This window comes from Ictalurus furcatus, chromosome 24 (genome assembly GCF_023375685.1).
Source record: "Ictalurus furcatus strain D&B chromosome 24, Billie_1.0, whole genome shotgun sequence".
Taxonomy (NCBI): Eukaryota; Metazoa; Chordata; class Actinopteri; order Siluriformes; family Ictaluridae; genus Ictalurus; species Ictalurus furcatus.
In genome coordinates, this window is record NC_071278.1 from 14,906,661 (window position 1) to 15,029,246 (window position 122,586).

General features: G+C 39.1%; 3 protein-coding genes across 8 annotated transcripts; 2 read left to right on the forward strand and 1 right to left on the reverse strand.

Annotated features, from left to right (window-relative positions):
- The first annotated feature begins 345 nt into the window (after positions 1–345).
- Positions 346–7,816, forward strand: myclb (MYCL proto-oncogene, bHLH transcription factor b). Its single transcript, XM_053612485.1, has 3 exons — positions 346–1,560; positions 2,201–2,815; positions 3,904–7,816. The coding sequence occupies exons 2-3, from the start codon at positions 2,251–2,253 to the stop codon at positions 4,542–4,544; spliced, it is 1,206 nt and encodes a 401-aa protein (XP_053468460.1). The 5' UTR covers positions 346–1,560; positions 2,201–2,250; the 3' UTR covers positions 4,545–7,816.
- Positions 7,817–8,540: 724 nt separating this feature from the next.
- trit1 (tRNA isopentenyltransferase 1) lies at positions 8,541–62,111 on the forward strand. Its single transcript, XM_053612484.1, has 11 exons — positions 8,541–9,024; positions 33,080–33,219; positions 36,204–36,303; positions 36,389–36,540; positions 40,229–40,371; positions 40,483–40,594; positions 47,803–47,915; positions 50,386–50,463; positions 60,328–60,437; positions 60,825–60,942; positions 61,415–62,111. The coding sequence occupies exons 1-11, from the start codon at positions 8,866–8,868 to the stop codon at positions 61,636–61,638; spliced, it is 1,449 nt and encodes a 482-aa protein (XP_053468459.1). The 5' UTR covers positions 8,541–8,865; the 3' UTR covers positions 61,639–62,111.
- A 20,897-nt stretch (positions 62,112–83,008) lies between these two features.
- Positions 83,009–112,898, reverse strand: fam49al (family with sequence similarity 49 member A, like). 6 transcript variants are annotated; one of them, XM_053613024.1, is made up of 12 exons: positions 112,669–112,898; positions 97,232–97,324; positions 91,775–91,854; positions 89,234–89,355; positions 88,808–88,913; positions 87,954–88,090; positions 87,727–87,804; positions 87,506–87,622; positions 87,290–87,369; positions 85,803–85,929; positions 85,257–85,327; positions 83,009–85,090 (listed from the first exon to the last, which is right to left on the reverse strand). In XM_053613024.1, exons 3-12 carry the CDS (start codon positions 91,845–91,847, stop codon positions 85,027–85,029), a joined length of 975 nt encoding a protein of 324 aa, XP_053468999.1. In that variant the 5' UTR covers positions 91,848–91,854; positions 97,232–97,324; positions 112,669–112,898; the 3' UTR covers positions 83,009–85,026. The 6 variants fall into 6 exon arrangements, with proteins under 6 accessions (XP_053468999.1, XP_053469000.1, XP_053469002.1 ...); XM_053613025.1 differs by lacking the exon at positions 112,669–112,898 and adding an exon at positions 108,376–108,425; XM_053613027.1 differs by lacking the exons at positions 97,232–97,324; positions 112,669–112,898 and adding an exon at positions 95,740–95,972.
- Positions 112,899–122,586: the final 9,688 nt, after the last annotated feature.

The following is a 122,586-nucleotide window of genomic DNA, read 5'->3' on the forward strand; positions in this document are numbered from 1 at the left end:
TCATTTAGCTGAAGGCAGCTCATCAGACCAGAGACTAGCTACTGAGATAAAACATTAGGTCACAAATTGGAGAGTTTTCACAAATATTTTAAGTTTTCTTTTTCCTGTCCCTGGTCTGATTTGTGGAAAAAAAGACAATGAGAACTGAATGTTTATATTCAGTTTGATTGAACAGAAATGGATGCATTTATTTATTCTCTCTGCATCAAATTCAAACCTCATATCGTCTTAAAATATGTTTACACTATGAAACCAAATATAACTAAATATCTTATTTTTACCCATAAACAGGTTACCTGGTGGACTAGTGGCTAGCAAGCGGTGCTGTCACCGCTATGGCCCGGGTTCCCTGTCAGGGAACCAACCCCAACCACTGGACAGTTTCATGAGCCAGTGCACTCTCAGTGCCAGTCCCAGCGCCCGGAAAATGGGGAGGGATGTGTGAGGAAGGGAATCTAGTGTAAAAACTTGTACCAGAATCAACATGCGGACTGGTGATCCACTGTGGTAACCCCGAACAAGATCAGTTGAAAGAAGGGGGAAAAAAATGACTAAGGATTCCTTGGTAGACTAGTAGCTAACATGTGGCGCTCTCATTGACGTGGCCTAGGTTCCATTCCCACTCAGGGAACCAAACCCAACCGCTGGAGGGTTTCTTGAGCCAGTGTACTCTCAGTGCCAGTCCCAGTGGCCGGAAAATGGGAAATGGGAAAGGTTGCATCAGGAAAGGCATCTGGCATAAAACCTGTGCCAGAATCAATATGCAGATGGGTGACCCGCTGTGGTAACCCCGAAACCCGAGCAGCCGAAAGATGGGAAAAATGTATACATTTACATTTATTCATTTAGCAGACGCCTTTATTACAAATGAGGAAATACAAACAAAGCGATACATCAAGCAGAGAACAATACAAGTAGTGCTACCATACAAGATTTTTCATTTAGTTCTAGAAAATTAATTTAGTATAGCCATAAACTATTCAATAAAAGTTAAGGTACTTTCCTGTTGGTTGCTAATCCGGACATCTCTAAGCAAGGAGTTTTATCTAATGGACTTTTAGATAAAATTTTTGAATTGAATTTTTGAATTGAATACCCCTGACAGACAGAGCAGGTAGGTGAATGTTTTATATACCAGCTCGAATCTCTCACCGAGCCTGTCACTTTAAATGGGCGTGGCTACGCGAATACTTCCAGCCCTTTATGTAAATACGCTCGGCAGCTCGGCCGCATAATACAGAGCTGGAGTTGTTTCACGGCTCCATAGAGAGTGCAAGCGGCAGCGCCGGTGGTATTCTGCAGTAGTACTCTACATCAGCCTGGACTTTCAGACTACTTAAAACACCGACCAACTGCACCAAGGAAGACCTGCGTGTATATTTTCCAGGACGCTGTATATATTTCTAGCTTTTCATGGGAAGCTTGTGTTCGTGAATTGAGTTAATGAAAGCTTTGTGAAGAAACTGCCTTACATAAGGAGTCATTTTGTTCGGCGCAGTCGCTCTGGGTCTCCGGTAAATAAATGTCTTGCGGGATTCACACTCTGGAGAGTATTTTACGGTAAGCGTGTGAAAGGCGAGAAATCATTAGCTGTTTGTGCTGCTTGTTTGGAGGACTTTGTGCTTAGGAAAGTGAATGTTTTTTTCTAAGCTGCAGTGTTGTGAAGGGAAGAACTGTGTTTGCCTACAGCAGCCCTGAGCCCCTGATCCAGTCCACTTCCCGAGCCCACTTCTCGGAACCCTCTTCCCGAACCCTCTTCCCGAGCCCACTTCTCAGAACCGACTTCCCGAAACCCACTTCCCGAACCCACTTCCCGAGCCCACTTCCCGAACCCGACTCATGTTGTGTAAGATAAATGTGTTGCGAAACTCCCCCCCCACAACTTCTACCTTGACATCTGTTCAGCTCTGAACATTTCTCAGAGTCATGCTTTAGGGAGTGGTGTAACTGCGCCTCATATCAATAACCGATTTGAACGCTTGTTTATCTGCTGCATTATTTTAATAAACTAACATCCAGAAACTGCAATGGAGGGAAAAATGACTTCATTGACTGTTAAATGCAAAGCTCCTTTTATTATTGAAAAAAAAAAAAAATGGTCCTCTTGCCAGACAGGCTGCTTTAGGACACACTGTTGATGTATTTTATTTGAGCAGTTGCAAGACACTTCTTAATGAATTGCTTGTCTTTCCTCGTCTAGGTCTTGTTTGTTCTGACTTGTGCCTGGTGCTCACTTCTGAAAGCCTCTAAATGCCGGGAATCAGCGCGAGCCCTTTACCCTATGCATGCTGGGACATGGAGGATCCGGATCAGTACCAACACTACTTCTATGATGACCACGATCCAGATGAAGACTTTTTTAAGTCCACTGCACCCAGCGAGGACATCTGGAAGAAGTTCGAGCTCGTGCCCACACCGCCCATGTCTCCCGTGAGGAGGCTGGATGAGACATCGGTGTGTCCATCACTGGGGGACAAACTCGAGTGGGTGTCCCACTTCTTGGGCCAGGACGACGAGCATGAGGCACAATGCAACCTGAGCTCGATAATCATACAGGACTGCATGTGGAGCGGCTTTTCAGCCACTCAGAGGCTCGAGAAGGCTGTCAATGAGCACATGTTGTGTCAGGGTGGGGCCAAGGTGCCTCTTGTCCCTCAGATTCCCCCATCGAGGTCACAGAGTGGTCATGTGGAGTCGTTATCTCTCAGCAGTCCGATGTCGGACTGTGTGGATCCGGCGGCTGTGTTGACCTTCCCACTGAGCGGCTGTAAGAAGCAGGTGTCCTCTGGCTCTGAGTCACACACCGACTCATCTGGTAGGTGCAGAGTCCTTGACCTTGATTTACATCTGTGATGGGCCAGTACTGTTTATAGACTCACTCTGTGAACTGACAGTGAAATGTATTATTCTCAAGTGATCACTTGCTTAAAGAGTCATTAAACTGTGATGCTGTGCTGAATTTTAAGCAGTCCTGTTCAATTTTAAGACCTGTTCATTTTGATTAAACCTGAGTGGTGACACGTGAGTGAATAATCTGGTCAGCAGTTTCTGCATGAGCTTTTAAACAGTTAAGGTAACGTGTGAGAATCCTGCAGAGGTGTTACTCCAGTTATGGGCCGATGCCCTGGTTTTGAGGTTGACATCATTGCGGGCTCCTTGTGGAATGTCTCTGTGGATTTGTGCCATGGTCCTACATTCCTGAGCTTGAACAACAGGATGGGTTGTTTTACTGGTGGGTGGGGCACAGAGAGTGACTGGCTGGAAGACGGGCCAATGGGAAGTGGCTGAACTGAATGAGCTGTGGAAGACCTGATCCAGAATAGGTTTAGTGGAGGATTTAAAGTATGTTTGTGAGACAGATTAAATAGGCTTTTTCTTAGCCTTTAAAGCCTTAATCACAGAAAATGCCTACCTTAAAGAAGACAGTTTTGAAACTAAGCAGTTCTTTTTGAGGTCAGCAGAAGTGAAATGTCCCAATGAATATTTCATCAAGTTACTAATGTTCTTTTGTAACTTGTGCATGCTTTTCATGGGATTCAATCAAGCTGCCTTTGGTCACTGAATAAATCCATCTATCAAATAGTATAGTAATTTTGGAAACTTGAAAGTTATGACTCAAGTGTTGGTCTTGAATGTGTTTGGATTCATACCAGAAGGCTGCTATAGGAAAGAGAACTTTCTGATCAGTGTTTTTGGTACGCTGTAGTATCCCGACCTAAGCAGTGCCACATCCCACAGTATAGCTATGTTGCTGTGATTGATCAGGAGTTATATGAATCAATAGATGCACTAACACCAGGATTAAATAACCTATTATATAGCAGTCGATACATCTTAAATGAATGTTGTATAATTTATTGTAAATGGCTGATGGTTAAATGGTTTGTAATATTGTTGTTTTAGATGACGAGGAGATTGACGTTGTGACCGTGGAACACAAGCATGGCAAATCACGGCCAGTGAACTCGCGCAAACCGGTCACCATCACGGTGCGTGCCGACCCACACGACCCAGGCACCAAACGCTTCCACATCTCCATCCACCAACAGCAACACAACTACGCCGCCCCGTCCCCTGATTCAGAGCCCCCTCGCAAGAGGATCCGCCAGGAGACTTCACAGCCCCGGCCAAGCTCCACAGTCCACACACTCGAGAGCAAACCACACTCACCTGTTGCAACCGTTTCCATCCCAGTACACTCCATGACCACCTCACCACTGCTTGCCTCATCCCATCATGGCCTAAAATCGCAGCCATCCAGCCCTCAAAGCTCAGACAGCGAGGACATGGACAGACGCAAGAACCACAACTATCTGGAGAGGAAGAGACGCAACGACCTGCGTTCACGCTTCCTGGCCCTGAGAGATGAGATTCCCGGTCTTGTGGACTGTCCAAAGACGCCCAAGGTGGTGATCCTGACCAAGGCCACTGAGTACCTGCGTCTGCTACACGTCACAGATAAGCAAAAAGCCCAGGAAAAGAAGCAGCTCAAAAACAGGCATCAGCAGCTCCTTCGGAGGCTAGCAGAACTGAAACGCTCTTAAAGTTGTTCACAGATCCAGGCCAGTCGCAAGGACTGTTTGTGAGAGTGCTTGGTTAAAAGTGGGTATAATTTAAGATTTCAGACATCCTGTACTTTTTTGTTTTATTTTCCAACGATCTTTGCACATTTGATCCTGTAGTTCGGGGGAAGGATACTCCTGGTGTGTTGTGGATTACATAAACTTCACTGAGTTTCCCAAAGAATGCCCTGCTGATAAAAAGAAAAAGGGTCTACCCCCAAATCTCTTTAATATTAAAACAATCCTAATCAGGGATATTCTATACATTTGAATTACATGCCATTTGGGCATTGCTTGAATTGTAGCATTTAGCTTGTATGCATGTTTGACCACATTAGTAAAGGTGGATTTGTGTGAAGAAATCTGCAAATTATCTGGTTTAATAAGTCTTTGCCCTGCTGTGCCATGACTCAAATTGTTCAAATCATTTTGAACATTAAAGTGAAGTTTGTGTGGCCCTTGCAATACTCTATCAGGACTGGAGTTCAACAATAGTTCAGACGTTGTTACCATTTGCCATTTGTCTATGAAGATCACATATTTAGTTATTTAGATTTTCTAAGTGTTCTTGTATCGGCACATGAGTTCATGCCTTACCGACATGTTGTGTATATAAACTGTGAGATCTGTATCCATGTGTACATAATAGCTCAACTGTATAGGTGTGTAAAGTATATTATATATGCTTTCCATTTTAATACCAAAATCGAGGTTGTTGATGATTTTAGTTTTTTTTTTTTTTTTTTTTTTTTTTTTTTTTGAATTTTAGTTGTTTTTATATATTTTACTTTCATGTATTCTGAAACTTGGTTGGCCCACTTGGCTTAATCTTATCTCAGAGTTTCTCAAAGCTTCTATTTTTGTTAACAAAAGTAAAAACAAAAAAAGTTAAAGCATTAAAATGACACTATAGAACCTTACTTTGCATCGCTAGTCACCTTCATGTTTCCACTGCCTAATCATCTGATTTTTAAGGGGTATATATGTAATATTTGATTAGTAATTCAAAAATGCTGAGAAGAGACTTTTATAATCTATTTTCTTACAGAGTTCTGTGTTTCTTTATAATGTTAATGTCTTTTTCTGTTTTCTCCCTCATTTTTACAAAAGCTCTACTGATGGTGTACGCTTCTTTATTCATCCACTAGAGTCCCATTTTTTCCCCCCCTTTATTATAGTACATTTATTCTTCCTAGTGCAATATTCTTTGAATCGTGCAACTTTACAGTTCTTCTGGTATAATGTCATCATGCTGCATGGCGCACTGCTTTCTCACACCTAAACTTTCCCCCACTTAACTGAAGAACCCTTTTTAGTATCGCTGTTATTCCAAAGGCTGATTTGCACATCATCTTCTGCCTTAATCCTTTTCTGATTCACCCTAGTCTTGAATTTAAGTCACTATAAATGGCAATTCTCCATTGTAAATCACTTTCAGTGTTGGGCTAGGCCTAATCGGTCTGAAAAACAATCCAAAGAAAAACTATAGTAGCTCATTATTGCTTTTCATCACTGATCACTTTCTCCATTCTTGAGACTTTATCTCGAAGATGCATATACCATCAGCAAGCTCAACACTCTCAGTCTTATTTATGTTGATTTCTAGTGGAAGAGCCAAGCTTTAAGAATGCATTTGTTACTGTTAAGATTTGTCACACACATTTTCTCTTTTTGCTGATTGTTTTTTGTGTTTTTTTTTTTTTAGTTGTTGCTCCTTTTTTCACTTTGTCTCTCCTAGTGGCTAATTGTTACACTTGGAGCATAACAGCAGCATTAAGCACTTTGTGTTCAGTACCTCATGAGCCCATAGAAATCAGACAATTAATAAATTCAAAATCAAAACAATCATGTCTCATGTTTCCAGATAATAAATATTGTATTAACAGGGACACAACTGATTTATAATCGGCCTTCACCTGTACAATATTAAAACGGCTCCCATTTTCTGAACAAAAAAAAAAAAAAGACACCTTAGTTGAACTGTCATTGAAGAGACTGTCAGTAAGAAGGAAGGGAGATAATGGAAGTTAAGGATAAAGTAATAAAATTTCATGACTTGGGAATAGAGTGTAAAATTAAATCTAAGAGGTTGGACATCCCAGTTAGCACTGTTGGATCAATAGTGAGGGAGCGGAAGGTGCATCACACCACCCATACTCTAGCTAGACAATGTCGTCCTTTAAAAGTCAGCACAAAAACAAGACTGAGACTGTTGAGGGAAGCCACAGTGAGGCCAACGCTCACTCTGAGGGAGTTTGAGTACAGTGGCTGAGAGCAGAGTGAAGGTGCACAACACAACCATGGCAAGAGCTCTGCATAATTGAGGGCTATATGGGAGGCTGACTAGAAAGAAACTAGAAGAGAAGTTGAAGAAGTGTTGTATTTTTATTGAGGTGTGATGAGAACAAGACCTACGTACTGTATTTGGACAAGTTTCAAAGTGTCATGTATTGTGCAATCCTATCACAGGTCATACCTCAATTAACACCACCCCTACAGTGAAACATGGTGGTGACAGCATCATGCTCTGGGGACAATTTTCATCCTCAGAACCTGAGTTTCTTGTCAAAATTGAAGGGCGACTAGATGGAGCGAATACAATGTGATATTACAAAAGAACCTGCTTCAGTCTGCTTAAAAAATACTATAGCTTGGGAGGAACTTTACCTTTCAGCAGGACAATGGTCCCAAACACAAGATAAAAGCAATGCAGGAGTGGTTAAAAACAAAACGTTTATTGTTCTACAGTGGCCAAGTCAAAGTCCAGATCTGAATCCTACTGAGAATATCTGCGGCACTGTTTGAAAAGTGCTGTCAAACAACATCCAACTAACCTGAAGAACCTGGAGCAAATCCGCCAGGAAGAATAGGTGGAAATTACCCTCAAACAGTGTGCAAAGTTGGTAGGAACTTGTTATTGCAGCAAATTATGGCTCTACCGGATACTAGTCTGAAAGGGTTGAATACTTACGTAAACAGAATTGTTCAGTTTTTCAGTTTGTTTTTAAAGGTCTGAAACAACATGTGTAAGTGCCATTAGTAATCCAGACAAATCTCTTTTGATCACTTTTAAGGAGGATGAATACTTTTGCAAGGCACTGTAAGTATTGATAACGTCATATGGAATATTCACCAAACAAATTAGCTCCTGCGATCACTTACATTAATATCTATAATCTCTCATTCTTCTTTTTGTTCTCTTGTTTAAAGTAAACATTATTATAAAAACAAAACAAAAAAAACAACAACAAAAAAAACACCAACTTGTTTTACTAAGAAACCACAAAGCCTTCATTCCTGAAAGCGTAACAGGTTTTACATGTAAAGTAAAAAAAAATGCTCAATACATGAGTATGTCTTTATTTTTATTTTGTATTTTTTTGTATTTTTTAAAAATTATTTTTGAGTACATTTTGGTTTAAATAGCTATGTAAATATGGATTAGCAATGCCTGGTATTTTACAATGTATTTTCATTTTAAATTCGAGATGATACAGTAGCTTTAGTAGTAGCTGAATGGAAATTTGTGCATGTATTTACAGAAAAGTTTTTGAATAAGAGAGAGATTACTTCTTAGCTACATTATCGTCGCAGCTGAAGTGTAAAACTACACCAAACTTTGGAGTAAATAAAAATCCGTGTCAGTTTGTTTCTCCATTGAGTTATTTCCTGTTCCTTTAAAATCTTTAGCATCACTTTCTTTAGCTAACATCTGGCTGGTTTATAAACGGTGTGTGTCCGCGTCTCTTTCTGTGGTACCTCTAGGTGTGAGCTTAGAGAAAGTCGTTTTGATTATTTCACGCTTGGCACGAGGACGCGTATTCCAGACAAATCGCCATGGCAACTGACATCTCTTTTTTTTCTTCCCGGTGGCGCAGATAGTTCAGTGTCCATAGCAACCAGGCGGCTATGCGCGTGAGTCAACTGGATCGGGAAAGTCAACAAAACCACGTGCGCACCTGATGACCAGTGGTGCTGTAAAGGGAGGGGCAAGAACGCTTACTGTTCTGTTGTTGTTATTGGGGGGCATTTCTGTTGGAAAAAAAAAACAAACAATTAGACGTTATTTCTTGTTTATAAATCTACAATATTCTATCGTCTAGACGTCAAATACAACACGATTAAACGCAGGATTTCCGGGAAATAGCTAAAGAACAACACCGGGCTTCACAAAACTGCGTTTCTCACGTTGTCACAATGTTTCTATGGAAACTGCTTTGGGTTGCTACGATACAGAACCGTGCTGCACGCCGCTTCCAGTGCGCATGCTCAGTGGAGACTGGCGTTCTGTGGCGTTACCATCATGGCGGCCTCCACTCTTGGTGTGCAGCGTGCGCTTGGGAAAGGTGTAATCCCTCCTTTGGTCGTGATTTTAGGGGCTACCGGTACTGGGAAGTCCAAACTAGCGATCGAGATCGGGAAACGACTACAAGGGGAAATAATAAGCGCCGATTCAATGCAGGTGAGCTTTCCTAAAAAAAAAAAAACACAAATGCTACGCGAATGCTGGAAACGAGAGGAGCAGAATAAACAAATACCTGCATTGATTTGGAATAGAAATATTTCTATTTTCATATATGTCTTCAGGAATGCTGGCGAAACGGGTGTGCTCAGATCGCTGTGCCTATCAGAAATCTCAGTATATGCATGAAACCGCTGTTTGATTTGGTCGTGTATTAGGTGTTGAGTTGGCTCGTTAGCTAACATTAGCTGTCATTGTGCTTGGATGTGCAAACCAGCTACAAGATGCTGATGCAGTGCTTTATTTAAACCGGATGTAGTAACGTTGTTTATTTCTGCCATGTTCTACTTGCTTAATATCCGTTTATGTCATTTTTGCTGATTATTTATATCTAACCAGATTACTTTCGTTTTGTTCTGTATGCTAAGTCTGATGAGCTAAAGCTAAACAAAAATGGTTGCTTATGTTTCGTATAAAGATTTTTATTCCAGCAATTGTGCAGTAATCTGTAGAAACACTCTGCTGATGAATCCCCTGCTTTACTGAATTTACTAGAATATTTTACTCAATCACGCGATTATATAAACTCAGAGTGGGACACGTGGCCAAACAGTAATCTCGCGATACTTCAACACTCACGTGCGTGTGAACAGATATTTATTTATTTATTTATTTATTTATCTAGCTAGTTAGTTTTCCTCAGGATTGCTAATAATAAAACACACAACATTAAAAAAAGAGAGATATAGCTAACGTTCGTTTATTATATTAAGTGTTTAAATCAAAAGGAAAAAAAAGATGTAAAATAAATTATTGTATGCTAATTGTAAACTTTCTTGAGAGTACATGAAGTTAATCTGTCTCTGTGGCACTAAGGACTGTTGTTTACATGCTTTACAGTTGCTGCTAAATCTCCTCAAAACCCTGGATGATTTCCTAATATGTCCAGAAAATATCAAATTGGACATAATTACAAAAGGAAGAAAGCTTTTTTCCCTTCACATTATCCATCAGAACAGAATGTGTGCTTGACTCGCAGAGTTGTGAATCTCATTCGTTTTGACATTTAAGAATATTTTGTTTTATTTATATACTAGTTTTTCCCCCTCAAACTCGAGGTTGTTTAACAAGATGTGGCAGCAGCAACCAACAAATAATCATTACACGTTATATCTTGCACAAAACAAGGAAGTAAGGGGAGTAATACAACACGTCCGGTTCCTGTGAGAGCATGCTGAGCACATCTGCTTCTTACCCGCATTTGTATGTCACATTCTTCTTCTTTTTTCCCCTCACGGTCTGATTTTCTGATCTTTTTGGCTGGGTTTATTGTCTCTTCGAAGGAAGTGAGTGGAGAGTGTGCAATGTGCAGGTTATAGTTGTTGTTGAGAAATAAACGTTTTGTTTTTTTCTTTTGTAGTTTAGTTTGTGTGAGAGGAGTTTTGGTCCTTTGATACTGATAATATGTAATTGAACTATAATATGCAATCGTTCATAGGATCATTTTTATGTTTCACATTTAGCCCAGGAATTTGCTCAACCCGTAGCTGGAACAGAACTGCTCGGTTCTACACCGTTTTCCTAAAATCTATATGTGGTTTCAGCAGAAACGGTTTGTCCACAGTTAGTGGAAAGAGGAAGGTTTCTTGAAAAAAAAATCTGATGTTTTCTTAACAGTTGCATTTCACCTCGCTGGCAGCAGAGGGCTCTAAAATTTTCAAACAGCTCCTTTAAGCCATTAGTGATTAAGGGTACGTTTACACGACAACGATGTACTAAAAACGGAAAAGGTTTTTCCTTTGTGTTTTTGAAAAGTTTTGCGTACAGATGACAATGTCCTGGATGTTCAGCTGCTCTGCGTGGTTTTGTGTTTTCATCTTACACTTATGTCATGTTGATTAAATAACTTAGGCAGGGGCTGTACTTCATATGTGATTACAGAGCTATTCGTTTGACTTCTGTACCATTCATACATATAGAGCAGGGGTATTCAACCAAAATTTGTAGAAGTCCATTTACAAAAAATCCTTGCTTTATAAAGGTCTGGATAAGCAAGTGAAATAACTAAAATGCAACAGCAGTTACCTTTTAATAACCATTAGTGATTAGATCCTGGCTATATATAAGACAAGTTCTAGTGATTTTGTTTTGTAGTTACACTTCATGTTAGCACTTTTTACTAAATCCATGGCCTCTGAACAGATGAGCTGAGATTTGAATTTGATACAGAGAGAATAAGTACCTACATCTCTATATGTTCATCTTTGTTGACTTTTCTTGAAACAGGCCATTTTGTGAGTTAACATCAGACTAGAGAGGATAAATGAAATGAAACAGCGATGTAAGTCTGTGAAAACTTTTCTTGCTTGATGTCTTGGTGTCTGGTGGTCACCAACCGTGGTTCTGGAGATCTACCTTCCTGAAGACACTAGCTCCAAACATAATCATGCTCACTTGACCATCTAATTATTGCCATCTAATTATAATGATAGTGATAATGAGTCTTTATTGGGCATGTATACATTACATTTTCTTCGCATGCCAGGAAGTTGGGGTCAGAGCGCAGGGTCAGCCATGATGCATCGTCCCTGGAGCAGAGAGGGTTTAGGTCCTTGCTTTAGTGGCAGCTTGGCAGTACTGGGACTTGAACCTTTCACCTTCTGATCAGTAATCCAGAGTCTTAACTGATTTTTATTTATTTTTGATCCACTGAGCTACCTTACTGTGTCTGTGTTTGGATCATGGTCTGCCAGTTGACCTCTGACATAAATGATTAAAGGTTTCATCTAATAGGCGGTAGGTCAGAGGCGAAACCTCGCCAGCGCTAAAATAACTACTTTGACCACTTCCTCTGGTTTTGCACATCAAAGTAAAAGCAGTGGAGGTGGCGTGAGTTGAGAAGGCTGTTATAATCTTTGTCTTGAAAGAGTGGCAGAGGCAGCAATGGAAGCACCAACATGTATGGTATGTCTGGCAATTAAACCAATCTTTTCAGGACATGGTGTTGCTTCACATATACTGCCCCCGCTGTTTGTTGTTATTACAACATGAGCACATTGTGTACATGCACAATCAACAATCAACATGCAGACTATCCATCTTGCATACATATGGTGAAAAACAAATATAATCACAGCCTTTTGTATTAACATCCACTTCAGGTGATTCACAAGTGCACACCTGGCCTACATGTGTCTCAACTGACCCCTTGTAAACAAATTTTGTGAACTCATTGGTCCTTCGTTGTCAGTAGAGGCTGGCAGCAATGTTTTACATTCATGTTGTTATATTCAATTTAAATAACTTTTTGAATAAATTGTACTTGTTGTAATATTTGGGACTCTTGGCATTTGGAATCAGAACCTCTATGCTAAGGTAGCTAGCTACAGTTAGCATTGGATACCATAGTGTTGATTGTTAGGGTATGTTGTGACAGGTTTGGCTATTGTTAAATAAATCACTAAGAACATATCAAAGTAAATTGAGATTTCCATACTGAAATTCAGATTTGAGAATTCAACAGCACTATTGTTTATTTCTTGTGAATTAAAACAAATATATACAGCAGTGCTGCTGAATTCTTGAATCTGATTGATCAAAAGGTGTTGAGTAATATTGTGTAACAGCAGCTCTGACCGTAGTGCTGGCTGTAATTCAAATCCCAGGTTTATATTAACGCCTGCATTGTAATGTGTTATCATTGCTATAGTAACAGCTCATTCATAGGATTTTTTTATTAATTTATCTGTGTTTCTGTTGTCAGTGTTTTGCAACGATCAGTAAGTTTTCCACCATGAGAGAGTTTTCAGTACAGAGGACCTTGTGCTTTTTGGTTTCTCGATAACATGACAAACTGTTTTGTTTTTATATGTATATATATATATATATATATATATATATATATATATATATATATATATATATATATATATATATAAGAGAGGCTGCTGAGGGAACAACTGTTAATAGCTGTTAGATGTTCCACAATGTAAAACATAAATGTAACTGGATAAAAATGTGCGCTGTTATTCTTTTAACAGGAATTTAATCAAAATACATCACCCTGTTCTAACATGCCTAACAGCATGCTCTACTGTATGTTGGTGCTGACTTAAGCAGTTTCTTATTCCACAAATTATTTTTATGCCTTCTCCACTGCGTCCAAGAATCTTCTTAACACGATATCTCAAGAGAATGCGATTCTGTGTTTGTATATGGAATTGTGTGTTGATTTATATGGAATTGTTATTGTAACCAGCAGATGAACCGAAAAGATCTTGGAATTGGTCCAGACAGGGTCAATGTTACAGCAAGGTCAAATGTCTGAAATAAGTTTTCTGCAATAGCTTCCTTCCTGTTTGTCATACAAATATGTATGATTCATGTTCAGGAACTCAAGGCCCATTTTTGGCTAACTACGATTTTTCTGTTGGTCTGTCCATGTGTCCGTGATTCTCATTATCACGATATCTGAAGACTGAGTGGTTGAATGTTTCTAGGATAGAATCGTTATAACCAGCAGATGAACTGATTCATTTTTAGAATTGGTCCAAACAAGGTCAAAGTCACAGAAGGGTCAAATGTTTGAAATAGTTTTCCTTCACATTTGAAGTATATTTTAAGGGAAGTTCTGGCATGTGAGTTCAACATGTTTATGGATTAAAATGTTCACAGTATGTGCGTGCATGAGTATTTAAAGACCCAGTTAACCCATATTCAACTGGAAGAATGTGTAATTGTTAAAGTATAGTTAAAATCATTGCGACATTAAACACTTGTCCTTGTCTGAACTGTTAACTGAATATCTGTTCATTAACTCTTTCAGATGTCCAAATATTAAAATTAGGCAGAAGAGTTCATTCACAGATAGCTTATTGTTCTGAGAGGTTGCAAAAGGCCATCGTAGTCTGTTTGGAATAAGGTATTAAGCCAAAGGCGGATGTGTACAGTTGGAATTATTCTCCTGACTTTTGATAATATTAATAAACAGTAATGGCTTCTTATTCATGACATCCATTAATTAATTGATTCATTCATTTGCAAGTATATTTGTATACTGGAAACATGAGTTGAACCTTGAAAATATTTGCTGAAATAGCTTCATCCATCCATACGTTTTCTATACCGCTTATCCTACAGGGTCACAGGGAACCTGGAGCCTGTCCCCGGGAGCATTGGGCACAAGGCGGGATACACCCTGGACTGGGTTCCAATCCATCGCAGGGCACAATCACACACATTCACACACCCACTCATACACTACGGACACTTTAGACATGCCAATCAGCCTATCATGCATGTCTTTGGACTGGGGGAGGAAACCGGAGTACCCAGAGGAAACCTGCAACCTCCGCACACACACGGGGCCGCGGCGGGAATCGAACCCCCAACCCTGGAGGTGTTGAAGTTTAAAAATTCTGATGCATATTCATCTATTACTTTGTTTTTTTGTGTATAATTTTAAGCACTTCAAAAGTGTATGCAGAAATGTTGTCTAGTAAAATGTGTACATGGCGAGAGGGGTTATCTTACAATCACTGCACATTTGTTTTTTTTTTATTTTATGGCCAACTTAGAACTGAGGCTTTATCCCTGAAGCTCAGATTCAGTTTCCACCATAATAACCCATTGACCCATTTATTACGTGCTGCACTTTTATAAGTTAGGGACACTCTGCCCTTGTCTTATGTTTCTTGACCTTGACTGTGTCTGCACGGCTGTCACCTGGTGCAGTTAACTCGGTTATGCTAATGAAATTCCTCAGCACAAGCTCCTTAGACTCCATCGAAAGTGGGTGTGTGGGTATAAGCCTTGCGCTTGTGTTAGACTTGGAGTTTGTGCAAGACTATTGTTGTGTTGGGGTTGCTGTTGCACAGACACTATAGGGAAGTGTCATTGTCATGCTCAGTTGGTTCCCACACTCTTATTGTGTTGAAGAGCCTCCATTTGCCATTGCTGGCATTCAGCGATTGTGCTGCTATCATACGACGCTTTTGACACTTTCAATAGCAGTACTGTATGGGGTGCAAGCCGGATTGTTATGTTTAATGCGGCCTTGTTACGTTTGTGTTATTTAATAATGGTGGAAACACCTTGTTGAGCAATTGGGATGAGCCCTGACCTTAAAGGTCACTGAGATCATAGTTCAAAGGCTATGAGGAGGAATGAGGGCTCATGGGAACCTCATAGAGGACTCTGTGCTATCCCAGAAAGTGGGATAAAAAGAAAGAAAGAAACTTTGGAGACTCAGTGTGTCTTTTTTACCATGGGAGGTCTCGGAGGTCCTGCAGGGCAGTTTAATGGGTCACTAATAAAAGTAAAAGACTGGGGCGAATCAGTCACATGGGAATACTTCTAGAGCTGCATGGAATATTTAAGATGTTTAATAAAAATGAGAACTATTGTAAACAAATCCATCCTCAGTGTGAGTTATGCCTATGCTTTGTTGAATAGATGTAACTTAGGGCACGTTTATGCCAGCTATTAATCCCTGTACTGGGTCTAAACTTTAGGTTTGCTGTTTGGTTTGGTTTCACATTGCACATACATAATTAAACGCATCAAAAAGAAAAGAGAACAAAACCCAAAACAAAAGGGGTATTTGGGGCTGACAACATATTCATAAAACTCTTTAATTGCTTATAAATACAGCAAAGTGGAAAAGAAAATCACCCGATTAATGAGCTGGCAATAAATAAATACTTAGATAATTCTATAAAGGTCGAAATAGTTTGTGTTTTGGATCCAGCATTTATCTCTTTTGTTTGTTTGTCCAAATATCCAGAATGCAGACTTGCATGTCAGTTTAGCAGCTCACATCTACAGAACAAACGCTGCTCTTAACTCATAAAACATGTCATGTTTGGCTCCGTTCCTGCAGTTGGGTCAATTCAGGATCGTTTTCTTACTGCAATTAAACCACGCTAGAGTTAGAACCAGACCGAATGCTGTGTTCAGACAAGACTTGCACAAACGAACCACATCAAGGGCATGCCAATAATTTGCCACATGTTAGCAAAATAGCAATTCTTCCAAAGAAAATTAAAATGTTTCATTACTTATTCATTGTTTTATATATACATTCAGTATACAGTGATATGTATGTGATTTGCTAACAAAAAAAGAGACACTAAAGTTAATTGTGTAATAGCTCATTCATAGGGATTTGTATGTTGGATACGCCACATAATCGAAATCTTATAATTAACCGATTAAAAAAAAAAACATGTTATTAATGTATACTCGTTGATCATAGCGTGAAGTTTTCTGTTAGGAGATGCTTTTTTATGGAAGTTTTTACTTGTCAGTGCTTTGTAACGGTCAGTAAGTTTCTAACGCAGCATGTCTTCAGGACAGAGTTTTCACTTTCCGGTTTGTCTGTAACATGACAAGCTGCGCTGTTTGGTCTTGTTAACTTAAAGACAGAGCAAAATTACAAGGCTGGTGTGAATACCGAGAACTGTTTGTAGAAATGTATGAAAATGTGAGTAATAACAGGAACTAACTTGTGTTGCAAATGTTCCATGGCAGATGTTGAATGCAACTAAAAATGGTTCAGAAGGCATGACATTTTGTTCATTAATAAACTCAAGAGGAATAACACACTTCAGATCGTGCTGTTTTAGGAAAATCAGTCCGTTCAAAAAAATTTTTATGATAATTGTGGCCACAAATGCTTTGGTTTTTGCTGTAGCTTTTTTCACAATTTGTGGAGTTTTTTTGGGCTTCTTTTGCAGAAAACTGATTGAATTGGCGAAATTGTTCTGCTCAGTCTTTCGCAGTGATGTTTGTTGGTGAGTGAGACCTTTTAGCTGTAGTCATGTTCGACGCACGTGAATCGGAGAGGGTTTTGGCTGCATGCGTGTTGTGATGACGTCACATGACGCGTCTTGTCCCAAATCTGCAGAAAATCTTCGATAATTTTGAACAATTGCAAGAGTTTGTTTGATTTTGTGTTAATTTTTGTTAATCCTGAAATCCTGGAGGGACTGGAAAATAATCAGCACCCCACACATTACAAACTAAACTGAATTTCAGTGAAAATAATAAATATGTAAACCACTGGTAAAAATGGAATATTTGTATAGTATGATTCTTATTTAAATGACAGTTTCTATCAAGTCGAGATCCTGATCATGGATGATTTATGGGTATGTGAATCTTATGAGATTCTCATTTCATTCTCTCATCTTGAGTAATGTACAAACCCCTCAAGAGCGCTTGACATCTGTGCATTTACAGTTCTACGACTCAAACTGTGCAGGTCATAAAAAATTCAGATGTCTTGCCTGTAGATTTGAGGAACGCTGCCTGTGCATGTTAGAAAGTGAGCCTGTGTGTGTTCTCATCTCTATGATGCAGAGCCTTTGTAATTTTACCACAACTACACTTAACACAATAACAGAAACAAAGATTATTTAATTACTTAATAACTTGTGGTTGTGTAGTGCTACTTTAAAAATAAATAAATAAATCTCCTTTCCTCTCATAATAGGCGTAAGTGATGATAGGCGTCGCTTTTTTGTGAAGCAGTTTCATGCTAATTTCATCGGAGCTCTGTGCTGATGCAGGGCTTTAATGTGATTGTGTGATATTTGCCACCTCTTTCATAGTGAGCCACACCTGTGGGAGGTCTCCCGTGCACTAACCTCCCACTGTGTTACGCTGATGCTTGAAAAGAGTGCATGGAAACGGAAAAAAAGACCAAAGCAAATGCAGAGGCCTTTATGTATATGTGTGTGTGTGTGTGTGTGTGTGTGTGTGTGTGTGTATATATATATATATATATATATATATATATATATATATATATATATATATATATATATATATATATATATAATATATATATATATATGCAGATACCATTACATATACAATCGGTCTCAGACAGAGACAGGAGGTATGTTGTGAATGTTATGCTTTCGAATATAATTTCATCTTTTAAATTGACGACTTAAAATAGCAGCAATAATTAAATAAAGGCACAGCTTAAAGGAATAGCTGTATTTACTGTCTGGGATAAAAAGCGAATGGCCGTCTGCATTCGAAGCTATAGTTACTTAAATGTCAGAACCTTTTGAATAATTTCCATCGCTCCAAGCACACCAGAGGCCAAATTAAATTTGCACCGAATGAATGAAAATCCAATTGTGTCAGGCTGTCTGGCATCATGCCTTGCGACACAGGACATGTCTGGCTTGACATCTGTGTTCATCTACACTTCTTTAGACATTTAGACATCTAGAGCTTGATGGAGACTCTGATAAGCCTGATAAAGTCAAAGGAAATCAAACTGGTTAAAAGGAACAGAACATGTCCCTTGACTGGTTACTGCACATGAAACTGCAAATCTTTGTTCAAGAACCTACTTTTAGCTCCTTGATCTAGTCAGGAAGACCAGGTCAAGGTCATAATTAACAGGGTTGTGAATGTGCCATTCTAAACAACAACAACAAAAAGTTAAATTGTTTTTTTTTCCCCCTTAATGCCCAAGAATTTTTAAATGTGAATTACCCAATGAATTTTTTAATTAAAATGACTGGTCCATTGTTGTTAAACCGCTCTGCAGATGGAGGGAAAACTTCAACACTTCTCAAAATCCACTGTTTTGTTATGGCTGCACTTGAATGTCCCATCTGTCGACAATTAATGAATTAATCCTGGGAACACTGGGTCTGATGAGACACCAGGCCACTGCAGGGCATTGTGCACAGACCCTGTCACAGACCCTAGTGTAGTCAATCCAGCTACCTGCATTGTTTTTTGGAGGTGACAGGAAAGTGGAGAACCCAGACAGAAACCATGCAAACATACACAGAAACTTCACACGTACACAGACCTGAGCTCAGACTTCAACCAGGGATCTTGAAGCTGTGGGACCCCAGTACCATCGTGACACCCATATAAAATTCAACAACTTAAAATGTATTATAAGTCATGAAAAATGCAAAGAAAAAGGAAAAATCCAAGGCACTTCTTCTGGTACAAAACTTAAAAAGCCTTTATTGTTATTTGGTTAGTCACACTAGCACATACAACAATGAAAAGCCACACTGATGCATTTCAGTATACAGCCTTCCTCAGAGTGTGTTAGAGACCTAAATGTGTTGCAGGTGCAAGTGTAATTAAGTTGTCTATGGAGTTTAGACGATCCAAGATCTTAAAGCGACTATGACTACGCTTACATGGACAGCAGTAGGCTAATTACTGACCTTATTCTGAATAAGACAATATTCTGATTAAGGTGTTTACATGAGTCACTTTTAGAATACTCCTGTTTTACATGTTATAGAACATAGATCGATTAATGGCACACGTCAGTACGTCCCCACGTCACGCCGTCCGATGTTCCCTCTCCGTCTTCGTTATGGTACTGTATACAGTTTTGGGTGTTTTTATTTACAATTTCACGAAAGCTTCCAGTGCAGTTATTTATTTGTCGTGCTCTACGTGCAAATAGACAACTGCTTGAAGCCATGGGCTGCGTCCAAAACCGCGTACTAACCTACTATATAGTAGCTGAAATACATGTATATCGCCCACTATATAGTAGGTACGTACGTGATTTCAGACACAGCCGTGCTCTCTTGTTTGCCGTCAAACGGTTGAGCACTGCTGTGTGTGTACGTGTCCTGTCGCAGAATGCGATGAAAACTCCCACATGACATTAATAGTGTGATTAAGGTGTGTACATGTCTGTAATACACATCGATAATGCAACTAAAGTAGGAATACTCCACGTGTCTTAATTCGATTTGTGTTTACTTCGAGTGTGACTTTAGTCAGATTAAGGTAATCAATAATTGCTGTTTCCATGGTAGTTTCTTAATCAGAGTATCGTCTTAATCGGGTTAATATCGGATTATTGTTGTCCATGTAAACGTACTGACTGTCTCACCACAGCATATCACAAGACCGTCAACATGCATGTACAGGAATATGTTCTTCATTCAAACCAGGAAAAGTTGTAGCTTTTAAATGAAAGATCCAAAAAGCCTTTCTTTCAAACAGTCTTTGTAATCTATCCCTCTTCCTAAGTGTTAGTCACTGTTTCCAAACCAGTCATTTTTAAAGTCGACGGGTTTGAATCGTGTCACGATGTATTATAAGTCATATTTAATAGTGAGGTTTTTTTTTTCCTCCCATTTTTGACCACCTGCCAATTTCCATCCACCATCCAGCTCTCCCTTATTATATGACAGCAACCAACCAGTGATGGAGCTGGGTTCTGTGTGTAATACTCTTATAAGCATATTGTCAAATCGCAAACTGACCACATAGGGACAACGATGGACAACTCAGCAGCTTGGGTGACTGAGATAAGCTAATTTTGTGAACGGGCTATCCGTTTTTTTATTCATATAGTTGTCAAGCAGATTTTTTTTTACCTTCACTTCCACCAACCATGGGAAGGAAGAAGAAGAAAAAGAAGAAGAAGAAAAATAAACGCCTGATATGCCACAAACGAAATGTTACTAGATATACAATGAAATGTCACATGGTCTAGTGTGTTCCCATATTTATGGGGACATGATGCACTGCTAGCACGTGCTACTAGTTACCAAATCTCATTGCCTGCTAAACTAGTCAAATCACCTGAGAGTGCATTCTGGCATTCGGTAGGAACTACTTTTACTTGTTGAACAATTTGGCTTGTATGGATGAGAGACGAACATTTATTTTTTTTTTTTTAAAATGCGAACAAATAGTGAAGACGTGGGCAACGTTTTATATTTGTGATGTGAAAAGAGAAAACCACAGCTCGCAGTCGAAAAAGCTTAGCATTTTTTTTTATTATTATTATTGATCAGGAAAGGGTAAGGACTATTGCTGTGTTCAGGTCCAAACAGAAATGTCGTAATTACTATTTGAGCACTCTTTAATGCCACCACAATGTCGTAATTACAACATGGGAACTCGTATTTTACTACGAGACCCGACTTTGAGTTGGGGAAGTGTCAATAATAAAAAGTCGTGTCGGTTGCCAATATGAAGCTCATGCATACAGCTGATAGTTTTAAGATTTTAGTGCTAACTAAGGCTAAATAAACTTCTTTTTGTTAATGGGGGGAAAAAGAGACGTTTTACACGCCATCCTTTTTTTTGTCTTTCCAACCAAAAAAACCACTTGAACAAACACCGCATCATAATCACCATTTCCAAACTCATACGCACAATCCAAGGCAGCAGCTGTCTCTAGAGTTGTCATCTTCTTGGAAGTGTTAAGGTATGTTTACACATCTCGCAAGACTCCATTCGCTGTACTATGAAGTAGCCAGTAGGTGTTCCTGCTACTGGTTGCCATAGTAACATGGCTGGCGCAACTAGCATTCCACTTTTGACAACAAATCGGTTTTCTTGCTGTCAAAATGAAACGTTCTGCAGGGAGAGCGTTTGTATATAAAATTCAGCAGAGTATTTGTGCATCATATCCTACGAGATGAAAATGAATGGTTTCCGGTCGCTTTTTTGCTGCGAGTCGCTGTATGTGTGAACGTAGCTTTAGTCTGTCGCACACTGGAGCTTGCTACTGAATTTGTCATCCCTCAGAAATCCTATTTTTGAGTTTCGGGGTATTTTAGTGTTTAGGAGGTGCAATGTAAGTGAGTGAAATGTGTAACACATCCAGCTAATAAAAACTTCACACCCGTTTTACAGCAATGTTTATTGTTTCTGTTTTGCTTTAAGGCTGTTGTCCACGGAGAGCCGTGATAATATTATCACAGCTAGTTATTTGGCTTACTGACTGGATGGCTACTGCGTCTGAGTTGGGTGTGGTGTCTTTACTGCATTTTTCTTGCTTATACCTCTCCTTCTTCCCATTGTAAAACCTCACTGTCCATATCCCCTCCCCAATCTTCCTTCTCCCAGCTCTGAATGGTGCACGAGGGGCTGCGGAAAAGGGCCGCGTACGAGTGAGCCGTTGAGTACTTCGCTCCTGTATAAGGATGGATAGCATGTGGTAAAAGATCAACCTCATGAAACATTCATTAGAGGGAATTATTGAGCTGGTGGCTGTAGGAAAGCAGAGCAGAGGAGAATGAGAGAGCTGGGCACTGAGGAAGCTGCAGAGGGAAGTGATGTAAAGAATCTGGTGCTGAAGGGAATTCTGCGCGATCAGCAGTGAGAGATGAAGGTCATGTTAAGGATGTTTTGAGGGTGTCCTCTTTCAGCCCTCTTCTCATTCATCCACATTTCCCCCATGTTTCCAGTGTTTCCTTGTATGATTGAGCTGCACGGTTAATATGATTTTTAATCATGAGCACATGTTCCTCATTTAATTAATTATAAATAAATATGTCGGCCAGTCGACATATCTTATATCAATCTTTCTTTCCTTATGATCTTTGTTTAATTTTTTAAAGTCTTGTTTTGATCTTTCACTTTCTTTTGTAATCTTTCTTTATATTTTTCATTTTCAGTCTTTCTAATAAGTCAACGTGTCTTTTGATCATTCAAACATTCTCTTGTAATATTTTTTTTTACAAGAGAAATAATTCTTTCAACTTTCCCTTTGATCTCTTTTCAGTTTTTATTTCAGTCTTTTTTATGATCTTTGAAAGGTCTCTCAAATACACTGGGTAAGGAATATATATATATATATATATATATATATATATATATATATATATATATATATATATATAAAATATGGATATATGGGAGCTAGGGATTATTTGCTTTCCTGTTGAAGTTGTAAAATGATCAAAATTATTTTAATATCATTATCATTTTAGGCATTAACATGTGGCCCTGGTGCATAACAAGTCCTGTGTAATTCATGTGGTTCCAGCTGGGTTTCTGTTCTGGTTCACATTTTGTGTCTCCTGCTCCTCAGCTCTGCTCCTCTTGGCATTTTTCCAGCTTGATTGGTGGATCTCTTCCCATCTCTCTTGCCTCCTTGCTTCATCTTTCTCTGCTGATTCTCACCCCCCCTTCTCTCTCTTTCTTTCTCTCCATGTGTATGAGGAGCAGCTGTCTCGTGCGTGGCCTGAGGTTGGGTGTGGATGGCAGGCCGGCTGCAGTCATCCAACACTGGGTCCATTGTCTGGGAGTGGGGAGACGGGGCGGCGGGGGCAGCACAGGGCTCTATCTCTTTCTTTCTCTATGCCACACATACACACACACTCACACAAAGAGGTGCTGGTCCCACCACGTGGAGCCATGCTCCCTAAACACACAGACTAGCTCCTCCTTTGTTTCACCTCCCTCTTTCCCACTCCCTTGCTGATCTGTATGGAGGAAGAGCGCACATTCAGAGGCTCGCATTCTCACGCTTCGCTCCCATGTGGTTCTGAAAGGCCCGTGCTAGTGAGAGCTGTCGCTTATTTCAGAGCAGTAATGCAGTTTTATTTTCATTTTGTAAAATGTCATTTGTCAAGATAAAATGTAGATGAAACCCACAGACACGCCTCTTTCCTCACCCTGTGAATCGAAGGCCGCCTTTGAGTCGTTCTTGTACTTTTGACTTATTGCCACACACGTGGGGCTGCACACACACCGAACATTAGGGTTGTGGAATAAATTTGCACTCCGATGTTCTACTTTTATTCTGTTGGAACTTAGGTTTTATAAACTTTTTTTGGCTTAATTGACACTTGTTGCTTGACATAATGTGAATAAACATGTCAGTTATTTTCAAATATCGATTTAAAAAAATGATAATTTATTATAATAGGACATTATTTTCCAACAGGTGCTTACTGGGGTTTTTGTGGCTGAATCTCAAATTGTGTTCTATTGATTTATTATAGTGCACTAAGTAAAATCATTTGGATGATTGGATGTGCGGTTATAGGAAAATAATCAGCGACAGCGTGGTGTGATGTGGCCTGATGCAAAGCTTGCTTACTGTTACCACCTCAAAGTAGATTTATTTTCCAATAAAAGAATTTCTCCTAATGTTTTATGCCTCTTATACCACAGCATTTTGCTAAGCATGACAAATTTCTTAATATATGAGCACTTTTTTTTTTCTTTTTTTTATTTTTTTACTTTTAACCATTTATAGCTATTCTATTGCAGAACATCTTAGTTCCTGTTATCATTTAAATTATATCAATTACAAATAGTCATTCTTTCACCAGCTTATCTTTTTTCTTTCTTGAAGTTAATGAGGCTAAAAAAAACCTAAAAAATCCCCAAAATGCAAATTGTCATGTTAACAAAAATAGAACACTGACCTCAGTCCTGAAGACTCTTCACATGGCAGAAAGCTTACTGTTATTCACTGACACAGAAACCTCTTCCCGTTAAACATGTTAAATAAACATTTATATACCATTATTCAACCTTTATACGTTTTCTTTGGTAAATAACAACACCTTTCTTTACATGTTCACATTTCCATTTAACAATCAGTCTGTAAGTTTTTTTTTTTTTTTTTTTGTGATTGTTGCGGCCAAAAATACTCGATTTTGCTGCGGCTTTTTAAAAGATTTGCGATGCAACTTGAATTGGTGGAATTGCAATTGTACGAAATTGTTTTGAATGGTATTTCGCAGGGATGTTTGTTGGTAAATGAGACCCTTTAGCATGTGAATCGAAGAGGGTTCTGGCTGAATGCGCATTGTGATGACGTCACGTGACACGTCTTGGCCCAAATCTGCAGTAAGTTTGTGGTAATTTTGAAAATCCTGCCAATATTTCCTCGAGTTTCCTTGATTTTGCGTTAATTTCTGCGATCGCAAAATCCTGGCGGGACTGAGTAATAGCCTTCGATTAGGTGGCCCGTCTGCCATGCCCGTCCCTGTGAAATAGCTGTTACTATGGAAACAATAAAATATTACCAATAGCAGATTAATCTAAACTTGTGATTTGAGCTACAGCTGGCAGTATTGTCAGAGCCATGCTGCTTTAGATCATTAATCGGTCAGGTTTGAGAGCTCAACGATGGATTGTGGCCTGTGGAGTTTTACGTAGCAGAAGAAACATACATTCTAGATACATATCCATATACTGTGTCTAAATAAAATGAAATATAAACCACATTCGAAAGAAAATATAGCAAACGAAATGGGAATCGGAGCGACAAACTAAGACACAGGTTATAGAAACAGCACGAGTCAGAAACGGAGGATCCGGTAAATGATGGAAGAACATAAACCGTAGCACGAGCAAGGACAAGAGTGACATTATTAGCAGGACAAAAGCTGCTGTTCCATCAGAGGACAGTCTGTGCGGAGAGGAGACGCAGCAGAAGGAGCGTGAGGCAGCCGGCGGGAAGAAAAGCACACAAAGAGGAAGTGTGCGAGAGGGAAAGATTCCCGAAAAATTGTTGGAGGGGTGAATGTGTTGGGTGTTCGGAGGGTGGTACTGAAGAGCAAGCGCGGCTGAGAACAAACCTGACTAATGAAGGCAGCACTCAAGCAGTGTGGCCCCAAATGAGAGCCACATGACCAGGCGAGACATGGCTTTTTTCTGTTCTTTATGAATGTGCCTCACATAAGCTCACATACATTCACACATTCCGTATCCTGTTTTTCTTTTCTTTTTCTGTTTTTTTTTAACACAACCACTGTAGATTGGTTTTCTTCAAATGTCTCTGAATGTATCAGCATTTTTTTTTTGTTTTTTAACAGCCGTTGTTAGATACACAGAAAACAATGCAGCAAGATGGCTCAATGCTAGTCATCGGCTACATCAAAACCTCATACTACTGTAAATACTACAAAGTTTTATACCAGGTTTTATACCATCTTTTCTTTTTAATGAGCATTTAGCAGCCACGAAGCTTTCCCTGGTACCATAACAACAGGCACTTCCTGTGAATGAACTAGGGATGTCACGATACCAAAAATCTAGTAGTCGGTACCGATACTACCAAAAGTACATGATACTCGATACCAAAGTCGATACCACGGTGTGGTATAAAATAAAATAAAAAAACTCTCCTGGAGGACATCCTCCTCTGGCTGATACTGGCAGCGAGAGAGAGGGAGGGTGGGGGGGGGGGCGGGTATTTTAGTTATCAAACACTGTCTGATAATGAGTGGACGTGCACTCCTAAACACACACACACATACACCTTATACTCTGAATGCAAGCATTAGTTTAAATTCAATGATATGGTGGCAGACCAAAAAGATTTATTAAAAGCATGAACATGTGAATAATTATTAGTGACATTAGGCTACATTTATCTGACAGGACACGGGCTGAATGGCGGTGCATGGTGGCCCATGAGGAGATAGTTTATAACGTCGCAATGCGTTAGCGTCGTTAACAAATAACTGGCTATCGCTAACATTACATGGAGCATAACGTTAGCTGGTTTCACGGCAACAATGCCAGCTGCCTCAAACATAATATAGGACCGTCTTTCAGGTGCTTCGCCAAATTGCAGGTGTTTCCTCGCTTTGTTTGAAATGAACGATAGCATCAGCTGCACACCGGAAACCGATACTAGCTTTCCTCTCTTTTCCTCTCAACGAGTCGGGGCGGAGCTAAACTTGTTAAGCTAAGCTAATCTTTTGTAGTTTTTCCCGTGTGCTTGTAGGTGTTGTTCTTCTTCTTCACCACTTGTGGACTGACTAAAACACTTGCGCGTATTTGCTGCCCCCATCAGGTCCGGAAGAATCGCAACCTCGGTACTTTTATTACAATCAGTACCATCGGAAATGCAGAAACAAGTACCGTCACGTTTTAAGAATGTTGGTACCGGAGTATCGCTTCTTGTGACATCCCTAGAATGAACATCACATGACGCTAAATAGCTGTATTGACATACAGTACATAGTGATATGCTGTTCAAACACAGCAAATAGCATGTCGTTATAGAATCGGAATAGGAAAGTGTTGTGGCTGATAAATGCTAGATTATCTGGCTAACTACACTTGTTTCAAGGTTTGTACCACAGATAGCTGTTTAAAATCTCTTGCCTTTAGACATCCCCATTTCTCTAAGGTATCACATTTGTGATTTTTAATTTTTCCCACCTTTTCATAAAACAGTTAATGGCTTTTACAGCACAGCGTTGCTGAGAAGGTGGTGATTAATTTGACAGTTGTGCTGGCTGTAATTTAAATGACAGGTTTATATTAATGCACTCATTCGAATACATTTTTGTTGCTGTAGAAACTCCCAGGAACCTGTATGTACAGTATTTTAAGTCTAACATAAAACATGCATTATTTTACGAGGAAAAACCTATAACCCCTGCTATGTGTTCTGTGAAGAGAACATTTACTTTATTTCATGGGAGGAGACGACACATCTACTACACTGCTACTTTGTTTTCTGCTGTGGAAAGTCTTCAGGCCAATAGTTTGCCTTTAGAGAGGGTGAGAGAGAGAGAAAGAGAAAGAAACTGTTTTTAGCTGTTATAATCTAATTATAACAGGAGCAAACTTGTTTTTTAACACTAAAATTTACCAATGATGGATTCAAAGTGAGGTAGCATAAAGTATCGACTAAAAGGGCGCCATTAATTTTTGCACACATATTTAACAAAGTTTTTTTGTTTGGCTAAACATGTGTAATTACATGTGTGTAATTTTGTGAATTTCTTTTAAACAATAAAGACAATTTTCACAGTCTTCTTTGCTCATATTTACCAAAGGTGCCAATATTAGTGGAGTCACTGTGTGTATATGTGTGTGTGCGTGTGGGGGGGGGTATAATTATTATAATATCATTATTTTCTGCCTAATCAGAGGTGTGTGTGTGTGTGTGTGAGATTGGATACTGATTGACATCACCGTTTCCCTGCCAATCCAAACAACTTGACTATGAATGACACATCAGTCCTTTTTGTTTTTTCATGTTAGTCCTGAACGTTATGGTATGTTGGTGCATTTTGTACATATTTCGAGCAGCAAAGTGCTCATGGAAAGCCACAAAATAAGGTGAGATTGCATTGTGTGTGCGCGCTCCTCTGCTTGTTCCCCCATATAGCTGGTTTAAAAAGCTACACTGATTAACAAGAGTATGGTACTGCAAGGCCTGCTTTAATAAAGTGGATTAAAACTCAGCTTTACCATCCTCTCATTGAACTGCCTACTATCCTGCTGCTTATAAACCGTTTAGGATTGTGAGGTTTGCCCATGAAGCTCGGCGAGATTAGATTAACATTGTCGAGAATGACAGTTTTATGACTTTTTCATACAAACAGGTAAAAAAAATTGTCAGAAACTATCATTTTGGCTTGTCAGTGTGTTCATGTATATGTAATGAGCTTTATAAAAAATGTTTTAATGAGGGAAAACTACAACTCTCCTTCTTTTTCTTGTGTGTATGATGCACTATGACACTGTGATTATATCAGCCATTGTGTTGTGTAGTCAGTCTTTAATTTTCATTTCTTTCACTGTTTATATATATATATATATATATATATATATATATATATATATATATATAAATGGCAAGAAAAAGTATGTAAAGTATGTGAAACTTTTGGAATTTCATGGTTTTCTGCATAAATGTGTTATAAAATGTGATCTGATCTTCATCTAAGTCAAGGGTATTGACAAATATAATGTGACTAAAATAATAACACAAAAAAATTCTGATCTTTCATGTCTTTATTGAGAACAACCAAAAAAACCTCATAGTGCTTGTGGAAAAAGTATGTGAACCCTTGAGTTAATGACCTGAAAAAAGCTATTTGGAGTCAGGTTTTAGCACACCTGGAGTCTCGTTAAGAAAATGAGTTTGGAGGTGTGGACTACAGCTACTTTGACTTATAAAAACCCCTCAAACTTTTGGAGTTTGCTCTGCACAAGAAGCACACGCTTATGTGAGCCATGCCTCGCCAAAAAGAGCTTTCAGGAGATCCATGATCAAGAATTGTTGATGTACATAAAGCTGGCAAAGGTCACAAAGTGATTTCAAAGACTTTAGAAACAGTTAGGCAAACATTCTATAAATGGAGACACTTTGGGACTATTGCTATTCTACCAAGAAGTGGGTGCTCAGTCAAAATGACAGCAAGAGCACAACGAAGACTCATCAGTGAGGTAAAGAAACAACCCCGAATGACAGCCAAAGATTTGAAGGCATCATTGGAACTGGCTAATATCTCTGTTCATGAGTCTATAATACGTAAAACATCGAACAAGCAGGGTATCTACGGCAGGACACCACGAAGGAAGCCACTGCTTACTAAAAAGAACATTGCTGCATGCCTGAAGTTTGCAAAAGAGCACACTGACACTCCACAGCGGTATTGGCAAGATGTTTTGTGGACTGATGAAAATAAGATTGAACTATTTGGAAAATCCACACAGCACTACGTCTGGTGTAGAAAGGGCACGGCATATCATCATGAAAACATCATCCCATCCGTAAAGTATGGTGGAGGAAACATCATGATTTGGGCCTGCTTTGCTGCATCAGGGCCTGGCCAGCTTGCAGTCATTGAGGGGAAGCTGAATTCCCAAGTATATCAGACAATTCTTCAGGATAATGTGAGAATGTCTGTACGTCAGCTGAAACTGTGTAGAAGTTGGGTGATGCGACAGGACAACGACCCAAAACACCGGATCAAGTCCACAACAGAATGACTTCAGAAAAACAAAATCCGCATTTTGGAGTGGCCGAGTCAGAGACCAGACCTCAACCCAGTAGAGATGCTGTGGAATGACTTGAAGAGAGCCATACACATGAGACGTCCAAAGAATATGACAGAGCTAAAGCAGTTCTGCCAGGAAGAATGGGCTAAAATTCCTCCTGAACGATGTGCAGGTCTGATCCACAGCTACAGGAAGTGCCTGGTTGAGGTTATTGCTGCCAAGGGGGGGTCAACCAGTTATTAATTCTAAGGGTTCACTTACTTTTTCCACTGCCATTTTGAATGTTGAATGAGTCTGTTCAATAAAGACATGAGGGATCAGAATTTATTTTGTTATTATTTTTAGAAACGTTATATTTGTCAATACCCTTGACTTAGATGAAGATCAGATCACATTTTATGACAAATTTATGCAGAAAACCATGAAATTCCAAAAGGTTCACATACTTTTTCTTGCCACTGTATAAGACTTAGAAATATTGCAAAACAAGCTACTGCAATAAACTAGTGCACCAACTACAATAAATAAATAAATAAATGCAGTTTTGCTCATGCTCAGGCACAAAGAGGCTCAGGCACAGAGTCAGTTCTCGGGTTGTTGTCGCAGAGTGAAGTAAAAGTGTCCTCATGTAATAAAAGTCTCATTAGGAGATGAAAAAGGTCATTAGGAAATAAAACTAAACTGAAAGGTGAAAATAAGTGATGAAATTTGTTTATTGGCCCATTTGATATATTTATTGTTGCGTTTACTCCTTTTATGGTTTATATCCTGGGCGTATGTATTTATTTATTTCAAATGGTGTTCCATAGACTCCCATAGAATTCCATGAAATCTGCCCCTAGCCTAGTCCCACTCAATTCAAATCAGAAAACAAAGCGGCGGAAAAAAGAATTTCAGAAATGACTTAATTGTTATTTCTCTGAGGACAGAATCTGCAGCTCATAGTAAAAAAAAAAAAGTCGACGGAGGCGTTAAGAAATGACTTGTTCGTGTAGTTTGAGCAATCAAAAGCTCAACAGCTTCTACAAACCAGACTGTTCTATGTTTTTATTGTTCACTGTTTATCTGGATGTTTTGTGTTGTACACTGTCTCTTGAGTCTGCTGTTTCAGGGTCTGTATGCCGGTGTCAGTCAGATTTACTGTCCTGCACTGACATGTACCCACAGTGATGATGATGGCAGAATAAAGCAGCTCCTGAGGGCAGAAAGTGGCGGGCTGCTATTCCCTCACCATACATCTACTGTCTGCAGCACGTCTGTCAGCACGCTGCTCAAACCACAGGGTCACATCCTAACACTGCAGTGCTAACCTATCAAATAGACACTATTGATCCCAGCTAATGCCAGCACAGACCTGTACTAATGGTTAAATAGATCATGAGGGTCTGCTAACATGCAGGTGATGTTGGGAAATTATGGATAGCAGGGGGCTGGGGAGCTGTGATTGGGGCAGACAGGAAGCCCTGCATGCTGCTCACACCCCTCCGAGACATGGAGATGTGGCTGAAGTATTGATCTGTCTGCTTTTTTTCTGTCTCTCTCTTCCACACACCCACCCACACACACACACACAGAGATTAAATAAATCCTTCTAAAAAAAATAATCCAGTTATGACTTTAAAAGCATTCCTTACAGTTTACATCAATCCTACAAATATGTGACTTGCTGTTCACTTAAACTGCCTTTAAAAGGGAAAAATAAATATTAATTTATCTTTAATATGACCTTTTATTGTTTATTTTATTGAAAGCTATAAAAAAAACGGCGATCGGGGTTGACAGGTAATGACTTTGTGTGAATATAAAGAGGAGCTGTTGAAGAAAGGCAGGGGCGTTTCTGTGGAAAGCAGAGGCAAGCGTTTTTCCAGGAGCACTAAGGCCGCAGCAGACTCCTGAGTGCTGCGAGGTATTGATAAGGCATCTGAGCGTTTTTTTTAATCACTCATAGCGCTGGGGAGAGCGAGGCAGCACTCTCTGTCAATATTTTCCTGCTGATTCCTCTCACCTCTGCATGCGCCTGGCAGTAGTGCCCTGTGGAGACAGCGAGAGGGGGGAGAATTTTAATATTTCAGCAAGTTTCTTTGCAGGGATTGCGATAACGTATTTGGAATGCAGGGTAGCAATAATCATAAGCTTGACAACCCAAACTGAAGGTGCTCCTTGAAATTCCAGAATATCCTGTGAGACGGGAGCCTCAGTGCTGGATAGTAACGGGCAGCTGTCAAATACAGAGTAAGCAGGGTGCTGTCTGGGTTCTAGGGGTGGAGGTGGTTGGGGGGTTTGAAATGATTCAAAGGAACTTATAAGCTATTAAAATGTTTTTTTTTTTATTATCTTGTTTTCGACCATTATCCTTACCATATTTGTGAAATAAAGCTGGCAACATTTATTGTACTTATAGTCAAAAGTCTATTCATTTCACCATATGAAAGAGATTTTCATTGAGATTTAATGAAAATATTCGTGAATAACCTTAACTTGCACAAACAGGAAGAATAAACGTGATGGAATACATATGTAATTATTTTGAAAATGCAACCAAAGGACGTAAAGTAGACAGACGGAGAATTTCTTTCAACTGCAAATATCGCAGCCCTCTTTTGAACACTCCACTTTCCGAGCTTTGTTGGCCTTGTAAAATCTTCTAACAAATCTTTTGTAGTCCAACATCCTTAGCTACCTAAGGTGTTCACACCTGTTTACATAATAACCTCATAGAGTAGACCATGTTTTTAAAAATGCCCTGAAATTCTTTTCGGACGCTCTCAACTGCATTTTGCAATTTTACGAAAAAGGCAAAACAAAAACACTTTGACCAGCAGATTTCATCAGAAAAAGATGGTACATGTGAACACAGCATAAATTTGCCTAGCTACCAAGCCATGTTAGATACTAACGTTAGTTCATTCGAGGTATCTTTATCTAACGCTGGCTAACTAGCTTCGCTGGCTAGCGTAACGTAATTCAGTCCCTCCAAGATTTCACGATTGCAATGATTAAAGCAAATTCAAGCAAGCTCCTAAAAATTCGGAGGAGCTTGCATCTCGGAGCATATTTCAGCAGGTTTTAATCACATTTGGGCCAAGACGCGCTATGTGACGTCATCACAGCAACACATTCAGCCAAAGCCGCCTTCGATTCACGTGTGTCAAACATGAGTACAACTAAAAGGTCTCATTCACCAACAAACATCAGTGTGAATGACCACGCAAACTATTTCCTGCAGTTGCAATTTAGCCAATTCAAGTAGTTCTCTGCAAAAGCAGAAAAAACTGAACAAGTTTCATCACAAATTCTGAAACAATCCACAACAAAATCAAGCATTTTTGGCCACAACTATCACAAAATAAACTCTGTGAAATCCTGTACGGACTGATAAGAGCCGGACTTGGTAACACCTAGCGCAAAGGCAACCTGGACAGGATGCACCTCTGTTGCAGGACACAACAATCCTATCTGGTTTGTTGTAACTGTAACCGTCAGTAAAACAGTTGTTTATTACAATGTAATGTAATGCCTGTGGTTTTGTGTGCCACAGGTTTATAAAGGACTGGACATCATCACTAATAAAGTGACAGCAGAGGAGCAGGCACAGTGTCCCCATCACATGATCAGCTTTGTGGATCCTCTGGTGAACAGCTACACAGTGGTGGACTTCAGGAACAAAGCACTGTCTCTCATATCCTTTTCTGCACACAGCTAATAACTTTGAGACTTTGAGTAGGTTCCTGCATCTTAATAAAATGATCTCTTTTTTTCCCCTGCTAAAATAATAAAAAAAATGGTTGAAGGCACACTAGGGAACATTCTGGCCCAAATCCAAAAATCTGTGACACTTGCTATGTCAGCAGTAATGCACTCTTTTTTTTTTTTTTTTTTCTTCTTTTTTTTTTTTAAACAAGATTTCAAGATGACCTGATTGTGTGTCTTGGAGGTGGGAAGACAGTCAGTTTGGAAAGACAGTCAGTTTGGATATTTAAGCATTTTATTTCAGACTGCACCTGCAGTGTAATTTCATGTCTTGACGTAATTTCTGCTGAAACAGGAAGTCAGGCCGGGATGTATTGAGTGGATCCTCCCCCTTTTTAAATAGCCAATGGCGTTTAGCTTAACTCACAGTGCGGGCTAAGCCATGATCAGGCACAAGTACCTCCTTCATCAAAGTGAAAGAATTAAAGCCGTTTCCTTCTTAACCAACGTACAGCTGGAAAACTGAATAAAACCCGTGTTCAAACAGCCAGAGACACGTTTACGACCCGTTCTTGCTGAGATGATTTCTCTCGCTCAACAACAGGAACTTCAGCAAGGTGATGTTTATAGTGTCGGGGGCGGGACACTTCGGATTCTAGAGAGCGTTTGATTGGACGGAAAATCTGATGAGAAGCTGAAGTGCAGAACGATGTCATCAAAATGGTTGATCCGTATCGGTGGTAGAGAGAGACTGTATATTATTAATGCATATATCTTCTAAAGGTGAATTTTCTCACTGTTTTGAAGCGCACTAACTTATAGATAACCTTAAATCGAACATATTCATATTAAAAGCCACATAACCTTCATTTTGATCTCACAGGGACTTTAACTGTACTAAATCAGGTGGTGAAAGATTCATTGAAGTTGTTAAGAATTTTGTCGACTACATTATAAAATGTAGCAATTTTCGGTATTTTGTTAGGCTAATTTAAATAAAACGATTTTAAATTCTACACAAGGGTCTGCTGGGTTTAATTACTGAGCATGCAATGGAGCAATAATTTACATGACAGAAAACAGACTGCTTTTTTTTTTTTAAACATAACCTTAAGTGTATGAATTTGCCCGTTTAAGGACAGTTCTGTATAAAGTAATGTTTGAGGGAAGAAAGTGTGCATTTTGGATTTTCTATTTTGTTGCCTTGCGTTTGTCAATATTTAGTCAATTTCAGCTTGTTAACATGAACAATAATCGACCAAGGATGTTCCTTACATTTGCCAGTCTAGCACTAAGGCTTGATGGTTAAGAAGGGTTGAATAGTTTTGCACTCCCTAAACCTATGAATAATTTAAGGTGAGTGTTTTCTTGCTCGTCTTGCAGATGTTTTTTCTTGCTTAGCATCACTGCAGTAATGATCAAGTAGAATCCCTCCCTAAAACTAGAGTCTCATTAACTGTATTTTTTTTTTTTTAAATTCACGCCTTTAGAAGCTTTTTATTTATTACATCTAGGCACAGCCAGGACCACCGTCCTGTACAGTTCTGTTAAAGATGCGCTCTGTCTTTGATAGTTGGGAGGAGTCCTCACTGGGCAGGTCCAGACACAAACACAGCCAGATGCATATGATTTGCATTTGTACCGATGGAAATCCTAGTAGCTACTGCTTTAACATAGCAAGCAATGTTATGCTAATGCTTCATCAATCCTCTGCCTGTGTAAAGGAGTAAAACAGAACATAATCGATGTTCATTTTATCACAGGAAACTAGAGGCGTCGTCTTCGGTCACAGACAGATGAACCTGCTCTCGCGATCTCTCTCTCACTCTCTCTCTCTCAATCCTTGATCTCTTTCCCAGGAGAACAGACTAATGCAGGGTGTAGATGGTGTGTGTGGGTGTGTGTTGGAGGATGAGTGCTTTTGGGCCTTGTCTTGCCTTTTAATTACTCCAGGGAGACAGGCGAAGAGGTCTCTGCTGATCTTTATTATAATCTCCAAGTATAGGACCAGAGGTAATTGTTAGCTCGCAACGAGCCGTCCAGATTAATTTTGAGCCTATTTTAATGTCATGTATGTAGAGCAAATGTACATTATTATGAAACATCAGGTCTAATGTGCGCTAAAACAGTGGGAATTTTCTAGGAACCGCTTGATTAACTTGACATCTATAATGACTGAAGTTTGCATGTTTATATGACTTGTGTACATGTTTTGTTCTCTCCAGTATTAACTGACACCCCTTTAAGCCCCGCCCCTTTTCACCCTCACAATCTTTCATCTTGTGTCCATTTTCTCACTTAAAGAATTATGGTGCCCTCATTTTCTGTTCAGGTAAATGGAGAAGGTTTTGAATTCATGAATGTGAAATAAAACTCCCCAACGTGCAGTATGTTTAACTTGGTTAAAATTTGACAAGTAATATTTAACTTCAGTTTACTATATTTATTCAATTTCAGCCGAACATGGTCAAAAACGGTATTTTTCAGCCGAAATAGGAAAAAGATCAGACGAAGAAAGAAAAGAAAGACAACAAGGAAGTGTCAAATAAACACATTGTAAATAATTTTAATGTTAATAATAATTAGAACGTGATTAAAAACACTTTGCTCTCTAGCACCGGTCAGCTCAGATGAGTTGAAACAGTCGTGGTAGAAACCCCCTAAAGGGAACTACATATTATTCTTCTTGAGGATTTCACAGGTCTGTTAATGTGTTTCCAGAGTGTTTATATTGCATAAGAAACATTTGATAATGCAGATAAAGAAATTATGCATAAGCCTGTATAACAAGATGTGGAATCTTTTAAGAGAATCACAATGCATCTAGGATACATTTGCTTTTCTAATATATTAGCCAAACTAAACTTTGTAGCTATAAATAAACCAAAGAGATTATATAGGCTAGTAGTTTTTTCCTCTGTAGTAGTGAAGGTTTCTATAAATTCATTTTGGACTGCTTCCTTAATGCAACACATTGAGGACATACATCGCCGGAAGAAACTCCCAATCATTGTTGGTGGCACAAACTACTACATCGAATCCATTTTATGGAAAGTTCTTGTTGACCCTGTGGTAAATATATAGTATATCTACATCTATGCTGTTTGGATCATTGTGGAGCAGCGTTGTGACTGCTCAGCCGTTTTTCCCACTGCAGGAGAATGGGACAGAGAGAGTTCAGAGTCACTCCTCGATTCCAAAAGCTGAGTTGGAGAAGCTGGGAGGTCCAGAACTTCACAAACGCCTGATGGATGTGGATCCTGAAATGGCGGCCATGTTACACCCCAATGATGCACGTAAGATTGCAAGGTAAGCAGTGGACTTCAAGTTGTGTTTTGGCTAGAGCTACTGTTGCTGAGACTCTGCTGCCCTGCACATTTAATGACCGCTTTAACCAAATACACCCAGTCCATCACAGCTGCCCGTTCATGAACATAAACTAGAGTTGGGACTAAATTCTAAAAGATGATGGCTCTTCATGAGCTGTGTTGGGCAGCTCTGGTCTTAGCCACACTAGAGCCGCAGTCACACTAGAAATGTGCCGTTTTCATCTTTTTGGTGTAACCAGAGTGTAACTTAGGTGGGTCTGAAAGACTGGCAATGAAAAAAGTTCATCAATCTAGCCATTTATAGCCCCATCCAAAAGTATTGGAAGGCTAATTCTTTGCTTAAAGTAGAAAGTATGCTTCACTTTTTACATGCTAGGAACAGCGTACAGTACGCATGATGCAAATTTCAGCATCAGCAGAATACGCACGTACCGTACGCGTGCCGCCCGATTTTTCTAACCGCATGTACTGTACCTGCAGGTCGCACATGTGCATTTAACTCTTTTGCGTGATTCAGTTCTTCCACAAAGTGGCAGCAGTGACCCAGGGTCATTCATTCTCAAGGTAGTTGAAGAAAAAACGGAATAAACGGAAGAGGCGGAAATGAGTGCAGGTTAGAAAGTCCCCGCATTTGTATAATTATAGCCTTAAAGAGTATAAGGATTGGTATACGGGTGCTAATCATGGTGAGAAATTGCCCAAGCGTTGTTCCTCCTGTTGTGATTCTTCTTCGTTGTCGTCCTTCCCACCAGACCACCTGCTTTACTGCTCTGTACTGACTCTTGTAGGCCAGGAGGGGTAGTACAAGTTGTGGTAATGCGCATGCGTTGACCGCCTGTGTACGCGGACATGTCAAATGGAGTATACTTTGAAAGGCTATGTGTACGACTGTGCGCACACGCTAGTGTACACGAAAAAAAACGACATACCAGATACCAGATTCTTAATGCTTCTGCAAAATGGCTTAAAAATGGCTTGCTTTTCTCCCATAGACATGTCTCTGGTCTTCATGTTGATTTATAATTTTAAACAACAAATGAAATCTTTACATCTGAAACCCAGGACTCAAACCAAGAGTAGACATTCAGAGCTATTAGTTGTTTTAAATAATCAATTTAACAGGGCACCCCTGGGCAGCAAGAAACACCGATGTCATATGTTCCAATATTTTTGATCACTTGAAAAAATGTGCTATGTTCTAAGTTGTTTAACGCATCTAGATGTAAATATCAGGAAATCAAAGCTAAAATTCGGATCTATCAACTAATATTCATCTTTTGATCTCAAACCCAAATGACTTCAGTGTATAGCAAAAACAACTGAATTGGCCTTGCCGTTCCAATAATTTTGGAGGGGACTGTCGATGTTACTTTAAGCCTTGACTTTTAATTACTTAATTCTTGTTTTATAAATGCTATTCAACTTTCATAAAATAATTGTCAGTAATAATTAGGGTACTAAATAAAGTGATCTATACATAAGGAGGTTTTTTTTTGTTGTTGTTGTAAAAGACTGTTTATTGCTATTATACAACATAAATGATAAAAGAAGATAACTTCTTTTGTGGATATTAACATTAAATTTGTCATACTTTATTAAAGAAATCTATTTCAGTGTTGGTTAAATTGCTGTGGTGTTAGAGGAATAAAACAATTCAGGATGTTTCTTTCTATAACGTCTTTCATTAATACCTCGTAATGAGAACATAGGGCTGTACTAACCTATCAAGATGACCTTTTTTTCCCACCCTGAACCCATTTTTGTGTTTAATATTGGCACCGGTTTATAAAAATCTGTTTCCCCACCTGTGTGTCTCTGGCTGCACCAGCCTGCTGTACACTACACACACACATTTTCCGGATGCGTTGGTTGGGTTTTAATCACCATCATGGGACCAATTAACACCAATTTTTGGGGGGTTGTGAATCTGGCTCTCTGCATTTTGGCTAATTGATGTCATCATGTTTTGGGGGACCAGTCCCAGTCCTTCACTCCCTCAGTAATAGATCCGCTGCTTTTGAAATGTGCTTTCCCTGACTGTAGGAACAGAGGCTTCTGACACAGTGGCAGCTTCTCAGTCGTCATGTCATCTGCTCATAGACAGATAAACTGGTAGCAATCGGGGTGGTGGGCTTCATTCATAGGGCAGCGTCATGCCTCTTCTTAATATCTTTTTTCAGATGTTTCTGAGATTAACGAACAAACTAAGTATTGAGTCCTGTTGCATACTTGTTGCAGTGAAATTAACTACTTTTAACATAAAAAATCTCGGTAGAGATTCTCTATGATTTTACCTGAACATAAAAGACAGGAAGACATTTTAGATTACGGTAAACATGTAAGGATTTTCTAATGAGAGGAATGTGTATGTATAAGATATGCAGCATAGCTTATCTCACTGTGTTGGAGGATGTCGCACATTGTGCCATTCAGAGATGGCATGATTCAGGGACTGGACTGAAAGCTCAGAGAGACATCAGCGGATACAGACTCCTGAATGCCTGTACTGAGAAATGTATTTCCGTCTAAAAAAGCATGCCCGCATTCTCTGTTGTATAATTTTGGCTGCAGACACTGATAGAAATGGGTGACGTAGCCGTATTTCCCAGCTCTCATCGAGCAAGATTATGCTTGCAGTGTTGGATGACAGTTTTTCTTGACCCGACCTTTAACCAGTTCTCATAAAACAATGCGCTACAGACACATAGGAAACAAGACTTCCAAGCAATCTCTGGCTTTCCCGACATCAATAGCTTGTCTGTATTCTTGTATCAGTTAAAGCGTCATCAGAAAATGAATTCCTTTATAGAAATCCTAGCGGTTTCTCTTCCATAATCGTGCCGCTGATTTGTGACGCACATTTGTTAATATTTAATAAGTTTATTGAAATTTCCGAACTCACAGAAATGTTAAATACCACAGAATAACTATCCACTTTATTAAAATCTCTGCACAGTGTTGATAATTGAAGTACATTTACAAAGGCTTTATTAACAGATGGTTAAATTTCTAGGCTAGGCCTCATTTACCTTGTTCTATAATCCTGCTGATTAGATTGAACATTTCTTAGTGTTAGTCATAGCTAATTCCTGCTTATTAGTTAGTTACAGCTGCCAAACTGGAATGGAGACGATGAGCACGTTTCTTCTGAGACATGTGAAGCCAGCCACTGAATCTTTTCAAAACGCTTTGGTAAACATCATAAGGGAACTGACCACTTGAAGCGCACATTTGTATGAGCTAACATGTACTGTATATGCAAGGTAGATAATTTACGTATATACGAGCTAACCGATGGCTATGATTGGATAGTGTCAAATAAATGAATGCAAAACAATTACGTGCACTTTTACCAATTCAAGTAATTTTCTGCGAAAAAGCACAAAAAAACTCTGCAAACTGCATCAAAAATTTTTAAGAAAAATAAAAAGCTGCAGCACAATCAAGTAATTTTGGCCACAACAATGGAAAAAGAAAAAAAACTTTCCATTCTAAACAGACTGGGGTGTACTAACTAACTGTCTTAGACTGTTGCACTCTTTAGGAACCTGAAACCAAGTGGTTTTAAATGACCATAGCCTGGTGAATCCTTTATAAATCATTTCCTGTATATAGTGTTAATGTATGTATTGATACTTCCAGTTAATGGTGATTGATTTGATTGACAGGAGTCTTCAGGTTTACCAGGAGACAGGAGTCAAGCACAGTCATCTGTTGGACAAGCAGAAAGAGCAAGATGGGGCAGATGGTCTTGGCGGGCCTCTACGTTTTTCAAATCCCTGCATCTTCTGGCTCCACTACGAAATGGATGGTATGATGGATCCTCCTGTCTGTGTTGATTACCCAGAGCCATGGATGATGATGACCACTTTCTTCTCAATTTTATTTCCTGTTGTTGTCGTCACTGTCTTTCCACTTGTAGCTTTAGATGAGAGGCTGGACAAGCGTGTGGATGATATGCTGTCTTTAGGGCTGATTAAGGAGCTGAAAGATTTCCACCAGCGCTTCAACGAGAAGAAAATCCAGGACAACAGGTGATTAACTGTGAATTCAGTTGCTATAGTCAGCATACCTGGGGGCACCTCTGGGGTTTTGGGTTTGATTCCTGCCTCCGCCCTGTGTGCGCGGGGTTTGCATGTTTCCTCCGGGTACTCCGGTTTCCTCCCCCAGTCCAAAGACATGCGTTGTAGGGGTTTCCTCCCCCAGTCTAAACACATGTGTTGTAGGGGTTTCCTCCCCCAGTCTAAAGACATGTGTTGTAGGGGTATCCTCTCCTAGTCCAAACACATGCATTGTAGGTAATTTCCTCCCCCAGTCTAAAGACATGCGTTGTAGGGGTTTCCTCCCCCAGTCTAAAGACATGCGTTGTAGGGGTTTCCTCCCCCAGTCTAAAGACGTGTTGTAGGGGTTTCCTCTCCTAGTCCAAACACATGCGTTGTAGGGGTTTCCTCCCCCAGTCCAAACACATGCGTTGTAGGGGTTTCCTCCCCCAGTCCAAACACATGTGTTGTAGGGGTTTCCTCCCCCAGTCTAAAGACATGCGTTGTAGGGGTTTCCTCTCCTAGTCCAAACACATGCGTTGTAGGGGTTTCCTCCCCCAGTCCAAACACATGCGTTGTAGGGGTTTCCTCCCCCAGTCCAAACACATGCGTTGTAGGGGTTTCCTCTCCTAGTCCAAAGACATGCGTTCTAAGTTGAATGGCATTTCCAAATTCTATGTAGTGTGTGATTGGTTGTGTGTGTGTGCCCTACAGTGGGTTGGGCCACCTTCCAGGGTGTCCCCTGGGATAGGCTCGAGGCTCCCCATGACCTTGTGTAGGATAAACGGTACAGAAAATGGATGGTTTGATGGATAGTCAACATTTCTAAATTGACCAATTCAAAGCCCTGCCTTATTTTCTTGGCTCTCCAGTGAGTGCTTAACAACCATTGTTATCTACTATTACCTCAGTCAAGCTTTCAGCACTTCAGCAGGTACACTAGCATTTCATGTGTACACCCCTCTAAAACACCGTTCTACGTCATGTGAAAATATATATGTAACATCTCAGATTGAACAATCCAAGCATAGCTGCAGTTAGCACGCTAAATATGCACTAGCATGCCTGTGATTAATGAACCATCACATGAAATGGGTGTTGATGTAAAGCCAGTGTCAACTAACTTGTTTTGTTCTTTGTTCTCATTCATTTGTTTCAATAACGTGACATCATTTAAGTATCCTTTCAACACGTACTTAAAGCTGATCTGACACAGATCAGATATCGTTGCATGTGTGTAAACAACTTGGGCCACTTGCAAGTAAGGTTCCAAATCTGAAACATATCCAATATCTGGTCATTTGACTCACATCTATATGCTCACATCCAGTTTTTTCTGTTAATCCAGTATAGTGTTTAAACAGTATGTTAATAGAGAGTGCAAAGGCGGCGCATTGAGGCAAACATGCGCTTTAACCGACAGCGCAAGATGCTGTGACTTACGAGCACACAGATATTGAACAGATAGTGAATTGAGCATGCAAACAGAATGTTTACAAGCACTCTCTCTTTACCTTTCTCTTATACGGGCTACTCTGTACCTGCAAGTCAAACTGGATTTTGAGAGTAGGTATAAGACACATATTCCCAGGTTTCCCTCAACCAATCATAAGACATATATTCACTGGTCTTCCTCAACCAATCCCCTTCCTTCTGGAAACACAGACCTTGATCTGATTCAAAGTATTCAACCATAAAAAATAAATAAATAAAGGACTGTCTACAATTGAGTCAACCTGGATTCAATACCAATTTAAAATGAAAAGTAAGATGCCAAGATGCTAAAGACCACAATAAGCAGAATAATTACAATGGAACGACTGTCTTTTCTACAACCATGTTGATGCTACTGTTAAATGCTGTTAGCCGAGAAGGGGAATGATGTAAACATGGAAATCAAATATGGGTCAGGTCTTAACTATATGTAAACGGGCAGAACATAAAAAATGTTACATCTATATCAAAATATTGGAATTGTCCATCAAGGCCCTTGATGTAAACGCAGCCTTACCGGTTCACCCAAATCTGGAAGAAGGCCATGGTGTTCTTAAAGTAGTCTTAAAACTTTTTTTTTTTTTTTTTTTTTTTTTTTTTTAACAATCAGAGAAATGCATGAATGAGCACTTTTTCACAGAACCTGTTTTCTGGGATCATAGTGTTTAACATGTCCCAACCTGTCGCTGCCAAACTCTTCTTGCATAATGTAAAGGGAGGGAGTGAGCAAGTGCTTAAGCTGCATTTCATTTGAAGGGATGAGAAGAAACGTCCCTTTAAAACACTAAAGCATTATAGGCACCTTTTGCTTATTCAGGTTCAGAAGATGCGGATTTGTGGCCAGCTTGACTGACAGTTGAATTATTCCAGAGGAACTTCCAGAAGTGCAACAAAAATGAAATATACTTAGTGTTTTATTTTATTTAGTTTTTGTTGTTTCTAGCGTGAAGGGTAATCTGCTTATCTATATATCTATATATGGTATCAATTGGCAGGTAGTTAGGCTTGGTCTCATTTGACACACTGTGTCATGTCTCATTACTGTGGTAATGGGGTCAGGGTGCATGGACCAGAAGAGCACATTTAATAGTGCCCTTTTCCACTGTGCAAAATTTAACAAACTAGAAGTGCTTTACTCACTGAGCATAGCTGAGCTTTGAGTATTGGTCACTAATCCAGGACTAAAGATGACTGGCAACCAACAGGACCACATGGTACTAGGGGTGGGGCAGCTGCTGTATGTTTAAATATATATATATATATATATATATATATATATATATATATATATATATATATATATATATATATATATATATAGCTGATTAGTTAAATTTAGAACCTGTTTGTCAGTGGCCCTAGTCAGTTTTTGGATTGCAGCCAAAAGGAGCCGGTTAACCCGGTGGCTGACAAAAGAGAAATTTTAATCCACTTTTCCCACATTGAACTTGGTGACTTCATTTGTGTGCCATAATAATGATGTCACTATAACTGCTGTTATTGTGACAGTTCTAGTTCTCTCTGAAATTTCCTGAAACTCAGTACATGTTGGTCTCTGTTTGATCCTGTTTTTTTTGTTGTTGTTTTTTTTAATGTATAGATGAACTTGGCAGAGCCTTTACGTGTGGCGAGAAGTCTTTGTGGAATTATGGCAGGAATCAAAACGTGACCTTTGATATGCTTTTTGCTTAAGTCTCCTCTGCAATGTACCTACCTACCTATTTAACTGTATTAAGATTTGGGCATTTCAAAAGCTCCTAAATATGCATCTAAATCTGCATATGTATCTAAATCTGGATATGTATCAGAGAATCTTGGCTCTGCATTTGCAAATCAAGAACTTTCTCTTTCAGGATTATGCTGTGAGCAGTGACTGTGTTTGTTCTCTGGTTTAATATTGCGCATGGCTTCAGCTTTGAACATGCTGTTCTGTAGCAGAGTTGAGTAAGTGCCTGGCTGCACAGCCAACTTTTACAAGAAGAGAGACATTGATCATTGGAAAATGACAGAGGAACAGAAAGCAGAGTCTTGAGTAAGGATGCAAATTTTGGCACGATCCTTTGACTGTAAACTGTTTGGTAGCTGTCACTGAAGGTATGTTCACACATACAAAAGTGTCCAGAGAACATTCATTTTCATTGAGAGCTTGCGACTTCCAGTGACATGAGCGACAGCGGCCGTTGGCGATAAGATGTGGGCGTGTCCAGCGACACGACGTAGTTGAGAAAAGTTGAATGTTATGCAAATTTAGAGCGACTTGGTGCAGCAACTACAAATGGGAGTGAAGACAGTAGAGCGCACGTTATGCGTGAACCGCCATGCTGCCTGCGAATTGTTTCACGGACCCAGACAGGCTGTTTTTGCTGCAAATAGATGGCCGCAATGGAAAAGCGCACACACTGCTTCTCCTTCATCTCATAGGATAATGATGCATATACACTGGTGAATTTTATATACAAACGCTCTCCCTCCAGAATGTTTCATTTTAGCGGCAAGAAAACTGACTTGTTCTGAAAAGTGGAATGGTAGACGTGCCACACACTGACTGCGTTTACATGGACAGCAGTAGTCCAATTACTGACCTTATTCTGAATAAGACAATATTGTGATTAAGGTGTTTACATGAGTTGCTTTTAGAATACTCCTTTCATGTTCCTGTTTTACATGTTATAGAACATAGAGCGATTAACAGCACACATCATTACATCCCCACGTCACACCGTCCGACGTCCCCTCCAGAATTCCACGTATCGACATACAGTTTGTCTTCGTTATGGTACCGTATACAGTTTTGGGTGTTTCATTTTTCATTTTACGAAAGCTTCCAGTGCAGTTAATTATTTGTCATGCTATACATGCTAATAGACGACTGCTTGAAGCTGTGGGCTGCATCCGAAACCGCGTACTTACCTACTATATAGTAGCTGAAATACATGTATTTAGTAAGTAAGTAAGTATACGGTTCGGACGCAGCCGTGCTCTCTGGTTTGAGCACTGCCGTGTGTGTATGTGTCCTGTCGCAAAATGCGGTGAAAACTCCCACACGATGTTAGTGTGATTAAGGTGTGTACATATCTGTAATGCACGTCGATAATGTGACTAAAACAGGAATACTCCACATGTCTTAATTCGAATCGTGTTTACTTCGAGTATGACTTTAGTCGGATTAAGGTAATCAATAATCGCTGTTTCCATGGTAGTTTCTTAATCAGAGTATCGTCTTAATGGGGTTAATATCGGAATATTGTTGTCCATGTAAACGTACTGACTGATGAATGTTACAGTGCAACCCGTAGTAGGAACACCTATTGGCAGCTTCATAGTACAGTGACTGGCGACTTGCAGCGATAAAATTGCTGTGTGACTGTACCTTGATTTATCATTAACAACAATCCTGAACTCAAAAAAACCAAACAAATGCATTGTTACTATGTCACATATGAATTAAAAAGAAGACACAGACTACATTTCATGTGTAAGTTAGTACTAATGTAACCTGCGTATGTTGCCTACTCCATAGGTAGCCCAGCTAAATCGTAGACAGTCTAAATTAATAGCGAAAATTATTTAAGCTAGCTAGCTGTATAACCTTAATATAATACAAATATAGCCATAGTTTGTTGTGAACACAGCTAGTACCTAACGTTGCTATCTCATGTAACTATCATAATATACATTTTTCACTCTATAGCATAAACAAACATGATCAACAATGAAAACACATAGCAGTAACATTAAAGTTGGTACTAGCTGCCTTCAAGCATTTTCTCTAGGACTGTAGGTCAGCATAAATTGAGCTAACAGAAACTTCTTACATAAATCTTACATAAATTCATCCTAAATTTCACTTGTATTTAACTTTTTAGCTTGATCCAACAGTAAAGTGCTGACATTAGCTGAATAACATAAATCAGTGCGACAAAGTCAACCTAGTCAAGGACTGTATGGAAATTAATTAGCAGATAAATCTGTAGTGAAGCACCACTTCTCACTTAAAAATAAATTTTTTGTACATGGTCACTGACAAAACAAACATAATTAACAAAATTATGTTTAAACCTAAACAGTAGCCTGCCTGAAAGTTGTCACAGTCTAGTTGTCAAGTAAACAGTCTGTTAGTACGGTAGTCTTAGCGGCTTCGAATTCCATCTCTGAATGAACTATTGTCTGGTGTGTGCATAATTAATGTAACACTATACAATCTGTTAATGTTAATAGCTAATGCAGTTAATGCAATCTCTCGTCTGTATGTAGCTGCTGTACATTTTCTCACCTCATGGAAGACATAAGATTTTCCCAATATGTTAATTTTATGTTCAAATGAAGGGAAAAGGTTCAAGAATACTGCTTCTGTTTTTGGCTGGTTGATGGGGAATAAGGTAACAGTTTTACTTAGTCATATAAAGTGTAGTTATAGCAGTACCTGTGTGTTGTGTAAGTTGTTAGGCTTGGGTGAGATAAAAAAGACATGCGGGAAGATTGAATTACAGCATTGCGAAAGAGCAGGAGTGCTCCAGACAGGCTGAAGCTGGTAGATTTGCACAGTGTTGGATGCGTCATTCATTGTTAAATGCAGGAGTCGAGTCATTACGGGTCCCTATGTGCTGGTGTAATGCTGTAATATGCCCTATATAGCTCATACGTAGCAGTGAACTTAATATAATAAGATCTCTATCAGACAGTGAATTATTGATATCATAGTCCGGACTGTTGCTTGCAGGTTGTGTAGTGATATTGGCTGACTGACTGTACTGCAGAGTGTGTGTGTGTGTGTGTGTGTGTGTGTGTGTGTGTGTGTGTGTGCTGGGATGGGTGGGGATGCAGAGAATTGATACCCTGGTGGCTGGCTGTTCCGTTGCGCCAGTCAAAGCCCCACCCCCAACCTGGTCTTCCCATCCCCCCCCCCCCCACACTAATCATTTACTGTCTCCTCTCAGGCCATCCCTTGGCTACGCAAACTGGACACCCATGCACTTTTCTCCCTCTCCACTTTCACTAGTCTTCTGTCTCCCACTTTGTCCTGCAGTCGTCTCTCTGTTCTGCCTTTGTCTGCCTCGCTTCCGCTGATCATCTCGCCTTTCAGACGGTGCCGTCACAAAGCAGGAAGGTCAAACTTTGCTCTAGCCTCCCATCTCACCCTCTTTCTCTTGTACGCATAGATACACATTCATTCTGTCCGGATAGTCACGCCATCCTACAGTCTGTAGGAACCTTTTTAAGAACCTTTTCAGGAACTTTGGGCGTGTTTGCAGCAGAGGAACCGGCCTGATTTTGGTGTTTGGGCCATAGTTACTATTGGGGTGATACTTGCTGTACTAAACAGAACTAATTGATCACAAGCTTCACAGAATGACTGGTCATCTTGCCTGTCCTTTCTAAAAACATACATTTTTGTAACAATCAATGACTTTTATTTTATATTAGTGAGAGCATGATACAATCAAGAAATCAAAGTTTCTGCAATGGTTTCGTTTTTTCTATCATTTTATCATTTCTATCATTTTAACCACTATTGGCTTAAAAAGTTACCCTTAATGTTCATAACGTTCACACAACGTAGGAAAATAAAATAAAAACAACACAACTTCAATTCATGAAGCAAGTCATCAATTCTGAATGTGTTTATGCGGTTGTCTTAGTTTCCAGACATAGCAGATGTGCATCTTTTTCTGCCTGTTTCGATGGTTTGTTCATATCCGTGTTTTCAGCCAGGACTACCAGCATGGCATCTTCCAGTCTATTGGGTTTAAAGAGTTCCATGAGTACCTCACTGCTGGAGGAGACATTAGCCAGGAGGACCACAAGAAGCTGAAAAGTAAAGGTACGGCCCAGTAAGACACCAAGGATGCATTCAGTAATAAAATGGTTTAGTTTGCGTGCTTTTTCACTAGATAGCATGGTAAGGTTTCTCCAACTGTTTTCTCGAAATGTTTTCTCCAACATGAATGTCCAACTATCCGTAGCCTAGTGTCTGTTTTCCATTACACAGTTGTACCCATCACATTGTCTGGAGGTTGTGAGTGTTGACATCATTTTACCATTCACAAGACAGTAAATACTTACAAGAATAAGAGAGGACACCAGAGCTCATTGGATTTGCCTTATCAAACACACACTCATGAGGGCTAGCTTTTCAGCAACTGACCAATTGGAAATTGCCAGAACGTTTTCATTATAGCGACGCCCTCGCCAGTTAACCGTGCTTAAAATAGTTGCAGTGAGCGGTTAAACCATTTTGGGGTGGGAGAGTGAGGACTGACACTTGCCAACTTGCTTCATTGCACCATTCTCACAAATACCTTGTATGTCTTGTATTTCATATACACTTGGTCTCATTTATTACTGAGCACACTTGCTAACACTGTGAGCGTACCCAGGTTGCTGCCCTTGCGCTCTCTATTAAAGATACTGTTTAAACACCATAGACTGAGCTTTCAGAACTGACACAGGGCACTTGAGAACTATTTTTTTTATTATTGTTTACATAACCTTAACTACTTAATATCACAGGATGCTTTTTGAATAGGCTAGGCATGATGTATGCCTACTGCCTACCAAAACCCAAGTGCATTCAACAAGCGCAGCTCAACAGCCATGCTTCTAGAATATTCTCATTTATGCTTGCTACAACAAATATGGTATTAATGTATGATGATAATTCTTTTCACACGTGGCAATACTCAATCATGGCTGTTTCTCAATATAGGCTCTTATGCAATCTTGCGTCTTTGTGAACTCGTTCTACATCATTCTCCGCTGCCGAAAGCAAGTACCGAGGACGCATGAAATTACCTGGACATGTTCTTGATTTCGAGGATGTATTGGATGCAGACCCGAGCGCACCGAACCCACTTTAAGTCCCAGAAGTCATTGTGGCAAAACAACAGCAGATGACAGAAGCCTGACCCATACCTGTAGTTTTAAGAACTTTTTAACGACAATCATCTAAATAAATCGAAATATGCATCTAAAAAGAATGATTTTGATATGATTTAGATGTGTGTGTGTGTGTGTGTGTGTATGTATGAGGTTGTTGAAAAGTCGAATGAATCCCCTCAGAATTATTTTAATTAAACTATGCTAGCTTTTATCCTGAGGTAACGGTAAACTCGCTAGCTTAATTTTTAGATAACGTGAGGTCATAGTTGCAAACAGTGAGCTTACTACATTAAGCATGCTTAATTCATTTTGGTTAATCAGCCAATTAACAGTAAATCTATTAACCGGCTGAAATATATTGCTTAGAGTGCACTGAAGCGATGAGGACCCTGTCTTACCACTAGAAATGTGCTGCAACAGGAAGCTCACAGCACATCTCAATTCTCACGAAGATGCGTTCTGTGTCCTCCTGTCCTTCCAAGTTCGTTCTTTCAAGGTCGCCTGGCAAGACCGGTCTTCACGAGAAAATGCACGTTTATTCTTTACATTCTTCGAATTGAGAAACAACCAGTTTTATATATATATATATATATATATATATATATATATATATATATATATATATATATATATATATATAAAATAAAATGTGTTTTTACAGCAACTGGGGGCTGTTTCCATGGTAACTCTGTTATTGTCACCAGGCGCAGGTCTAAATGTAGACGACAGGAATGTTACACAGTAGTGGTGAAAATTGCTGTGCCACTATGTGTGGGGGGGAAAAAGCAATATCTGACCCGAGTTACGACTCTCTGAAAGCTATATCTGTCTCTGAATGGCCTGCACTGTTTCTTTCAATACACGTTTCCTGGTCAGTACTATTGGTTCCCCGGCAGGAAATCTTGGACCCTTACTCACTACACAACTTCAGTTGCTTGTTGTAGTAGTGGTCTGCACACTACATAAGTGCCTGTAGACTTTCACCTGGAGAGAATCCTGACAAAGTGTGCCCGATCCACACAGCCGCAAAAAAGAACTGTCTGTCATGTGACTGTCACTATTTTGTCATGAATCAAGAAAATAGAGTAGTAAGAGAAAATGTGCAGGAAATATTTGTTTGGGGAGATTCTGGCAGCGTATAGTGAAAAATAACATGGCTGTTTTTATTCTCTGCGTGGCCAGGAATCATGTCATGTTTGTGTTTATTTTTGATGTTAACAACCGTCGGGGTATGACATGCCAAATGTTCTTATAGAAGCGATATCACTGTGCTTACATTTTGTCCTCACTCCCACACAAATAGATGGATGATAAACTGGATTCAGGGATACATTACTGAGAGACGAGCTCAAATTGATGTATTGAACTATGAGCCATGGGTTTGATATTGTATCTTTCTCTCCTTCTCACAGGTATTGAGGCCCTGAAGCAGGCCACACGGCGCTACGCTCGAAAGCAGAACAAATGGGTTCGCAATCGCTTCCTCAAAAGTAAGAGGAAATCTTTTACCAAAGCAAATGTTTCAGTGTTATCAGAATCCATGCAGACAGCTTCTTTACCGTAGCGTATGCCTCATTTGTCTTGTGCTGTTGTCCTTATTTAGTGTGTAACAGTGAGTCTAAGTGAGTGAGATGTTTGTCTACTGCACTGCTACACACTCGGTAGTTTCTGCGCTACAGGAGTACACTGCAAACATCACGGCAACCAGGGGAGTAGTAGCTCCCTGTCATGCTTCCTGTTAATGCCTTGCTTTCACAGAATACCACACGTCTGTTTTCTCTTCATCCGTTTCATGAGCTGCTCTGTCGAACGCATCGATGCACAGAACAGGCAGATTTCTGATGTGCGAATGCGCTCGAGGTGTGTCCTCGGATCCTCGGTAAAGTCTGTCGTCATGTCTGTCTCCACGTGGTCTGATGGCTAAGGCAAACACATCCACCTTAAATGAGACTGGATTCACACAGGCTATCACGCACACGAACACCAGTCTCATGGACCTCCCTTTCTGACCAGACAGAAAGCCGGGACACCTGGACGGTTCATGCAACCACCAAACTGGGACATCATTTTAGTCTCGGTTTGCAGTGTGTGTCATTAAACGATAAGAAACTGTTGGTCATTTTAATGCGGCAGTGACTTACAAGTCAGGCAGCAGCATAAAGTCCATTTGTCGTGCAAGACGAGTTGTAGGATGAGCGTCTAAGACCATTAACTAGGAGCAGCAAGTATCACGCAAAAGCTGGATTAAGTGCAAGTACACTGAAGTGCTATGAAGACTGATCGTGAAGCAGTCACCAATCAGAACTACATGATGATCCCTAATCAGTCCCTGTAGGGTTTTACGATCGCAGAAATGAACGCAAAATCACGCAAACTCCTAAATATTCAGAGGAGCTTGCAATTTTTTTTAAATTACTGCAGATTTGCGTCATGTGACATCATCACAACGTGCATTCAGTCAAAGCCCTCTTCGATTCAGGTGCATCGAACATGAGTACAGCTAAAAGGTCAGATTTACCAAAAAACATCACTGCGAAATACTTTTTTTCTTCTTCTTGCAGTTTCACACAAAATATTCTACCAGTTGCACTGCAAATTTAGAAAAAAGCCGCAGTGACATCAAGTATTTTTGGCCACAAAAATCCCAAAAAAACCCAAAAAACTCTGCGAAATCCTGTACAGACTGCTTAGTAATACAGATGAGTAACTGCGTAATAAATGAGTAACCACAAGATTTGTTGGTTTTACGTTAAACACAAAATAACAAAAGAGAAACATGCCTGGAGATAAAGACAACACACTCCTCTTCACTTCTCACTCAACCAGACAAGGAGGCAGAACAAGTTCACTCATTCCAAAAGCTAAAAATTCACACACCTCAGTTTGTTATGCAATTGTTCTTCATGGGAGTACTACACAATAGTTCAAAACAAAATGTTAAGAGATTCGCTAGAGCGCTACAGATCAGAGAAGAACATCACAACATGGTTTTCAGTGTCCTTCGTGTTCACTGTGTTCCTCTTCTAATGCTGTGTGCTGAACGTGACCATCACACAGTTAGCCTCAAATCTATTATTTTACCAAATTTAATGGTTCTGGCAATGAAGTGGAAACATGAAACAGGAACAGGAACTGTATACTTTGTGTTCGGATATTTGTGATTATCTGTCTGTCTAGATCTTTGGAAAGGAACCTCAGTGGTATTGTGCCTTTTGTCATTGTGGTCACTCAGTCCCTGGACTCTACTCCCCATTCCCTAAAACCTATAAAGTGAATTATGGGTGCTGTGTATCCCCTAGACTGCCTCTATCCAAATTTGGCATCCTACTCCAAGTTCAGTTTGTTCCTACAAAGTGCATTCTGGGTGATTTGGATCGGATTGGATTGTTTTGATGATAACATATTGAGGTGATTTCACAATGCACAGGATATTCTGCGTCATGATTTATCTCTAGTGGTCTAAACCGGAAGCATTTTTTAATTGAGCATATACCCTACCACTATGCCCTTGGAAAGAGTAGAAAACGTTGGAGGGAAAAAAGAGATTGAAATGCACTGTCAGTATGATCTGTAAATTCTGGCACTGTCACTTCCTCAAGCTCATATCACTCAAGAGATTGAATTTTTTTTTTTTCCCTGACGTTTGTTCTATTTCCAAAAATGTAAGCAAAGTAGCTTGATTTAAACCATTACGACCCTGACCAGGCAATTACTAAGCACCTCTGCAAGTTCATGTTATTTGAGATTCAAGTCTAACAGCTCGCAGGCCCCCACATGAAAGTAAATCTTCCTGCTCATGAAACTTTTTTTTTTTTTTTGTTGGCCGTGGGATCCCAGTCAATAATATGCCCTGTGGCATCTTGCAACCTTTCTGGCAAGTTTTCTTTTAAAAAGCAAAACAAAACCTGTCTTCTATTCTATTTTTTCTTAATTATTTTTTACACATCCGTTATCAACACCGATACCGAACTCGTATTCGGTTTTACCCTACACTATGTGGTTTTGGACGTACAGACTGTCTCTGCATTCAGCTGTAGCACTGATTATCATGTTTATCCCCAGATTCGAGAGTCTTGTCCCCATGTGCAGGGATGTGAAGGAGGAGGAAGGGATGAGTAAGTGTGATGAACAAAATTGTTAAGGAGGTTTGGTCCTTTGTAACTTCATATCCTTGACACTCATTTTTCCTGTCTGTTTACAATCTCTCCATCCACCCATCCATACCACTCTCTTCACATTTCTTCCTGTAATGGCCCACCATCCTGTGGGACAGCCTTTGATCCTTTTCCCTTCCCGCTCTTTGACTGGATGTCAACCCTCCTCCCACACTGCCACCACTTCTTACTGTTCCACCACAATGGCTGGAGCGTGTCTCGGATTTCCTGTGCCATTCGTTTATCTCAACCCTCCCACAGTCATTATTGTTTCGCCAGTGCTGCATGCAGGCTGTGGCCACAGAGACCAAAATACTGAAGAACGCCTGCTGTCCACTCCCTCTACCAATCCTGTTAGGGTTAAAGGCATGAAGTGGAAACTGTGGCTAAACCTGATTAAGTATGTGTGTGTCTCCTGCCATATGGGCCTACACCCTGCTTCTCTTCGGCCACCATAAGGCTTTCTTCAGGGGATCTTGGGGCTCAGCTTGCAGTGGCTCGATGGACAATGAACAGGCAATGACGGAGCAGCACTTTTAAAAAAAAATACATATATTTTAATAGAGGTGGAGGTCAATGTGGTTAGAAATTGTGGGGGTTTTTTTCATTGCTTTATTTGACCAAATTTTCTCCCAGTTTAGTCACTGACACCCACTAACTAGTTCTGTCATATCTCACGATTCCCTCTTGGCTAACTACACTCTTTTATTTAGGTTAATAGCTCAGTAGTTATAGTTCTGCACTAGTGATTCCTTGCCAGTTCTCAGTCCTTGAGCAAGGTACTAAATTCTAAAATACTGCTCTGATCAATTGTAAGTTGCTTTAAATAAAAGTGGCTACCAAAAAGATAATGTAAATGTAGTTGCCTGCAAAAAATGGCAAAGACTTCAACACTTGTTTAGTTGATTGGCCACGTTTTTGAGATCACTATGCATGTGACCTAGCTACCATCTGGAGGTGCCTAAACCAGCGCAGATCAATACGTGCTTCACCACATGCTTATTTGTCGTAATTGCATAGTTTTACAACAGTAATTCTCATTTGTGTCTTTAGTTGTTGTTCACTTGGCTGCCTTTAAGCCTATAAGCTTTTTCATCTCCTCTCCATGCTGACCCACTTCCCTACTCTTCACTCAGTCAGCTGACTCTCCATTACAACTATGCTTACTGTTACACTACAACAGCCAATACAGGCTTTCCTTACATTGCTGTCATTGGGCTCCTGACCTGCTTTTGGTCATGGTTAAGCCCCTCCAGTTTGGTGGCTTCGTGGGGGCCTCGGCAGATCCTCTCTAATCCAGTAGGTATTAGCAGACTGCCCGATATTCTTCTGTGTAGAGATAAGAGCTCCTGGAGAAGGCTTGGACATGTATAGGTGGCAGCACTGAGAAGAACAAACTGAAATGATTATTTCAGCTCATTAAAACGTATAGAACATCAAAGAATTGAGTGAGTGTTACATTTTGATAGTGTTGACTGAGAATCCAAAATCACATGCTCTCTTTCATGTGACGGTTTAAAATTTATGGTTTCTAATCTCTTGTGTTTCCTTGGTGCAGTGGGATTTTCCGATGGTAAAGCAAGCAATTACGGAAAACCTAATTAAACATTTAAAGCTTCCTAAACAAAGGGAAATTCTAAAAGTGGCACTCATCGCATTCATAGTGTCGACGGGATATGGTTTCAGTGTACAAAACATACAAAGGCTACAGATCATTTCATTTTACATCTGGTATGACTCACTTTTTTAAATTGTTGGCCTTCAGATTATTCTAGCCATATTTTACTGTATATGAAGATTCAATTTTCCAGTGATATTTTCATATACTCCGTGGCTGATTGAACAATTAGGACTTTAGGACTACAAGCTGAAATGCAGCCTAGTTAGAAATAACGTGGTAGTAGTAGAACTTTGCTTACCAATTCTAGAGTAAAATATAAAGCCTTGACTTGTAAAATCAACGTAGATTTTTAGCTCCAAAAATTTTTAACTCCTCATTCAGGACTGTTTTCTGTGAAAACATTTTTGTGAAATGCACTTAGTTGGCCGTATATTGAACTGTGGGTGTTTCAGAGCTCGACAGGCCAGTGTTATGAATGATGAGGCCTTGCTTGGAGTGGAAGAACATCCTTATAATGGTCTGTCTGTATGTGTAATAGAGAGGAATGCAGGAGCGGTGAGGAAGACAGCTATGTGGTTCAGACATTCCAGGGGTTAATTGATAATTCAGATAATCACACATACTCTTGTTCCACTAAAAGTATCTTTGTGTGTAGATTTGGAGTGTGTGTGGAGCTGGTGGTGATGTATTTGGTGTTGTTGAGTGTGTCAGTGGGATAAGTGTTAAGTAGCAACCCGCACCTATTTGTTAGCCTTAGTTGAAATTTGAGTAGGGCGGTCCACAGAACAGGTGCGACATCGTGACCTGGGTGTTTCCTTCCTTCATGCAGCTTTCAGAAACTTGGCATTACAAAAACCATATTATACAGAGAACACTTCTCCTCAATGTTTGTCTGTCAGCTGTCAAGTAGTGTGTGTGTGTGTGTGTGTGTGTGTGTGTGTGTGTGTGTGTGTGTGAATGTTCTCTTCTAAGCATGGATGCAGCAGGTGGTGGGATGCCACTGTGTGCGTTTGCCATGCTCGGGCTGTAAGCATTGCCAGTCTGTGTACCCTGAGCTGCTGTCCTTCCATCTCCTACCAACTCTTGTGGTTGACATTCGAGAGCTCTGTGGTCAAAAAGCCTCGTTTATCTCCCGTCTCCCCCATTCACCTCCAACTGGATTATTTTACTCAGATTTCACTGAGATTTGTAGTTAAAAGGGGCTACTCCATCCAACATCTGCCGTCCCTTGGGCAAGCTCTGCTGCCCTTCTATCTTAACCTTTCCAGCTCTCCGAACGACAGAGGGGAGAAGTCAAAAGAAGTGGGTAAAAAAGAGACACATGCTTCCTCCACTTCACACATGGCTCAGGTAGGCCAGGTGCTTCTGTGTAGCAGTCCCACCTGCTGCCTCTTGTCTGAAGAGGATAAAAGAGGACAAAAAGAGTGCTGGCTGAAAAGAGAAACCCAATCTTTGATTAAGAGCAGCGGCAGGCGGGAGGCAACATGGGGCAACAGGGTGGCAAGGCGTGCTCTACACGAGCCAGCTGGGGTTGTGTGTGTGTGTGTGTGTGTGTGTGTGTGTGTGTGTGAGAGACAGAGAGAGAGAGACGCTGTGTCCCAATACTGCTATCCATTCTGAATAGTATCCAAAATAAGGATGATCCCAAATTTGTCCCAAATTGTAGTATGTTGAAACGAGTATCCCAGAGGCACCCGGATAGTCTACTATTTCTGGTTAATTTTCAGTGTGGATCCGTGGACACTTTTTCAGATAATATTGCCTGTCAGAAAGCCTGTCCTAGGGACTAATGTTTGGTTATTGTTTCCTGTATGTTCCGTTATTAGTGGCGCACACTGGTATAAGATGGCTGTCAATCCTTGTTTATGCAGCAGGTTATGTTCTGTGTAATGCTTTCATGCAATACTATATTTTTCCACATTCCATTTACACCACTCTAAAATGCGTTCTTGAATTCAGCCAAGTAAAGTTGTGGGCAATGTTGCGAAGTCTCACTACAATCAAGATTTCAGCTGGTTGAGGCGTCCGAATATGGATCAGATTCCGATTAGATAATCAGGGGTGGAGAAGAGATTCCTGATAATGAGGCGTTTATTTTACAGTCTTGAATATGCATCTGAGGTATGCGACTGTGATAAATCAAGGGAATGCTAAATTAAATTATAAAGTATCAATTACATAAGGAATAATGAATGAAAAAAAAAAAAAAGCTGAAATGCAATGAGGAGTTGGTTTCCTGTCACAGTGTTCTCTTCTGGTTAACAACGTTCTCTTTCATTATACGATGTGTTGGTACGTCCCAGTACTTGTATACTCTTTTACTCAAAATTATGTACTTTTTCTTCACAAAAAGAGTACATACTTTAATATATAGAATCATAGTATTAGTATGCCAGTTTGGGATGCAGAGTGTGTGTGTGTGAGAGTGTGTGTGTGTGTGAGAGAGCTGTTCGATACTATGAAACATTAGGGCTGGGATGATAACAGTTGGGAAACATTTACCAGTCTATACACAATAATGAAGAAATTTCTTGTGTATGTTCCTTCCATTTGTGCCAGTGTGAGTATTAAAGGCATAGTCTCTTAAAAACCGAAATATCCTTAAATCCTTAATAAGCAACACTACCTCATTTGCCAGTTTATTCACTACACCTACATGGTTTCTACACTTTTCAGCACTTTTCTCAGGTACCCCTACATTCAGGTGCACTTTGTAGCTGACTGCACCCTTCAGTTGCTTTGCACAATTTATCAGCCTCCTCGACCCCATCGATCAATGAAAAGTGACCATGCAATACTGAGACATATCCACACAGACCTGCTGTAAACAGAAAAGGACAATTAAAGGCAGCCCTCTTCCTTACATGCACAGACAAGTATTGGGAGACAAGTATTTGATCAGTTGCCATTAGTTCTTGAGATTTACAAATACATTTGCATATAAATGTCATATTTACTGCAGTTTGTATTAAAAGAAGTTGCAACATCCCTATTTATTCACTCTGTTCTTTAAGGAAAGTGTGGAAAATCCCCTATTTAATCCCAAAGACCTGGGGATCAGTAAAGAACTCAGACCCGCTGTTGGTTTGCATAAGTTGTTTTGCATAAGTTTGATGACTGATATTTTCTCTTTGGGAGGGAAAAAAAAAGTTCTGGCACTGCTGGATTTCTATTTCACCTGCCTTGAAATCAGCACTTAAGGGTGATATTTTGATTCTAATTTTATTCGGGGACTTCCCAACTATAAAACCTGGACAAAGCCGTTGCAGATATTTGAATACGCAAACATTCCTCAAGGCTTGCTTTGAATATGTCTGGCCCTTTACACAATAAGATGGGGTTGTACTGAGGGCATAACTCCTTTTGCCTTTATCAGTTATCAGGAAGTAATTAAGCTTTTTTACTAAAGTACTGGAATTAGCTGTACTAAAACTGAACTGTACGGACTAGGCTTGCTTTGATAATCTAAAGGCCATTAGTCATTAGACTTTAAGAGGAATTGTAGCTGTTTGATTTTATCAGTAGGATTGTTGCTACTGGTTGACCACCCACTTGGCGAAACTGGTCACTTGTACAATGTGAAACAGTGCTAATTAGCTTAAAAGTGGATGTATCCGAACGTTTGGTCTGTTCTGTAATGCCTCTTTTGATTGCTGTTGGAGTAGATTAACCTGTAACTGATTTAGATAATTGAGCCATTGTAGCTAATATGATTAACACAAGAAGTAAGCTTCATTCAGGCATGAAGGCAGCTCATAGCAATCTGATCCTTCAAAAGAGAACTTCAACCAGTCTGTGCCAAGAGTCATATTCTGGTTCTGAAGTATAAGCAATGTTTGGTTTTGTTTTTTTTTCCCCTCACCAAAGCAAATGTACTTCATGACTTCAGCCTAGAAGCATGTGTAATATTAAAAGTATTTCACCTTCAGTCCAAGTTCTGATAAGACGTAGACTAAGTATACCGTCTCAACAAATGGGTATTTCAAGCTATTTCTTCTTTCATGTGGATGTTCATTTTCCCTGTGTCCTGTCATTACCAGCTGGTGTTGCCTTTCTATATGTAGTTAAAGTCCTACCTCTGGGTCATTCTCCTCTCTCTCTCTCTCTCTCTCTCTCCCTCTCTCCCTCTCTCTCCCTCTCCCCCCCCCCCCCCCCCCCATGTCTGCTATGCGAGTGAATCATTAGTGAGAGTGGAGGCTCTGGCAGAGCCGGATTTTGCCCGTCTGACTGCTGACTGTGCCAGAACGCTGAGGGAGATTATGGAGCTGTTAGCAGCTCAGCCAGTTGATGTTTCTTGTTGGTCCAGTCTGTACAGTGATACACACAGCTCTGCTTTAGTGCTGCCACTTTTGCGTAGTCCCAGTTTCCACTTTCTGATCACTTCAGTTCTAGTGCTCACTTAACTGTCTTGGACTTTTTGGGGTGGGCACTATAGCAAAAAGATTATATAACAAATATCGTAATTAAAAAATATAATACTTGAAGGCAAGGTCTTATCGAGACCTTGGAATTGTAAGGTTCTAGCTGATGTTTTTGGCAAACAAAAAAAGACCCAAGATCTTGATATTGACTTTTGCTGCTTTGTGAATAGTGGAACAATATAATAAGAAACCGTAAGTTCAGAGATGTTTTCTGTAAAATTTACAACAAAAAAATCTATTTATTTAATGTTGGAACGCTAGTACAAAATTGTATGTTAATGTTAAAATGATATATACTTGTGGAAGCACTGACACCTGGTGATACTCAGAAAAATGTATTATAAAGAGAATATATACCACAATATCCATATTGTATCATCATGTCCTCCAGCTGTACTTGTGCTACTATCAGTTTCTTTAAACTGCTGGATTCTTTAACTGTGTTCAGCCTCATGTACAGCCCCAGAAAACATGCATGCATGATAGCGTTCTAATTAGGTTAATGTAGGTCTTATGGGAACAAAACTTGATTGTACAAAGTAGGAATAATTGAACTAAACTAAATGGTGTCTGCTTCACAGTCTTCCCATTCTGAACAAATACCTTCAGGATGGCGTTAAAATGAATATGAATAATACTCGAGGTTGAAGCAGAAACATATTTTTTCTAAAATTGCAGTGTACATGTGGTACAATATGATCAAAACAAAATAAGATGGTGAGGGATGTCTCTTTTTGCCTCGTTTCATTTCCTCATTGTTTTGGCATAGCAAGCTGGGAGTCTTGATTAAAGGGATATCAATTAAAGGTGCTCATTAGAGTATTAGGCCACATCTGGACCACGTTCAGCTCGTTCCCATCAGTGAATTTAGCACCGTTTTTGACCCATTTGTTCTTTTACAAACAAATTGCATATTTTACACTATGTAACGGAGTTTTAAGGTTGTTTTGGCTCAACTGGTTCTTCTAACTTATTACATGTAAGTTTGGGGTTCTTTTAACTTATTACATGTAAGTTTGGGGCTCTTCTAACTTATTAAATGTAATGTTTATTAGAAAAACGTTATTAAGAAGAATCTCCTTTGCTTGTACATGACATTAGTTTTGTTGCTCTAGTTCCTTAGAAGTTTTTGTTCTTGTTTCTTTCACTGTCCCTCAGGGCCAGGTACCAGTGTTCCACCTGTCTACGGCCTAGATGTGACAAATGTGTCCCTCTGGGAACAAACGGTCCTCACTCCTGCCCTAGACATCCTGGACAACTTATGCAAGGTGTATTTTCTATTTCTGTCACCCTTTTATCCTGTCGTGAAAAGATGCGAGTCGTTTACCCTGAATGACCGAAAACGTGACGGGATACACGGAGGCAGCTTGTAGAGGCTTGTTGATTTCGTGTCAGTCTTGATATTATAGGCTGGGAAGATGTGGTGGAATTAATGATGCGATTATTTATTTATTCTTGTAATGCAGCACTTAGATCGCCGGTGATCACTTATTAGTTATTAAAAGATCACAACATTTGTGGATGACAATAATGATAATGATGATGAGTCTTTATTGATTGCCAGCTTGCACAAATGCCATCTTATATTGTTGTTCCAATCGACGTATATTCACATGGAGCATTTGAACTGCTTTTCTTTGTGTTAACTTCTCCAGGGAGAGCGGCCATCTGTTGAGCCAATCCGAATTGAGGGGGCGGGAGCACGGAACAAGCGGAGCCACCACATGTGTGATGTGTGTGATAAAGTAATCATCGGTGACCTGGAGTGGACAGGTGAGCTCTTTTACCTCCTACGGGATAAGGATCAGAACTTTTGGATGTTGAAAATTAGTAAATTTGCACTGGTAAGAGTAACTCCACTTCGCTTCAGTTCGCAGCACAACACCCCTTTGTTGATTATTTATTAGTTTGTTATTACTTGCTATCATTATTGTTGAATAATTTTAAAAACACTTGCTCGATGAGCCCGTTTGTAATTTTGTTCCAGCTAGTAGTAGCTGGTGAACCAACAAAAAAACAAACAGAGCAATCTAGATCCTAACATAATTTACTTAACAGTAGAGGTGTTTCAAGCAAGTCGCAAGTTTTAGCGTCATCATTTCTCCACCTTCTTACATCAGAAGACTAGAACTCCAAGTTTCTGTTCAGGCTGGTTCTTTTATAATTTTTTTTTTTAATGTGCTCAAAGGTTATCCAGAGATAGTGAGCCACTATTGCTCAGAATGTCCTCTATCTTCTCTTTCAGCTCATCTCAAGTCTAAAAGCCACTTGCATCATGTCCGGAAGAAGCGGAAAGCTGAGGAGACCTCCGAGCATCAGCAGAGTGTTGGGTCTGAACTCCCTTTCACAGCAAAGTGTCAGAGACAGGCAGGTTGTACTCCTCACACACCAGGCTCTGAATCAGACGAACTCGAACCAGGAACACACAGGAACCGTGATAACGAAGGACAGATTTCTGAGGAGGCATAACGTGTATGAATAAGCAGAAGGATTTTTATTTTACAACTTGTGCCTTAAATCGATCCCTCAGGAGTGTGTAAGATCCGCGTGGAATAAGAGTGGCACTGAAATCTGCACAGATATGATCTTTTTTTTTTTTTGCCTCTGAATGGACCGAACAATTTCAGTCCAGCTGTTGGATTAATCCAATATCCATATTGCTCTGAGTGAAACCTCTCCTAGACATCGTGGAAGTTTTAATGGAAATTGTTGTTGAATGGAGAACAATTTCGGAGTTTTTACTCAAACGACAGCAACGAAAAAAAACATAAAATGTCTGGACTGTACAGAATAATTTTTCTGCACTACTTCACAAAGGCCGGGTAGACTTCAGTTTTCTTGCACAAATGCTTGGCTGTGCTGTCATGTTTAGTTTGAGTGTTTAAACAAGATCACCTATAAGGTACATTTTATAATTAAAGTGCTTTATTATTTTAATCCTACTTATTTGCCTATACTGACTTATTTGCCTATACTCACACATTCTCAGGCACTGTTTACACTTGTGTGTTTTTGTTTTAAAATGAAAACAATCCTCGTCCACACTGGCGTTTCCGCTGTGTTTCAGAAACGATCTCCGTCCACATTACACGACCGAATACACGTCACATGACCATTCATGCACATTGTGCATGCGCATACAAGTGTAAACAGGAAGTTGGTTGCTAGTCACTGACAGGCACAACAAACCGGCGGTCCATGTAGGGCTTACGGTGCTTGAAATGAGATTTGTTGCCGATTGCTCTAATCATAGCTCGCCTCTTGTGCATGTAGGCAGCTGTAATATTATAAAGTACAGAACCAGCAAAGCTTGCGGTTCAGTCTCCGGGTTGTTGTGTATACGATCAAGGTAGCGTAATGGTCATATGGTAAGGGTTTGACGAATCAGGGAAGGATACGCAATGATCCAGAAGACCCAATCAGGGGGCGAATGTGGGAAGCCACGGCTTCATTTTCAAAAGTCTTCGTTTTGGTCTGTTTACACTCAAACCCAAGCCCGGAGTTTTCAAACTAAAACGGGGTCTTCAGCGTTTCCAAAAGTTTCTGTTTTCGAGGGTCGACAACGCCGGAGTAGTGTAGACGACAGGCGTAACCGTAGCAAGAATTTTGCGTTTTAAAACGAAAACACACTAGTGTAAACAGGGCCTGATTTAGAGGCTGGGGCATGGTTGGGAGTGAAAGGTCAGTTGACCCAGCTGTGTAAAAAGAAACTCTTGTAGCTTTACATGTCTCTGTGGTAAAGGCTACTAGTGATCTTTTCATCATAACTGCCTATCATAGCTATTTTTCATTTTTTTCATATTTTTTAAGATAGGTCTTTCTATGAATAACATAGTGACTTAATAACAGCTGGTTTGTGAGGATGTTCAAAACATTTCTTTAGCTCTTGCTCTGCCGATTAGATTTGCCATTCTCATTTTCTGCTGCTAAATCAGTCTTCATGTTATAAAAAGCATGTGGTTGGTTAGAATGTTCTTAGAAATTGCCAAGCACAAGAGCAGCCCAGGAAATGAGTGCTTAAGTCTTGCTAACTGGCTGCACAGAGCTTGAAAGTGGAGCAGGTTGTTGTGTTTATTTCTGGAACGCTTCTTGGAAGAGTGTGTGTGAGGGTCACGCACACACAGACACACATTGACACTGAGATGTTTGTGACACGTGATGCAGCCAGTCCCCCAATCTTTTTGTATCTTTCATTATGTCTTGGACAAAAAAAGGGTATAAATACTACTCCTCTTAGTGTTGTTTCTCTCTTGCTCTCTCTCTCACTCTCTTGCTCTCTCTCTCACTCTCTCTCTCTTGCTCTCTCTCTCTTTCTCTCTCTCACTCTCCCTTGCTCTCTCACTCTTTCTCTCTCTCTCTCTCTCTCTCTCTCTCTGTGTACTGAATTTTTTTGATGTACATTTTGTAGATGTACAATTCCCAGTTACTGTAGGTCAACCCCCACCCTATCCATCAGTGGAAAAGGACTGCCGTAGGGCCAGCGCTGCCCGGATATTACTAGGGTGGCAGATCATTCTCAGCACAGCAGTGACACACTTGTACCAGTGCCACACACACTATCATGTCGGTATCAGACCCAGCTGTGTTGCTGGAATTTTTAAACACTTCACTGTCATTATTCTCTCAACTGAAAATCTTAAGTCAGAGTGGTCCTGTTATCAGAAACTGACAACCGTTATTTACATTTACATTTATGCCATTTGGCAGACGCGCTTATCCAGAGTGACATACATTTATCTCATTTTATGAGGGTGAAGGGCTCAAGGGCTTGCTCAAGGGCCCAACAGTGGCGGCTTGGTAGTGCTGATTTGAACTCACGACCTTCTGTTTAGGAGTCCACTGATTTAACCACGAATTAATAACTTACTACTAAATATCTTACGACTGAAAACATGCGAGTCTTGAAGTGTAACTTTACCAGTTATTTAATTGCATGAATGAAACAGACAGTGGCCAGTGACCGAGCAGGGAGAGAAGAATAAGGAAAAGGACAGATATGCGTGTGCCATTTGTAGTTGAATGCACACCAAACCCCACTTTTGACTAACATCACAAGTGTTTTAGGCGTAGGTGTAAAATGCAAAAGTAATGGCTCTGTGCTGATTCCCTTGAGATTTAGGACCTGAAGGCCTGTTTTTCCCACTAGAATTGTCTGCTGTGCAAACACTTATGATAAATAGACAAGAAACTCGATATTCTATTAACGCAGAAGGCAATAATTGTTCAGAGTACAACTGGGAAAATTTATTTCATTTGATGTCCAGTCAAACAAGCAGCATGCAGATAATTACATATAGGTTTGTTGGATGGCTAATAAGATTAATCACTTCAATTACATGACAAAACAATAAATATTCTATTTGTTTATTTATTTATACTCTATTTAGCTTTTGTGGGCCTGAAATTTCTAATCCTCTTTCTCTTTCTGCACTATGTTACGACTTTGTAAAGCATGCATGCATGCCTGGTTTTAGGGTGGTCTGTAAAATCTGCAGATAATCCTAATCCCGTTAGACAAAACAGATGGCCATCTGGAGCTGGCGACGTCAACAAGGCTAATAAACATACAGTGACCACAAACCTCCAGCCAGAGACAGACAAATATTATTCAACCCCACTATCCAGACAAGCATTAGTTCATCCTTTATATACAGACTTGATTCATAACTAAAAAGTAGACACAATACGCCTGATAATGGACTTTAGACATGTCCGTGAAATAAAAACAGTAAGACTGGACACAGTGGACATATATACACACACATATATATATATATATATATATATATATATATATATATATATATATATATATATAAAGGTGAAGTACAGTATATTGTTACTAGTGCTGAATGATGTTTTTTTTGCATATATGCTTCCATCCCTGAGCCTTCTCACATGCCTCGCAGACAATTATTTGGCCTTTGTTGTTTAAATTAGTGCAGCTTGGAAGTAAGTCTGACTGAAGAGAAAACTAATCAGAAGTGTTCATTTGTACTCTAATTCAGATTGTACCACAGAACTGTTGATTCCTTGAATCTCATTGGATACATGGTGATGAATCATTTTCTATAACAGCAGCTCTGGCATTTGTAGGGACATATAATGGACCGTCACACAAACAGATTTTAAACGAATGTGGCTAGTCGTTGATATGGTGATGTTTTCTGTTAGACATTTATTAAGCATTTTTGGGAGGTGCTTCCAGTGTCAGCGTTTTGTAACAGTCAGAGGTAAAGCTGTAAGTCTAACAGTTTTTTCTTGTGAAAAGGGAACAACTTTTTATAGCTACTATAATGTGAATGATAACAGGAATTAACTTATTTCCTGGACAACTTTAAATGTGACTATACACTGATGAAAAGTACAGTGTTATTCTTTAAGATGCTTTAATATAAAAAATGCTGTTATTGGACAACAGTCAGCTGCCAGTACCTCATCAGGCCGCATCACACCACCCTGTTGTTGATTATTTTCCTATAAGAGCATACCCTATCATGTTTTATTCCTTGTTTAAGAGACTATTAAATGAGAAAGGACTTAATTAAAGCTGAAGACTTTGATGAACACATTCTCTCCACAGTTGGTTCAGTTGAAGGAGCATATATGAGACAAATCTGTTTGTTTACTTGTCCATGTTATTCACAAGTTGGTGAACTGTTTGTATCTGCTTGACTCTGCTTGAACATTATCTGTGAGCTCTTAAACATGAAGGTTGGCATAGTTATCTGTCTGCTGTCACAGTCCCAAGGCTAGAATTTGAGACATTCTTTAGTCTGTAAAACTTGATGAAAATGATGAAATTCCAGGAATACACACACATGTTTAGTCTGGCCTAACGATTTGTACTTTTCGATTTGTTTTGGGTTTGTGAGCGTTTCATAGAACAGACCAGTGCAGAGGCGGATCTTTCCCAGTGAGAGTGATTTAGATTACTGAGAGCAGACTGTGTTTGGAAGCTCTGGCGGTGTTGATGCTGAGAGATGATGGATGCTTTCTGTCACTAATGATGTATGTCACAGCCTAGTGGGATAACTCAGTATGAGACAAGGTGGGGATACGTAGGCATGCAGTGGGTTAATCGTTGTTTTCTCCTTTGTATCGTTCCCCCTTAATGTAGGCATATAAAATGTCTAGAGAGCGCTGACAGAGACGCTCATACACCATTTCCTCCTCCACATCAAGACGTGCATAAGCACTTGACTTCATCAGCACCAGCGCTGAGAAATGGATTTGTGTGGGCTTTGATTTCCACACCCAGCTCTTTTCCTTTGTGTGTGTGTGTGTGTGTGTGTGTGTGTGTGTGTGTGTGTGTGTGTATATATAGCAGGAAGATAGAGAGTGTTTGGCAGGGCGAATGGGTGATGTGTTTCCTGAGCTGGCTGCCAGCCTGCCTGCTCCTCTCTGTGGCCCTGGGTGAACTTTTGAAGTTTAATCACCATCATAATAAAAAATATTGTTCTCACTTGCCCTGCCTGTTTTCTGCTCACACGTCATTGCATGGAATGTCAGTCACAGGTCGATAAGGACTAAGTGTTACTTTAAAATTGACAGATATTGCAAATGTCTATTTTTTTTTTTTTTCTAGTTAGAAGTCTATGTCGATACGTCAGAGAATTCTTCTGGATGTGGGGTTTACAAAAGCATGGATTAATATTATGGAAATCTGCCCAAGTGGTGGAAAAATATACAGAGGTCATTTAATTGACATATAAGCTTATTATATGTTCCATCACATTTTCACCTCATTTAAAGTGTGAATACTTTGCACGACTCCTTCCAGAGAAATTACTATTTGCAAATATGAGAACATGGGGTGTGTCTGGTAGTTTATTTTGGTCACTTTGCTGCTACAACCTCAAATGTACAAAAATACAGAACAACACCGAAGCAAGAATATACAGTGTGTGTGTGTGTGTATGTATGTATATATATGTATATATATGTATATATATAATATTGTTGTAATTGTATTTTAAATATATATTTGTGACCAATTATTTTCCCAAAATTCCCCCCCCCCCAATTTGTCACATTCTAATTTAATAATAATACAACTCCTTAGATTTATATTGTGCTTTTCTAGGCATTCAAAGCACTTTACATTGTATAGGAGGTGGGAGAATCTCCTCAACCACCACTAGTTTGTAGCATCCACCTCTATGATGTGACAGAAGCCATAGTGCACCAGAACTCAAGTTATTTGGGGGCCAATTTATAATACCACTTCCAGCAGCAACCTTACTTTTCCCCAGGAGGTCTCCCATCCAGGTACTGGCCAGGCTCAACCTTGCTTAGCTTCAGTGGGAAACCAGGTGAGAACTGCAGGGAGATATGGCTCTGGTATCAGTTCCAGCCACTTGCCAGCCAGCTGTCCCCTTCATATGTCCGATACCAATCAGGGAGGGTGAAGGCTGCCACATGCCTCTTCTGAGATGCATGAAGTCGGCCGTTACCTTTTTTTTGTTTGTTTGTTTGTTTTTAACTGTTGCTCATGCTGCATAACACACTCGGAGAAAAGCACTATCTACCCTCTTCCGCATACATTAGCTCAGAGACATCCATGATTGGTTAGTGGTGCTGTGATTGACAGGGGATAGGTTATGTCACCCTGATTCCCAGCCATGGAAAGACTGTAGCATTCGAATTTGCGATCTTCTAATGATGGGGGAACGCACTTCTGCACCACTTGGGCGGCCTGAAAACTTATCTCTTTTTTTGTGCCTTTTATTTAAAGAAATTGAGCCAAAACATTTACATTTGTGTTAGGTTAAAGTGTAGGCATAGCATCAATTAACTACAGTAATAATTATGACAGTAGAATGATAGCTGTGTGTGTGTGTGTGTGTGTGTGTGTGTGAAATCTATAATTAGCTAACTATCATCAACTGCTGTAATTGGGTAATTAACATTGAAATTAACAGTTCACTTGTGTATTGTGCTTTGATAAAATTATTAACAATATTATAATAACTAACTAACTGTTTATGAAAGTTACAAAATGTTACTTGAATCAGTCGTTATCCCTGAATTGTACTTTTCTATTCTTTTGCATTCAAACTTTACCTCCATTCGCTTATTCTTCTTGCAAATCTGAGGCTTTGACCAGCAGGGGTATTGGTCAGTGTGGATTGGTCAGTGGAGCTTCAGCTTGATGTCACTCAACATTATTGACTGTATGTCCTGTTCTGATTCATATATAATAAAATATAGCTCAGCATAATATCTATTTTATTTTACTCATGTTTATTTTTGTCAAAGCCATAGCCAGTTATGAAATCCTGTGCTTCACTCATTCTGTCGTTTCATTACAGAGCCTTTTAGCTGTTAAAAGACAAAATGATTTGGAAATTCAGACACATTTTTCTTGTGTTAGTGGTTGAGTACATATTAAGATCATAAATCAGATGCCATTTAGAGGCAGACAGAAGTCTGCACTTTAGTGGCAGATTACTGACAAAGAAGAATGATGTCTTTTAATGATGTCTTGTTATAGATCATCATATCCAGTCAAAGGTCAGTTTTAATTTCAGGTCGTTAAATGGCACATCAACACCAAATTCACGTATTTGGTAATTTGGTAATTACCAAATTTGGTAATTTCGTAAAAACGAGATCTTCTTGAGTAACAGCTGATAGCCCACACAGGAATAAATCTTCCCCCATTCCACATAAAGCATACGGCTGATTTGATAAGAGCTCAATCCATCCTTAATAACAACTTTTTACCAGTGTCACGTTTGTAAATGGTCCATCTGAATTCAGAGTACCACTCTGTCTGCATGCAGCCTCTTTCTCACACCCTTTCTTCTTTTTTCTCTCTCTTTTCTTTTTTTTTTTTTTGTTCTTAAACAAGGTCAGGTTGTTGATATTCTGCAACATCACATTCTTACATTTTTAACAGCTCACAGTTTATAAAGACTCGCTGTACTCTTTGTGGGAAACGCAAGGCCATTACTGCAGGAGCAGAGTGCTCACAGCTTCCATCTCCTGGAAAATTTGCTCTTGCTTTCTTTGTATCTATCGTTTTTCTTTGCAGCATCTTTCTGTGGTGACTGATCACTGGTCTCCTGCAGCAGTGGAACATTACACACAGACCGAGCCTCTTTCCTAAAACCTGGAGTTTAGGTCTGGTTAGTGTGCTTACTAGAACATCTACCACTTTAAAGATTTTATTGGAGATTATTTAACCTAATATCTGTAGTGAATATGTGATTATTACAGAGCAGAATTTTTAAACAAGCCCCTTTACTGAGTAAAGAACAGAAAAGAATGGTTTAGAGTAGACGTCTATACGGGCGCTCAATGCATTCATTTTAGAAAGGTTTATTAATTCAGTTGTAAATCTGTATAATTTCTTCTTCCAGTGATTGCATTAACTTGTTTTTTTTTTAATTTTTTTCAATTTATTTTATGAATTATGCACTGACACAATTTCAAGTTGGATAAAACTACATAACAGCTTTAAAAATGTAAAGCATTCTATCATGTCACTCTCATCCTAAGTCATTTATTGTTATAGTATAGCATTTTATAACTTTTGTTTGCATTATATAATCACATATATTAGTGGTATATAGCATAAAGTTATAATAAATAATTAAATTATAAACCATTATACAAGGAAAAGTCGGGAAACAATGAGGGTAAAACTACATGTAACTGATTTTGTATTTATTATTTACAACATATGCTCTACATGTTCACCCTGGCACTCTACCCAGCTGCTGTATCATGTTTTCTGCAGATTTTGTTCAACATATTTAGATCATCATATTTGCTCAACATATTCCCACTGGTTCTTGAGTTTTCGGTAAATAATTGATATAATAAATAATTATATAATGAATTTGAAGTGTTTATATACCATATTCAATAACTGCGCTTAGGCTTTCATTATAAATGTGTTTTAAGTAAATGACTCAAAGATAGGTACTTTTAGAACGATTTTCTTATAAGAAACATTAGAAAGCAAAGGACCAGGGCTACCAAAACATCTTGATAGTTGTTATTTGCCAAACCCCCCACCCCCACTACTGTATGAACATTTTGCTCCGTGACTACATGACTCAAAATCCGAATTGTTATAGATTCTAATTTGTAATAAACGTCGCGGTATATAGAAGGCTGGAGTGTATGATTTGAATGAAATGGATTTCTGTGGAGTTCATGCTTCACGCACAAGTGGGACTAAAAACACTTAGAATGGAGGAAGGAGTGGCATCCCAATTACACGCCTAACAGCATCAGCGTGGATTAAAACATTGGTTAAAATAGAAGTGTGTCTGTTCCTTGAGTCAGACGAGTAACACTTCCGGAAATGCTTTTTGTGTACAAACTGGCCTTTAGTTTACATACAGTCACTGCTGCTCAGTAGCGCTATCACACTGTGCTCGGTTTTATTCTCTAATTGTTTATCGGGTTGGCTCTGATTACAGCCACAGAGCAACGGTTAACTGGTTTCCAGGAACCACCACACCCTCAGTGTGTGTGTGTGTGTGTGTGCGTGTGGTTGTGAGCGTGTATTTATAATGTTTTTTTGATTTCCAGATCATTAAATTGTCTAGTGAACCATTCTGCAAACCATTTACCAAACTCTTACATGCAAACATATTCAGTGAAAGAATGGCAACAGAATGAGACCTGCAACGGTTTCTGTGACCTCTTTGTTAGTAATGAATAGAACATTGTACTATTTCTGTAGAAAATTGACAATAGGCAAAGGTGGGTGGTTTTATATAACAGAGTTTAATAATAGTACAATAAGATAATCACAATTGTAGTAAGCATAATCATCTGGCACAACCTTTCTTTTGTATGCCTTTTTGCCAAAAGTGAACTCAGATCAAGTACACATCGTGTTATATACAGTACACACTGAGTTTGAGTATTTTATGTCTTCATTTGAACCCATGACAAACCAAATTAACTTTCCTTGATATAGAAATCTATTTGGTATTCATTAGCTCGAATAAGATCATGACTAGACGACTGTCTATGAGTGCATGACAGTTATAACTGACCTAATCAAATGCTGTTTAAAGGGTTTACATGGTTGATGGAGTTCTTCTTTATAAATTAATAGAAACAGTCTGTTTCTGCTACTCATGTTTCCGTAAGAATTCAATTGAAGAAGAAGATTAACCCTGTACACTCCCCCCCCCATATTGGATTATTTTATTATAACCGATAATGTAATATAATTATAATTAAAGTCCCTTAATAATGATTTAATAATGATTCATTTAGAAAGACCACGCCATGTCAGAGCTCTGTAACAATGTTTCTATTTTTTTTTTAAATTATCGGTATGTTTTGTGATTGTTTAAAAAGTCCATGTGTTACAGTGAAACTTAAAAATAGATATTTACTGAAACCCACTGAAACAGTACTCAAAAATTGTACACATTTTATTAATTAATCTTCTGTTTAGAACAGTCTATTCTTTCCAGCAGCTACTCGTTTTTATGCTCTATGAGAACCTACATCCATTTGTTTTCTCTATACAGTACATTTACTCTCCAGTTTCCTCCGTGCTGTCATCATCAGATGATTCAGCTCCTTAACATATAAGGTGAATGAAAAATTATGCAGAGAAGAGATGATTTGGGGGGGAAATGGAGAACGTTTTATTTATAACTCAAAATATATTACTCAGCATTATAACTGACTATTATACCACACTATATAATAGCATTACATAGGCTGTACATAGTGAAATCTGTCAACTAACATGGCATTGTATTGTATATGCTCTTAATAATGTTGTGGATAATTGATAATATTAACACTGATACTCATTTGCACCCCATCTCTTTCTTGTTTAGTTTCCAAACATATAGTATATAGTTGTATTTTAAGGCTGTCAGCATGAATTGTACTGCTTTTCTGTAGCCGAATAAGATTTATTGGGCATATGATGCACTACAAAGACTCTACAGTGTCATTATGTTATCCCCTTTTCCTGATTCTGCTGCACATTTTTGTCTTATTAACTTCAAGAGAAAGAAAATAGAGCAGCTGGTGAACAAACAACTGCTTATAGCAATTATAGTGTAAGTGATCACACCCTGTCCAGTTTTATTCTTTACTTACTGACCCCACCCTACTTTACTTACTGACCCTTAAGGGTAAACCAGCACCCCCTTGGTCTCTAGGTGAAAAAAACTACCTTTCTTTTCCAGCTTAACTAAACAGATTTCTCTGTTCATTTAGTGGTGTATTCCTATTGAATACATGCAGCTGGGTCTGTGTAAGCAGCCTTGAAATTTTGCATCCCCTTTGCTCTTCTTGTTTGAATGTGCCTCATTTAGGTGTTCAGTGATACACAGGCAACACGTGTACTGGCCTCCATTCTTTGGGATATGAAAAGTTTAAACAGGATCAAAACGTCCAGGTCTAGTTAAACGTAAAGGGACTCTCATAGCACCTAAGGAGGAAAAAAAATAACATTACTGTGGGAAAATAGATTTTAAAAAAAAACAACAACAATTTTAAGGATTTAGGATTAAATGAATACTCAAATTTTTATTTTATTTGCTTAAAAAAAGTGAGACAGTTTTCACAAGTTCCTGTTTATTCTGTCTGGTGCAGTCTGAAAGGATAGGTTAATTCCTACTTGAATGCCTTTACATATTAAATATTTTAATTAATTAAAATTTGAATGGGATTTTTAAAGATACTTGGCAGTCCCAATATCTAGGGATAAAAATCTCCTGAGAGAGCAGTGGAGAGACCATGTAGCTGATCTCTCAATACAGCTGACACAAACACACACCAGATCTAATACCTTAAGAGAGGCCGATCTGGCTTCATGCCTCGTGTGTGTAAGCAAATGTATTGAGAGGGAAAAAAACTATTGTGCCCATGATTATGATTGATAGTATACAAAAGTGCCATCTGTTAAACTGTGTATAAGTCTATTGTTTGCATGTGTATTTGGTAAATGGTTTGTTTGCATTGTATACAAAGTTTTCACTGTGTCTGTGTTTGTGTATGTGTACAGTATGTGTGTGTGTGTGTGTGTGTGTGTGTGTGTGTGTGTGTGTGTGTGTGTGTGTGTGTGTGTGTGTGTGTGTGTGTGTGTGTGTGTGTGTGTGTGTCCGTGTGTGTAGCAGAGATTGTTACAGCCCCACATATTTCCTGTGTGATTATGAAATGTGTGGACAGCGCTCCCCTTTTTCGTTTTTCTGTTTTCTTCCCTGTTCTGTTACTCTTCCTGTTTGACTTCCTGTTTGACTTCCTGTTTTCCCAGTGGCCCATTCAAGCCCTTTCTACGGACAAGACGTGGAGGAGCAGGCAGCTGCTCAGCTGTACAGAAGCACCATCTCACATGTCTTTCTGGTCTTACGTCATTCCTGGTGGTCTAACATCTATAAGACTTGAGTTGTTTTTATTGATGTTTTATGCAGAATATGGCTGTTGTAACAAATAGATTTTATGCATATAATATATACGCTCTTGTGTAAGTGAAGTCTTGTTTCTTTCTGTTTAACTTAGCCTCATGTGTCACACTTTATTTTGAGGCTGTCAAAACTATATAGGATAGGGATGAGCCGGGGCTAAGGCTTGTAGCATTTAAGATATTCAAACCAATTTTAGTTTTTCAAGCAATTAGATTCTTCTGGATATTGTATCCAACATACTGTATATGTAAAAATGATGTATTCAGGTTAGGGTAGAGGGTATAGATAGTTTCTATTTTCCAAGTATGAAGCAAGTATAAAAGCAGTGTGTATGAGTGGGAATGTTTTTATACCATGGGAGACCATACTTCCCCACAATGATACAGATATCTCATAGTTTTGACCATTTGGGGACATTTGCGTAGTCTACAAAAGAAGTGTGCTTTAATTAAACATTAATTAAAATAAAGAGATAGAGAAAGAAATAGCTCACATTGTATACATGTATAAAAGTGTGTCTAAACCAAATGAAGAAAGAAGTGTTGCAGCATAACCCTGATTATTTAAAAGGAAAGCTCATTCAAAATGAATATTGCATACTTCAGTTCCTGAATAAGAGATTTGGGGATTATAGTGAAAACATTGCTAGTGTTTAACAGTGTTATCAGCTATGGAAGTTGATTTAACATGAACATGCCATACATATGACTGCATGGTAGCATTGCCGCCTCACACCCGAGCTCCTGTTTGATCCTAAGCTCAGGTTACTCTCTGTGTGGAGTTTTGTTGTTTTCTCTGGGTGCTCTGGTTTCCTCTTACGTCCCAAAAAATATGCCTGGAATTGCACTGCCTAAACCAGTGGTTTTCAAAGTGGGGGCCCCCTTGGGGACCGCCAGGGGGCGCCTGGGGGGCCTCAACAGTTTGGTGTGCCCATCCCTCCCACTAATATGTTTTCTCTTTCTCACTCTCAGACAACCACACACACACACACAATCAATTCCTAATGTAATGCAATGTAAAGATGTAATTATTAATTTGAAAAGAAGGGGGATATATTCAGAAGTCTGTATTTTTAATGTGTTTTAAAGACATCTTGCAAAAGGGTGGCCTCGGAAAATGTTAATGCCATTTGGGGGGCCTTGCCCTGGAAAAGTTTGGGAACCCCTGGCCTAAACTAAATTGCCCTTAGGTGTGTGCATGGTCCACCACGATAGACTGGTGTTGCATCCAGGGTGTATTCCTGCTTCGTGCCCAGTGTTCCTGGGATAGGCTCCAGATCCACCACAACTCTGATCAGGATTAAGCGGTTACTACAGATACATAAATGAATGTTGGAATTGGCATTTTTATTTCAATAGAATATGTAGCCACATTAACCATCCAGTGCCTCACAAAGTTTTCAACAGGCTTGTTTGAGGTATTTGAAAGTCTGCAGTGTGCATGACTATTACGCAACAAGAGGACACTGTGTACTTATTTAGTGTATGAGAGAGAGAGAGAGAGGGAGAGAGAGATGGACGTTAGTGCAATGTTTACCTAACATTTTAGATAAGTGTTTTTGCAGTTTGCTCTCTGTGGCCTCTCATGTTTCTCTTTCCTATACCAAGTTGGTTTGATGGTTTACAGTCTGACAGTTTGATCGGAATTACCCCCTCAGACACAGAAAACTAAATAAAATCAAATCTAAAGGCCTCCCAGATTATTTCAGAAAGACACAATGCGACTGTGGTGTATTACTCTAGCCTCAGTCTGAGTTGTAGTTTTTATTTTTAAATTATTATTATTACTGTTTTGTCAGGTAAGAGTTACAGTAGCTTAGCCTAGCCTATCCAGCAGTCTCGCGCCCAAACCCGTTAAACCCTGGCCGTTCCCTCCCGCTTTGACCACTTGGCGGTTTTCCCACTCTCACTCTACTTATCCACCTCCTTTTAACACGCTCGTGTTTTAGTGTGTTTGTATAACCTTCCTGTCTTTAATTATATCCTAATTGTATGTGAGGCGTGTGTGTTTTTCCCCCTCACGCCAAGCTGAGCATGTGTTTGCCGGTTTCTTAGGTACGGTTGTGCTCGGACGGCTTCTCACTATTCAGTCTCCGTGGGAAACAGAGGATGGGCGTGGTCTGATCGGCGCGCGCTGCCTGCCGCACTCTGTCTGCAGATTTTTTTTTTTTTTTAGCGCGCTGCAGTTTCCCGCCACTCGAGCCGGGCGCATGGGCGGAGCTCCGGCAACAAAGACACAGCCGAGTACGGCTTTCCCGCCAAATGCACAATATGCAAATGAGGCACTGTTGGTGGGCGGGGCTAACGACAGAGCGCGCCGCAGCGTTAACTCTTTCATCGCCACGCTCCTCAAGCGTACACACGCGGGCGGTTTATGTGAACAAAACAATCTCCTGTAACTGTAGCTGCAAGAGGAACAGTTGTCTATCCTATTGTGTATACACACACACACACATTGCGCAACGAGCTTGTTTGTTACTGGTTTAGCATCAACAGATGAAATTGGGAAGCATGGAATATTGTTTTCTTTTATTGATGTGTCCAATTTGAATTAGTGAATTATATTTCTTAAACTGGTCATACATCGGGGTTAATCAGGTGCGTCAGACTCCATCCTACACTACCCTGCTGGGAAAACACTATAAAAAACTTTACAGAAATTGTAATGGTTTTAATGATTATAATGGGAACTGTATTGGATTTAATGGAAACTGGAATGGTCCCTGTGGGTCTTTACTGGTGATGTGTTGCTTTCTATTGGTGGCAAGGTATGTCTAGTGGATACCATTGAGGACCGATAATGGTAATGGTTTTAATTGTTAACAGCTGATGGTTTGTAATGATATTTGTAGTGGAACCATTCGAATTTATATTTACAAAAACTACTTTAAAAAAATTATAATAAAATGTTCATATGTCTGTAAAGAAAGAAGAAAAGCAAGTGCAAAGCGCAAAGTCTGTGGCACTTTCTCCAACATGCCCATTAAAACCTATAAAAATAGTTTAATTTAACTTATGTATATATGCTCAGCAACAAAAAAGAAATGTCCTCACATTCAACTGTTTTTATTTCCAACAAATTTCTTAACATGTGACATTTGACGAACAGAAATGGAGTAATGAGTCCCTGACAAAGGAGGGTCGATATCAAAAGTAACAGTCAGTATCTGGTGTCCACCAGCTGCTTTAAGTTCTACAGTGCACCTCAACCTCATGGACTGCACCAGATTTGTCAGTTCTTGCTGTGAGATGTTACTCCACCCTTTCACCAAAGCATTTGCAAGTTCTCGAACACGTCCGGAAGGGACACATGGTTACATGTAATTTTCCACTGCAAGGACGATCAGCTGTCCTTCCTGTCTCCCTGTAGTGCTGTCTTAGGCGTCTTACATTACAGACATTACAGTTTATTGCTCTGGCCACATCTGCAGTCCTCATGCCTCCCTGCAGCAGGTCTATGGCATGTACACGCAGGTGAGTAGGAACCCCAGACATCTTTCTTCTGGTGTTTTTCGGGGTCAGTAGAAAGGTCTCTTTAGTGTCCTAAGTTATTGTAACTGTGACCTTAATTGCCCACCGCCTGTAAACTATTAGTGTCTTAAAATATATATATATATATATATATATATATATATATATATATATATATATATATATAATATTTGATTTAGAAAATGTTTCCTTTCATTATTTTTGAGGGCAACTTTGTTTTACAGCATTTCTTTGCAGATCTTTGCACTGTATATACTGTTTGCGCAGATCTATGCACTGTATATACTGTTTGCGCAGATCTTCGCACTGTATATACTGTTTGCAGACCTGTGACAGGTGTAGCTGTCAAATGATGCTATGCCCCAATTTTGTGCTCTGTACTCAACCCTAACTGTTTCCCATTTTCCAATATGGATTACCATGCATTTTTTTTTCATACAATGGACAGAGAATTGATCTTTTTGCGAGATACTTTTATCTTAGATACTTTTTGCGAGATACTTTTATAGCTTGGCAGTGACAACCTTCTGATCAGTGGCCTAGAGCCTTGATGCCTGCTGCTTATGTCAGCCGGTAATATAATACTTTAAGTAAATGTGCTGCTCTGATGTTTGATTTAAGGAAATGATCCTAGGTCTTTGCTTACTATTTTCTTTCCCATGAGAGAGTAATTAGCTTTAGTGTCTGAAAACAGGTGAAGTGGTCCATGTGTTTGTATGAGGAAATTTATACCTCCACTACTGTCTCCTACCCTCATGGGTAGTTTGAGATATAAACACACCTGCTGTTTTTGTAGAATGCGTGTCTGGTGTGTGGAGGTCAGGTACAGTGAGGCTGTTGAAAATATAACCGCAGGTGGTACTGCCATAAAGCTGCTGCCATACTACTGCCTGGATTTACCTGCAACAATAGAGTCAAAGCAAGCAAAGGTGTGTGGGCATGTGTGCTTATCACTCAAGTGAATAACTGGTAACGGAGGCTTAGCCCACTCTGTTAAAAAGTACAATAACTGTTCACTACAAGCCAACTTCAAAATTACTGAGCTGTTGTGAAACATATCAGCAGGCAAATGAGACTAACTGTTTGGAGCTTGACTTACCACCACTAGCTTCCTGCTGACTTTCTGCGGTACTTCCCTCTGGTGTGGGATTGCTAACGGCCCGCTCTCACATTTCAGTTGGTGTGTTTACTTTGGCCCTGCTCCTGTCAACGGACCTACTGCTCCTGAATTTACCTGGAAACTTCCCAAGTGCAGAGCCTAGGGGCTTCCCATTAGCAATAGACAACTGCTGTCAGCACTCACTCTGTCTCTTCCTTATATAATACTTATATCTTAACTGGGAACACAGGACAGGTCCAAACACGTTCACTTAGTTTGTGAAGTTTAAGGGTCTATGTCATGGGAAACTGGATTTATTTGTTCAACTCTACAGCTGGGTGCTTAGATTTGCATGTCCCTAGGACAAAAAGAAGAAGACAAAGACATTTAATTTACACCAAATAGACATCTAGTGTGAGTTATGTTTCACAAATATTCCTTCATTATCACAAGAAAGAAAATGTTCAAATGATGTATCTTAATACAAATAAAGTTAAGTATAAATGTTGACACCCTCCTCCCAATTCTTCTTCATGTCTTTGTTATAATTCTGCCAGATATCTCACACCTTCTTCTTTAAATCATGTTTGGATTCTCAGAGGATTCTCGCAAAACTTTGACTTCTTGCTTTTAAACTAATATTTTTCTGTTGATTTTGCCTTGGGTTGTGGATTGGTGTCTTGTTACAGGACACTGTTCACTTGTAACCTCTTAAAGCTTTTGTATTTGTAGGTACAGTTTCCCAGTTTTTTTAAAAACAAACTGGGGGATGCTAACATCTGAACTCGGCTTCATTCTAATGCGTTACAATGACTACTACTACTACCAATAATAATAATAATAATAATAATAATGCAGTAACACAAAGTAACTTTTCTCATACTGATACTTGAAATGATGTTAAACACAGCTGGTGCATTGTGGGTTTTTGGCTTTGGTATAATCGATTATTCTTCCTCCTTCAGATCCTTCAGTGTAACATATATTTGTAATCAGATTTTAATAACGTATTAAAATCAGACTACTTTCAATGTTTAACTAATAATTGCATGCTTATAACAACATTTCAATATCAGGCTAACTGTATTATTTGATAATTTAATGCATGATCTGAAAGTGGAAATGCTTTTCCTTGGATCTTAGCATTCAGCTCATTGGCCTACTAAGCAGACGCCACTAGTCACTATGGAAACCAAGCTGCTCATTCACTCACTTATTACCCCTTTCCCCAGCTGAATGAAAAACAGTTCAGACCAATCCTAAAATTATTATTTTTTTCTGGAATACTATTAGCCAGTTGTCTACAATGCAGATTTGTTCCTGATTTGTTTCCCTACACATTAAAATGTTCATAAATTTGACACCATATTGCCTCTCTCTTCTAGTGTAGTGTACAAATCTGTTAGCAACACTTTAGTGTTGCAATCATATCTCCCCCTGTTGTGGATAGCAAGGTCAGTTTGATCCTAGAATTAATCGTACATTGAAATGGCATCACCTAAAATACATATTACTAGTAAGCTTCATTGTCAACTCCTGAACAATGATGCAGTGAAGAACAACTGAAACATATATTGTTATGCTTAAAATGGCCAGGTAATGTTCTACTTAAAATGGTCCTGAATTGAGATCAATTTGAATCAATCTGACCAACAACTGTTCAATATTTATAAAACCACATTAGGTGACTCATTCACTCTTGCTGACGGTTCCATTACTGCAAATAGCTTGAGATGCACAAAAAGACACTTTATTTACAAAATAATGGACCTCTGGTTCCTCAAGGGTATCTACGGTAATGACAAGGATGGCCTGTTGTGAAATTCTCATAGCTATGATGTCACTACCATAAGCACATTCACCCTCCAGCAGTTTAGGCCCACACATTCACATTGAAGGGAAACTAAATGCAGTGCTGTTCATGACTGTCAACAGGGAAATGTATCTATCCAGATATCAGATAAGTGTTGCTAAAGGGTTTTGTTTTTGTTGACATCTCCAAGGATTTCAACCCAAGCTTAAGCATTTGTTCATGATGATGCTTATGTGAATGAGTATGTAAGCATGAGTGAATGTGATGGCCTGGATGGATACCCTGGAGTTCCATCCAGAGTGCCTAATGCTCAGGCTCCAGATCCATGATGACCCTGAACATGAATGTGGAAAATGTTCATGGAAAAATTCAGACATGTAAATATTCAGACAAATATGATATGTGAAAACATGTACAACATGGGCCCTTGTTAAACATATGAATACTGCCCAGTTGATTTTTGTCTTAATATCTGCATTAAAAGCAGGGGATTTAAAGTTTTTATTTTCTTTTTTGGATTTATTTACAGTAAATTCATATGTATAAACTTACAGTTTTCATATAATATTATGGCATGATATATAAAACTTTATTATGGTTAGACTATATATTGTAATGTATGTGAGATATAAATATGCTTACAAGTTTTTTTATTTCATCATTTGAGGACAACTAACACACTTTATGTACAACAATAGCAATTATATTCAAATATATTTAACACTATTTGAGTGCATATGTTTGGAAAGTGTACAGATGGGTGACAAATTAAAGGAAACCCCAACATAAAATGGGTAATGTGCTGCGCCACCACAAGTTGCCAGAACAACTTCAATGCACCTTGGCACAAATCTGGAACTGTACTGGAGGATGAGCACCATTCTTCCAGATGATCCAAAATCTCCCATAGGTGTTTGATTGGGTTTAAATCTGGTGACTGTGAAGGCCTGTATGGTCCAGAACAGACCTCATTTCCAAAAGTATTGATTGTAGTCTTTAAAATTATCTCCAGATGGAGTCCCTTTCATAACCTTCCCCTGGAGGAGATCTTGTAATAACTAGACAGACACTGCGTCTCTCCTCTAGGTTACTTGCAGATCTCTGGTCCAGTCGCTATGTGTAGACAGCACATATTGTGACATAAAACTAAACAATGAAATGTTGAAACTACAAAGAAACATCTGCTTAACAGACTTACCAAATTTACCAAGTGAATACTGGACAGTTTTAAGATTCTATGCTTGAGTATAGCGTCATATTCGCATGGTTTCTTAATACTCTACTGCCCCCTTGTGGGTATTTCACCTGTTTTAACATGTCAATATTGTTTGAGAATGTGCATGAACGAATCACAGCCAACATTACAATGTGGTATCACTGTGAACAGCAATACAGTAATATTGCTCATGCACATGTAACCATGTGATGTGTATGACTTGAACTTGCCTTTGCTCATCCAATTCATGAATTGTACTGTCCTCTAGTGATACACAGGTAAAGTCAAGGAAGATTTTAAAAAAGCAATTTTATAAGTATTTTATGGTTCAACCAGTTATTATGAACCCTTGGAGAGGCCACAAAAGCATCTTTTTTTAGTTCATGTGTACAATGCACTCAATGTACTTTTTTTCAGTGTCACTTATAGTTAAATACGGCCACGAGGCAATAAATCTAGATGAGATGCCACTAATGGCTGCTTTGCCTCCTGTTGCTGAAAAATGCTGCTCTCACTAACAATGAATGACTTTCGTTTGCTTTGTTGTTGATGCCAATCAATTAAATATCACATATGCAGCATTATACACTGTAACCCTACATCAGCAGCACTGGAAAAGGGAGACATGTTTAGGCATAGTGTATGCACTTACACTTTGTTTGTGGAAATTTATTAGATTTAATTCTGATTATTTGCTATAAAACAAGATCTTGGCTCCCCAGGGTAATTTTTTAAGTAGCCTAGTTTGGTAACAATTGTCCTGTCCTGTCTGCTGCTACTACCATGAGCATGGGGCAGAGTGATTAATGCCCCAATGGCCCTCTATTAGCACTTGTTGCAGTTTTGATCACTAGGTGTTATAATAACTATATATACACGTATATGTAAAGTAAACTGCTGCACCACAACTGCACAACATCTAGAAAGGCAAGCAAATCAAAGGAACATCGGTTTATATCTGTCAAATAGCACATTTGCCACACGCCTCCGGGGTTGGTGGTTTGAAGCCCACCTCCACCATGTGTGTGCAGAGTTTGCATTTTCTCCCTGTGCTTTTGAGGTTTCCTCCAGGTACTCTGGTTTCCTGCCCCAGTCCACAGACATGCGTTGTAGGCTGGTTGGCATTTCCAAGTTATCTGTAGTGTGTGAATGTGTGTGCGATTGTGCCCTGCAATGGGTTGGCACCCTGCCCAGCGTGTCCCCCGCCTTGTGCCCTGAGCTCCCTGGGATAGACTCCAGGCTCCCCACTCGACCCTGTGTAAGATAAGCGGTATGGAAAATACATGGATGGTTACTCATAAGAGGTAACCATTATTTCAGTGGAGTTTAAAATGTATGGAGTTGTGAATGAGGACAGTTATGAATGTTAATTTGTTGAATGGCTGATATATAAGGCAGGGCTCTTCAGCACCTGCCCCATGAATGAGCTGCCACTGCTCTACTATCCAGCATTTCTTTATTTCTGAGAAGATATGGTAGTAGCTATTCATAGATCATGCACTTATCAAAGAACTAGTTTCTTTACCACATTAATTTGCATAGAATTACAAAACTCTCGATGGAAATGTCACTTGATGTGCTGCTGCTTTGTTGTTTGCTGCTATCTCTGAAATGGCAACTTCGTGTTGCACATATAAACAGAAATATTTGGGCAGCTATCATGTTGATGTTTGCTAGTGTAAACTAAGGGTTATTGTTCAAATGAAATAGTGATTAATTCCACATTGGCTCCATTCATAATGCAGCAGAGCAATGTGATATTTATGCTACAATGCTACAGTGGTTTCATTCATGTCTGTATTCCAGAGGAAGTGAGCAGAAGATCACAAACAAAACTGAACTTAATAAATGACAAGTTTATTGTTGCACAAAATGTACAAAATAACAAGCAAATGGACAGCCCCCTCCCTCCCTGATCCAATATGCCCATTACGTTCTCCGCCAGTATGAAGTTGAAGAGCTGGAACCTATGACTACAGCAAGTCCAATAGTCCAAGCCAAATGCAAGGTTTCTTAGACACAACACACACCCAAATCAGTCACTGAACATTTGAAAATGAATAAAAACACCGTATTTACACAATTTCATCTGAAGTTGTACAGCATGCCACCTATTTATTTATACAGAATATGTTTGTGAACATACCCCTGTATAAAAAATATACTGTCAGATCAAATTAAGTTAAACTAAGGGCTATAGACATCGAAATACAACACTGCGTTTGTTGCATCTTAATTTCATTAAACAATTTCTTTTTTTTTTAAATACTCACTCATTTATGACATGATTGTTTTTTTTGTTGTTTTTTTTTGTTTTGTTTTTTTTAATTGCATCTTACTAAAAGAAACATTCTCTAGTTGACTTTAAGCGCATCAGTTCCATGGCCTTTTAGATGGCTGGTGGAAAATCCTCCGCTTATTCAATTATTTACACCAAAACATTCTGCATTTTTTCAGCTGTAGGCCCTTTGTGTGTGTGTGTGTGTGTGTGTGTGTGTGTGTGTGCGTGTGTGTTTGTGTGTGTAAGTGAGTGTAAGTAACAATGATTGATTTCCAGTTTTCTATAAGAATAAATGTGCCCAGAACTTCAACTTGAGTTCATTAATAGGCAGTGTCATGGTCGGATTTGCCAGTATTTCCGTTCAGTAAGTTTAACACACCATAAGGGTGTGTTTTAATCTTGTACTGCTAGGAGGTTGGTGTTAAGCGGCTGATTATTTGGAACCTGTAGTTCACTCGATATGTAATGCACTCCTCTGATAAACTACAGGTCCTCAAATGAGATGGTTGCAGAGAAAGTAGCTACAGCACTGAGTGAAATGTGAGTGGCTTCTGAAATCGAGTTTCATGGCTTTCTTAGAATTCCTTCTCATGTAGTTTATCGAAGCAGAACAATTCCCAAATCAGTGCCTTACATGTCCGTCTCACTAAGGCCCTTAGTTTCGTCCATGAACTGTTCACTATTTGTTCTATACTGGCACAAAACAGCTTATTCTGTACTGCTTTTGCAGTTATTATGTTATTTCAGTATTGCTGTACAGCACTAGTGAATAAGTCAAACAAAAATCCTTAACCTGTGCTTTTCGAGTATATACAGCAATGCAAGTCTCTTGTTTTATAGGTACTGAGTTCTGAAGAAATAGCATGGCATGATTCACGAATTGACTTTGCAACTGAAACTTGGAAAGGGAGTGCAGTATTAAAATACTCCTGCAGAATGCAGTGGAAGAAGCAGGGTGTAGATGAAGAGGTGAGGGTTTTAAAAATCAAATGGAAGTTAAATGCACGGAGACTGAGCGGCACTATACACACTATACACTATACAATGTGAAGCCATTTTCAAAATCTTTATAATTATTAAGGGGATTATCTATGTGCAAAAATAATCTGCAGAATCATAGTTATATGGAGCTTATTTGTTGTTGTTTTTTGTTTCTGATCATAGGGCTTTAATATATGCATTATCTTCTTAAATGTTCTCATCTGGTAAGCCATGGTTCTGTTTCAGCTTTTTTTTTTTATATATACCTACATATATATATATATTTCTATAATCTCTTTTCATGATTTTTACAAAATCAAAGACATGATGAACAACTGACAATATATTATATATACTTTTTCCATTTTTCCCTATTTAGGTTTTTGAAATTGACATTTTGCATTTCATTCATGTAAACAAACAGGTTCCTAAGGGTGTGTCACCCAAAAACTTCCAGCCTTCATACTTTGTTCTTTAACAACAACTTTCATCTTTCAACTTATTCCTTCTTCATCTGTTTCACGTTCTCATACTCGCTCGATTTCATCGCTCTCTCTCTAGGCATCTCCCCTCATTGAAGCAGAGCACGGATTTGTTTGGAGGTGCTGTCATCATTTAGATGTCTTGTTGTATACCTTAAGATGAACGGAGAGTTAAATGCCAAGTAAAAAACAGGTCTTCTTTCTACAATTTCATGGCAGAAACATGTAATCTCACAATAATATTTGAAAAGCACGTGTCTGTTGTTTTCATTACTAAAAAAATATATTGCACACACATGATCCATACACTCCTACTCACCTCAGTGCATTCAGCAGTCCCTCCACGCTGTTTGAAGGCTGCTCTTTCAACACCTTGATGCAGCCCTTCATCTGCACAACACACACACACATACACACACACACACACACACACACACACACTCTGTTTTAGAGAAAGGTCAACTTCTTCTGATCCTTACTCCTACTGTGACAGTGAACACACCTTTCTGTTCCTGAATAACCGATTCTGACACACACACACACACACACACACACACACACACACACAAGCTGTTACCCTACATTACTATGAAAGTATACTCTTAGGAATAAGGGATTTGGATAGTTAAGGGTTTTTGGCTTCCTAAAAGTGCTCTACCTGGAACCTTCTCTAAAACTGAAATCCTTTCTTCTAGGGTTCCACATAGAACCTTTATTGGTTTCCCCAAACTGAAAAACACTTTAGGCTTCTAGATTCAACTATTTTTTCTAAAAGTTGAATAAGTGAATTGATAATTGTAGAAACAAAACCAGAGTGTATTTGCAGCTCAAAAAAAAAGAAATAAAAAATGAAGGTGTGTCTTACATCAATCTTGGAGGTTTTAGCGAAGGCACCCACGGGGTGAACGTGATCGTAGAGAATAATGACACCCACCATAACACGCATGCAGAACAGCATAGTGTCTGTGTTGGTGAAACGACACCGGTATTCCCTAGACACATAAAACAACAGTTAGATTCATCTTCATGTTACTCTCATTGGCCTTTATTTTAGCTAATGAAGACTGATTTAGACAAGATTGAAATCTAGATGAATGTGTCAGTAATCATTATTTTTAGCAGGTTAATTAAATTTGCTGTCCAAGTGGATTTATACAATATGCTCTACAAATGGTTCTGTATGATGCTGAGAAATTTGTCTTAGTGTAATTCATATGGTTTTCTGGAAAAAATGAATTATTACTCTGTGTTGGAGTTGGTCGTGGCCCCAAAATATTACAGTAGCCTATTATATAGTTATGGAGCTATCAACAAGAAGTTAATTGCTGTTTAAGTGGAAAGCTAAAAGTATTGATAGCAACTGTTAGCAGTACCTGTTATTTAGCCCTAATTAACCAAAGTTTTAGTCGTTGAAGATTGTGGAAAAATGTTCTCTGGTCTGATGAGACCAAAATTTTTGGCCTTGGCACAAATCGCTATGTTTGGCAGAAACCCAATAAAGCTTATCACCATGAGTGCACAATCCTCACATTGAAGCATGGTGGTGGTAGCAGCAAGTTGTGGGGATGCTTTTCAATAGCCAAACCTGGGAAACCCTGAGTCAGGGTTAGGGGCAAGAAGGACTGAGCCAAATACAGCGCACTCCTAGAAAAATCCGTGTTTCAGTCTACAAGAGACCTTAGACTGCTGAGGAGGTTCACCGTCCATCAGGACAATGATCCTAAAAGCTACATTGGAATGGTTGAAAACTAAGAACTTGAAGGGTTTTAAAATGGCCCATTCAAGGCTCAGACATCAATCTGATTGAGAATGTGGTAAGACGTAAACACTGCTGTTCACTAACAATCTCCATCCAGTCTAACAGAGCTTGAACAATTTTGGCAAGAAGAATTGGCGGGGGTTGGGGTGGGGAAGGGGTGAATGCTCATATAATCAACAAATGTCTATTGTTTTGTTTAATTAACCTTTCTCACAATAAAAATAATTGCACCCAATAGAGAACTCTTAGATACAGTATACTGTGTCAAATAAATGGTAATAATCCCAAATATGTTCAATATTGGGTTGTAACATTATAAAATGAAAAAGTTCAAAGAGGTTGAATACTAATGCAAAGCACTATACATTTCTTTTTAGTGCTACAAAAAAATATGATGCTGTTCCAATTTATTTCCATTCATTATTTCCAATGATTGTTGGTTTATGTGTCATCATCCTGGCCATTTTTTCCCCTACAATTTTCCTTCTGTGGTTGAAATTCTCTATCTTCCCTTACATTTGGTCCTTTCTAACTAAAATAGTGACTGGACCAGGGAATATTTGTGTGGGTTTTCTTAAAAAGACAGAACTTACGGAGTCTCCAGCATGACCCGGCACACGCAGGCCATAGTGCTCAGGCAATCTGTGGTGTCTTCAATAGGCAAAGTCTTGTTCTGCAATATACATAACATGGGTAATGCAATACCAGTGAAAGTCCCCAGAGGGCTGTTTTTCAATACATTATTTTTTAAAAGATAAAATTGTTTATACATTTCAAACCATTGCTCCAAAGCAGTTCAATATACTTGCCTCTGACACAAACTTAGTTGTGGCATTGCTCAAGGTTTTCAGCATGGGTGTCGCTTCCGCGTAAAACAAAGACATCCGATTGGCCATTTCGTTATTGACCTCATTCTCTGCCTCTAACTGCAGGAGAGATAAATATCAGTTGCACAGATAGTGGACATGAGTGTGTATGTGCATGACAACATGTCCAGACTTCAGGTTGAATGTTTATTTTGTCACAGTACCTGCTGATTGTTCAGTCGATTCCTGCTTATGGTCCTCCTGTAGTAACTAAAGTCATTCTGAATGGCTGGATTTGTCATCTAGGGGAGACAGGACAATTTGTTCAGAACATCTGATAAACACAGCCTGTTGATAGTGCTGTAAAAATAGCTATTTATTACACATTAGATCAACTTCACATCATTGACAAAGCAGACCGAGTGAACAGCATGCTGTGCATCAATCTCACCTTTAGTTCATCAAAGCTGAGAGTGAAGTGCAGGATCTCTGCAAACTGTTTAGCCAGAGCCTGTTCCCTCTCCAGGTGCTGCATGGGAGCATACGGTGGGCTCGTCAGTGCTTCCAACAGGCTGCGCAGGGCATTTTCTGGAACAATAACGTCACACAATCAGAAAATATATTGTTTAAATATTTTTCATACCTTACTTTCTGCCATATTGACACATGCTGTGTCCATTAATGTCTTTAGCATGCTTTAACATGTCTCAAGAGAATCCATCCCTTCTCCTCATGAAATATGCAGCAGCGCTTCTATAAATAAGAAGCCAATATCTTTATCTGGAGGTCTGATGAGAAACTCAAAACCTCTTGAGCTGTTATCAGAGCCCTGGATACAAGAGATGTAGAGAATGAAGACCTGGATATGTTGAGAAGCATGCTTGGTTTTTTTTTTTCATGCAGTCATCATTTCATTGACTTGGTGTGTGTTAAGTTTCTCCTGAGTCAGATGCATTCCCATGACACAGATTTATTAATGTGTTATTGGCTCGTCAGCAAAGTCAAGGGAGAAGTGTTAAGCTAGCTGTATTAGCCTCTGAATCTGCGAAATTCTCATCCTCCCATGCACGGGACATGGAAGCTCTGTATCCTTTACACTCTGCCGGATGCGGTAGCCATGGCGACTCTTCTGTGAAAAATCTTTCATCTGTGCCAGAGGGAAGGTACATGCTGCTAGTGTCTTTGCACACTGCTGCCTTGTTGGCTAAAGTGCTGGCCATGTCATGCAACCCTTCTTATCCTTTCATCTAAAAAATTGTGAAATAAATAAATAAATAATAAAAATTCCTCTGGATACCTACTCACCTAACCTGAGTGAAAATTCATAGAATCGCTTCAGCTTGGCCACCAGGGGGCACACAGCGTTCCAGGCTTTTTCCTGAAGCTGGAGGTCATTGGGGTTCTGAATAGCCTGAGGAAAAGAACAAACAATTTAGACCAAGCGTTAGAATTGACAAACCAGTGTGAGTAAATACAGTTAGAATGAAAGACATCAGCACTGATCCTTTCTTCTTTCTGTAAATTAGCTTCCACTGGCTGCAAGCTTTGATCTACAGGATCTGAGAGTTTTCACAGCTGAATAAACCCCCAAGTACCCATTGGTACTATGCAAACATATGCAACCAAACCTATTAAACCAATCTATTAGAAAATATTTATTCACAAAGCAGAATTAAATAGTAGATTTCCAGCTGTGGCTGAGATCTGCTTACTCTTGGGACATGCGCTCACCTCTCTTATCTCTTGCCCTGCTCCACTGTAGGACTGCAACTCTGCTAGGATACCATGAGCCTCCTCCAGAACGGCGCTGACTTGATTCCAAACGGCCGTTTCTGCCTCTGTGGGCTGGGCATCTACAGATCAAACATGGTCCCAGTGTTAATTTATGGACATCAATGTAGATTAAAGTCTAACACAGCCAATGTTCTTACTGGTTCTTCTGGATAATTTATCACCTCTGTCAGCCACAGCCTTGTATGTGTTCCTTTCTCCTTGAAACTCAATAATTTAAAGTTTAACTAGCCATGTAGTCACATTACTATTGATTTACAGAAATGGCAGCAAACCAAGTACCACACCCAGTTCTTGACCCTGATGGAGGATAGTTACTTCATACATAGGTTGTAATATTACTTTATAATCTCAAACACAGTGTTCTGTCCAAAGGCACTGAGTCAGAGATTATTTTTTTTAAAATCCACATGGATTAATTTGGTAATAACTATGGTGTTATTTCCGAGTCTATAAAATACATTTAGGTTTTAGGATATACATTTAAGTATATTGCAAGGCTTACTGTGGTTGAAATAGCTTTCAAGGGACTAGTGATTGAATGAGCAGATACATTTGAGATTCTGAGCTTGTTGTGACTAAACAGGGACATCACAGAAACACTGTACCACCACTGTGCAGTTATCTGCACTCTATTTATTGGTTCCAGTACAGTTTATTTGCAATTTACAGATTTTTCACTTGTAATAAGAAGTAGAAACAAGGATTTGATACATTTGACGTGTATTTTAGCCCAGTCAAAACATCTCACAAGTGGCTTAAAGTGTGTGAGATCGTATAAGATTCTGTATTTCTGATGTGTGCCATAGCATATTATAGTATTGCCATCTCCTTCTGATTCTGTATCTCTCCATCTGTGCCTGTTTGGACAGTTGTACATGTTTGTACCACAGTGCCTTCCCTAGGCATACACACACAACCTGTTATGCACACTAAATATGATTGTCCTAGTCATCTAACTTTGTATTAGTTATCAAAATACATGTTATCTATTTTGTCTATGGTTGTTTATACATAGCTTTGACATATGTACTACAAGAGAACTACGTTTGCTTAACTAAACCATTAGTTTCATTATTCTTGGCCATGCTAGAGGATAACTGGTCCAATTTTGTGGACAATTCACACCATTAGAATCAATTAAGTTGATCATAAACAATTTTCTGATTTTTAATATTTTACTATTTACACTGACTAATTGTCCCTGTTTGTTTGTTTGTTTGTTTGTTTGTTTGTTTATTTTTTGTTTTGTTTTAATCTGATTTTGTTTGTTGAAGCTGTGTGGTGTATTCTGGGAAAGACTTACAGTTGGTGGAGTTTAATGGCTAAGACAAGCCAAGGCATAAAAATCAGTCATTGTATCTGGGGTCTCTCACATTTTAAACATCAATTAGGATTGCATTTTGCAGTGTGGCACTGGCATTAGATGCAGATTTGATTAGATTACCTGTACCTAGTATACACATTGGCAAGTGTCAATTTTATGTCAAATAAAATGAATTCATTTGACAGCAGTGAATTGTATTATGTTCCTTCAGCTGCTGAATCACTGGGATTGTGAGAAAGGAAACCAAGAACTGTGACAGAGGTAGCCATTCCCTGTTGCATCAGAAATAGTAAAGTACAGAGCAGAACAGGCTGCTGCCCATGTTCTCCTTTCAAAGTGCTTTATGGTTACTTACATTCTAAATAACCATAACACAAACCTCTATCTCACCTACACTATTAGACAGTAATTTAGTAATTTGCTTTGTGTACAAGGGTTTAAGCTGTGTCATTGTATATCACATCATTAGAACTGAATATTTGCTGAGTGTTATTGGATAGCAGCCTGTTTGAGCTCATTGGGTACTTGTGCACATGAAGTTAGTAAAACACCAGAGAGGAAATATTAAAGTGGAGCTGGTAAAAGACTGGAGGTTTCAGAAAAAGGAGGAGCTATTTGGGAAGGATAAGAGTTAAAAAGTGAACAGAGAAATGGAAATTCCCACTTCCTTAGATCACACACATTAACATGCGTGCTTCTCTCACTCATTCAGTCACACCACCTTGATAACCACACACACACACACACACGCACACACACACACACACACACACACACACACACACACACACACACACACACACACACACACACACACACACCCCCCGACAGACGAACAAATAACATGGGCATATGCACAATCATAGACCAATAATGAGGAGAAAGAAGGAGAAATGACATTAGATGGGTTTATATTGCATATCTTTCAATATATGCATGGCATTCCTGAGATATTACAAAGGATTTTGCATCATGCTAGACTTGGAAATAGGAGGGTTTTGCACATTGAAACTATTGAATGCCAGCAATTTATGTATAAATAGAGGAACAAAGGGAAAAGAGGAAATGAAAGCTGTGATGGACGCAGATGGGGATGAACAGCGCTAAGAAAATAAAGAAACAAAACTCAAAAAATAAGAAGCTGATGAGCTCACGTTCAAAGTCAAGGAAAACTATTGGGCCATGCTCAAGTTCGGCGCAAGCCAGCACTTTCAGGAGATTCCCCATGAGCCCCCTGGAACAGAAAGAAGGGAGACATGTGTGGGTGATGGAGGGTCATGGAGATCTGTGTGGTGTGTGTGTATACAGATATGTGTGACATCAGGGGTATATACAAGGCATAGGGTGTGGATGGAATGGATTCAAAAGTGTTGACAAAGACCAGGAAGACTGGGGCATTTGGTGTGATGTCATGGTGTAACAATAAAACTCTTCTTCCCTGCTCCATTCTTATTTCTCAAAACAAGTGCAAGCACCCACAGAACCTCCTCCAATCCATCCATTCTCCAACCTCAGCACATCCACCCCGAGCTCTTACACACACTGAGACATAACACACCACACAGCAACAAGCACTTACTTTCAAAGTCCAGAAAAAAATGTGGACAGTTCTCTAAATCCTTGCCAAGGACCTTAATGAGGTTCCCCATGGCTGGCAAACCTGGGCAAGGGAGACAACAGATGCATACAGTACAAGGGAACATAACCTGTTTTATGAGTAGTTCATAAGCCAAGTTTTCACCTCAGAACTATAGTTGCATAACTTGTGCAAGAGCCATGCCACCCAATTATATGTATAAATTTGGAAATCTGCTAATTCTGTAAGCATTAAAGAGTTATATTAATACATTAATGTATCTCTTTAAACTGGATCTGGATTTTTAAAAAACACATATTATGATATTCACCTTTTTGGTTTCCAGTACCTGATTTACACTGAGCATAAACAGTGCTGAATCGGCAAATTATCTTTACAATGTAACATCTTTAGCTGCACAGGACATCAAAATAAGGTCAGTTTGTATTTATATACACAGCTGTTCACAAGGTTCAGAACATTCCCAAATGGTAATGTTAATCAATGCATAAAGGTCTTAGAAAAGATCAGTGTGACACAAGACACATCCAATCAGATTTCCAATTTATATCCAATGTCCAATTAGGTTTGATTTGCAGTATGTGGATGCAAATGTAAATCACTGTGTAGAAGTATGCTAGAAATTCAAAATCTCAAAGCTTCGGTGTACAAGCCAAATTCCAAAAATTTGGGACACTGTGTAAAATGTAATTAAATGTAATTAAAAACAGAATGCAATGATTTGCAAATCTTATAAACCCGTATGTTATTCACAACAGAACATAGAAAACATATCAGATATTTAAACTGAGGAAATGTACCATTTTAAGAAAAAACAAGGTAAGTTTGAATTTCATGGCTGCAACACGTCTCAGAAAAGTCTCAGACGAGGGCAACAAAAGGCTGGAAAAGTAAGTGTTACTAAAACGAAACAGCAGCTCGAGGTTAATTGGCAACAGGTCAGTAACGTGATTGGATATAAAAAGAGTATCTAAGAGACGCAGAGTCTTTCAGACGTAAAGATGGGCAGAGCTTCACTAATCTGCAAAAAACAACTTTTTTGGAATTGGGATTGTAAAAAAGTGAAATACCTTTTCTCATTCATTCAGTGAAGTAATGATATTTTGATTTAACTGCTGGTGAATCTATGTTAGCACTCCAGAATAATTTGCTTTTAGTTCCCAGCATTTCTCCTGTTTTCATAAAACCTGCTAAAATCTTGCATCTTACCTTGTTAACATGTTCTGTTGTTTTCTAGCAAAATAAGCAGCAGCTATCTAGCTAATCTGAAATAATGAATCACATGCAGCCTATAGATATAACACAATGACAAGTTTTAATGATTTCAAGCTCAAAAATGTTAGGGCCTATTTAAGAGTCCTTACATATGCCCATTTCATTGCACAGCTCTCAGTATGGCCAGAACTTAAAATATATGTACTTATATAATACAGTAAGTCTATCACACCTGGGTTTCAATAACTACACAAAAATGTTGAAAGTAGGCCAGTTACAAAGGGGTGAGACTGAAACATGACATTTTTTTTTCCACTCAAATGAAAGTAATACACCATACCACATGGAATCTTGGTAGTGCCTTATAACTGTAGTTTACATCGCCTCATGAAAATTCCAATCTTTTACACATGACATTTTTTATCTTATAATTACTTGGTTTAAATGAATGTGAATTTATTTGTTATTCCCATTGGTTCTCATGTGTGCTCTGAGCACCACCAGATGCCTAAAAACTTTGGGTTTACACAAAAATCTTAATATGCATAATAATAACATATTTATGGGAGTAGATTACTGGTGATTTAGCTCATGCACTATTATGGGTGTAATATTCAGATGACTGGATTGATGCATTTATGTAAAAAAAATAAAATAAAAATAATTCTATTTTTAAACTGATGTGTACATAATTTAATTGTCTAACTTGTAACATAAGTAATTTGTCCGCAATGCTGAACCTTAAAAATAGTCCTTATATACATCATCATCATTCACCAACTAACAACAGGCCTACCCCTGATTCTGAACAAATCAAATTTGTTAAATTGAATCATATCATATTGTAGCAGATTCAATGGTGGTGTTATATATATATGTAATATATATCAAATATTATACTGTAGCAGATTCAGTGTTATTGTCAAATGTTGAATAGTTGCCTTATGAATCGAAAGGGTATTGCGTCGTGTGGAAAGCCTGTGGTTTGCATCCTTATACGGTATATCACAAAACATTAAAAACCCTCAACAAATCTACTGTAAAAATAGAATCTAATCCATTATCATGAAGACTGCATGAATTCACTGGATTCTCAGTCTACTGCAGAGCAGCTACCAACTTATATTTTACACTTTATCACTATGTGTAATTAACAAGGCTATTTAACATGTAGGCTCAAGAGTCTCAAGAAGATAGAAAATATCTACAGGGCTCCCTAATTGACTTGAAACCCCAAAAGCCCTCACTTCTTTTTTCATATTAGCATTTCATATGTATATAAACATCATTAGCACACAGAGATTTAATACCATATCTCCATACTGCAGCCACATCAAAAAGGAAAGACTGAAAATATATGCTTGATGTGTTCACAGACTCCATTTACAAATCTGAAATGGCAGCTAGCCTTACATTGTGCATCAAATAGTGATGCAGAGAGTGGTTAAAGGCATGCGCGCACACACACACACACACACACACATATAGTACAGAGATAGCGTTTCCCAGCCGGTTTATCACTGCCCGTCTCCTGGCAACTAGCCGTATAGCTCTGTTTCCATGGCTGGATTGCTCAGTTTTCTCCCCCTCCCTCTTTGCTAGCTGGGACTTTCATCAGCCACATGCTTCCTCATTTTCGCCTGTACTTATTACAAGCAAAGGGCCACATGAGCTACAGAGCTACAGTGTACCTGGCTGGTGCTACATGGATGTCATGTTGTTTCCTAAATTTCAACAAATATATATAGAAGGTTGAGAAGCCACCAAATATCCCACATATTCTGTTCACTGCTTATTTAATGGATACCCCATAGACCTATGTTGTTCAAATCATTTGATTCTATAGCATATGATTTGCAATTTTACCTGGAAATACCCAATATATTTCATATTCACATTAATCACTGGCAAATAAGAGATTATACTGTAGGTACATATGCTAAATCATATTTTATTTCTTGGTTAATATTTCTTCAGGTCAAAAATAATCTCTGTAATATAATTATTCTTGCAAGTATTTTTCATTTTCATTAGAGAAATTTAATCAAAACACAAAGTAAGAAAATTATTTGAATTACTGCTCCACTTAAAGGTGCACCATCCACCATTCAAACTGAGACTGAGAGACGTAGTCTAATCATTAGACTCTAATGTGAACTCGACCACTTCTGTGTCATCCAAGACAATTTCACAGCTAAACGTAGCTGTTAATTATTGCTCTGCAGCTCACAATTCAACATAACATGGACATCATGACATCTATTGTTGTTATCACCTACCAGCCAGCATACGCTTGCCTTCTCCCACCTTTCTTTGTTTTGCTCTAGTTCTCTCTTGTAACAGTGCTTTGCCTCTTCCTTCTCACACTCTTCCTCCTCTGGACACTGAGGTGTTCCTTAGATCTGCAGAACCATGCGCTTACCAGCAGTCAGTCTGTGTGTCGTGTAGTCTTACAAACGCTGTGTACTTGTGCAGAAGTGGCTCTGCACCCAGCATGACACTGTTCTTTTCACACTTCTCTTTTCTGACTGCTATTTGAAGGCACATGGTGTGTGTGTGTGTGTGTGTGTGTGTATGTGAGTGAGAGAGAGAGAGAGAGAGAGAGAGAGAGAGAGAGAGAGAGAGAGAGACTGATAGACGTGTAATTTTTTGGTACTGTATGAAAAAAGAGTGTGGGCTACAGAGGATGCCCTAAACTAGGCCTGGGGTTTAGTATGTGAAAGCTTTAACAGCAGCTTCCTGTGGACAAAAAAGTCTGCTAAACAGAATTCTGTCTAACTTTGCCATCTATACAGCTTCCGCAATGAAAAAAAACAAACAAACTCTGAAAGCTTCCAATGGTACATTTTCTTCCTTATTTTTCTTTAGATGATTCTTTAGAATTTTTTTTTTATGCTTGGCTTGTGTACAATGTTAGGAAAGGATAAATCATTAATGTATGGTGTGCAGTGGCAGCTGGCAGTAGCTCTGTGGTTAAGTGTTGTGCTAGAAAGTGTCTAAACCCTCAGCTATATGTTTGGCTCATATATAGCGTTTGTGAAATGAGTAAGTATACATGGTAGGCAACTCATTTCTGCATTTAAACATATTTAGTAGTGAGGTACAGAGAGAAAGGTCCTTGCAAGTAAAGAGGAAGTTAGATTAGCAGTCAAAGCTTTGTCTAACTGTGGTGAGAATGAAAACGCCTTCTGCCTAAAACCAAACAAAATGCTTGCTCTTGTCGGACCACCTGCATTTCACTCTAGCCATGCTGTGGTTTATACATTAGTGCACTATATAGATCTAAAAATGTTCTATGCTTGATCAAAGATGTTACTACACTGCAAAAGAATGACATCTTAGCAAGGACATGTATTTTGAATAGAGTCAAATGTATCTAGTACTTCTTATTATTAGATTTCAATAAACCAAATATATGATGATTAAATTTCATTTTCACACAGTTTCTTTTTTTCTTTTTTTTTTTTTTACATTTACGTAGGCCTATATATTTCTAGAATTTAGTGCGTTATTTATTGCTTCTGTGTAAGTGTGTGTGTTTTTGTTTGTTGTTTTGTTTTGTTTGGTTTAAATGCACTACATTGCAAATTCATTTTGATTTGATTTGATTTGTTGCTATGGCCTATTTGCAGACACTTTATGACACAACACGGGCAGATTATGCAAATGACATATGCATTCTGTGGTTTTATGTTTTATTATATGTCTGTATAGTATCCTTGTTTCCTCATTCTTTGTGCCATATGGCTTCAATACAGAAAGTAGCACAGGCCACAGCTGGCCAGTTTCATACTCATACCTTTGCTTGCAATTTTCCTCCAAGAGCACTTTACTGCATCCACTGGGGGCCTGTCTGCTCCTCTGCCAGTATCACAGCATCAGCATCCACCACCTGAAGGAGAGAGAGCAAGATGTTGTTCTTGCTGGTGTTATTTTTCCAAAAATTGATTGGAAAAAAGATAGCAAGTGAGCAAGAACCACAAAGGTAGACTGAGCACCAGCCACTTTGCGGTGTATTGCGGAGACACAGGGTGCTAACACCAACCAACCGAGGTGCAACACACATGTACCTTTGTCTAGCACTTCTTGTGGGAATCTACCATTGAGATAATTATTAGCACAGCAATTCTAACCAAAAGGAAAACTTTTGGACTTTTTTTTATTTTGTTTTTTTAAAAAACAGTAAACAAGCTGTTTTTTTCATGGGGCCAGCCAACATCCTCCATGCCTGCACCAAACCGTATCTTCAGCAACTCTGACTATTTAAGTGTTTCAAATAAAAGTTCTTTTTTTTTTCTTCACAAGGCCTTGCAACCACAAAATTTGCATGTGTTCTTATCTTCATAGGAACATTTGCTCACCTAAAAAAATTACATGCATGCTGACACACACATATTTGGGTATTGTTAGCACAGTGAATATTTTTATCTAGAATTACATCAGTTATTTATTTTTATCTGTATGTACAGTATGTACTGTATGTATTAGGAGCATCCATTGAAGAAATGGAATTTATTATTTATTGTTGGCTTTTGAGCAGTGTAATCAACTCAAATGAATATTTAGTGTTGACATGTAGAAGCTTTTAGTTATTGTTAGACAGATGGTGCATTTGTTGAAAGAAGACAGGTGCTAAGACATAGTTTCTCAATTAACAAATTGATACTGGATTATAGCCCAGAATAGTTTGTTAATAATGGAGATGTAAAGTTGGCAAGAAATCTCTTAGATTTTCTCTAAGTCTAGTTTACTGGCCGTTTCAAATACGCATCTCACTAAAAGCACCCTCTCTCTCTCTCTCTCTCTCTCTCTCTCTCTCTCTCTCTCTCTATATATATATATATATATATATATATGTAAGTGTTATTATTGATTTTTCCATGTCACTCTTACATGATGCATAGGAAACCTTTCAACAGTCTGCAATCATTGTGGTGTATAGTACCAGTGGGAAATCCAACATAAAACAACAGTTCACAACAAAAATCCCAGAAAATATCTTTGTTAAATTGTGAGGAGGGTCTGTCTGCAGACTTCAGAACACTGAACATGTTTTTAAGTGATGCAGATGTTCATATATACAAACTATATAGTATGAACTCAAACACTCTTCTAAAGTTTCTGAGTAGGCACGCAGCTATAAGAAGTTGTTTTATGATTGCACTAAAAAGTTAAGATCGTATATCTTGCCAATTTATCTGATCTGTATCAGCTAGCTAGCATTAGCAATGAATATTATAAACTTTTATGAATAGTTCTTCGAAATCCTCTCAGATATCATGCCATGCTGTCCTAAGTTAACCACCTTGTGAAGGTGATGAACACTTAAAATGTCTAAGAAATCTTGTCAGGTTAGTTTATGTTAGCCAGCTAGTATTAGCAGTGTAGAATATGAACAATGTAGATTATGAACAATTATGAATATGACTAAAACTTTTCTCAGAAATCATGTCAGGTTAGGTCATGCTAGTCACTGACCAAATATGCTACTAATAAAATATGGGAAATGACAATAATGCCAGTGGCTATCTTCCTCCTGCTTAAAGATTTCAATATACTCAAAGACAAACTGTCCTTAGTCAATGATCTGCATACAAGCCTTATTGACTCTGTCTGCCAATTTTCATTATTGATACGCATCGAAAAGTCTGCTGCAACATCTGTATATAAACTAGGGGTGTAATGCTCCAAATATTCGTATCTGTATTTATATTTTGATTTCAACCCAATGTGGGCATGGCCTAAACTGCAAGGGTCTTCTTCTTCTTCTTCTTCTTCTTTTTTTTTATTAAATATGAGCCTTTCTACTCTCCCCCAAGAAACACTGGAAATTTCATAAATGGCCTCAGATGTGCACAGGATTGTTTTTTAAATCCCACTTGTACAGTACAATTTTCGTACTTGTCCACGACATTTTCTAACAAATTTTTTCCAAAATATACACAAACTAAGTTAGACCATCATGACCAGGACCAGGCAGTTAGTAAGGATGAATGAACAAACTTTGTAAATGCATTGCACAGTAACTTACATTCACATTAATGAACCTTTCTGTATCCCAAGGTCCATATCTGACTGCTTGCTCGTACACACATACATTATATCTGACCACCCACTCATATGAAAGTAAAAAAAGTACATCTAGTGACAACCAAGCCAAAACAACAACAACAAAAAAACCCAACCCAAGACGACTAGTACATTTCCTATTCATATCTATATTTGCATCTGTTTACACATTTTTTGCTCATTGTGAATAATGTATTCCTTTTCAGTTACATCCCTAACATGAACTATATACTAACTATAAATAAACATACACTAATAGGTATTAGGGCATTGTGACATACTTTTGAAACTGTGGTCTATGAATTTCTTATCACATCTAAATAAAACGCACACACACACACACACACACAAACACACAGTCTCCAAATCATCACCAGTAGCAGCCAATAAGCTTGATGCTTAATGCAGCAGAATCCACTCCATAAATCCGAAAGAATATTCATCACAGCACACAAAGAGCTCTGCTTGTTGCCATGGCTTATGAGCAACCTGCTGTCCTGCTGTGCACCACACTTACACTGAACCACACAACAGCTCCACATGAACCACTGTCCCAATTCAGCATCATCATTAACATGAACCATTATCACTACACCACGAGTGACAGAACTAGAGCAGTGTGTATTGGGGTGATGGGTGACGTACCGTATTTTTACTGGATGTAAAAACGTCTCTTCTGGTTATGTTATGTCTCCCACATCCTTGTCTAAGTGGTGTTTTTAAATGCCAGACGTGAAGTGTTTCTTTATTCCCTGATGGATTTACAGTAAGTGTATTGACTGGGCTGTATTGTTAATACATTTCAAGGGCCATACAGGGTCATCAGAGGTCAAAAGATGCCTTTGAGTCCTTGAGTTGTACGTGGATCAAATGTTATGGCGTTTGACAGTGAACTGCTTAATGGGTCAGAGCCACAAATGATTAAATATTATAGACTGGCCATTTTTTTTATGATGTGGGATGCATGATACAGCAGCGTCAGCCTTTTCACCTCTGATAGTAACAATAATCACCTCAATATTCCAATAAATTCTGGTCATAGCATTAAGGTTAGATCGAAGAGACAAGCACTATAATGACCAACCCTCGGTGAAATGTGCAACCCTCAGCTTTAATTTGATTCCTTGTGTTTCTTTTTGAGCAGAGACCTACAGTCCTCCTGTCTCTGATTTTAGCATTTAGTGCCACCTGGAGAGAGACACAGGACAATTGATGCGATACGATGATTTTATTTATGGAGTGTATGTATTGTGCTGCGTTCAAAATGAATTCAAGGGCTCTATGAATGTGAAATGGCTAACTCTCGAGATACGCTGGCCACATGTAGCTAAAGTCACTAATGAGAACACTGTTGCTAATACGGACACCAAGCATCAACTATATAAAGACTAAGGTGAATGATTTAGCTAGCTAGCACTTAGCTGTTAGGGCTTTTAAATGCACGATGACAGAGGGTGAAAGCAAGAAGAAAACATCAGGGATGTTAATATTTTCTTCAGTTGCATTAGTAAATTAGAAAATAAATAAATAAATAAAAACAACAACCTCCAGACAACTTAAGTGACACTTTCCAGTAATTACTTTTAGCATCTGCTTCAAACCAAATGGCAACATTATATCACAACTCTCACTGAATTTTGATTTCTGAAACAGTGAGTACAACAAAAGGGAGATGTTTATGTGGAATCTTGTCATAGCCATGGAACGCAAGCCCGTTTGAAAGTGGCAATATGAAAAGAAAATTTGTATATGATATTTGTGTAGCAGTCTTGTCATGTCACAGCAATCCAGTGACTATTTTTCCCATCCTGCACTGTGGCCTACAGATATGGCCGCCATGGACTGCAATTCCCAGAACACTCATTCATTTTAATCTCGCACACCTGCGTCCAATCTCACACGCACTCACAACCACAGTATAAAGAGACAGGTAGACAAAACCAAATCATAAGACATTAGCATGGACAAAAACACCCAATGGGTCATGCGATCAGCAAACAGGCATAAACGAGGCAGGCAAGAATCGATAACGAGAAACCGGAAACAAGGTCAAAGAACATGAATCAAAATGAGGAACAGGGTACAAATGCTTGGTATGGTGATAACACTCAATACTTCGCAAAGTCATTGTGTTCAAACAATCTCTATATACTGTGGATGTTAGTGCATGTGAGATTGGATGCAGGTGTGCGTGATTATAATGAATGAGTGTTCTGGGAATTGCAGTCCATGGCGGCCATGTTTGTAGGCCGCAGTGCAGGATGGGAAAGGTAGTCACTGGTTTGATGTGACATGACAAGACTACTGTTGAACCATACTCTAAAGCATGCTTTTCTGCTGCACAATATATAATTGACTTCCAATTTCAAGTTGTTCAGTAATATTATTGAGGAAGTAGTCAATTTCTCATTCTTATTTTTTTCTATTTTTTGTTTTTATTGATACTGCAAATTTATTTATAGCGTTATGATATCTACAGTACTGTGAAAATATTTTCCCCTCTCCTGATTTCCTTTATATTTGCAAATTTGACTCAGTAAATGGTTTCAGATCCTCATGCAAAATGTAATATAAGACAAGAAGAACACAAAGAAACACAAAAATAATCATTTCATTTATTGAAGGAAAAGGTTATGCAACAGCTACATCACCCATGTAAAAAAGTAACTGCCCCTCTAAACTTAATAACTGGTTGTGCCACCTTTAGCAGCAACAACTGCAACCAAACACTTCATCCGTTTTTCATGTAAGTGTGAAAGAATTGTGGCCCACTTATTTTTGCTGAATTGCTTTAATTCCTTTTAAGGTCTTTAAAATGCCGTTTAAGGTCATGCCACAGCATCTCATTGGGGTTCAAGTCAGCACTTTGACCAGGCCACTCCAGTAGCCTAATTTTGTTTCTTTTGAGCCTCTCAGAGGTGGAATTACTCTTAACCCAATTGTGCTTGAGCTTCAGATCACGCACTGATAACTGGACATTCTCATTCAGGAATTTTCTAGTAGAGGGCAGAATTCATGGTTCCATCAATTTTGGCTTGTTGCCTGGGCTCTGAAGCAGCAAAGCATCCCGACACTATCACACTACCACTATAATGTTCGACTGCTGATGTCTTCTTATTATGGAATGCTGTGTTAGCTGAAGTCTTCCAAAATGTCCACGGAACATTATCCAAAAGGCTTGGGGGTCATCAAAGTGCTTTTTTGGCAAATGTGAGAAAACCAGTGGTTTTCACCCTGCAACTTTCTCATAGATACTATTTTGTTTTCCTACTCTCTTTCTAATGGTGGAATCATTAATGCTGATCATATTTGAGGCAAGCAAGGCCCGCAGTACCTTAAATGTTCCTCTGGGTTCTTTTGTGAGTTCCGAAATGAATTGTCAATGTATTGTTAGAGGAGATTTGGTAGGCTAGAGTCTGGACCACTTCTGGGAAGATTCACCATTGTTCCATGTTTTCTCCATTTGGAGAAAATTGCTCTCACTTTTTTCTTGCTCAAGTCCCAGAGACTTAAAAATGGCGTTTTATCCCTTTCCAGGCTGATATATTTAAATAACTATCTTTCTCTTCTCATCTGGAATCTTTTGATCATGACATAGTATGCTGTATGTTGAAACTATTTAGTCTACTTCACATTACTGGAAAGGTTCTATATAAGTGATATTTAGATTCAACAGAGCACATGTGTGTGTATGTCTAGTCTAACTGAACCCAGTTATCGGTTACATTTGGTTAACTGGTTGATTGAGTAACTAAGTTACTGTTTTCACACAGGGCCAGTTGGTGTTGAATCACTTTTTTCCTTCAATAAATGAAATGATCATTTAAAAATGACATTTTGTGTTTACTCAGGTTCTCTTTGTCTTAAATATAATTTTTTATTTGAAAATATGAAAAAATTAAGTGTCACATGTGCAAAAATATAAGAACTCAAGAAAAAAAAATCCCTTTTCATGGCACTATACATCTCCATCTACTTGCTATATCAAAGGTTCTGCATCACAAAAAAAAGATACAATCTGGTAATGTAACAAGCCATGTTATCTTCACCTCTCTTGCTATTTAACCTGTATATGTTTCCTTTTCTGTAAAATAATGAAACCCAAAATCAGGAGCGAACAATGCCTGGCTGCTTATTGTTTTCTCTTGTTCTTGCATTAATTCTCGTCAGTGTGTGAGGCGTATTTCATTTTGTTCAAGCGAGTCAGGTGCTGCTCATTTGTCTTTCTTTTTTTGCCACCATGTTTCTGGTGTAAGGAAAACACATATCCCCTGGACATTGGCATGGTCGATGTGCTGTGGCTGGAACATTAGCTTAGCGCAGTGGGCAGTGGGAGGGAGGTTAGTGCAGACAAAGAGCTCAGCACTGCAGCTGATGGGAAGTGGCAATACCGGGGCTAGACTGACTGGTAATGTGATGCTATGGGGCTGAGACGCCCAGTCATCCTCTTCCTCAGTGAATGCTAGCACTAGGAAGACTTGTGCAAGAGGGACAGGAAGGAAGGGGGGGCTTTTACTGTGCCACCCTTCCCCCACATTCTCTCTGTCTGTGATGAGAGAATGGTACTGTATGAAAAAGCCAATTGCTGATCAGCATTAAGGATTACACTCGAAGTGTATAGGATCTGACCATTTTAAAAAAAGAAATCTCATTTGATGTTTTAGCTGATTTCATCTATTCACAGATTGGGTTCTAAGGTTAGCAGACTTTTGGAATATTTCAAGGTATTAATGCCATGTTTACTTGTCTTATGATAAGCAAAGATAATTAACATAATGCCTAATGAGACGTTTTGTTTTGCTTCAGTGGGTTACTGAAAGAGTTTTACTTGTATGCATGGTTTTCACACTGCATGCATTAGCTGTTGAAAGAGTGTGAGGAAGCCTCAAGGCTTTCTTCTGCTACAGTTTTGCATTTTTAAAGCTGAAAATTGCTTCTGAGGATTTTTTTTAATGAGGACCCATTTTTGGTAACAGCAATGTAAGGAAAGTGTCATTAAGCAAAGAAAAAAAAAACCTAAATATGACCAAATTGATTTGGTTTGAATGATCAGAAGGTGTTGATTAATTTTCTAGTACAGCAATTCTGTCTGTGGTTATTGTAATATATTATTCTTTCTATAGTAACAGCTCACTCAAACGATTGAATATGCTGTTACTATAGAGCTGCTTGAATGAGCTCTTCAAACGGGTTACAGTTTTTTGATTGTTTTTATTTAACAAAGAAAACATATAATCAAGTTCTCTGTAAGAACACGTACTTGTTGAATATTACTGGAAGGAATTTTGGATGTCTACGCTTTGTAATTTTCAGTAAGTTTTCCACCACAGCAGAGTCATCAGGACAGAGGACACAATGCTTTCCAGTTTCTTGGCAACATGACATGGCTGTGCATTGCTGTTTTATTCTAGAAAGGAAAAAAAACAGGTTGGTGAGGAAATGACAGCTTATATTTTAGTTAATAAGGGATAACAGGAACTAACTTGTCTTGTGGATGTTCCACAACGTTATATGTAATTATTAAAAGCTAAAAGTACGTGTGTCATTCAATAATAAATTGGCAAATTGCTGTGGTATTAACAAAAACCAACACTTTGGGACATGCTGTTATTAAAAAGTAACTTCTGCTGTATCATACAACCCTGGTGTTTTCTTTATTTTCTTATAAAAGCATGCCCCATCATGTTTTATTCCTTACTTGAACAATATCAATGAACTTCAGTCAAAATATCAAGGGCCATGATATACCTAAATTGAATTATTTATTGTTCTGAATTTTGCTGTAGATTATCATGAGGGTGAGAACTCTGTCATTTGTCATCTGTTCCTTTGTTATTTGGTCACTTTTTAAAAAAGTAAGTATTCTAATTACTTAAAATATTACCAACCCTAGGTCCACAGTATATTTCTCTCCTCTCCCATCTGAATCAATTTGTATTCCTTTGCTTCTCTTTTGATGGAGCATGGTTGCTCAAGGTCATCAGCTAATTCAGCAATCTATATATAGCAACATGTCTTACGTCTCATTGACAAAAGCTTCTATCGTTGTGCCTTTGATTAAGGTCCTCATTGAACCTGACTCATTGCTGAGTCTGAAAATGAAGAGAATGGGTATTATATGAAATTTTTGTATTTAAGTGGATAAGACAGGGAGAGAACGTTGATATCTCTAACATTTGTTATTGACATTTTACCGTGACCTACATAAAAGCATGCTCATTAATCTCAAAGTGCATCTTTCTGAGAGTCTTGTTTGGATCTGTGCCAGCAGCATGCTCTTTAATCCACTGCACGCTTATCCGATACCGAGGTGCCATGGCTGTCAGGCTGCCCCCTGTGCCCGCCGCTCGGCTGCCCTGGGCCACAGAGAGAGACGGATGAGGAGAGATGAGAGGAGATGAGAAGTTCTGTGCTAGGCAGTCCTGCCGGGACTTGTGCTCGAACTTTCCCTCCAACCCCAACGCTTTCAGACAGACAAAGCACTTCAGATTAGTTTCATCTACCCCTTGAGCAATGAAGGAGATAATAAATATGTTAATTTGTGCAGACCAGAATGTTTAAAATAGTATGGAAATTGGTTTGTGCTGTTGCCTTTAGGTTGTTAGACTAAAAATCTGAATGACCGAAATGGTTTCATTCTCAATAGTTTTTGATTAAATTAGCTGGAGAATCAATTTTGTTCCCCCCTCACATGTATGACTTTTGTACTAAAATGTTCGAATTTGTATAATATATGCTTGTCTCCCACCCTCTTTTACTATTTTTATTAGCCTTGTAATAATATTATAGGGTTATACGTGTAAGGAAATGTATGTGTCATTAAAAAAAACATGTATCAAGTTTTTCTGATAAGTCAGAAGGTATTGATTTTTTTTTAATTCTATTAAAGCAGCTCTGACTGTGGATCTGGCTGCAAGGCAAATCATTCGTTTATGTTAATGCGCTCGTTGTAATATATTATTCTTTCTATAGTAACAGCTCATTAAAATGATTGTATCTGCTGTTACTATGGATCTGCTTGAAAGTGTTTGTATGTGTATAATATATGATTTTCTTCCTCTATCATTACTTATTTTTAATATCCTTCTAATAACATTACAGGGTTATATGTGTACATCACTTGTTGGTTGGTACTGACCACTGTATAGAAATAAAAAGATCATTTTATATAGTTGATGATGCATGAAACAAATATTAACCTCCTTAAATTCCACACTTCCTCTCCTCACTCTTATACTTTATTAGATTAATTATATATGTAGCTACTACACAATATGCTGATGATCCTAACGTTTTGGAAATGTAAAAGGAGGTTGTTTAAGGTTGAAAACACTGTTTCTGACAATGTCCAGTATCCTGTTTCATCACTAGCTCTTGGTAAATGTATGGCCTCAGCATGCTGCACGCTCACAGTGCTCTTTGGCTCTTTCTCTATCAGACATGGCCATTTTTAGCTCTTCCTGTAGAAGTGTCTCTCTTCTCTGACCTGCTCTTTGTGTGTGTTTGGCTGTGAAACAGAGATTCTTGCCAAAGACTGACAGCTCAAGGCTTGTGGAGCAGCTCTCTATCATGGCCACTCAGTGTCAGGAGTGCAAAACTAGAAGGTTGCATGTCTTTGCAGTTATGCAGTCGAATTTCAGGTTAATAATTGATTATTCTCTGGTAATTAAAACATTTTTTAAAAATGATTTCCATATTAACAGAAATGACTGTTGCACTACTAGCACAAACTGCTTCAAGTGGATCAGCCAAGTATCAGTATAATGATCATCAGAAACTGTAAAAGCTTTACTTATGTGCTTTTATATATCCTAAGCCTGAACATTAATTGGCCATTTCTGTCAGTGTGTAATTAAGTTTAGTGTGGTGTGAAATGCCTTAATGGATCAATTATATTTTTAGCCATTTAATTCAACTTATTTAATATTAATGTTAAGTAGGCTATGGTATGGAAAACTGCCAAGTTAGAATCAGCAAGACGCTTAGATACTGGCAATTAGCAAATTTGAGATGTTGTTTTTTTGTTTTCTTTCCAAATCATGCACTAATCTAATGAGCTATAAAGCAAAAAATTAGAACTATACAGAGAAATCAGTAAATGCAGTATATACAATGGCAACTTGAATAGGTTATACTAATTGTAAGCTCATTAATAGTGAAATGCCTACAAGTAGCAAACTTTTAGCTTTACGTGTAACATGTTAAAAAATAATAATATTTTAATATATGATTGACCCTAAAGAATAGTAAATAATTTTCTCCTGACACCTATGCCTTTCCAATATTCCATTATTTTAAGCCTCCAGCTGTGAATACAGAAACTTTATACACACTGCTGACAGGACTGCTCTCTTCAACAGCCTGTATTTGACTGTATTCACGTATGTGAACTAAGGCTCGTGGCAGAATTGTACTGTTGGCGCATGCTAATTAGGAATTTGGGTTCCTTTTATGGGTTTATGTTTCATTCACCATTTTCCCATTATACTACTTGGTGTACTATGATGTGTTTTATATTGACTCTTTTATAGCTCTATTGTTCTTTTGTAGTATGACGTGTGTAACGTGCTAGGTCTCAGCACAGGATCTTGAACCATTTTATTAACCAGTGGAGAATTTACGTCAGTACTTCTGATAACCTGGATTGTGTGTGCTTTCATTTGCATGTTCTCTACAATCAGGCTACACAGCCCTTTTTATAGTTAGCCATGCAAACACACACACACACACACACAAACACACACACACACACACATCCACACATCCACACTGCAGCAGTGACAGTCAAAGCTGGTCTCAAGGTTACTACAGATCCCTTGACATCCCCCACTGCATCCACCCCCAACTTGTTCTCTAGATTCTCACCCTCCATACCTGCCAAGCTCATGCTCTCTGCAGAGGGGTAGTTCATGAGACCAGGAACCACTGCTCAGCACATCTTCTATAAACTGAGAACACACAGCATTACATGTCCGTTGTGCAGTAAACAGAGCACTCAAAATCCATCTTAGTCCAGCTCTACAAAACCCACTGGGTCTGTTCTCTCAGATGCCCTCTAAAACAATCCCTTTCAGCCAAACACAGTAATCCAGATCATCTAGTTCTTCAACGAGGTAATAAGCACTTTAATGTGAACAGCAGAGAGTTCAGTCTCTCTTTTTTCTTTTCATAAAGCTGATTCTTGCCCCCAAGAACCAGCAGCAAGAATTTTGCCCAGATTTTAGCTTAAGTTAATTTTCCTTTGGGACAATGCAGTTATTAATTTTGCCTATAGGACCACTAAGAAGAGATCATGGTGATACAGCAGGTTGCATTGCTGCCTCACAGCTCCAGTTCAATCCTGAGCTCAGGTTACTGTCTGTGTAGAACTTGTTTTTCTCTGTCTGCATGGGTTTCATCTGGGTTCTCTGGTTTCCTCCCATCTCCCAAAAACATGCTAGTAAATTGATTGGCTACTCTACATTGTACCTAGGTGCAAACGTGTGTGTGCATGGTACCCTGCGATGGACTGGTGTCCAATCCAGGGTGTATTGCCACCTAATGCCCAGTGTTATTGAGATGCATTGCCACCCTGACTACGATAAAGTATACTTTAGTTACTGAAGATCATTGGATGAAGGAATAATGGCAAGATTTAAAAATCTGCTAGGTGATGAAATTAATGTAGTTCAAAATGACTGTTTATAGCATTCATTCATCTTCAGTAACTGCTTTAATTTAGTCAGGGTTGTGGTTGATCCAGAGCCTATCCTGGGAAAACTGGGTGCAAGGTGAAAGCACACACACACACACACACACACACACACACACACACACACACACACACACACACACAAATGTACGCATACACATACTGTCACACCTGTGGGCAATTTAGAGTAGCCTGTCCATCTCAGAAACCAGTGTAAAGCCACTTGATGCAGAACACGCATGTGAAAACCCACACAGTGACTCAATCCTGGAGACATGATGAGTCAAAACTACCTGTTGTGCTTCTGGGGCATTTTTCAATAAATAAAAATCCTCCAAGTAGTTTGGCATCCCATTTGATCAGAAAACAAAAGTATGCTTTTTCATCCATGCTGCATTTATGTGTCATGAATATCCCGGAGAGAAATCCGGACTACAGTTCCCATCAGCCACTGCACCATGCCATCATTGTCACATGACCACCTGCACCTGACCTTCATTCATGTTAATGAGAATTTACAGTATATATAGCCACAGATTGCACTGCACGTTTGCCTTGCATTTGTCTCACCTTGCCGTTGTTTCTGTTCTGGACTTTGTGTGATGTTTATTCCTCGCCTTAGTGATTTTGCCTCGTGTTCATAGCTTCTTTTGTGTTTGTTTAGATTATTATTATTAAAAACTTAATCTGCACTTGCATCCATCTCCATCTCAACCCTGGCATAATGCCATAATATTTCTTGTTTTTGGGTTCAGAAGTAAATAAAACAGCACTAATGTTTTAGTATTCTCTCTTCATCTGTGTATACTGAGTCAGTCATTGTGACAGTTTGCATAGCCAGTCAACAATGAACAGTTCTGCTAGTCCCATTCCCGTGCACCATTACCTCCTGTTGGTGCCAATCTTGAGCAGGTACTAAAAACCAAAAACAACTGAAACCTTTGGTGCTAGGCCAGTTATCAGTACGAAATCAGTTCCAGCTTTCCGTTGTTAAACATTACAGTGAGTTATGCAGTGGAAAAAGGCCTTAGTAATAATTTTTCTTCCAAAGTTATCAATGAATGTCATGTGACATCTGCCACGGTCTAATTTGGCTCTGCATCCTCTTCCTCCTCCTCCTCCTCCTCCTCCTCCTCCTCCTCCAACAGCATCATGCTATAATGGGAGGTGAGGTTTGCTCTAAAAACTCTGTCCATGACACTATTTAAACAAATACCAGATAATGACGGCCTGCATACCCTCCATTTGAAATTTTGCGATATGTGGCATCAGAACCAGGGCTGTTGTGCTTCTGTCTTGTCCGCATTCAACCACAAGATTTACCAGACATTCATCATCACTGCATCTCCTTGCTGTTATTAAACTTACTCTATTTAAATACATACTATATGGACACACAGTACAGACTTCTGTTACGGTGTGTGTATTATGTCACTCTTTGTATATTTTAAATTGTTGTGCACATTTCTGCATTGCATTCTGTATGATATCTATTGTCATGTGCTCTAAATCTCTGCACCTCTCCGCTCACATACACCTGATCCTCAGCACTGCACAATATACCAAATTTCATGTGCATCTCAAAGACTGACAAATAGTAATAATAAAGGCAGGAAGGAGGGAAGATGTGCAAAATGTGCATTTTACATCATGTCAAACCAAGACCTTTTTTCCCCACAAGAAAATTAAATATGGGATGTTACTCATGACTGCTAAATTGAATAGACATACCTAATGAAAGGTGGGTTTTTTTTTTTTAATGAAAACTATTCTGTGATAAGAATATTCTTGTGTCTCCACCAGGAGTGTGATAATTACAATGGGACAGCTTAAAGAGGACCAGGTAGACAGATATATTGAAGAGAGGATGGAGGTGAGGAGAAGACAAACAGCTACTGGCAGAAAAATGAGAGGAATGGAAGGAGAAGCACAGGCAGACATGTTTCCATGGGCGAAGAGGAGAGATTTGGGGTAAGAAAGCTACATCATCTGCATCAGCCAATCCGGACGCTCTTAGAAAATGTTCAAAGGGAGTGTCCTAGCAACAGACGAGTAAATATCTGTTCATTTTGTATATTTGGTGGAATGTTCCCTGAGACAGTTTGCTTCATAGGAAGCATATTTCCTCTTAGTATCTATTTGATGTCTGAGATCTAGTATTTAGATGCAGAATAAAGGCATGTTTTTTTCTCTCTCCAAATGTCATTGAATAATAGATATTGATATCTTCTCACTATAGTGATTTTTATGTCCAGTATTTGGGATGCAGTTGGTAAGGTTACCAGTGTTATGTCAAGTATGTATGTGAATTTCTGCACATCTACATTAATAACAGGATTAAAGATTCAATATAAATTCTCTGTCTCATTTATTACACACCTGGGAATCTATTCATGGGGCTTAAGGGAAAAGCACACATTATTTGCACATGCTGAAAGGCCTGGTTTTGAGACTTCCAGCCAAACCCCATCATATTCTCTTGTTATGCCACTTCATTAACACATCTAGTCCTTTTCTCTTTTGTGGTTTGAATAAACCACAGCTACCAGGGAAATGAGTGGAAAAAAAGGAGTGGTTCATTCCTCCATTCACCATCTCATTCATTTTTTCCCTCCTTTCCTCGCTTTTCTTTTCTCCGTATTTGTTTCCACCCCTATTGCAAGGATGCTGGTTTTAGGTAGGTGTGAGAATGCATGGGATTAAAACATACACTTGCACACCCACACACAAGCTAATTAGCTCTACATGCTCTGCATGCCAATCTAAATGCCACATGAGCCGTAAAATGCCATTTCGAACAAAGCTAGAATGGGGTACTTGCTCAATAACTGGTGTGCTGGGCGAACTAGTTGGCATTTTTAAAAAGGAAATAGCTGACATGCAGTATAGACCGTCTGTTGTTATGGGAACTGCCGGTTTTACATTGGAACACCTTTTCACTTCACTGTTATTTATATTTGAAAAATCACTCTTCAGAACCATTTTATACTACTGAAAATAAAAGTATATATTAGTATATTAAAGCAAAACTGCAAGAGTGTGTGTATATATCTATAGATGTCTATTTTGCAGCATAGACACATGCCAGACTTTACTGAGCGTGTGTGTGTGTGCCATTGTACGGGTTTATGTGTCTATTTGCAACACTACAATGCACTGCTGAGAAAGAGGACGAGCCCTGTTTGACTGATCTCTTGCCTAGGAAAGTAGCACACCCCTCAGTTTTGCTCCCTGTCTCTTCCTCCATCCCTCCCTCTCTCGTTCCACCGGTGTAATTCTGTAAGTCTGGTTGAATAGGATGCCGGCATGGCAACAAGAGCGGCTGCCATCCCTTGCCATGTGCTACCTTCTACTCTCATCTACAGCATTGCTGCAGCTAAAATGATACCAAGTGAATTAAAGAAAGAGACACGAACGAGGAAGGGACAGATAGAGGAACTGAAAAATGGAGAAAGAGCATTAGTGATGCTGCTTACCGGCAAGAAGGGTTACAGGGAGGCAGTGGTGCTCCTGTTCTGGCTTCAGGAAAAAAAAATAGGTGACAAAAAGAGAAAATAGAGCAGCTAAAGGATCAGAGCTGAGCCCTGTTTGGAGAATACAAAGGAAGAGTATGAGGGGTGAAAAAACAGCGCTCCTTTCACTTCCCCTCTGAGCTGTTGTGTGGACTTCCCTGAACGCACGACTATAGTCAACCTCACGCTATGTGTGTGTGTGTGTGTGTGTGTGTGTGTGTGTGTGTGTGTGTGTCAGTCCCTTTCCCTGCCTGCCTCTGGCTTGCTCATGTGCTCCTCCTGCTCAGTTACCGAATGATCTCTCTCGCTCTGACTGTCTCTGCACTCAAGACTCTCTGCTTAGCAGCTGAGAAATAGTACGCTCTGTTCCATCCTCCCTCCCTCTCTTTCTCTCATGTTCTTTTCTCTGTCTCTCACTCTTACAAAGACCCTACCAGCCTATCCCCTACACACCCCCTCCCCCTGACTAACAACTGACATCCCCAAAGCCTACACAGCATGAGTGGGGGGAGTGTGTGAGTATGTGTGCTTTATGCATTTATGGCATGTTGGGGGTGTTGTTTAACCCTTTGCCATGCAATTTGCCCTCCTTCATGGCAGGTGCGTGTGAGCCGTCTCCCCGAATAAAAACAAGCCTTGTCTCTGTAGTGATGCGGCTGGTCAAACGATCTGCGTCTGGCTTGGAGTGTGTGAACAAAATTGCCATTGTTTGTACTCACCAGCCTACCTCATACTCATTCTGTCTCTTTGCACCCCTCCTCACAACAATATCTGAATACCTCTGAAGCTGGGATGTAGAGTATGTGGTACTTTGGTTGCACTTGTCCTCTGTTAGAGGCATGCTCATATAGATGGTGCATTAGCTCATGTATCAGATGTGAATTTGCATTCAGCTAATATATGATTCATGGCTTCATCATTATCATCTCTGCAGTATGCCTCCAGAATGCGCAGGGAATGTGCCAATTATTTACAGTGGCCTCCTGCAGTGCTATCGTCTATCTTACTCATATTGAATGACTGCACGTTGTTCAGTTTGACTTATACTTTGATATTGAACATGACAACCTTGCGTGATCACTGATCATTTAAACTTTAGATTATGTAGCACTATTTATTATTTTCAACATCAATCCCTGGTTGCTGCAAAGTGTTTGGCTGATCATTAGGTTTGTATGTTGTATAGTCTTTTATTCTTAGTGTAAAGTTTCTTAGAGAATCCATGTTAGTTTTACGGGTGAAACTCCATAAAAGACGATGTCGCTTAACAGGAGCAGAGGACTTATTTGTGGCTGGGCAACAGGGTCTAAACATTCAACACTTTCCAGCCTTCGGAAAGAAATAATGAGTCAGACTTAGAATAATAAATCCCTGTATTAGTCCCTGTGAACCAAGGAAAGGGAAAGAAAAACAATAACAACAACAACAACAACAACAACAACACAGTCATGTTCAATATGGTCCATACAATATAGCAAGGTGATCACATTCATTATATTAGACTAAAAATTTAGAGCCCTGACACACCAAGGCAACTGTTGGCCATCAGTTGTCAGTTTCTCATTGCCTCTAGTTTTCAGCTCTAACTCAACTAAGCATGTTCAATCAGTATTTGAGGCTGGCAGGGGAAAGCCTTCTCTGGTCCAAGTGTCAATCAATGCAGAACAATGCAGAAGAGAAACTGAAACAAGCAGAGTAAGATTAAAACATTCCCAGTAAGACACCCCACCCATACACCCACACCCACACCCATCCACCCATACACACACACACACATGAACACAAAAACATGACACTAGTGGGGGGCTTTTACTTTCATACACATGTGACCTAGAGGTCAGATATGAAGCTTGGCGGACAAACAATGACCAAATTGGAATTACTCCATTTTTGACCTCTGTGCATTTTTGCTTCAACGTGGGGGGGGAACATGGACACCTCCATGTTCGTCTTTTTTTTTTAGCAACAAGCTAGGTAGCTAACTGTGATGAATGATTACCTCCTCAAAACAGCAAACTGTATAGTTAACGTTATACATTTAATAAAGCTAATACATCTGCATGTTGATCGAAAGCAAATATTCGAATATACAGTATAACGCATTTATGTTGTATTACTTATACAATAATAATACAAAAATAATGAATGATTACTCCTTGCTATTTTATTTCCTCTTTACACTGTATATTGTTATCACCTGCTGAACTCAGGGTTGAGGAGACCATCCTGAATTACTGAGCAGGAATTCAGAGTTCTTGGGTGTTTTCATTGTTTGTTTGTTTTTTTTATTTATTTTTTTTTAGTTGGAGGTCAGAAATTACGAGTTACTACTCTTAGTCGATTACAGCATTAGGCTACTATTGTTTATATATATTTTGGGAAATAGATCCAAGTCAAGTAAAATATAAAATATCACAGGCATGTACAAAAATAACTGCATGAGTAGGATTTAAAAGAAACAGTCCCAGGCATAACTCAAGAGTTGTAGCTCAGGTTGAGGAACTGTCAGAGCCAGAATTCACAGGAAATGCCGACAGTGCTGGCATTTCTACCTCTGAGCTTTCCACCAGTGTTTCCATGGATATAGTGGACAGAAAGAAAGCCAACCCTTCCAGTTTAGGCCACACATTTCTGGTTTAAATCTGAATTTAGATACATACAGTGGTTTTTGCGGTGTAGTTACCTACAACTTTGCAATGCAAGGTGATCTTTAGTTGCCACATTAGCTTTGTTTGTCATGGCTTTTAGGTATGCTTTTCCATTTCCCACATCTCATTATAAGACTACAGTGCAGTACTAACACCTGTTCGGGTATGTAATCAGTTAGTTACCCCAGTCACTAAAACACTGGTTAATGACAGGAAGGGACTTTGCTCTAGTTCCTCTTCAACATACTCAGATCTACAGTGGAGGCTATGATCATACTGGGATGGAACATACAGACTTTTGAAGTATTTTTTTTTAACTTAATGGTTGCCCCTGGGTGGTAATTAATGAAAAGTTTGACCTCCACTGTCAATGAGTCAGCACTTTTAAATCCTTACTAATGTCTCCAAAGTAAGATCTCAAAAGCAGGTATTGAAACAGAATGAATCATTTAGACTGAATCACAAGTCAATATTACAAATGCAGAAAATTCCCCAAATTGTTTGAGAGGGTGATTTCCACAGACTGCACAAGGAGATGTACATTACAAATGCTTTTAATGTGTTTAATTATAACTTTAATTATAATGTGTTTTACTGTCTGCCACTGCTTATCTCACTACTAAGATGTCATACACCATTATACTTAGGAATGTAATGTAATATATTTCATTCTAAATATTTGCTTACAACTGTTTATTTTCAGTGATGGCTTGTCCAGTGACTTATGTTTAATCTGTTGCTGCTATTGCTTTTGGTGGAAGATTGAGGTACACTTTGGAATGGGGGAATTTATTTACATGTGTAAGCAAACAGAAGTTCAGTTTCAGTTTCAACAAAATTGAAAATACATGTACAAAAATATGCTGCTTGTCTTAGGGCCACAATAGTGAGAAATCACTGGAACCCCCTATATGTCACTTGCTGATGCATCTAATGTGACCAGTCAAGAAGTGAAGTGTGAATAAACCCGAAAATTCGCTGACTGCCTGGGTCTTTATTTAACTGCTACCTGTCTGCTATGCACTTTATGACACATTTGAGCCACGCTACACAGATAAGAAGACTGATAGGAAGTGAGATGTGGGTGGTTAAGCACAAATAACATTTTTAACCACCACCAAGCAAATACTCACTGGCATTAAACACGTTTGCCATCACTTCTTAAAAAATCAGGGACGTAAAGTAACAAATTACAAATTTTTTGGACTAGTTCCTTCAAGTGTACATGCTAATTCCATCTCCCAATTTTATACTTTGGTTTATTGTTTTCCATTTCTTTAAACTACACTGACAGTGATTGGACTCTCCTTATTATTATTATGATTCTTAGCCAATCATTTCAAATCACATAGAAAACCTGTGTGGCAAGAGTACAACTGGTGCCAACTGCTAATAATCATGGATGCTGTGGGAGGAGATGTGGAGGATGCCTCAAACAGCATTAACGTTAAAACACCAGAATATCCATGGCTGTACCTGCAAGAGCTTTTCAAAGTCAAGACCAAGAAGGGCAATAGTGTTCTCGTGTCATGTTCGCTTTGCATTCTAAAGCCTGCTGTGGAATAATTCAGTCCTCTAATTTGACAGGTAAGATTGGGTTTTATGCTAAATAGGATAGCTTGAGGTATAAGGGGTAAAAACACTCACAATGAAAAAGAAAAAGCTCACTACTCTACTTTTAAATCAGCTACATCTTAAAATGGATACGTTTAATCTAACGTAAAAGTGACAATACTTTTACTTGAGTATGATTTTTCAGTACTCTTTCCATTTACGGCCTTCAACAGATGCCCTTAACCGGAGCAACTTGCATTTATCTCATTTTTATGCAACTGAGTAGTTGAGGATTAAGGGCCTTGCTCAAGGGCCCAGCAGTGGCAGACTGAGATTTGAAATCATGACCTTCCGATCAGTAGTCCAATGTCTTAATGCCTGAGCTACCACTTTCCAACTCTTCTTATCATTATCATGCCATTCCTTTTTGTTGGATTGAAGGTTACCTCAGTTGTTAATAGCTAAAAACGGACACATAAATTAACCTCCATGCAGAACACATGGATTTTTAAGTGATTTGGCCATTTTCAGCAGTTTGAAAATAAAAGCTGACTCCACAAATAGATCTAGTAAACACATGTGTGTTGTTACTATGGCAATTAGAGACAATTTGCTGCACCATCTAACATTATTTCCATCTGAACATCCTTTTAAAACAACAGACCTACCCATCAAATTAATGTTCGAATCCAACAATTTGTGAAATTTATTATTATCCCAAATAACCTAAATATTACCATGGCCAGTGAAACTGCAAAAGCACAGCTATCTGAGAGCTTTCATTTCAGTGAGTGACCTCCCAGTGAACCCAAGAAACAGCGTGAACCTCTGCCATCTAATCTCTTCACAGCAAGTGTGTGTGTGTGTGAGAGAGATATTCTGTTCTGCTCTAAAGCTGGGCCAGTTCTGGATAAACATGATGATCTGGAAGATCATGATAATCTGCCTCATAAGGGTGTATGAGAGCATGTTTGAGGACTAATAGAAGATAAGAAACATGTAAACCTTGTTATACCTTAAATTAGATTTGTTTACAGCTTTTAACAATAGACAAAGCAGCTTTAGATTAATCCATACACAGCTTTTTATTTAGATCCCTAATGAGCAAGCAAGAGGTGAGGAAGAACTCCCTGAGAGGACATACAGCAAGGAAACCTTGAAAGGATCCAGACGTAAAAGGGACCTCATCCTCTTCTTTGTGCCACTGGATATTAATTTTTTATAGATTATCAACCACAATTCCATAATTGTGTACTACTAAGTGTGTTGAAAGGATATTCACTATGAGCATCACAGACTTTATGATTACAGCAGCACTTTGTAAGTAGTTCTTAATGCTTGATAAGGGAGCAATAAGATTATATGTATGATAGGTATAGTAGTGTGAAGGTTTGCATTAATTGCACCCTTAAGGTCTACAATATTTACCTATTATATACAGCGATCAAATCCATCAAGTAGTAAAAGCATTTTCAGTAATTATAATGCACCACTGCATCATGCTTCTTTTTGGTTACAATTATGCTTGGTATTTGTATTTGGAAGGAGATGGGTAATCTTTCCTATTTGTTTAAATATTTATTTCAGGGAAGTTTAAAGTTGAGCCATTCATAATTAATGCTCTGTCCATTATTTTATCGGGTCAGTTGTCGAACCCTGTGTGCAGCTCTAGATCATAACAATAGATGTCCATATGTCTTTTATCGCTTCCAAAAATGTGTGAAATGAGCAAGAAAATAGCAGTAAGAAGTGTGTGAGGGTGAAAAATTCACACCCACCTACTGTATTTCTGCACTAAGCTCACTTCTTTTAAGCATGACTGCAGCTGTGCAGTTGTAGAAAGCTCTGCAGAACTACAGTTCAGGGTGTTTCTTTGATTGATTATGGTGTAAATTCTAATTTAAATGGCCTGGTCATGATGAAGGCTTTAGTCATCCCTGTAAACGCACTACCTTGCTCATTTTGTATTCCACTGCAGGGGATTGGAGAGGAATTTCTCCATGTTTGTACCCTGGCCTTGCAAATTTCCGTCCCATTTTTTTGAATCAGCTAATCAGTTGGATCAGGTGTGTTAGAGCAAGGAAAATATGCAGATCAGTGATTCTCATGTTCTCGGGTATTATAGTATGTGGAACAATCAGACGTAGTCCTTTTCGATCACTGAGGTACTCAGATCTGGACTGACTCTGTATGTATGTGTCTGAAAATAACCCAGTGTAACATTCCGTAATGTGCCATCATTCCACAGAGATCAGCTTACTCTACTGTGCCCTCGCTCACGTTCTCTTTTTCTCCCCTTCCTCCTTTTCCCTCTCTCCTCCTCCCACGCTCTTGCTCAGTTCACCCCAGTAGCCTATTTTTGGCCCTTCATTCGCATCCTCAAAGAAGCTGTCTTACTCACCATCACTTGCCTCCTCCAGCTCTTCTACACACCCCTGCAACGTGTTTGCAGATAGTATAGTCCAACTGCACGTTCTATCGCCCCCGCTCACTGCTCTCACTCTCTCCTTATAAGGGCAAAATGCATTGAGAAAGACAGGGAACGGGGGCTGTACCAGCTCACACAAGCAGGTAGGGGGGCAGCAGCTCTGTCAAATACAGAGAAAGAGGGAACAAGAGAGAGAAAGAGAAAGCTGGTCCTGAAAGGACAGCGCCCAGAGATTCCCACTGTAAAGTGAGAGAGAATGATATGCAGTGTGGTGGAGAGTGAGCGGGATTAACATTTAGGTACACATTGTATTATGCACATTGTAATGATTAAGATGCAAATAAGATTTTCCTAAATATCAAAATTTATAATAAATGTACCAATCTTAAGCTCTAAAGTCAATGAGTGTGCACATGGATAGACCATTGCTCCCACCACAAGGAGTACAAACTGAATCAAAAATAATGAGTGAACATTGCCTGCAGCCGGTTTGGTTTAACCTACATACCCACAGATCCTGTTTTCACCTAACATAGCCTTATGCGCGCACACACACACACACACACACACACACACGGTGTCCATTTCTTATTTTCACAGCACGTTTCTATTCACAACAGACACTTTCTCGTACACTAAATAAATGGTCAAATCTGGAACCCTTACTAAGGACAGGTTCTGGGTAGAACCCTACATCAGAGACTGTAACTATACCCAGTAGAGTTGTTTGACAAAGCAAACATCCCTCAACTATCCAATGGACCTTTCATGAACCCTATTTCTGTTAGATTACTTTAGTGAGAACAGATTGAGGAGAATTATGTCTGAGCTTGGTTTGCGACATCACAAAATTTGAACCTATCACATAGGATATGCAGATTATTCAAGGGTAACAAGATGACAACCAAAAATATTTTATCCAGAAAGTCTGCACATGGAACTACCTAGCTAGCCAACTTAAAAAACCTTAGTGCTGAACACAATTTGTGTCTGTTAAGGTCTGTTTTGACAGGTTTGGCAAATGTTATACAAACTGCTGAAGATATCACTATTCAAATCAAGCTTCAGTCATGTTAGCATGTAGCAATAGCTATTTAAGGCAAGCTATCTAATGAACAGTTAGCTAGCTAGGCAGCTATATACTAATGTTACCAACAGTGCAATAGGTATCATAACCAAACTTGCCTAAGTGGTCAGCAAATTTGCCTCGCACCTCTAGCATTGTGGGTTCGATTCCTGCCTCCAACCTGTGTACGTGGATTTTGCAGGTTCTCCCTGTGCATCGGGGGTTTCCTCCGAGTACTCCAGTTTCTTCCCTCAGTCAAAAGACATGCATTGTAGGCTGATTGGCATTTCCAAATTGTCTGTAGTGTGTGAATGGGTGTGTGAGTGTGTATGCGATTGTGTCCTGTGATGGGTTTGCACCACAAGATCTCTGGGATACACTCCAGGCTTCCCACGACTCTGTGTAGGATAAGCAGTATAGAAAATGGATGGATGGATAACCAAACATACCATTCAGTTAGTTGAATCAACACTTGGCTGACTCTGGTAAAAAAAAAAGAAAGAAAGAAAGAAAGAAAAGCAACTGTGTACTGTATAGATGTCTCATCTTAATTAATATGTAAGTCTCAGGTTCACACATACAGTGTTACATTTCCCCCCGTGTGGCCTCTCATATATATTTTTTTGTAATAAGAAAAAGGGCAGGAGGACACAAGGCTGTTTCTAATTAGCATATCATACACAATAATAAATCTGTGCATTTTGTTTATGAAGATAAACATGTAGAGGTGTACTTAGGTAATTTTAGTAATAACTTTGGCTTTTATATTAACATTAAAACATTATTATTCAACATAGTTTATTATTTACGGGTTTAAAAATACTGTATACAATTGGGCTAGTATAATAATTCTATTACATAACCAGTGTCATGCTGTAATTGTGTTTATGGTTAGACATAGTGTTTGAGTGATTAGTGTATGTGTTTGCAATGCTGGCTTTTTATTACACAGGTGAATCACTGGACCGGTGCCACTGTAACTCATCCTGCTTTGGCTTTGACCATTTTAAATTAGATTTCAGTGCACACTAGAGGCTTGGCTTACACTGCACAAACAGCTATTACAGAGGATAATGAGAGGAATATTGCACAGTATGATACCTGTCTGCTATATTAATTAAGCCTCAAATGCTGTTGCTCACACATCAGCAGAGGTGTGAGAATCCACGTAATACTTCAGTCCTGAGTTCTTGATTCCGACTAGTCAGGAGATGTTTATTAATTTTCTATAACAGCGCGGCTCTGACAGTAGTGTTCGACTGTGAGGCAAATCACAGGTTTATATTAACGTGCTCATTTCTATAGCAACAACTTACATAGGGACTTGACTGGTGGACACTTAAATGGATTAGGAACATAGACATTTAAATCACTTCATGGTTTGGCACTTTGCTATCTTATTGAATTGCTTCTCCGCTACAGTCCGACCCGCTGCCTCAGTACCTCCTGGCTTGGACTCCTCTCTGTCCTTAGATCTTGTCTCTCTACTATGGGTGGAAGGTCTTTCAGTGTTGTAGCACCCATGAACTGGAATTCACTACATCTGAATCTTCGCAGCATCACATACATCTCAGAGTTCAAATCCCAACTTAAAACGTATCTGTTTTCTCAGTGTTATTTGTCTTTATGTGTTGCTGTGCATTTTGCTCTCAGTGACTGATTATCTGTACTGTGTTTTTCATTTTTTGTGTTTGATTGTTCATTGTTTTTCACATGTTGTGTTTGTCCAGGATTGTTCATTGTTTATGTATTGTTGTATTGCTATTGAAAAGCGTCCTTGAGCACGCTGCGTAAAGCGTGGCCTGGTCTGATGAATCAGGTTTTCTTTTACATCATGTGGACAGCCGGGTGTGCGTACATCGCCCAGCACCTGGGGAAGAGATGGAACCAGGATGCATTATGGGAAGAAGGCAAAAAGGCAGAGGCAGTGTGATGCTCTGGGCAATGGTCTGCTGGGAAACCTTGGGTCCTGGAATTCATGTGGGTGTTACTTTGACATGTACCACCCAGGGGCATTAGCTGGACTGTTATCCGGGGCTTAGCCCAGATTCTCCTTCGTGCATTTTTTTTCCAGCTCAGAAAAACTTAGAAGCCTAAGTTTCATGGATGTTTCATGGATGCTGAGGTAACTTAGCTGTCAATGTATGACATGATTAGAAAAAGTTGGATTTATCATCAAATTTGTC

What these genes read in the sequence shown, in the direction of transcription:
- fam49al (XM_053613028.1), bottom strand. Translation starts at nt 92,323, where the DNA reads ATGTTCCCTTGTACTGTATGCATCTGTTGTCTCCCTTGCCCAGGTTTG. An exon ending in TCAGCTTTGATGAACTAAAG is followed by an intron (nt 87,805 to 87,953) that starts GTGAGATTGATG and finishes TGTCTCCCCTAG; the next exon opens with ATGACAAATCCAGCCATTCA. An exon ending in GGACTGCTGAATGCACTGAG is followed by an intron (nt 85,091 to 85,256) that starts GTGAGTAGGAGT and finishes GTTCATCTTAAG; the next exon opens with GTATACAACAAGACATCTAA.
- myclb (XM_053612485.1), top strand. Translation starts at nt 2,251, where the DNA reads ATGCCGGGAATCAGCGCGAGCCCTTTACCCTATGCATGCTGGGACATG. An exon ending in GTCACACACCGACTCATCTG is followed by an intron (nt 2,816 to 3,903) that starts GTAGGTGCAGAG and finishes TTGTTGTTTTAG; the next exon opens with ATGACGAGGAGATTGACGTT.
- trit1 (XM_053612484.1), top strand. Translation starts at nt 8,866, where the DNA reads ATGGCGGCCTCCACTCTTGGTGTGCAGCGTGCGCTTGGGAAAGGTGTA. An exon ending in AGGAACAAAGCACTGTCTCT is followed by an intron (nt 33,220 to 36,203) that starts CATATCCTTTTC and finishes CTTAATGCAACA; the next exon opens with CATTGAGGACATACATCGCC. An exon ending in TCGCAATCGCTTCCTCAAAA is followed by an intron (nt 50,464 to 60,327) that starts GTAAGAGGAAAT and finishes ACTGTCCCTCAG; the next exon opens with GGCCAGGTACCAGTGTTCCA.